Source organism: Nuphar pumila, chromosome 14 (genome assembly GCF_984573655.1).
Source record: "Nuphar pumila chromosome 14, dmNupPumi1.hap1.1, whole genome shotgun sequence".
In the NCBI taxonomy this organism is placed as follows: domain Eukaryota; kingdom Viridiplantae; phylum Streptophyta; class Magnoliopsida; order Nymphaeales; family Nymphaeaceae; genus Nuphar; species Nuphar pumila.
In genome coordinates, this window is record NC_143262.1 from 1,044,157 (window position 1) to 1,149,365 (window position 105,209).

Here is a 105,209-nt window from a genome sequence, read left to right on the forward strand (position 1 = left end):
GACCTTGTTTATAAAACTAGACCGAATTGAACTCTACGTTTTAGAAAAAATTATAAAAAACTTTTGACATGTTTTTGAGAACAAATATTACAAACACCTAATTTTTGAGAATTGCTTTGTTAATTAATTAGGCTGTGTATTCCTAATATCTCAAAAGTTAGGTGGTATTTGTAAATAGACCAAAAGTGAGCCGTGTTTTTTATAAATTTTTCTATATTTTTATTTGCCAATTGTTTAACTCAACTGTATGCCTTCTTTCATACGTCAATATGCTGTCATGCATTAACAAAATGTTGCCATTTCAAATCATTGCCCTTATCAACGCCTACCTGTTTAATAATTGGGCCAGGTAAGATTACTTCTTATGATTTCGCTTGTGATTATGGGATCGGTTAAGTCAAGTCATCACGAGGACAGTTCAAACCCTTGAATCCTGATGGTTATTTGTCAGTATCGGTATCGGCCCCGAATCGTTGGGCTGCCGATTCAGCTGTATCCGCACGATACTCAGCTGAATCGTTCTGTGTCGGATTAATAATAATAATAATAAATTATTGCATGTCAATCATAACATGACACGTGATAAAGTTATTAAAATAATTAAAAAATAATATTAAATGTATTTTTTACATTTTTTAAAATTAGCTAAATAGGCCCTGAATCGTATCAAAATTCTGCTGATACGATGCGTATCGGCCGATACGCACGGACACTGATAACATTAAGTTAAACACGCAAGGGTAACTTAAGTACGGGCATCTAGTATATGGTAAACCGTAAAACTAGGTTTAACCGTCTCAGTTGTCAAATATTTAAATTAAGAGCCTACCATTTTAAGAAATTGCTCAGACTGCCCCCCCTGTGTTTTTTTTACTACTTAAAACTAACTACATTTTCGCATTTCAACTGTTGCTACAAAATTGTGGATCCACAAAAGATACATTCAATAATTCAGAGAAAGGGAATGTTTAAATGTATCATTGTCATATAAGAACTGAAGAGGCCATTTGAGTAATTTCTTGGGATGGTTAGCGTTTATCTTAAATATTTAGAATTTTAGGCTGCTGAACATAAATACGCCACATGTTGGACACTGTATGTAAATTGCTAATACATAATCTTGCGGACGAGAGATCGCAGCTTCCAAGCAGGCAAGATCCTCAAGCTTAAGCTGTTGGGGAGTACACTAACACCGCCCAATTTATTAACTATTTACAGATAGATGCTCAACCTTTTGTTATCACAAACAATGAAAACTTTCCTTTCATTTTTTCATAAACACGCTTAGCCTTGTTCTCTGGGTTCACCAATGTTAGTCAAACAGCATGCCTAAATTACCTTCAGTATTTGTCTCTCTTCCAAAAAGTTATTCCAAACATAAAAAGCTAATTTTATACCTTAGATAAGTGTTTGAAATGCATTAAGAAGCAAGCAGTCAATTGTAATATGCTAGTGGGTTTTCTGTAAATACCGGATAGTCTAGGTGCTTTTTCTGCAATTTAAACTAAAAACTAATTAAATCCTATGTTGTTTTCTAGCTAAAGCTCCCTCGTTTTGTAAAGATAACAAAATTAAACCTCAAACAACAATACATGAAACACCGCAACAAAATGGTGTAACAAGAAGATATAATACGACTCTCCTTGACATGGTGAGATCCATTTTGTCTCATACTTCGTTACCCAAGGTATTTTAGAAAAAAGCCATTTATGTATCTACATATGTTCTGAATATAATTTTATGTAAGTTCATTGTCTTTGTACTGTATAAATTATTTACTAAAAAAAAGTCAGACCTAAGTCATCTTCGAAGATGAAGTTCAATAACTCACATAAAAATTATAGATTGATCAAGAGATAAACCAAATAATAGAGCTATAAGATATACCTTTATTGGATATTTTAAAGGATATAAATGATATAGATTTTATCATCCTGATAATGGTTTAATTAAAAATGAAGATACAGTATTTTTGAAAGAGTAGAATATGACACTAGTCATCCTTGAAATAAATAAAAATGGTTTATATGATCTTATCTATGACTATGATGATTTTTAAGAACAATTAGGTAATGATGAACCAAATGTTAGTGATCATTCTACTTCGCATCAGAAATAGGTTGAGCACAAGAGATCAAGAGCTCCTCTTTCATATCTAGATAATTACTATGTTTACATATCAGAAGAACTATGTTACTTGGCAGACCTTGATGACATGGAAGATAACTTGTCATATAGTGAGACAATTAACTTACTCAAGTCATTAACAGACTAGATAAGTGCTACAGACAAGAAAAATAAGTATATTAAAAAAATCAAGTATGGGAATTAACTATTATACTTGTGGAAAGAAAATCCATTGGTTGCAAATAAATATTAAGGAAGAAATTCAAGTCTGACAATAGTATAGACAAATTTAAAGTTAAACCAGTAGCTAAAGGATTTTCTCAAAGAGAAGGGTTAGATTATGCTGATACATATTCACCAGTTGCTAAATTGTTTCTATAAAAATAATTTTGGTTATTGTAGCACATTATGATTTAGAGCTACATCAGATGGATGTTAAAATCGCATTCCTAAACGATGATCTTAAAAAAAACATCTTTATGGATAAGCCTGGATGATATATTGTTAAAGGGCAAAAGAAAAAAATGCATAAATTAAAAAAATCCCTATACAGACTTAAACAATCATCATGGTAGTAGCACTTGAAGTTTTATAAAGCAATTACTACACCGAGATTCATGATAAATAGATTTGACCATTGTGTTTATGTTTGAAAAAGTGAGAGTAAATTCTCTATCATTTTTTTATGTGGATGATATTTTTTTGGCTGTAAATGACAATAAAATGATTGTCAAAATCAAGTCATGGTTAAATTCTCAATTCAAGACGAAAGACATGAGAGAAACATCTTGTGTTCTTGGAATTAAAATTACTTGAGATAGAAAAGCTAAAATTTTGAGCTTGAGTCAAGAAATACATATCAATCATATATTCAAGAAGTTTATAATAAGTGAATGCAAGATAGTTAGAACTCCTATAGTAAAATGGGTAAAATTAAGTAAAAATGATTGTCTGAGTGAAAGATAAGAAATCTTGAATGTCCCTTACGCACAAGCGCTTGAAAACTTGATGTATGTCATACTATGTACGAGGCCTGATACTAGCTTTGTTGTTGACATTGTTAGTCACTACCAAAGTAATCTTTGTTGGCCTCACTAGTAAACAATGAAAAGATTATTTCAATATTTGAAAGGGACCAAAGATTTGCAATTGAAATTTCAATCAGATAATTTAGAACTGACTGGATATTTTAATGATGATTTTGCTGGCAATAGAGATGACAATAAATCAACTTTTGAATATATCTTCTTATTTGGAGGTGTAGTTTCTTGGTCATGCAAAAAATAATGTTGTGTAATTCAGCATACCCATGAAGCTAAGTATATTGCATGCAATGTTACTATCACTTTTGTCGTTTAGATAAACTACTTCATCAATTATTTAAAGCAGGATATAACTAATGGGCCAGTGCAAAATTTATTGTGATAATCATACAACTATCACTCTTATGAAGAGTGAAACAGGCAACAAACACATAATGGTGAAATATCATTATGTTCATGACATGATTGAGAAGAATGAGATTGCAATCAGTTACTTTCCTACTGTTGGTATGACTATTGATCCTCTAACCAAAGGCATATCTGAATAATTGTTTTCAAAACAAGTATCATGTATAAGATTAAGATATGTCTAATTGAGATATCTAGTTGAAGGAGTAAAAATAATATACATCATTGACAAATTTTTTATGCAAGAGCAAGACTCTAATAGTCAGAAGTAAAACCCTGTATCATGATTTGGCTCGCACGGCTAAGTGATAGATGTTCATATATGACAACTGAGGTAACCATGTTGCCCCTCACATGCATGAGTCTATGTATTAAGGTGATAGTAGTGCTACTTAAGCCCATCTTCCATCAATCAACACAGTGCTCCCTAAATTGACCTCTCCTTTCCATATGACATTTCTAAGGTTCTGTTTGGGAGCACGACACCAGAGGAATTAGGATGTAATTGAAGACAATTATTTGATGTGGCACTCAAGGATTTTGCTCCTGCTTGGGAATAGGAGTTGGAGGGAGGCATAATTTTTGGCTGGGAATCAGCGGACTCCGACTCTTCTAAAGTACACATTTGAACTCCTCTTAAACAAGTGGAGGTATTTGTGATTACTGGATTTTGATGAGTCCCCTAAAAATCTAATATTTTAAATTTGTCGCAACATTTACCACAATAAATGCTCTATTTAGTGTGCTTCCTTGTGTGTGCACTCGCTTATCCATCACCTATTTCTATTTATTGTCTTGTGTGTGTGTGTGTGTGCATTCGTGTGTGCATTCTCATGTCAATCCTAACTTCCATCATCTCATCCTAATTGATGGATGAATCAAAACCCCATCACTTGGCAAAACCCTTGAGGTCCCTCATGCCCACTGAGGAGTACACCCAGCTTTGACCTTGCGGCAAGGGAAGCCACCCGTGGGTTTTGACTTGTGATGCCCCCATCAACTCAGTGACATTCGCAAGTCGCACCTGCTAAATGAGCAGAACTCTTGTAGGCCTCTTCGCCAACTCTGTTTGATTTTTTTTTTTAAAGGGAAGCTGGGGTTAGGCAGACTCGCACCAATTATTGAGTGTACCGTTCGATTTTAAATCTGCAAAGTCCCACCACAAGGAGACGTGACCAACCACACAGAGACCCCGTTGGTAACTTTGTTTGACATCTTATTTCTGGATATTTTTTCCAATCATTTTAAAACAAACTTACAAAAAGCGAACTTAATTTATATATGTGGCTTATGTAAATGTATTGTCGGACCATTCACCAAACCACGCCTGCTTCTGTTTAATTGCTTAAAACTAGAGAGCTTTTGGGTTGGCGTATCTTGTAAATGGATTTACAAAAGTAGTCCAATCGAGAAATTTAGACTGGTGACAAGGTCAACCTGTGCGCATATGGTTATGTACTTTTTTTGTATTATACAATGGTGCGATATTTGATGTCATTGTGCATAGGAATGCAAGTGGTTCAGATTAGGGTTCTAGATCATGCTAATCAAATGTTAACTAAACATATTCGAGTTTGGATTCAGATTAGAATGGTGAAAAGCTCATGCCAAATCTGTTTTTTTACACGTAATAATTTTTTATATCCATTAAATCTGGATATATTGCATATTTGACAAACCATATCAGCATCCTATTATAATCGAACATGGTTTTAATTGGCTTACCAAACCCGACTAAGGAAAGTCAGATTTGGTTGAATATCCAAAGGTTTCAGGTGGGATGGAGGAAGAAGGGGAAGAGGACGATGGTCATGGAAGCAAGAATGCCTTTCTGAGCGGTTGCGCCTCCCCCCCCCCCCCTCATGAGGAAGCTTGCCAATACCGGAATGGACTTAATGTCAATAGAGAAGTCGGGCAGTGAATATGCCCACCTACCGTCTACAAGTCAGAATCCTAGCACTAAATCACGGGCGAGTATTGTAGAGGGGGCAGCAAGGAGGATGTGAGTCCAATTAAAGCATTCAGGTGATTTGGAAGACTGCTGCCTTTCGTATCGATTTATGTTTGAGTCTTTAGCAGCGCAATGGCCACAGATGCATGGCCTCTCTGTCTTCCCTGAAGGATGGTTTATTCCTTATCTCAGTAGGAAGCGAGGACCATTACAGAATAGTTACCCGCAATGGTAAGTGGCGGGTTGCAGAGAAAACGTTTGTCACCAATAGATGGAGCTCCATTGCGCTTAGAGGTCAACACAACACTCCCTATATGGATTCAACTGCCAGATCTCTCACCGAAACTTTGGTCAGAAGATATATTTGTAAGTATCACAGATGCAATCGATGGGGAATACACTTACACCAAAGAACAATGCCAGTGTGCCCGAATTCAGATCGAGATCCCCTTAGCCTTCCATCCACAAACGGTGGTGGAGATTCTAGTTGAACGAGGAATCACTTACTTTCAGGAGATAGTTTGTGAACGCAGTATCTGCTACTGCCTAAACTGCGGAGCCATTTTCCACTCAACAGATCCATGCAGCGAAAAATAATCGAACCCTAAGAAGCAGGAGGAAACAACACCTCAAGGATGGACCCAAGTGAGGGTCTCCTGTCAACACTGTAAGAAATGGGAGGAGGTTGCTCGTCCCCAAGAAAATACTTTCAATGTTCTTCAAGTGGAAGGGGAGGGGCAAGCTGACGCTAGTAACAGGTCCCATAAAATATGCAACCATTAAGAGTCAATGCAAAGGTCACAGGCATTGTTGCATCCCAGATGGCTCCAAATCAGGAGACCTTCATCGATAGAGGTGTGAAGCAAACGATACAAGGCCATGCAGAAGGGACACGGCTGGCCGATCGTCTCGTCGATGTCCAGAAACGTCAAGAGACAACGTCAGAGTTGCAGAAGGGAGAAGATGGTCAAGACATGGTGACCTCTGACTCGAAGAAGTAGGTGCTGACCCAATCTCAGACATGGGTGGGAGAGCGAGGTACCCGAGGCATGCCTCCTAAGACAAAACTTGTCTTGTCAACAACTGGCAGTGTGGCTACCAACTAAGGGTCCCCTCTATACGAGGCATCCCATCTGGTGCGCTCTCCCAATACCTTCCTTTCTTTTCCAAATGGAAAAGTTAATGGCGGGGGAGGGGTGTCAGGGAATTGTATCCCAACTTGACTCCCCTCCAGGTTTTAAGCTGCCTTCTTTGAACCCAGTTAATATAAACCAACTGAATAAAATGGATCATGGATTGGTGCCGGACGACCACAATCTGTGGGTCTAATCCAGAACTAAAAACAAAGGTAGTATTAAGGGACCTCAAGAGAAGGATAATAGGGGTACCCTCCATGGATCCTTTAAGTGCAAAGGTAACCCAGCTGGCCGCAGCCCCAAGAATGGTGGATCCTCCAGAGTGTAGCAATCAGAGATTCATGAGATTAACATTAATAGAGGCAGCCAATCCACCTCCTTCTCTGGATAGTGTTCTCATGCGGGATGAAACCAAAGTTTCAATCCCTTCCAATGAAATTAACATCATGGAATGTTAGAGGGCTAGGTCGTCAGTCGGCCCATAGACAAATTTTGGACATCAAATTGGCAATAGGAGGGACATATAAATTTTGGAAAGACAAACCCCTTGATTGGTTCCGTATGAGGGAGGATGTATACTCAGTTATAATTCCTTTTTTTCGTGAAAATAGAATGAACTTTGGTAGGGGTTTGCCTAACCCTAGCTTACCTTAAAAAAAAAAGATACAATCCGTGCTATTGACATCCCTAATTGCATATTTGATAATTGCGTACAATCTAGTTGTTCTCTTGCAACCTATTTTGTACAATTGTGTCTAGAGTCTAGTTTGCTTTGGTTGAGTCTTGATATAGAGTGTAGAGTCACTTGTAACTTTCTTTGGGCTACTCATGTGCTTTGGTTCGGGTTGATAAAGACCCTGAAGGGTCAACCTATAGATATGAACTGTAATGAGCACTAGAGCAAAAATGTGAATGAATACAAATAAGAAGAGTTTTTTTTTTGTTCACCCTCATTGTGATTGCTTTCGAGTGATTATGATTTCTCTCCCTCTTTATTATCTTGATCTCTTGCACTTTCATTATCAAAGCTTCCACAACAACAAGTGAACGCTCAGAAGGCTTGCAACACTAAGGAAGGACCATCGCACTGCACTGACCTATTAAAGAGGTAGACCCATGACAAGTGGTACCAGAGCCCGTTCTCAAGCTGGGGAAGAGACTCAGGAGTCGATATCAAGAGATGCGCTGACAAGCCATGATTTGTAAGCAAGGCATCATGGTGCACCGTTATAACTTACGGAGCAAAAAAAATAGTTATCGAGGCTGAGGGGATGGGTTCACCTCGGGGCCATGAGCATCTGGTCATGACCATCAACAAAAAGGTGGTTGATATGACATCGCATAAGAAAGTGATTTTACATGCAATTAAGTCATTCGAAAGACTGGACAACGAGGTGACGAGTATGCGAGAGCAGGTAAGCATACTGATGGGACATGTTACTTCATTGACTACGATAGTGACTACTCTATAGACTGAAGTAGGGGAGCTTCAGTTGAATAACTGCACTTTGCAGCGAATAGTTACCCTCAATGGCGATAAGTCATTAAAGATATATGTGCCAATGTTAGCTAAATTCAATGGTTTCAGAGATAGCAAGGCCATATAAAACTTTCTCTTTTAGGTAAAAAGACTGCTTGGACATTTAGAATGTATTGGTCGAAGACCTCAGGGTGAAGGCGACAACAACTCTACTCGAAATAGATGTTATAGCTTGATAGAGACGAAAGCGCAACAACATGAAAAGGGGTCATTGCGTGATTAATACCTTTGAAGCCTTAAAAAATGAGCTACAAAACTACTTTATGCTAAAGAATGTACAACGTAAATCTTATCAAATGGTGATATAACTCAAGTATATTGGAGCCTTGATAGATTATATTAGGACATTTCAGAAGCTCATGCTAGATGTACTCAATATGTCAGATGAAGACAGACTCAACTGGTTTATTGTGAGACTACAACCTTTGGCACAATCCGAAGTGAAAAAGAACAATCTCGAGACTTTGAAAGATGCATATGTGACAACCGAGCGACTGGTAGATACACAACACAAGTCCTTTACTCTATCGACTAAGGCTGAAAAGAAACTTAACCACAAAGGCAAGAAGGATGATCAATGCGATAATAAAGGTGATGCATCAACCTAACACCATTCTTACAAGAGACAAAATTATAGAAAACACAATAATAATGGCAATAAAGGGTTAGTTGTGACTTGTTGGTTTTGTAACGATAGACATATCACTAGACAATGTCCAATGCACATAATGAGGGACAACTGGCAGACCAATGCAATGCATGCAAAGAGTAGCGATGTCGAGGTCGTGCAACCAATGATATGAGTTATGCAGATGATAAACACAGTTAGAAGATGCGCAACCGAGAGCATACCAGTTAGCAAAAAGCTCATGTATCTGAAAGTCATTGCGAATGAGAAGTCTACTATGATAATAGTAGACTCCGGGGTCATACATAACTCCGTCTTGCTGGAAGAGGCATAACAGTTGAGCTTGAAACTTGGGCCAAAGCAGAGGATCATCAAGATGGTGAACTCTGAGGCTAAGTCAATCTTTGATGAAGCAAGGGATGTGACTATCCAAATTGAGAGTTGGGCTGACAAAACCAACTTCTCAATGGTGTCAGAATGTGTTGTTGCTGCCGAAGTTTAACTCGATGACAATCATGGAGCCAAACTCTTAACACATGGTAGAGTGCCTTACTCTTGGAGGTAAGTCTTCAATGCTATTTGCTATGCAATTAAAGAAATATGTCAAGCGGAGAGAGCAGATATTCCTAGTCGTCGTGCGCATCAAAGAAGGGAAGGTGAAAATAGCAGTACCACCGACTCTTGCCTCACTATTGACTGAGTTTTGGGGAGTGATGCCCCTAAAACTGTCGAGACGCGATGTCAACCATAAGTTAGAGTTGACCCCTAGAGCAAAACCCCTGCCACAGTCCCTTATTGCATGGGGTTGGCCGAATCGAAGAAGTTGCGCAAACAACTAGACGAGAAGGGAAAGTCATCCCTTGCCTATTAGTTTGTTTGAGATTGGCACTAGCAGACCAAGCTGGCGAAGTCATTTATGCACAAAGCGGCCAAAAGGAAGAAGAAGTGGGCGGACAAGCACCATCGTCCTATTGGGTTTCGTGTTAGGTGTTGGTGAAACTCTACCCGAATCGCACATGCATCTTCCATGGACGGCACCGCGAACTGATCAGGAAATACGAGGGACCATTCACCATCATTAAGAAAGTGTACAACCTAGCGTATAAGCTGGACCCGACCTCAAACTTCTGGGTGCACCCGATGTTCCACGTGTGCAACCTGAAAGTGTTTCATACAGACAAGGGGGATCTGAAATGTAGCATGCTACAATGCACTCATATCCTGTAGAGGGCCCCAACAAGACAATGGGTCGAGAAGTGTTTTAGCAAGAGCCTTTGCTACAATGTCAATTAGTTGGGCGAAGCGAATAAGTATCTGATGCAGTGGGAAGAGACAACGAAGTCGATGTAGGAGCCAACATTCTGGATGAAGAGCCGCTATCCAGCCAAAGTCAAGGCCTATCACAAAACAGATGGTGCTGAGGGCAACACATGACTTGAAGGGGGGAGCCTGTTCCCCTTGCGACCTACTTGGTACAATAGTCTCTAGAGTCTGTTTTGCTTTGGTTGAGTCTTGATGTAAAGTGCTCAGTTACTTGTAACTTTCTCTAAGCCACCCATATGCTTTGATTCAGGTTGATAAATACCTTGAAAGGTTAGCCCATAGATTTGAGCTGTAATGAGCCCTCGGACAAAAATGTGAATGAATGCAAATACGAAGAGTTTTCTTTTGTTTACCTTCGTTGTGATTGCTTTTGAGTGATTGTAGCTTTTTTTCCTTTATTCTCTAGCTCTCTTACACTCTCATCTATCAAATCTTCTGCAACAAGCAAGCGATCGAAAGACTTGCAAGAGTAAGGAAGGACCATCGTGCCACACTAGCCTATTGAATAAGTAGGCCCATGACATTAGTAATACAACTACTTTTTTTTGAAAGGCAAATTGGGGTTAAGCATATCCCCACCAGTTATTATTCAATGTACCGCTGGGTTTTGAACCTGCAACATCCCTGTCCAAGGAGACATGAAGGAGGCTAACCATTCATATTTTCTTTCACTTTCACAAAATTTATAATTTATACTTTCTACGTACCCACATATCTAAGCATTATAGTTTTTTTTTTTTAAGAAAATATAGTTTTCTTCTTAAATCCTGGTAACTTTTGGTAGCTCAATTTACTCTCGATTGGCCGCTTTTGCAGCATTCTTTTGTGTACAGTTCATTTTAGTTCTATATTCAATATATCCTGATGAATTCTCTAGTAACATGAATTCTGGATTCTGAGTTGCACACTCGAAGAACCTCTACCAGTCTCTCTGCCACAGAAGCTCTCGACATTTTTTCTTTCAAGGTTGATCTCATTTCGATTAGTTTTTTTTAATGTTCAGCCACAATATTTGACCCATCAAACGAGCACCGGCAAGAATTTTTTTCCTGCCCATCAAACATATTTCTTAGTTGTAAAGGATATGGGCATTTGCAAACACATGCAAATTATGTCGACCGTTTTTTTTTCTATGACGAGGAACCCTGGCCGAAGCGAGGAAAACCCCCGGTGCCCCCATAACCACCTTGGCCCACCTCTGAAAGCTAAGGGCACACCCGTGCGCCGGTGTTATCTCAGCACCTTAACAACCACCCCACTGGCTACGCGGGCGACCCTGCAGTGGTTCGATCGTGGTCAATTTGTTGCTAGGAAATAGAAAGACAACACCACGAAAGGCGCATGAAACTCGGGAGAAAATGTATGCCTAGAAAACCCAGTTGGCTCTATCGTTCACACACTTATATTGTCATTGAATGTTGTGTGCAAAATATGGCATGACTGACTGACGCACTTTTCCAATACAACCTTACAAGAAAGAAGAAAAGAAAAGAAAACCCAACTTGATGTTTAGCATGTGCGCGCATTCGGATTGGATTTCTGCATTGATTGTTTGCACGTATGAGCAAAATCTCAGATATGATCTGTTTTTTCCCTCTTCAGTTGGAGTCCATCGCCGCAAGGATGAAGCTAATTGTGGTAGGAGGGTGATGATCTCGGGTGCTCTAGTGAAAAAAGCGCCAAGGGATGATAAATAATGAATTTAGATACTTAAAATTATGATTCCAAATCAAATAAATGAACCACGACGACTGGGTTCATTGGGCCAGATTAAATTAACCGAATGTCAGGAGTGATGAATTTACGGTGCGGACATCCTCAGCGAGGAGCAAGGACTTCCCTCCCCTTGGTGCGTGGCCACAAGACACGGTGGGGCCGTTGCTCTGCAAGAACGAGACCTCTCTCACACGTGGTGGCAGCCCCGAATGTTTCTCGACTGCCTCCTCTAATTACCAACACGGATGCCATCATTTGAATTCAATCCTAACAATCTAGCCATTGATCGGAATTGAATGTACCATTTCCTCCAATTACCATTACCAAACGCTAACAATAAAAAATTAGTATGGTATAAGTCTCTTCCTCTTAGGTCTCTCAACAAAGCAAACTATTTTATTTCCAACTCATTTTATTACCCATCGGACTTAAATTTATTACAAATGTGCCACAGTCCGAGAGGATACCTTGGTAACTAACTATTCCGTTTACAATTCTCTTTTTGTACGGACTCCGGAGACTATAGATCCGAAAAAGGAGGGAGGGACATGTTCGTAAATACCAAATTGATTTCATATTCGTCGCCAACAGAGATAGATTATGGTAAAGGCATCTTTTTGCGGCACATGACATGACATGACATCCGACGGATGATGTTTCTGATACTACGTGGAGAGAGAGAGAGCGAGAGGGGCGAAGCAGGTTATATGTTCAAACAGTGCGTCTTCGGGGGAGAACACGCAACACGGTCTCGGGGTGTGGGGAGAAAAGTAGGGGGTTGTTGATAATCATACATTTTCCCGTGAGCTCAACCCCGCAGGATTTCCCCACGTCTTTTCTACCCAACTGAGGGGAGACACTGCAGGCCCGTCTGGAAAAACAGTTGCTTGACCGTCGGGTTTCTGTTTCGTCCCTAGACATAGTTACCACCTCTCTCTCCTCATTCTTTCTGCATTTTTTTTTGTTTTTGTTTTGCCGTTTCTTCATCCCCATTTCTTCCCGAATTCATGCCCTGATCACGCCATTTTCTTTCTTCCTTGGTAAGCTTCGACCTCTCCCTCTGTCATTCTTCTCTCTTCATCTTCCTCCTTACCCCCTGAATCATCTCACCTTCCAACGGATTATCCTCCGTACGATCTTACTCATTGTCATCTAAGTTGATTTTCTTCTTCATAAACTGGCTTCGATTTTGGATCGGATTATTATTCTTATTTATAGGCTAATTTTGATACGGATGCAGGCTTTTGTTGATGGTTCTGATTGATTTCGGAGATGGTTTCGCGCAATGCGGAGGTATGATGGAGAAAATATGCGTTCTTCTTAAATATTTTTTGTTATCTGTCGTAGTTTTTTTTTTTGCCTGGATTACTTTGACTACTGTACGAGGATGGTTTGATCAAAGTGAGGAAGGGTAGGTGATTCATGAACGAAATGTGTTCTCATGGTGAGCAGGAAGAGAGCTGCGCGACGTCTGCACCGACCGTGCTGTTTGATCGCTCACAACCGCGGGTTTCTAACACCGTACGTGAAACTTCAATCTTCTTTTCCCTTCGTTTTTTGTTTCCTTCATCTTCTTTTTCTTTCGTGGTTCTTGTTTGTCCCATCCTTTTTTCACGGCTTGTGTTGCATTAACAGAATTATGGGGCTTGTCACGATTTATTATGTTTACAGCCATGTTCCAGCGTAATCTTTTTCCTTTTTCTTATGGAGTCAAAAACTGAATTCCGCTCCTAATCTAGGACATCCTAGGCCAGTTTTGTGAAACATCTCGTGTGAGGTGTCTGTCTGCATTTGGTCTAGGTACTCTCGTTGCCTTACCAACATTGTATCTTGTTTGGATGTTAATTTCAAAATGGGTTATCAATTGCCGGTTCATCGCAGCAATCCATCTGCATTTTACATTGTTTATTTATCTTCAGGCATGACGTTTACTGTTGTTTTTCATATTTGTTGATTTTGAGAGGATATGTCTTGGGTTATATAAGTTGTGCATTCCTACAAGTGTAGTGGATTTTGCTGAAATGATGGTTTCCTCTCTCCATTTTGTAGGTCTTCAAGAGTGGGCCGCTTTTCATATCCTCCAAAGGTGTGTATAGGCTTTTATTGCTTGGCTGTGATTTGGTTTGATACGCATCCCACTAGGCCTTCTCCATGTTGTTGGTTACTGGTTAGGATTACCCTCTGTGAACCACGTATCCTTTTAATGGATATGATTGATGGAAATCTTTCATTTTCTAGATGAATATCTAAACACCCATCCATCAATAACCTAAAATGCTATCACCAAAACTTTAAAATTGATAACTTCCCAACCCCTACAAAGCCTTTCTCCTTGAGGAGGAATATGTGCAGGTTTCTATCTTTTTTTTTTCTGCTTTAATTTTAAAATTAATTGAAATGATCATTATGCTTGACTTTAGAAGCGACCAATTCATGATACTGACAGAATACTGAGTTAAGACTGTTTGCGTTATTTTTTTTCAAACCAAACAAAGATGGACTAGTGATATGTCTTTATGCATGACAAGTAAATTGAAATGTCATCAGAAACGCTACTATGATGGAATTGTTCAATTTTTTGAGAGGGAAATTCCCCTTGTAATGCATTACAAGTGTTTTTTCCCCCTTCTACCCAATATTGGGCAATTGTTGCAAAATATCATTTTTCATTTAAGGTGCATTGTTTTGCAATTAAAAAAATGAGCGGATATCGCAAAAAAGTTTTTAATATTCATGTGCAGTCTGTGATAATACGGATGTATAGAAGATGATGTAAACATGAGGGACAAAAAGTGCTCATTGTTTTTTCACGACTATCTCACTTAAAATAGCTGATTGTTTCGATCCTTTCTCCTGGTGGTCCTTTAAATTTGTGATTATTTTAGGTTCTTGCTGCCAAGCAGTTTAGTGTTAGAACCATAAATGTTTTATTCTATTTGTAGTGCAGCTTATTTATGCTTACCTTAAATATTTAAATACTATTGAAAATATTCATTTTGGAACATTGAAAGATAACATATGCATATTACCTTTTAATTCACTTGGGGTTGTGCATTACTTTTTGGGTATGTTTGGTTGCATCTCATGTCATTTGGAATTACATGAGATGGAATCAAATGTACTTTGAAGTCATATGATTTCAAATCACATTATGTTCCTCATCTGCATGAGGTTCCAAATCACATGTTTGGTTAGCTGTGCAAATGAGATTCATTCTGTCATTTGCATGAGATTCTAAATCACATGTTTGGCTGGTTGTGCAAATGAGATTCATTCTCTCATATGCATGAGATTCTGAATCACATTCGTATGCAACCAAACATACCCTTTGAGAACTTTGTCATGGAATTCGATGCAATGGGATGCTTTTTTTGGTTGCATATTTATTGCCTTCACATTTACAGGGATAGGATGGACTTCTTGGAAGAAACGCTGGTTTATCTTGACACGCACATCACTAGTCTTCTTTAGAAGTGATCCTGTAAGGATTGTTCATGTTCATAGATTTTTGTTAATATTCAGAACAGATTGTGTTTGTCTCATATTCAACAAATTCTGATTACGGTGCATGGAATGACATCACAAAACATCTTAGCCGTATCTGCTCTTCCTGCTAAAACCTTTATTCAATCAATATTTTCATCTTTAACTGTGGAATATCTGATTTATTAATAGTTTCTTTTTAGCACGCTCAACATATAAGCTTGTTTTTGCTTGAGTTTACCTGCAAAAGCGGATCAGGTTACTTCCCTATAGGTTTAAGTCTTGTCACAATTTTAGTCCACTCTAATGCATTTATTTAGGTCTATTCACATGGAGAACCGTTTTCTCACCATTATCTGATTTCTCTGGAACTTAATGAAAGAATCAGTATTTCTGGTTAGACCCATTAGGTGAATTTTAACAGGTGAGAATGGATCATAGTTTTTCAAATCAAACATGTAGGGGACTTCTCATTTTCAGAGAATACATTCTTTCTGCTCACTAGCTTGGCGATGATCTTCCAGTATGTAATATCAGCGAGACAACTTGCTCCATCAGACCTTTAGTCTTTCAAAAATGTAAGGATTTTCAAGATATTGATAGTTTCTTACTGTAAACAATATCATTTTGTTCTTGTTCTTGGTGGAACTCTCCAGCGCAAGAAAGGATAGTTTTGGAGCTATTGTGCAAAAGATAATGGGATCAGTTCTCACATCTCTGGATAATTTACTTATATACTCTTTTTTTTTGTGACAATGTGTCCACTTGTGCCAAGCTTTACATCTTTCCCATATTTCTGGTGAATTGTCTAGTTCACCTTTTGCTGATTTATATGTTCAACTGTGCTGGTGTATGCCTTTAAACTTTGTCCAAACAGCTTCATATCATTCATAGGTCTCATTCTTTGCTGGATGTGTCATTTTAGAGTGCACTCCCTCAAAAAGGTGGTGAAGTAAATCTTACCCTGGGTGGAATTGACCTTAACAATTCAGGAAGGTATGTTGCATTTATTTAATTCATGAACATTACAGACTGCACGCAGAGGTGGTGATTGCTTACTTGAAAGTTGAAACATGCATTGCAGTGTGGTTGTCAGGGCTGATAAAAAGCTCTTGACAGTTTTGTTTCCTAATGGAGGTGATGGACGGGGATTTACACTCAAGGTATGTTTTATTTTTCCGATTGGCTCTGCTGGATTCCTTGTTTTGTAATCCTTTCCTTTTGGTGTGCAGGCAGAGACATCAGAAGATATGTATGAGTGGAAAACTGCACTTGAAAATGCTTTGTCTCAAGCACCTAGTGCAAATCTTGTGATGGGCCAGAATGGGATTTTTCGCAATGATGCAGCTGACTCTATTGAAGGATCTTTGGAACAATGTATTGGGTTTCTCCTGATGAAATTCATTTACTTGTGTTTCAGCTGGTCAGATAGCCTGCTTGTTACATAAATCATATTGATATTTTGCACTAACAGCAACATGGTGAACGTTGGGTTATTGTTATGAAACAACATATTGATATGAAAATTTACATATATGTTTTTTGGACCTCATAAAATATTCTGATGTTAGACCTTGGAGTTTGTGCATTTTGAGCATCCTTAAAAGGTGGAATTGCATATGATTTTGCAAATGTTAGTCTATTGTTATGACCTTTTGGTATACCAAATTATGTTCTTTGTGCCATTTTATGATTGCTTACTAAAACTATGTCTTCATATATGGACAATTTCTTGTGTTTTGAATTGAAAACCATTATTTTATGTTGCATTTGTAAATCCTGCCATTAACTTTGGTGTTCTAAGAGCATTTTTGTGGTGTTTAAGGGAGAGAGAAGCGGCCTGTGAAGTCCTTAGTTGTTGGTAGGCCCATATTGCTTGCCTTGGAAGACATTGATGGAAGTCCTTCCTTTTTGGAGAAAGCTCTGAGATTCATTGAACAGTATGGTAAAATTATTCTTTATCAATTTCTGACATTCTTCAGTGACTTTTCTAAGTTATTGTTCTCCCTAAAGCAAGAGTAATGAGTGGATTTCATGACAATTCTCTTCTTTTTTCTTTTTCTGGGATTTCGATCATGGTTTACAGCTGTATTTGTGACCATGACTGATCATTTCATTCGTCTATATGTTAGACGTAGTTTGCTGTTCTTTTTTTCCAAAAGATGTTGCAGCATAGGCAAAAGTTGTCCTCATGTGGTTGATATCCCGTCTGAAGGTTTAACATGGTTATATAGTGTATGGCCCTGGTTGACATTCCTAACAATCTGGACTTTGAAGATATGAAGTGTCCAAGGACTAAAATTTCTCCTTTCTTGCACGCCTCTTTATTTTTTGATGATTTTTTTTTTGTTTTGTGGCATAAAAAAGGAAAAGGAGAAAAAATGGTTACTTAGGTTGTCGCTGTTACCCTCCCAGTTCCATTTTGCTTGTATCGATAATGTAATCATGCTGTCTGCTGCTGATATCTCAGAAGCATGCTATCTTGTGATTCAATATGACAGCTTGCAGCAAACTGACTACAACTACACAATTAACTTTAGCATCAGACTCCATGTTTTACTATTAATCAACAACTTGGCCTTGCTAAGCACATAGATATGACCCTATGTCACAAAGACATGGATATGGTTATGGGACTTGACATTATCATGCTTGGTACAGTGCAGCACTTCATGAGTTTTGTAATGTAGGAATACATATATACATATATATGTATGTATGTATATATTCCTAGACTACAAAACTCATGAATTGCTTGTTTGTCCAAAATTCTTAATCTAAAGCAATAAAGCATATCATCTCAAGTGCAAATTCTTGTGCATCAATTCTAAGACATCGTGATTCAATTATGGATCCTAATTGAATATTAACGTGTGAAACTGATGACAGATTTTGAAAAGAACTAAAAACTCAAGAATCATGATCGTTAAAAAATGATGAAATTAGGGGCACGATATTGGCAGAGTTTGACACAAGTTTGATTGTCAGAAAGTGCTCTCTCTCTCTTTCACACAGACATCTGATATCCTTTTACCAGGAATAAAAGTTGAAGGTATATTAAGACAAGCTGCTGATGTTGAAGAGGTTGAGCTGCGTGTCCGAGAATATGAACAAGGTTCCTTTCTTGAATATTGCTTTCTGTTCCGTCCCTTTTATCTTATATGAACTGGTTGATTTGTTTCTGCTCTTGATTTCTAGAACTGTATTATCTTAGCTCCTAGGTATTAGTTTTTCAGTCTTTCGCTTCTGGAAGTGTTCAGAGTTTTGAAGCCAATGCATGTGGTTAGTTGCATTTGTATTTCTAGGATCTCATTTGTCTCAGATGATGCATGTTGGTATAATTTTAGGGAAGACTGAGTTTTCTCCTGATGAAGATGCACATCTTGTTGCTGACTGTGTAAAGGTATTTTCTTTCTTTCATATGTTAAAGAAGCTGCCGGCGTGATTTACTTCTTTCTTTCAAAATAGAGTGCAGATTTCTCATATAATCTGGTCTCTGTGCAATGCTTATAGCATATTCTTCGGGAATTGCCTTCATCTCCAGTTCCTGCTTCTTGTTGCACTGCACTACTAGAAGCATACAGTAAGTCTACTTTGCATGCTCTATTTGGCTAATTTCATTTAGTTCATGTTGATTCCAGAATTCTTTTTTATATTTATATTAGGGAAATTATGTGAAAAAATCTTCTTGAGTGGATTGAAGTAACATGTTAGTTTTACTAAACTATTTTTGAAGCTAATTTTGCAGATCAGTTGTTTGGAATCTTCTAAGTCTTGTTCTGGGAAGTCTGTTTTTAATTCTCTTGTTCTCTTCATTGTACTTCTCTATGTAGTGCAATTCTACTTCCAAATCATGCATTTGTGCCTTCAATGGAAAAACAAGAACCTTGTGTTGGTTTCTTTGATACTCATCATAACATTTTACTTGATAATCAAGAGATGGAAAATTTATCAAAAGCTACAAGAGCAGTGTAGTACTGTATGACAAGGTCACAAAGATGTGGTTTAGAAAATAAGAGAAGGGCACAACAAAATAAGTGGAAGGATAAGCTGTTCTTACTCTCGAGAGCCAGCCCATGGAATATCTACTTCTGGCCATGTGATTTGAGCAAGAAGTCAAATCTTCTTCTGTATGTGCTTTTGAAAATATTGTGTTGCTAAAATCCTTTTGATATCCTATTGGTGCCCCTTAACACTATCTCAATGATAAAAAACCATAGATGCCACAAGTGTGATTTTCTTCCCTTTTTCATTCTTTCTATCCTTTTTTTTTGGGTAGGCAAGCTGGGGGATGGAAACATTGGGATTTGAACCCAAAACCCTCACCAACAAATAAACACCCTAATTGGAATGCCATCATCACTGGATTATGCCTTAAGTTCCCTAGAACATTTTAACATGAGCTGAATACTACTACCGGGGGGTCGCCGGCATGGTCAGCGGGGTGGTTGTGAAGGTGTTGAGTTGAAGACGCCGGATGTTATGACCCTAACCCAATGCAATGTGTCTATGGTATGAACAAAGTTTGGGTCGTTGTAACTGGGTCATAGTTTAAGTGGGTCATCGTGTCGGTGTTAAAAATATATATATTTCTCTATTTACTCCAAAATACCCAATAAGGGTATTTTGGTCTTTTCACATATTGTAAAAGTTTTTATTAAAACAACCTTTTTCGTTTTTTTTCTTTTCCTTTTTTCTTTTTTGTTTTTTATTTTGTTCATAAAGGAGACCTTGTGGGCCCCACTATTGGAGTTGTTGGGGTCCCCAATGTCTCCATATGTGGGAGCCCCGGGGCCTCCCTCTCTCCTTTTTGTTGTATATATAAGGGGTGTTCCCCCCTCTTTTTGTAATCTTTCCCCTCATTCTTTGTAGAGTGTTTTACGCTCTCTTAATAAAATTATTTCTTTTTAGCCTTTTGGAATTACCCCTTTGTGGGTTTATGCAATTGCACTTTATGTGCTTGTGAGTTCCCCTTAGTGGGTTTGTGTATTTGCGCTTTATGTGCGTGTGATTTCGTGTCCTTTATTGGATTTTCAAGTGTTATCACTTGCTATTTGTATTTCCACCTATTTTCTTAGAGTCGGGTCATAAGATCTAGATTCATGAAAGGGACTAGAGTATATAAATAAGTCTTTTCTCTTGTAGTGAGCATCGTAGAAGTTAATAGAATTCCCCTACTCAAGGGTGTTGGAGGCCTGCTTCTCCTTGAATTGAAATCAGTATTTTCCTCTCTCTCTCTCTTAATTTCATCACTGTTACGAGCTTGGCTTGTAATAATTGGTATCAGAACAAGTTCAATTCATTGGGGTCCGATGATAATAGTAGATCAGTTGGGGTTCCTAGACTCACTCGGGGAGTTGAGTTCGCAACTGCATGCTATGTGTTAAAATGTAACATATATATAATAATATTATCATATTATATATATTTTTTCTATTTCATTTTATGTATTTTATATTATCTAGTTAATATAGAACTAGATAATATAGTTTGGTTAAGTTCCAACCGGAACTTAACCAAACATCTAGTCGTTGGAACTAGTCCAACGGCTAGAAGGGAGAGCTCCTTATGAGCTCTCCCTCTTGCTCTTGTATAAACAGGGGTGCAGCCCCTCTTGTAAAATCACTTCAAATGCTTTTTAAGCATTTATCTACTTAAGTAAAGTTGCATTATTTATTTATGGTTTTTCGCTTTTACCCTTTTATGGGTCTTGCTTAAAGTGTCTTTTAGACACTTTCTTTTGAGTGATCCGAGTGCATTCGTGGAAGATCACAATTTCATTACATGGTATCAGAGCTGTGGGATTATTAGATCTTGGAGAAAGGCTGCCTCGGTTTCTGTGCCCCTTGTGCAAAAGGTGTGTCATCACCTTGTTCTTGCAAAGTGTTTCGTCACTTAGAGAGAAGTGTTTTATCACTTCATTATCGACTTCAAATCGCATCATTTGAAGGGCTTCAACATCTTTGTATTGTATCTCTTTTCCTTTCCAGTTCATTTTTTTGTTCTTTTCTTTTTTCTTTCTCTTTTTCTCCTCTTGTTAACGATGGATGACAATGATAAAGTCACCATCATCCCCATGAAATTAAGTGACAAATTATGTAACATGAGCTTCAATCATGAAGCACCACATATGGGGTAAAGACTTATGGGGGATTATGGATGGTTCCGATTCAGAACCTAAACTATCCTTTACCAAGAAAGAGGGAGATAAAGATGTCCCATTATCATAAGAAGAGAAAATAAAGGTTTTAGCCTCCTATGAAAAAAGTGAAAAGAGTGGAGAATGAGACATGCAAAAATAATGTCATAGCTTATCAATAGTGTTGACATTAAAAAATGCTCTAGTCTTGCCAAATTTGATCATGCCGATAAGGCATAAGAATACCTTAAAAATATGTATTCCCTTAAAGATATTGCACATGTGTGCAATCTTCAAGAGAAGGTTCGGATGATGACCCAAGGAGACAAATCAATTCGAGAATATTACAATGGGTTATCCGAACTTTGGGAAGAACTCTCTTCTTGAGCCAAAATGACACTGTGCCAAAGATATTGAGCTTCGCCAAAAGCAACTTGATGCTGAACATTTTTACCAGTTTATAACTGGGTTAAGGCCGGAATTCGAGTCCACGAAATCGACCCTCCTTCGCCGAGGAAAAGTTCCTTCTATTGTGGAAACTATTGAAGAATTAACAATGAAGGAAAATCGTTTCTGAAAAAGTTCCTCTAAAGCTGATGATGATTCCATCCTAGCAGTATCTAGTCCTGGGAATCATACTCGCGCTTATAAGCCACCCCATTTTGGGAGGCAGAATGACGAGTTTGACAAAAGAAAAAGTTATTTGTCATTACTGTCATGAACCGGGGCACTATAGGTCCTAATGTCCAAAGTTAAAAAGGAGAGATGAAAATAAGGTTGCATCAGCTGAAGTCGAGTAAAAAGATCAAGATGCACATGTTTCCATGACTCAATTAATGGAGACCCTTCAACCCCTTCTCTAAGGGGTATCTTCTTCCGCTGAAGCCTCAACTGGAGCAACAATCACATCTGTATCCGGTCCAGGTAACTTTCCTTGGCTCTTAGATTACGATGCCTCATTTTATATGACCCCAAATTACAAATGTTTATCCAAATGTCTTAAAAATAACTCAAATATTTCAAAAGTCTTTATAGCAGATGGAACATCTCTCGCTATAAAAGAAGTTGGATGTTTTGAAAAACCCAAAACTTTTTGTATTCCAAAAGTTAAATATATCCAAAAACTGAATTTAAACCTTTTATTTGTTTCTCAAATTTCTGATTATGGATGTAATATATCCTTCTCTTCTGATGGTTGTTGGATACAAGATCACCAGTCAGGGAAGCTGATTGGGGAAGGCCATAGAGAAGGAGGGCTATATTACATGGACTTTTTGGAACTTTCAAAGAATGTATTTTGTTTAAATGTTCAGAAATTGGAAACAGACTTATGGCACAAAAGACTTGGCCATCCTCGTATGTCTAAAATTCAATACTTTCCAAGTTTGGGAAAATTTTATAAATCTAAAAATTTTGCTTGTAAAGACTGCGTTCTTGGAAAAATGAAAAGATTATCGTTTTCTAGTAGAATCCTTGTTTCTACAAAACCTCTTGAGCTAATACATTCATATGTTTGGGGACCCGCACCAGTTATTTCTAAAGGCGGTTATGCATATTATGTCATCTTTGTTGATGATTTTTCTAGACATACCTGGATTTATTTTCTTAAACATAAATCCGAAGTTTTTGCTCACTTTCAAATCTTTCATAAAATGGTCACAGACAAATTTCAAAATAATATTTCCATCTTTCGCACCGATTCAGGGGGAGAATTTATGTCTGGAGAATTTTAAAACTATCTTAATTCATATGACATTATTCATCAACGATCTTGCCCAAACACCCCTCAACAAAATGGTCTTGCAGAACGCAAACATCGCCATATTATGGAAACTACTCAGACTTTGCTAATAACAAGTCAAGTGCCAAAAGGGTTTTGGGCTGAAGCAGCTCTAACTACCACTTATCTCATCAATATAATGCCATCTTCTTCTTTAGAAAATATATCTCCAATTCAAAAAATCTATGATTTAGCTCCGGACTACTCTAGATTAAGAGTGTTTGGTTGCAAATGTTTTTTATTTACAAACAAGAACGATAAATTCTTCCCCCGGGCAATCTCATGTGCCTTTTTAGGATATGCTGAAAATAAAAAAGGGTACAGATGCTATGATCTTCAAAATGGTAAATTGTATGTGTCAAGAAATGTGACTTTTCTTGAAAAAGAAAATTTCTTTGAAAGTGAAAAATCCAAAGATATTACTGAATATTCTTTTTTAATTGATTTAACTTCAAAATCCAACGAAGAGGATTTTGAATATAACTTTGACAATGATCAAAGTCCTACATGCACGTCTGAAAATGATAGTGAAGACCAAACCAGTAGGGATGTTGGTTTACAGTATTCAAGACGAAGAATTGGAGAGCAGCGCCCTCCATGCACGTTAGAAAGATTTTCTGAAGCTCCTCTTCGTAGGACTTCTAGAATTTCTAGACCTCCCGAATAATTCGTCTCTTATGAATCTTTTTCACCCTCGTATAGGGCAGCCCTTGCATTAATTCAATCCTATGCTGAACCTTCCTCATACTTTGAAGCCAAAAATCATGTAGAATGGATTGAAGCTATGAAAACTGAATTAGATGCATTAGAGAAAGCCAACATTTTGTTCATTCAAGACTTGCCTCTTGGAAAGAAACCTATAAGCTGAAGATGTGTCTACAAAGTCAAAACCAAAAGTGATAGGACCCTAGAAAGATATAAGGCCCGACTCGTGGCCAAAGGCTATGCTCAAGAGTATGACATTGACTACGAAGAAACCTTTGCTCCTATGGCCCGAATGACCACTGTTCGAACTTAAATACTTTAGCTTATATAAAAAAATGACCTATATTTCAAATGGACGTCAAAAATGTCTTTTTAAATGGGAGTCATATTGAAGAAATATACATGGAAGCTCCGCCTGGTTTCAATCTTCCTAAGGGTAAAATTCTTCGTCTTGAGAAGACCCTTTATGGCCTTAAGCAGACAACAAAAGCCTAGTATGACAGATTTAGTCATGTTATGACTCATATTGGATTTCGTTCTTGTTTGACTGACACTGCCTTGTTTATTAATCCATCTGATGCATGTATCATCATTGTTCTTCTTTATGTGGATGATATGATCATCACTGGAGGTGACAAACAAGGAGTAGCCAATATCAAAACTCTTCTTAAAACTCATTTTGAAATGTCTAACCTAGGACTTTTACGATATTTTCTAGGAATAGAAGTTGCTTATTCCCCTCGTGGGTACTTAATATCTCAATCTAAATTCACTTTTGATATTGTTTGCAGGTCTGTCATTACCGATGATAATAAAGTTGACACTCCAAAAGTAGTAAATGTTAAAATGAAAATTGATGATGGAGAACAGCTAGAAGATCCCACTCCGTTTAGACAACTTGTTGGAGCACTTTCTTACATTTCTATCACTCGACCAAACATTGCACATGCTGTTCACACAGCTAGCCAGTTTCAACATGCTCCCACCTCCGTTCACATGAGAGCAATTTTACGCATTATTAGATATTTAAAGAGTTCTCTCTCACATGTACTCTTCTTGTCTGCATCGTCATCTTTAAATTTAATTGCTTATTACTGATGCTGACTGGGGAGGTGATCCTAATAATAGGCACTCAACCACTGGTTTCTGTGAGTTTTTAGGTGAATCTCTAATATTGTGGAGGTGCTAGAAGCAGCAGAAGGTTTCTCTTTCCTCCACTGAAGCTGAATATAGAGCCATGACAACCACCACAATGGAAGTTGTTTGGCTCAGGCGATTGCTCACTGATATGGGAGCTGAAACAACACAAGCCTCACGAATGTGTTGTGACAACAAGAGTGCAATCTACATCCCAAGCAACCGGGCTTTCCATGAACGCACCAAACACATTGAGATGGATTGTCACTACGTCAGAGAGGAATACTTGCATGGCACCATTGATCTGCCATATTTTACGTCAGAATACCAATTAACATATTTCTTCACCAAACCTCTCGTAGCTTCCAGATTTCACTTCCTTTTAGACAAACTTTTGCTCATTATACCGTAAGTTTGAGGGGGAGTGTTAAAATGTAACGTATATATAATAATAATATTATATTATTATTATTATATATATTTTTTCTATTTTCTTTTTCTTTTTCCTTTTCTTTTTATGTATTTTATATTATCTAGTTCATATAGAACTAGATAATATAGTTTGGTTAAGTTCCAACCGGAACTTAACCAAACATCTAGTCGTTGGAACTAGTCCAACGACTATGGTGAGCTCTCCCTCCTGCTCTTGTATAAATAGGGTGCAGCCCCTCTTGTAAAATCACTTCTTCAAATGCTTTTTAAGCATTTGTCTATTTCAATAAAGTTGCATTATTTATTTGTGGTTTTCCGCTTTTACCCTTTTATGGGTCTTGCTTAAAGTGTCTTTTAGACACTTCCTTTTGAGTGATCTGAGTGCATTCATGGAAGATCACCATTTCATTACACTGTGGTTGTGCAGATGATTGCTACAAGATCAGACCCAAAATTCAAGGAAATGTAAGCCCTTATCAAGATGAACAAGGTTTCTCTATGGCCTCTTGAAAGAGCAACTTGCAAGCCCTCAGAAGCTACATTCTTGAGCACCTTGAATGCCTTAGAAGAGCTCCATTGGACGCTCATGGGTGTGCCCGTTATGGAGTTAGAGTCATCCATTCCGCTGTTTGTGCATAGCTGCGATGAACTTGCTGCTGAATTTATGAATTATTGCATGGAAGTCACTGCTTATCAAATGTTCATTGAAACGACTCATGGATGTGCAACCCTAAACCCAAGAGAGGATGGTAGCACCGGGTCTGAGTCAGTTGGCCTTTTTCCTGAACATGTCAACAAATCCTTTGACTCCCTGGACCAAGGATCGAAGAGGAACAATGATGGTGTGGCTCCAAGGGAATGCGGAACACCATGGGTTGGTGCAAGAACCAGCTTGCATTGGGGATGACAGAGTTTGCGAATCGCAGTGAGAAAATGAACGCCCACCAACTATATTATGAAATGGCCCAATGATCATAGCAATATGACCAGACGTTTCATGACAGCTGAAGATGTACCTTGTTGTGCACAGGCATCCCAATACAACCTATTGGTTTCTTTCTCCTTCAAATGATCTCACCAGAGTTCTTCCAAGATTGTGCACTACATTCTTCAATGCATCCGGTTAGATCCTGTCCCTATCAAGAAGCAAGAAATTGGAATCATGACTCTGGTGTGGCATCGGGATGTTCAGTAAACATGATCAATATTGTGGGTGGGAAAGACCCGTTTGACCATGGTGGAGGGAGGTTTCGACGTTGTGGCGTCGGTATTAAGGCTAATGACTGCTCGTCCAACGGAAAATGTGAATGGGCTCATGCAAATGTAGGTTGCTGCCCAAATTCTAATTTAGTGGTATGCATGCACCAACTGCTTGATGTAATGTCTCACCCAAGTGAAGACATGAGGAAGTTAGAAGAGTAACAATTGTGCAAGCATTGCAGGAAAACTCAAGGTGCTTGTTTGCAAATACTTCACGTGGTTTCTCTACTATAATGTCAAAGCTCGATGACAGCCTTGAGTCTTGCATGCCAGCTGCAACATTGCCAGCTTTTCTTTTTGAACAACCAATCAAGCATCCGAAAGAGTGTGCAAAGGCAATTCTTTGCTGCTTATCAAATGGGAATGCTAGAAATTAATAGGCTATCATAGCTATGCAAGGAACTATTCCACTTGGGCAGATTTTCAAACTAGGACCTGTAAGGCACAAGTGAAATTTAGCTACAAATTCTGGGGATCGTAGTAATCAAAATGAGAATGTTTGTGCTGGTATTGAAGGCATGGATGAGAGGCACGGAAATCCAGAGTTCATGATAGTAAAGCTGCTTGAGAAACTTGGTCACCAAGATCAAGTTGTAGGATATTGCAAACTTGAATTACAAAGGATGATTGAGGAACTGACCAACTGGTATAGCCAATTGGACCAACTTGAAGACAACAAGGACAATGGGAGCCGCTGGATGTTCCTGTTGCAGTCCATGAGTAATGAGAGGTGGTTCGTAAGTGGGAACAGCTCTGCACAACTCCTAAATGAGAGGTGGTTCATGAGTGGGAACAACTCTGCACAACTCCTAAATGCCATCATTATTGAAACAAGATTTGATCTTGACTATGAAGCAACAGAAAACATTATCAAGCGAATGAAAACAATAAGGTATAATGTGCAAATTACTGAACCACGTGTTGTTTATTGGGCCATGAAGATTCTTGAACCCCTATCTTGCAAATGAACTACTATTTTCTTCTGGGCCATGAGAACACCAGAAATGACCGAGGGAGTTGAGAAATTCCAGCATAGATGTGCTCTGGATGCATCACAACACCTATTGGCAAAGCCGGATGGGAATAAAAACTATACACTGGGTGAGGTTGTTGCAACATCTTGGGCAAAGCTAGGAATGGTCAGGCTTACACCATCAAATTCCAAATGCATGATGTGTATAGAACTTCTTGGGCTACAAACAAATGAAGACTACAGATTGATGCTTATAGATCAAGGCTTGCAGCCTAAAACCCTTGATGTAGAGCTCAAGTGGGAATTTGCCAGAGTGCCCATAGTTTCGGCAGGACATTTAAAGTTCTTCCTTCAGCTGAATACAATTGGATGAAATTCCATGTCAAAAAGGGATGCACTTGCTGATGATGGTGATGGAAATAACTGAAAGATTTTCAATGTTCTCATCCTTCCCTGCGTGAAAGCTGAGAAACAAAGAGAGAGATAGAGAGGGAGAGAGGAACTGCAAGAAAACCGATACCCACTATATTTCGTAGGGTCGGCTGCTGTAGCACATGAGATCACTGTTTATTCTGATGCAGACTGGGCGGGAGACCCAGATGAACGCAGATCAGTATCCGGATATTGTGTGTTTGTTGGGATGAATTTGGTTTCTTGGAGTAGTAAGAAACAAAAGGCTGTTGCCAGATCCAGTACAGAGGCTGCTTCCATATGCCCTTCACATGGTGCATGCATAAACTGAGATACTTGATTCACGGAGTATACTATATCAGGACGAGTAAAAGTGAGGTATTGTAACATACCCACTATGCTATGGTACTGTGTGGGATTATCAAATGGATCCCTGTCTTGAGAGTTAAGCTTTTGATGAAGAACGCTAGGAGTTCCCAAGGGCTTGCAGTCTTTCATACCCGCTTTATTGAGAACATCAATGGTATACCTATGTTGAGTGAGAGTAATCTCTTCAGAGGTACTGTCGACTTCAACTCCAAGAAAGTATCGTAGTTTGCCAAGGTCCTTCATTTTGAACCTCTGATTCAAGAGATGTTTGACTTCTTCAATGTGCTCATTGGAATTACCAGTGATGATGATATCATCTACATATATCAACAACAGAGTAATTGTGTCTTGGTTCTTAAATATAAATAAGGAGTGGTCAAGAAGAGATTTCTTAAAACCATATTTTTGTATTTCAAGAGAAAAACTATCGAACCAAGATCGAGATGCCTGCTTCAATCCATATATCGCCCTTTTTAGTCTGCATACATATTTTGTAGGATTGCCTTCTGTGTAACCAGTGGGTTGTTCCATGTATACTTCTTCTCTCAAATTTCCATGAAGAAAAACATTCTTCACATCAAGTTGGCTAATAGTCCATTGATGTTCAATAGCTAAAGAAAGTATGACTCTGATTGTCCCCATCTTCACCACTGGACTAAAGGTTTCATCATAGTCATGTCCTTGCTCTTGTGTAAAACCTTTGGCTACAAGTCTCGCCTTGTATCACTCTATAGTCCCATCTGGTTTATACTTTATTTTGTACACCCATTTCGAACCAACATCATTTCTGTCAGGTGGTCTTGATACGACATCCCACGTACCACATTTATGTAGAACTTCCATCTCCTCATTCATTGCTTCAATCCATCTTCTGGAATTTGATGCTTGGGAGAACGTTGTGGGTTCATCTTCTTTATTCAAGGCTGTTAGAAAGAGTTGAAAATCTAATAAGAAATTTTCATAACTGACCCATCTTTCAATTGGATGGCGAGAACGGGTGGATCTTCTGGTATCAACGATGTTGGATGTAGAGGATGTGTCCATGTCTGAATTAACTATGGTGGGCGGCTCTCTTTCTCGTCGAGTGTAGACAAAGCCTTTATACCTTTCTGGATTCAAAATTGGGTCTGTATTTTCATGGGCAATCATTTCATTAGTAGACACAAATTCCTTATCCTTTTGAGTACAATTTGAGCAAACATCACTAGCTCCTGAGAGAAGTTCATAATTCAACCAAGGATAATAAGCCTCGATTTTAGATTTTGATTCTGAAGAACTTGTACATCGACAATCAAAATTCAATTCATCGAAGATGACATTTCTTGATATTTTGATGCGCTTGCTCACCGGATCATAGCACCTGTACCCTTTATAGTCATCAGCATAACCCACAAACCTGCACTTCAGGGCCTTGTCCTGAAACTTATGTCTCATTGACCTATCAACATGAACATAACATAAACAACCAAACACATGCAAATCATGGTAGTTGGGATGTACACCAAAAAGAGACAAATAAGGAGACTTGTTTTCCAAAATAGTCATGGGCAATCGATTTATCACATGAACTGCAGAATGAAAGGCCTCTGTCCATAAAGTAATCGGAAGACTACTATCATGCATCATGCTCATCGCACTCTCAACAATATGGCGATGCTTCCTTTCAGCAATCTCATTCTGCTGAGGTGTGTGTGGGCAAGACACCTTTTTCCTTATCCCGTTACTTTGAAGAAAGTTAGTAAAGTCAATGGAAGAAAATTCACCTCCTCCGTCACATTGGAAACTAAGGATGTTTTCAGAAAATTGGTTTTTGACAAAAGAATGGAAGTGTTCCGGAACAACTTGAAAGTCTCAGATTTGTGTTTCATGAAAAATATCCAAGAATAACGAGAATAACTGTCAACAAATAAAAAATAATATCTAGTTCTAGATATGGAAGCAACTGGGGCAGGCCCCCAAACATCAGAACAGATAGTCTCAAAAGGTCTTGAAGCTCTTTTATTGATAGAGTGAAATGGTAAGACATGACTCTTACATAAGAGACAACTAGAACATTTGTTGTCATTGACATTTATTCCTAAACTTGACTTGGGAATGAGGTTATTTGAAACAAGCTTTTCAATGAAACTACTGCTGCAATGACCTAGACGACCATGCCAAAGATTTGACTTATTGATTTCAGAGACACTGAAGACACATGTAGAATTTTCAGAAGGCAACGATGAGTGGAGCTTCAAGTTTGGTTCTGCAGAGCGAATATGTGCTGAAGGATCTTCTTGAAAGATATACATATTGCCTTGTCGTTTTCCTCTAGCGAACGTCTCATTCGTGCAGAGATCCTTGACAAGAACAGAAGAGGGAGTAAATTCAACTAAGGCTTTGGTATCATCAACAAGTTTAGAGACTGAAACAATGTTTTTCTTGATATTAGGAGGATAAAGAACTTTTGAAAGGTTGATAGAAGATTCAGACAAGGGTATAATAGAGTTTCCAATATGAGAGATAGAGTGGTGTGATCCATCTCCAGTAACTATACTACTTCTACCAATGTAAGGAACAAGTTTTAGGAGCTTACTGGCATCACCAGTAACGTGAGTTGCTGCTCCAGAGTCCACATACCAAGTACCTTGCTCATTCTGTTTTAGATTCAATTCTGCTAAGGCTGACAACAATAACTCCTTTACTTCTCCGTTGGTCCTTGTACTGTCTGTGCCTCTTTTTGCTTCAGTTTGTGTCAATTTTCCTTTATTTTGAGGATTGAACCAATAATTAGCTTTGATATGTCCCTTCTTATTACATAGAAAGCAAGTAGGAATTGGCCTCTGTCTTTGTGGATTAGAATATGTGTTGGGTGTAGGTAACAATCCACGACCTCCTTGACCACTTCTCCCTTGTCCTCCTTTTCCCTTGATATCATAGCTTCCTCGTCCTCGTGCATAAGTAATCCCATGCATAAATGATTCTTCAGAAAATCCCTTTAGGTTCATCTTATATTGTAACAATTTTGCACGCAGATCTTCAAAATTGGGCAGCTCAGGTAAACACAACAAGGAAGTAACGATCATATGATAGTCGTGTCCCAATCCACTGAGAGTTTGCTGTACCAAATCTTTATCAGTTACTGCACTTCCAACAACTGCTAGTTGATCTGTGATAACTTTCATTTTGTTTAAGTATTCCATGATGGTCATGGAATCCTTTCTTAACATTTGAAATTCTCTTTTAAGAAACATAATTCTGGCTTGAGAAACCTGTGAGTATGTCTGAACAAGTCTGTTTCAAAGTTACATGGCAGTGCAGTCATCTGGAATTGCTACAAGTACCTCTTGTGACAATGTAGATGTAATATAAGCAACTAGCGCTTGGTCTCTTTTCATCCAAGCTACAAATTCAGGATTTCTAACATATATCGTAGTAGATTCCCCTTTGTTGTCCCTTTCTTCTCTTGATATGAACTCGGGAGGAACTGGAATAGATCCATCCAGATGTCCAGAAAGATCCTGACTCCTAATGAAAGGTATGATTTGCCTCTTCCAAGTCAAGAAGTTACCATTGTTTAACTTTTCAGACACGAGTTGACTGAGGAAACTTGAGGAAAAGACCGATTGAGTAGGAAATGAATCCATGTTTCACAGTATGAAGAGTGTTTCCAACACAATCTGTCTACAGTTTCTATAACCTTTTTTTTTTTTGCAGAAACTAATTCAGATCAATGGCTGATTTAAAACAGAAATTAAATATCTGTCAGATTTATGATTTTCAGAAAGGAATGAATCCCGAATAAGAAAACCATAAAAATATGTGAATATGAATTCATACTCGGTATTGACACAATGCTTTCAAGCTATAGAAAATGAAATGGTAGAAATGAGGGTATTGTCAGATCGACTTATTCAGATCTGATCATGGATAGGGCTGGATCAAGTATTTAGCTGGATCAAATAAGACCCGATTGCGTGATTAGATCACGCTGACAGATTAAAGAAAAACAGATGGGGTTCAACGAAGGGTTTGAGATCGAAAACCTGGGCTGAGTTAACCCAGTCCTCTCTGAGTTAACTCAGATTAGTTAGAGAAGAGAGTTTGATCAGATCTGATCGAGATCAAGAGACAGAAAAAAAATCGAGATTGGGAAAACTGGGTTAACTCAAATTAGTTAGAGACGAGAGTTTGATCAAATCTGATTAACGTCAGATCTGATCGAGATCAAGAGACAGAGAAATCGAGATTTGGGGAAACAAACGAGATTTGGGGAAACAAACGAGATTTGGGAAAAAAATATCGAGATTGGGGAAACAAACGAGATTGGGGAAAACAGACGAGATTTGAAAAAAAAAACAATTTCTTGACTTAGAAGAGAAAATATCGAGAGGAGACAGATCTTTTGGACATACCTTTGAGATCAATTTCAGTTTCAGCTGTAGCGTGGCTCTGATACCATGAAAGATTTCAATGTTCTTGTCCTTCCCTGCGTGAAAGCTGAGAAACAAAGAGAGAGAGATAGAGAGGGAGAGAGGAACTGCAAGAAAACCGATACGCACTATATTTCGTAGGGTCGGCTGCTGTATTAACCTCTTTATAATAACAGACCATTATAGAGATTAGGGTACAAAAGTACCCTTATTAGAAAAGAATAAATTACATCGTGCCATTAATGAGAAGGCAATGATCACGGGTCTGGATCTCCAGATCCGTGACCCGTGACAAGGGGAATACACTTCTTTTCAATAACGTTGTTGCTTGGTTCTAAAGTGAAGCTCACCACAACCAATATAATACTCTCAGACATCCCTGGTTCCCACAACTAATGTAATGCCCCAAAATTTTGAACTTGTAAACCTTTAAAATAAACTTGAAAAATGCTAAAAAATCCTTTGTTTTTCAGAGTTTTTATTTTTGTGAATCTGCAAAAACGATTTTTCGAAAGGAGAAGAGAAAATCGACAACCTTGGGCGCATTAGCGTAAAACCTCCATTTCATAAAAGATTTGCATTTTCGTAACAACATTTAGAAACTATATGGATTAAAAGATAATTTTAAGTTTATACAAAATGGGATTTCCCGAGGAAACCTTTATACAAAATTCAAAAAACCAAAAGATGTATCCAGGACTCGGAATGTCAGCAGAAACAGTGGGATCTTGAAGCCATCTTGCAATCACACCATCTTTTGTTGCGTAATTCTAATCATCACCTGTACCCATTACGATGGGTCAGTTTCATGAAAAACTGGTAGGTGCACAAGTATGATAATATGGAACAATTCTAGTATATGCATTTAATTCATACATGATACGCAATTCAACAAGTAATGTGAATAAAATAACTTTGTTTCGATATTAGCTGTTCTGCAGGTACACACATGCGCGAAACGTAGAAACAACTGAGACCAATCTAGGGGTTTATTATGTCATATGTTTTCGATACCCTGGGTAGCTGGCTGAATCCGCTACTAAAAGGACGGTTGGTGACCGAGAGAGGATTCTCCAAAAGTATACGTGGCAACAGATGCATCTAATTTTTGCAGAAGTCCATAGGATCTATCACTTAGGATAATCTCTAGTAGTTCGTTCTCTAACTCCGATGACTGAGGACACCGAGTCATTTGCCCGAGGAATGGTTGTTAACAACCTGTCCATCAGAGTTTTTGTACCAATCCATCATCTTCTTTGACGAAAACAAGTGGCGAATGAGTGCGTCAAGTTTTATTTAATTGACGACCCATTCTATATGCTCTGTCTTTCAAACCAGCTCGAGCATCTTGCACGTGAAGGCGATCATCACCGTTTATGTAATTTCAACAATGTACCAATCGCATGCCTCGAGGTTACCAAATACCTCTTATTCAATCATCGTAGTACTAACATGTTGTGCCTGTGTAAAAGTACGACTATGATGAAAAGGGTATTGGTTTCTCAAAAGAAACCCTAACTCTATTGTTTCGTAAAAGAAAGAATGTAATAAATATTTAGTTTGACATGATCTAGTCTTTTAAAACATGTGTACATCCTTGTGCAATTTGCACGATACGAGATCGCCATGGATCTCTAATCTATTTATCGCAGTATCAGCATGCTGCACATGTCTTGCGATTGCGATAAACGGGGTATGGGTTTCTCAGCAGAATCTTGCTTAAGCACATGCTCATACCCCAATTGAGGTTATCCGAGTCATATCGGAAATCTCAAATTGAGGTTTGTAAAACATTTCTTTGTAATATGCCGACTTGGGAAAACTTAGTTGCAAATTAGCAACCCTCATCTGTGCAGAATTTGCTTTGCAAAACTACGCGTTTGGAAAGCTGGATTCTCGCAAGGAATCTCATTCTTAAAAACTTTAGCGCTCATACGCAAGCCCGTGTCTTTTGAAAATGAGCAAGTGGGAAACAGGTAAGATAGAATACACACTTGCGTGTCCTACGAGGTTGCATTTATGTAAGGATTATACATGTGTTACATAATGCAGGCTTGTGCACATTGCAGCACGTCGACAAAATATAAAGCAAGGCTTGATGTGCAAAACCGCACATTGAGCTAAAAAGTGCGTAAGCAGTGCACGAGGTATGAAACCACACTTTGGCTAAATAAATGTGTAAGCAGTGCACGAGGTACAAAACTACACTTCGGCTAAATAAATGCGTAAGTAGTGCACGAGGTACGAAACCGTACATCGGTTAAATAAATGCGTAAGTAGTAGCCTGTGCACTAAAGCGCGATGGCAAAGTAAATGACATAAAGGAAAGAAGACAAGGATCACAAAACTACATCCTTGAATTACATGAGTAAGCAGTAGCCTGGGCACGTGATAGCGCGACGACAAAGTAAATTACATAAAGAAAAGATTTTAAGGATCGCAAAACTGCACCCCTGCCCACCTGCCTGACAGAAACGAGGGGGCAGGGGCTACGCCTCTGCCCTCAAGCCGGAAAAGGAGGAGGCAGGGGGTGTCGCCCCCTGCCCGCTGGCCGGGAAAGAAAAAGGCAAGGGGGTGCCGCCCCCTGACTGCACGCTTGTTGGAAAAAGGAAGCAGGGAGAAGTGGGAAGCCGCAACCCTCCCTGGTTAGCCGAGAAGGAGAGAGCAGGGAGGGACAACACCCCTCCGCTGCAAAACAGACTGAGAGAGAGAGAGAGCAGGGAAGGGGGTGGCGCCCCTTCCCTGCAAAACAAACTGAGAGAGAGAACAAGGGGAGTGGGGAGGGGGATGACGCCCCTCCCATGCAACTTGAGAAGACAGAGAGATCAGGGAGGGGGCGGCGCCCCTCCCTGTGAACTGAGGAGACTGACAGAGAGAAGAGGTAAAGAGAGACGGGGAGAGGAGAAGAGGGACAGGGCTCACCTGAGAGGAGGCCGGATGGGGGGTCGCCAGCGTCGGGTGGTCGAAAAAAGGGAGAGAGAAAGGGGGAGCAAGAGAGGAACCCTCCCCCGCATGCTTATTTATAAGCACCGGAGGATGGGAAGACTCGGGTCTGGATCCGGATCCAACCCGGGTCTGATTTGTTTCCCTTTGAAAAACTGGGTTTTACAACTAAGACCCTTGATGCCTTTGCCACTGCAGACACCACAACAACAACAGCCACTACAGGTGCTGCAACAACAACATCACCTGCAGTACTTGCAACAGTCGTGGGAGCAGCCACAACAACAGGTGCTACTGCAGCAACAACTTTTACAACAGCTGTCCTTGAGAGTGAATACCAGTTCTTTTGCTCAAATTGCAGCACCAACAAGAGCCTTGATTGCTGTTTCAGCGGGATCATGCAGAATGGTGCAGAGTCTCTCACTCAAGTTGTAGCTCTAGAACTCATGGCGATTATGGAATGTCTTGATAACAAGCTTGATGTGCTAGTTGACCTGAGTGGAGTGGACCTAGTCCAGCATGATGCGGGGATTGAGGTGCAGCAGAATTGCATCAGGATATTCAGTGGTAGGAGTTGTAGTAGTAACGGAGAAACACTGCAGAAAATGCTACACATGACTTAGCCAATGAAAAGTTAGTGAATGTGTTGCTTATAGAACTCGTTGGCACAATCTTGCTCCAAGTTCCTTCCTGTAAAATGGGAAAATAGCAAAATTTATCTGTCTTCCCTATCACAATTATCCTATAGAATCGTGATCTACATGAGAAGTTCATGGGATTGAATAAACCACTAAAGGAAGTAGCTATGGTCTTAAGCAACAATGGAATGATAAAAGTGAAGAGCAGCAAAATGCAGCTACCAAAGTAGTTTCATTAGCAACTGAATGCAAAACACATGACAAGAGGAACATACCACCATGGTTGTGTAATATAGGTATGAAGGCTCACATCTGACCGAATCCCTTCAACAAGGACAACATGCTACCTGGCTCGCAGAAAGGCATTGGCAACTGTAAGCTACATGCACCAATCACGGTCAATGATGCAGTAGCTGCCCAAGAAGTTGCAATATCACTGTCTGTATCCATGCACATACTTATCCCCATTGCATTTACAATATTCATATTCTACACCTTGAGGATAAGGTGTGTCTCGAACGAGTGGGAGATGTTACGACCTTATCCCAATGTAGTGCGTCTATGTTATGAACAAAGTTTGGGTCATAGTTTAAGTGGGTCATCGTGTCAGGTCATAAGATCCAGATTCATGAAAGGGATTAGAGAAAGGTTGTAAGTAGCGTATCGTAACCCGTATCAGTCGGATCAAAAGTAAGATACATATCGTATCATATCGTAAAAAATCATAAATTTCACTAAAAAAATGTAAAAAAATCTGAAAAAACAAAAAAATCATTGAATACAAGAATACAATATATTTATGTAATAAAATTAACTAAACATAGATGTCATTAAACATTTAACAACCATGCATTTGGTTGTGAAACCACACATCTAATTACCACAAATATAATTGGTTAAGACAAAATAATGATACATTCAAAAGGCAAAAGGTTTTCATAACTCATTACAAAAGTTAAATTTACATTTTTTAGTTACAAAATGACATGCTAAGAGGAAAGGCATACAAACTAGAGTTCAAAAACATGTTTATATATAAAAGTCATCTTCAATATCAAACTTCAACTCAATGATTTCTTTCGTTTATTGCATCATTTAGTGGCTTGAGATGGTGATAGGTCATCTTCATCTTCTGAATCAGGGACCACCTCTGGCAATTTCTCTCTCACAAATGTTGCATGTACTCGTGCTTTTCTTTTATCTTCTATAAGACTAGTAAGAAGTTCAATGCGAATATCAGTAGGAATGCGATGTGTACATAATTTCACTTTGGAGTTTCTATGCCCCTCAACATGACATTTAAATATATACAATCCTCCATGCATTAAAAAACCACAAAAGTTACACTTCACTATTTCTTTCAAACATATCTTCAAGTCAACTGGTGTACAATATTTCAATACAAGATTCTAAGAGGCACCCTCCATCGACCTCCTAGAGCATGGATTACTAAATCTAATCGTTACAAAGATGTAAAACAATGCTCAATAACACACTTAGGGACAAATTTTGAGTTCTAAAGACACAAAAAATGAGATTAAGGGTGAAAAACTAAAAGTAAAGTAATATCTTCTAAAAGCATAAAAAAGAACGGTGTTTACCCTCTAACTTCAATCATACACAAATGAAGCAAAGAAAGAAGATTTTTTACCTTATCTCACTTTCTTGAATGAAAATTGGGTGAAAATGTACTCTTATGTGAGAAAACCACAAAGGCCTCTTCCTTGCGAAAGAATCGAACCCCAAAACGCTCTCAAGTATCCTATGGGTTTGTGGGTTTCCTTCTAATGATCTCTACACAAATGGAGAAATCGACCTTAGAAAGGTCTTTAAAACCCAAAGTAAAAAAAAGTTTTGGCCATTTTAAAGCGCGTGTGAAGTGTATCGTACGATACACCCTGTATTGTACGATACCGGACGATATAGGGGTGTATCATATGATACACCCAATACAGATATGATATATACTTGTATCGCGATACGAGTGTGTATCATATCATTAGAATACATAATAACTATATACGGTACAATACTTACAACATTGGATTAAAGTATATAAATAAGTCTTCTCTTGTAATAAGCATCTTAGAAGTTAATAGAATTTCCCTAGTGAAGGGTGTTGGAGGCCTGCTTCTCCTTGAATTGAAGCAAACTTTTCCTCTCTCTCTCTTTTAATTCCGTCACAGTTACGAGCTTGACTTGTAACCGGATCAAACCCCACTGGTGCACAGGTGTGTCCATGGCTTTCAGAGGTGGGCCACATAAGTCAAGGTGGTCATGGGGCCCAGCCCGTGGTATTCTCTCGCTTCGGTGAGGGTTTCTCGTCATAAAAAAAACATTAGCTGAAAACTTTCATCCTGAAGTGCATTAAAACCTACAGGAAGATGTTTTCTGATGGCTTGTGATAAGCTTCCAAGCAACCATATTGGCTGTTTGTGGGGGGTCAATCCTAGTTGCCTGAAGGGTACCATTATTCATTTGGTGAATGTAACTGAAAATTGGTTATCTTTTATCCACTGACTTTCTTACATTTGTAGGACATAAGAAGAAAAGAAGAAGAAAAGGTGTGTGGGTGTGTGCAAATGAGGTGCGTGTGGTGTGAGGTATGTGTGAAGGGAGAGAAGAAAAGATGACAATAGATTGGCAACAAGAATGAAATGTATTAGGCTTCGTACTTGCCATTGTAGGTCTCCCACGACCTTATTAGGGATATGATTATTCAGGACAAAAATACCCCTAATTAGTAATAACTATTTACAATCTTGTATAAGGGGTAATTGACAAAAATTCCTATGTACATATTAAAGAGAGTAAGTAAACTCCTCAAATAGGTCCCTTTAACAGACTTTGTTGTCTTTGTGGTGATACCTTCACGTTATAGGGGCCGAGCTGATACCTTGATATTTTAGGCAGCTAATCTCAATATTGTTACAAACACGCCGTTAAATGTGCTACAATTGCCAAAACTTAGGTACATTTTTTATTATGGACAAAACTTGAGGTATGTTTTCAACTCTTTCTAAAAAAAATACTTTGAGGGTAAATTAGTAACTTTATCTTATTAACTCAACTTTAGTTAATGATAGCTCAAGTTAAATGATGGAAATGTGTTTTTAATTTAAGGAGCATAAATTTAAGTGTGTTTTAACAATATCAATGACTTAGATGTGTGCTTTATTATTGCCAAAACTTTAGGTGTGTTTTTTGAAAATTTTCCTTGTAATTTTTCTTACCATGAATCTTGGGCATCAAGAAAAGCAAGAATCGGTAGATCATTTGGCTGACAAGGATGAATCAGACCTTTTGAGGTGTTAGCATTAACAATCTCATCATTTGTATGATGGATACAACCTTAGTCTGATGCTTCAATTGGGAATGGAAATATTTTCATGGAAATAAGCTGCCCCAGCTCCTGTAAAACATTTGTCATGTCCCAATTTTTCATTTTAGTTAAGTATTTCTTTGCTCAATTATCTAAGCATCTAGGGAAAATATCGCCATCAGAAAAAAGGTTGCATATTCAAACGGAATCGGATAAAAAATGCTGCTTAAGTTCATTTTAGTCTCATAGTTTCCTTGATACCTCAAAAATATGTGAATATCTATTTTCAGATTTTAATAATATTTTTTGATATTTGTGGTGGAAAGAGCCAGAGAAAGTCTATCTTTGCTTTTGATGATTGACTTTGGCCTATATATGTCATTTGGGTTGTCTATCATCTGAAACTACAACTATTTCTCACTCTTTGTTATTTTTTTAAATTTTTGATTCCTTTCTTGCCTTTCAATTTTCTTAATCAGAAGCTGTGATGTATTCTTTTGTTTATATATCTGTTTAAACATTTGCATTCTGAGTAGGAAATGATCGTGAATCTAGGGTTGATGCCATGCGAGATGCAATTTATGATACATTTCCAGAGCCTAATCGTCAGCTACTGCAGAGGTACATAAGCTCTGCTTTTTAAATGCATGCTTTGGGCAGATATAGCATTTCTTTCTGCATGGACTAATGAAAGAACTTTTCTGCTGTATGATCCTGGAAAATAGGTTATCATGATATGATAGTTGGTAGTTTCTATTTTTTATGCATTTTTATTGTATTGGTTAGTGTCATTGTTACTTTTATCAAAGCAATAGAGTTCCAACCATGAGAGAGATAGTAAAGAAGACAAGTGAAACTTCATTAGCTCTAAAATGAAAGAGAGACAGCAATATAGGTGAGACATTCCCTCTACCTAACTAGAAGACAAAAACAGTTGACTCTAAACAGCACTATGAAAAAATGCAAGAATACAATTGAAAAGAATGAAATATACATGTACATAGCTAGAGGGGTAGCACACAAATTTGTAATACATATATTACATCAAACTTAACTGCTTTTGGCCTTGTTTGGTTTTTATTACACTTTCTTGACTGATGGTTTATACTTTTGTTGTATCAATTCGCTTCTATTAGACAAATAGTAGTTTATAAGATCTGAAGAGATCTGCTGGCCTGAATGATCATACTTTTGTTACACTGAGTTTGATCATGAAGCATGAGTCTTGTGGCTTGCCAAGAAACTGAAATTGCAATTAAGTGGTTTGCAGTCAAGATCATAGGTTCGACCATGTTCACCAAGTTGTATCCTTCTGTTGGACGTTGACATATGCCATGTGCCTAAGGACACCGAGGCACTTTGCCATGGTTGCATGTTGCAACCAAACCAGGGAATCTACCATGGTCTTAAGTGTAAATGAATCCATCCATTTTAGGTGAATGGTTGTTGTATTTAACCCTTATTATTCATGGCTAATGTGATAAGAGGGTATCTGAGTACCTAGATTTATATTAATTACCAGACTAGAGAACTTGGTAAATGCAGTCTTAGCCGTGCAAGAATTGTGACTAGATTGTGTCCCTCTAACCTCACTGATGTGATAAGATGGCAAGTTGGCAACTGTGCCTGCATAAATATATACACAAGGAAACATTATCATGATTGCTTGTGCGTGAACACTTTGCATAAAACTATCATGTTTTTTTTGCTGATAAATGGCCCATTTTTTCTCTGTTAGTTATCATGTTCCACTTTTCTTATACAGTGTTCTTGATGTTAGGGTCCTCAAGATGATGCAGACTGTTGCTTCTCATATGTCTGAGAATCGAATGTCTGTGTCGGCTGTGGCAGCATGCATGGCACCTCTGCTTCTTCGCCCCCTTTTGGCAGGTGATTGTGAGGTGGGGGGTGATTTTGATATTAGTGGTGATGGTTCTTCTCAACTAATGGCTGCAGCTGCAGCTGCTAACCATGCTCATGTGATTGTTACAACGTTATTGGAGGAGTATGACAGCATATTTGGAGTAAGATTTACCACACTTAATCCGCTAAACATGGTGCACTTTTTTCTTTTATGCTGATACTTTTGTAGTGGAATTCTTGATGAGTTACACAAAAGACGTGCATATATGACTGTCTTTTTGGTTAAATTTTAGGTCATTCAGTTAACTTTCTCCTTTAGATATTCATGTACTCCTAGATTTTGCTAAAGTGAGTGCTATGATTTTGAAGTTTTATATTTGCAACAAATTTTTTTTATTTAGCATACTTGCAACCAGTAACCCCCTGGGAAACATTTGACATATTTGTTTTGTGCCAAAGAACAATGGGTTTTGATATGCCACAACGTCTTATTCTTAACATTGGGGACATCCCAAGGTTGCCAAACTAGGAAGCAGAAGCGGAAAACGATACGGGAAGTGTAAGCGAGAAGCGAGGCATTTTAAAATTTATAGGAAGCGGGAAGCGAAGTATCAATTTGAAAGCGAAATATGAATAAAAAAATGAAGCAATATGGTAACTGAATAGGAATCGAACAAGAAACAAACACAACAACAACAACAACTACGCCTTCATCCCAAAACAATTGGGGTCGGCGATATGAACCAAAAAAGAAAATCATTCTGGGTCCTTCACATGAATCCTTCTACTCCAATCATTTCTATCCAATGCCATGTCCTCGGTGAGGTTCAAAGCATTCATATCATTTCCTATCATCTCCATCCAAGTCTTCTTAGGCCTACCTCGACCTCTTTTGACTAATATATTTTTCCATTTGTTCATCCTTCTAACTGGAGCATCATTAGGCCTTCGCCGAATATGTCCAAACCACCGTAAACGATTTTCTCTCATCTTATTTTCAATGGATGCAACGCCTACCTTCTTACGTATCTCCTCGTTTCGAATCTTATCTTTTATTGTATTTTCACACATCCATCGAAGCATACACATCTCAACTATACTCATTTTTTGAATATGATGTCTCTTGGCCGCCCAACATTTCGTACCATATAATAAAACGGGCCTAATTGTCGTCCTATAAAACTTTCCCTTCAACCGCAATGACATTCTACGATTGCACAGCACTCCAGTTGCACTTTTCCATTTCATCCACCCAACCTTTATCCTATGGTTTACATCTCCATCATTTCGAATGATAGATCTCAAATATTTGAAACAGTCATCCATCGATATTTCTTGCTCGCCAAACTTCACTACACTCTCATCACTACTGCGTTGCTTACTAAACCGACATTCCATATATTCTGTCTTACTCTTACTCAACGTAAAACCTCTTGCTGCCAATGTCTTGTTAAAATATATATATATATATACTTATATATATATACATCCGTATATATATAAGTATATATATATATATATATATATATATATATATATACATATATGTATATATATACTATTTCTCATTTAGATAAATACCCGATAGGGGTATTCTTGTAAAACCACATATGTATCTTTTTCTTTTTTCTTTTTTCTCTTTTTCCCTTTTTCCTTTTTCTTTTTTCTTTATTTTTCCTTTTTTGTAATGACCACAAGGGGGCCCCACACTTGTAGTCGTTGGGGCTCCAACGGTCAGATTTCTGACCGTTGGGGCTCCCAACGACTACAAGGGAGCCCCCCTTGTGGTTCCTTTTAGTGCTTCCCTCCTCTATAAATAGAGGAGGTCTTCCCATCTTAAATGTATGGGTTTTTACACCCTTCTCTTCTTTTCTTCAATAAATCCAACTTATGACTTTTAGTCATTTTCTATATTTGAGAGTTTTGTGTGTGCACATTCGGTGTTTGTGTTCTTGACTCTAGTAGTCACTCTTAAGGAGTGACCCTTTTGCTCTATTGGTGCTTCCGCCTCTTTTCATTACATGGTATCAGAGCTCGGTTGGTGATTGGGGTATTCTTTTGTCATCTTGGAAAGCGTGCCTCTCAAAGTTTTGAAGAAAGGAAGAAAATTTGGTACCAATGGAACGTGACTCTAAAGTGGAGCTTTCTTTCAAGCTAAATGGGTCCAATTATCTCATGTGGGCCTCCGCTATGGAAAATCATCTAAGAGGTAAGAAACTTTGGGGCTTTGTTATGGGAACTACTCCCGAACCCTCTCTTGTTCTTACCAAAATTGAAAATGATGTTGAAAAGGCTTTAGATGGCGATGAGCGCATCAAAGCCATTAATGAACATCAATCCAAAATCGAGGATTGGGAAAGTAACCATGCCAAAATTTTGGTATGGTTTATGAACAATGTAGATCTCAAAAATTGTGCTAATATTGCCAAGTTTAGAAGGGCCAATGAGGCTTGGTTTTTTCTTAAGGGTATGTATACCCAAAAGGATCTTGCTCGACAATTCTTTTGTCAAGAAAAAATTCGTTCTACTAAACAAATGGATATGAGTGTTCGAGACTATTTTAGCTCTCTAACCCCTCTTTGGGATGAGCTTGCCCTTCTTGAGCCCAAATGGGTTGCTCCACAAGATATTGAACTAAGAAGGGAACAAATTGAAAAGGAGCACTTTTTTCAATTCCTTTATGGACTTCGCCCGGAATTTGAACAAGTTAGGGCATCTCTTCTCCATAGAAGCAAAGCCCTACCTATTGAAGATTCTCTTGCCGAAGTATGTCAAGAAGAAACTCGACTTGGCTTGAGCATTAGGAATGATGAGGTTTTGGCCGTTAATAGGCCCGGATCAAATGTTAAAGCATATAGACCTCCCCACTTTAACAAAAATATCAATGAGCCTAGAAGGGGAATAATATGCCATTATTGTAATGAACCGGGTCACATTAGACCGGCTTGTCCAAAACTCAAAGGAAAAGTTGCCGTGGTTGGGGAAACTTTTCCAAAGAAGGAAGAAAGTACCAAAGAAGGAGATATCAAAGAAACTCTAAATCACATCTCCGAAGTTCTTCAACATCTTCTCAAGACTTCTCCTTCAACATCCGGGGCCGCCATTGCCTACTCTTCATCTCCTCCAGGTATGTGGATACTAGACTCCGGTGCTTCTTTCCATATGACATCTCATAAAAATTCTCTTTCAAATATTTTTTCCGAACCTATATCTTCTTGTGTTTCAACGGCCGATGGTACATCACTAAAAATTGAAAGTATTGGATCTCTTGATTTCAAAAACTTCTTTGTTCCTAAAGTAAGAATCGTTCCTAAAATAAATTTAAATCTTTTTTCCGTATCTCAAATCACCGATCATGGATGCCAAGTCTCTTTCTCACCTAAGGATTGCACCGTGCAGGATCTCCAGTCAGGGAAGCTGATTGGGCAAGGCCATAGAAGGGGTGACCTCTACTTTATGGATTTTTTGACTCTCCCATCTAAGGCATCATGCAATATTGTAAAAGACAAAAGTATTGGAATATGGCATGAGAGACTTGGCCATCCAAATTTTGTAAAAATGTCTCTTTTTCCGTTTTTGAACAATACTTGTAAAGACAATCACATGACTTGTAAAGATTGCATTTTTGGGAAATCTAAAGCTATTCCATTTCCACAAAGAAGTTACTTTACCACTCGGCCATTTGAACTTATTCATTCCGATGTGTGGGGACCTTCCCCTATTTTGTCTAAAGGAGGTTTTTCGTATTATGTGGTATTTATTGATGATTTTACTCGATTCACGTGGATTTACTTCCTAAGTCGCAAATCCGAAGTTTTCTCCTTCTTTAAAGAATTTCATGCAATGGTCAAAAACCAATTTTTGGGAAATTTATCTATTCTTAGATCCGATTCGGGAGGCGAATATATGTCCAATGATTTTCAAAACTATTTAAAAGAAAATGGAATTTTCCACCAACGTTCTTGTCCCAACACTCCACAACAAAATGGACTTGCGGAAAGAAAGCATAGGCACATAATAGAGACTACAAGAACGTTATTAATCTCAAGAAACATTCCAAAATCCTTTTGGGCCGAAGCGGTTCTAACCTCTACATATCTTATCAATAGAACCCCTTCGTCCTCTTTAAAAAATCTTTCTCCATTTGAAAAACTTTACAATATGTCTCCCGATTACAAAAGACTAAGAATTTTTGGATGTAAATGTTTTGTTTTAACTCACAAGAATGATAAACTTTCCCCTAGGGCTATTGAATGTATTTTTTTGGGATATGGCGAAAAACAAAAAGGGTATAGATGTTTTGACATACTTAAAAATAAGCTTTATATCTCTAAAGATGTCACATTCCTTGAAGAGGAAAGTGGTTTTTCGCACCAACCGAATGAAAATATTGATTATTCATTCTTATTTGACTTATTGCCTAAAGAAAACATCATAGATGATCATATTGATTCTAATGAATCTCTTAGTGAAGATCTTGTTGAACATCCAAACGATGATCAAAACTTTGAAGAAAATGTTTCAAGACAAATTCAAGTCTACTCTAGAAGGAATGAAAGGAATCCTCCTTGTGCCCTTGAAAAATTTTCCCAAAATGAGTTCACCGAAGAGACTTCTCAAAGAAGATCAAATCGGATTTCCAAAATACCAAATAGATTTGTTTCTTATGATTCTTTTTCGCCTAACTTTCGAGCATGCCTTCTTGCTCTTCACTCTTTTCATGAACCATCTCATTACAATGATGCTAAGCAATATGCTCATTGGAATGAAACTATGCAACTTGAACTTAATGCTCTTAAAAAGGCACAAACTTGGGAAATCATTGATCCTCCCAATGGAAAGAAGCTCATCGGATGTAGATGGGTTTTTAAAGTAAAAACTAAGAGTGATGGTTCATTGGAAAGGTATAAGGCTAGGTTGGTAGCCAAAGGATATGCCCAAGAGTATGGGGTAGATTATGATGAAACCTTTGCCCCCGTTGCTCGAATGACTAGTGTTCGAGCTCTTATTGCTATAGCCGCAATTACAAAATAGCCAATTTTTCAACTTGATGTTAAAAATGCCTTTTTGAATGGTAATTTAAATGAAGAAGTATATATGGAACCACCTCCAGGTATGGATTTAAATGGAAAAATTTTGAAATTAAAAAAGGCTTTATATGGTCTTAAGCAAGCACCTAAAGCTTGGTATGATAGGTTTAGTAACGTATTAATAAATTTAGGATTTTCTTCTTGTTATATTGACACTGCTCTTTTTGTGAAAAGAACAGGTGACTCCATTATTATGCTTCTGCTGTATGTTGATGATATGATCATCACTGAGAATGACAAAAAGGGAGTAAATGATGTTAAGTCTATGCTAAAAGATACCTTTGATATGTCTGACCTTGGTTATTTGCGATATTTTTTAGGTATTGAAGTGGCTTATTCCGAACGCGGATACATCTTATCTCAGATGAAGTTAGCTGCTGAAATTTGTACCAAATCAGGAATATCTGATGAAAAGAAAGTTGAGACTCCCGAAGTTATCAATGCAAAACTTAGACTTGAAGATGGTGTTCTTCTTGAAGATCCAACTCCCTACCGTCAATTAATTGGATCCCTCACTTATCTATCCATCACCCGTCCTGACATAGCTCATGCGGTTCATGCAGCAAGCCAGTTCCAGCACGCACCTACCACGGTTCATATGGCGGCCGTAATGAGAATTGTGCGATATATCAAAAATACCATCTCAAAGGGACTCTTCTTATCCTCTTCCTCATCTCTTGAATTGACTGCTTTTACTGATGCTGACTGGGGAGGCAATCTCAATGATCGTATCTCAATTACGGGTCTTTGTATCTTTTTAGGTGAATCTCTCATCTCATGGAGATGTAAGAAGCAGCAAAAAGTCTCCTTATCATCTACTGAAGCTGAGTATCGGGCTATGGCGATGACAACTATGGAAATCGTATGGCTCAGAAGTCTCCTTGCTGACATGGGCGTCCTCATTTCCACTCCTACCAAGCTCTGCTGTGATAACAAAAGTGCGATATACATTGCCAGCAATCACACCTTTCATGAACGGACAAAACATATCGAGATGGATTGCCATTATGTTCGAGACGAATATCTCAGAGGGACTATCTCATTACCATATGTTACTTCAGAATATCAGCTGGCTGACTTCTTCACCAAAGCGCTTCCAACTCCACGATTTATGTTCCTCCTTAGCAAACTTTCGGTCTTCTCCCCGTAAAGTTTGAGGGGGCGTGTTAAAATATATATATATATATATATACTTATATATATATACATCCGTATATATATAAGTATATATATATACATATATGTATATATATACTATTTCTCATTTAGATAAATACCCGATAGGGGTATTCTTGTAAAACCACATATGTATCTTTTTCTTTTTTATTTTTTCTCTTTTTCCCTTTTTCCTTTTTCTTTTTTCTTTATTTTTCCTTTTTTGTAATGACCACAAGGGGGCCCCACACTTGTAGTCGTTGGGGCTCCAACGGTCAGATTTCTGACCGTTGGGGCTCCCAACGACTACAAGGGAGCCCCCCTTGTGGTTCCTTTTAGTGCTTCCCTCCTCTATAAATAGAGGAGGTCTTCCCCTCTTAAATGTATGGGTTTTTACACCCTTCTCTTCTTTTCTTCAATAAATCCAACTTATGACTTTTAGTCATTTTCTATATTTGAGAGTTTTGTGTGTGCACATTCGGTGTTTGTGTTCTTGACTCTAGTAGTCACTCTTAAGGAGTGACCCTTTTGCTCTATTGGTGCTTCCGCCTCTTTTCATTACATGTCTGTCTCCATAATTCTAACTTAGCATTAACCCCAGCTCTAGACTCATCAATCAAAACAATATCATCAGCAAACAACATACACCACCACGACATATTTTCTTGAATTGATTTCGTAAGCTCATCCATCACTATAGCAAATAAAAAAGGGCTTAATGTAGATCCTTGATGTAACCCAACTCTTATAGCAAAATTGTTTGTCACCCCTCCACAAGTGCGGACATTGGTTACCACTCCTTCGTACATATCTTTAATTATACTAATGTACTTGAGAGAAACACCTTTCTTCATCATTGTCCACCAGAGAACGTCCCTAGGTACTCTATCGTATGCCTTCTCTAAATCAATAAAAACCATATGCAAATCTTTGTTCCTCTCTCTATTTCTCTCAATAAGTTGTCTAAGAAGATGTATAGCTTCCATAGTTGATCTTCCAGGCATAAAACCAAATTGATTCTCCGATATCATGACAACCTTCCTCAACCTAGACTCAATCACCCTCTCCCAAAGTTTCATAGTATGACTCATGAGTTTTATACCACGATAGTTTATGCAATCTTGTATATCACCTTTATTCTTATATAGAGGTACCAAAGTACTCTTCTTCCACTCATTGGGCATCGTATTTGTCCACCAAATCTTGTTAAAAAGATTTGTCAACCATTCTAAACCTTTCTCTCCCAAGCATTTCCAAGCCTCGATAGGTATACCATCTGGGCTAACTACCCTTCTTGATTTCATTTTCTTCAAAGCCTCTGCAATTTCTTTCTTTTGAATCTTGCGCATGAAGTCACGATTCATCTCATGAAAAGGAATGGAGAAGTCTCCAAGATCCTGAGCATGACTTTCATTAAATAGCTTATCAAAATAATCTTTCCATCTCCCCTTAATCTCCTCATCTTTGACTAAAACCCTTTGCGTTTCATCTTTGATACATCTAGCCATACTCAGATCCCTCGATTTCCTATCTCTCATCTTTGCAAGCCTATAAATGTCCTTCTCTCCCTCTTTGGTATCCAACTTGTCATAAACCTCCTTATATACCTTATCCCTCGCGTTTCGAACTACTTTCTTAGCTTCCTTCTTTGCTATCATATACTTTTCCAAATTCTCATTATCATGACTTTTACTTAGATTTCTATAACACTCTCTTTTAACCTTAATAGCTAATTTGACATCCTCGTTCCACCATGATGTATCCTTACCTAGCAGTGCACCACCTTTAGACTCACCCAGTACCCCCTTAGCCACCTTTCTCATGCAACCCGTTATCTTATTCCACATTGATTCTGAATCCTCCTCGAGACACCAATCAACTTCCTTAACTACCTGCTCTACAAACATTCCTTGTTTAGCTCCTTTCAGTGCCCGCCACTTAATTCTAGGATTTATCTTATGGCTATCCCTTTTGCGGTCTTTTCTAATTCTAAGATCCAAAATTAAGACTCTATGTTGTGTAGCTACACTTTTTCCTGGTATAACCTTACAATCGATGCAACAACCCCTATCTCTCTTTTTAAGTAGGAAAAAATTTATTTGACTCGTATTAACCCCACTTTTAAATGTTACTAGGTGAGAGTCCCTCTTCCTAAACCAAGTATTGGCTAAGATCATATCATAGGACAAACCAAAATCTAAAATCCTTTCTCCACTTTTGTTTCTTTCTCCTATACCATAGCCTCCATGGATACTCTCAAATCCATCCCTACTACTGCCTACATGTCCATTAAGGTCACCGCCGATGAAAATCTTATCTCCATGAGATATCCCTTGTACTACTCCGTCTAAATCTTCCTAAAATTGACGCTTAATGGAATCATCTAAACCTATTTGAGGTGCATAAACACTGATAATATTAATGATTTACGTACCTAATACTAATTTAATAAGTAAAATCCTATCATCCTTCCTACGGGCCTCAACTACATTATCTATAAACTCACGACTAATAACAATCCCTACTCCATTCCTATTCCTATTTATTCATTTTTATTAAATCTTATATCCCCAAGGGTCTATCACTTTTGCCTTCTCACCTACCCATTTGGTCTCTTGTAAACATAAAATATCAATCTTTCTCCTACACATAACATCTACTAAGTCTACCAACTTACCAGTTAAAGACCCTATGTTCCAAGTGGCTAACCTAACTTTATGGTCTTGAACTATCGTCTTTACCTTCACCCGTCCAACAAAGTGAGGGAACCCTTGCCTATTTGACACCACACTCGGGCACCGGTGTGACCCGACGCTCTTGGGCGATGACCTAGCAACCCATGGCCATTTATCACTGCCTCCCAGCCTATAGAGTACAGCGCGTCGCTCAGTAGGGAACGCCCCAACGAAATTCTCATATTGGTTCATATGCAAAGGGTGTGACTAAGTTTTTATGCTGGCTGTCACTGGCCTACCGCAACCCTCCTCCTATATTAGGGCTTGGGACCAAACAAGAAACAAATAAAAACTAAAAGAAAATTGATCATTCTTATATTTCATGATTTTTCACTAAAAGAGTTAAATTTTTGTTAAAATCTAACAATGATGGTTACCAATTTAGAGAAAGTACATGTGAAGTGAGAGGAAATACATGAAAGCATATACCATGCATGTGGGAAACATAGAAGAAGCGTGGGGGAATCGACATTCCCATGAAGTTTCGGAAGCGAGGAGTATCGTGCTTCCGAAGCGTGTTTCCGGGAAGCGAGCTTCCCACCTACCTAAGAAGCTTCCGGTAACTCTGGGACATCCACTTCGTTGTGGGTTGCATCAGTTATAGAAATGTTGAGAGTGAGACTAATGTATTTCTCTTTTCCTAAAGAAATATGATAAGGATTTATAAGCCTTGATAGATAAATCTAGAATCTTACTGGTTGAGTGAAATATCTCTGAAAGGCCTCTGTATGATGTTTTTGATCTATATCCTTTTGGTTGTTCCCCCTATGATTTCCGTGAATTACTTATCATGGGGTTTGCTCAAATAGACTAGTGGTCAGGTTGAAAGAAATATCTGAAAAAAATTTATGCTCAAAATGTTGCACTTCTCTTGGTCACTGCATCAACTTCTTTATCCCAGCCTTTCCCATGAATACCTTATAAGAAATGTTTTTGATTGTAGAGCAAGTCGGGGTCAGCATGGCTTGAAATACAAGCCCCACAGTATTGGGCCTGACATCAGGTTGTTTACCATCTGAGAAACTTCTCTGGCCAACCAAGGCACGTCTCCAAATTTAACCACTATTACCTTTTAGTCTTGTAATATGCGACATTCTGTAATAAAATGTTGAATTTACTGGTATTTGTTCTTGCAAGGACTTAAAATTAAGGCTGAGAGTGAGACTAATTTGATGAAGTCATGGAAGTTTCACATACCCTGATTTTAGGTGGCACCTAATGTTAAAGAAACATGTACATAAGGCTTCAGGATGAGAGAAAAATAATCCTTAGGGAGATGCAAGACCCTGAATTGAAATATTGCAACTTAGTTGATCATGGAAAGTTTCTAAACTGTTATGTATGTTGGCACAAAATTCCTACTGAGCTTGGTGGGTTCAAGAATTTCAAACTATTGCAGGGCGCAGGGAGTTTGTATGCCCATGTTTCACTCCTTATCTTACAGAATATAGACAACATTCATGCTGAAATAACTGCTGGTTTAGATATAGATGGGAGAAGGGCTCAGGTTGCTGTCTGAACTGCCTTTTCCAGAGATGCAGCTTGGATAGCCATTGCCAGAGGTCATCCCAAGTTTCGAGGATGAAAGGAAGGATGAAAGCCCATCATTGTTTCTACTGCAAGAGGACATTTTTTATTCCCTAAAGAAATTGTTGGAAGCTTACATTCCAAGTTTGAAGTAGTTGTCTTAGGGTTACGTTTGGATGAAATGTTTTATATTTTGTGTCGTGAAATGATCTTTCAGATGAGCTGAATGTCAATATTGTGTTTTAGTTATTTATAATTGTTTATTGACTCTACTCTGTATTTTACTGCATTTTATTTAGCTTCACTCATAATCAATATTATGTGAATTCAAATTTTTTAAAAATTCTAGGATAATGTTATTCAAATTTATGATTTTTACAATACTTTATGATACATGTCCTTTTTCTTTCAATTACACTATGATACATGTTCATTCCTTAACAAGGCCAAGAATTCCTCTTTTCGAATCGAGAGAGGACTGTCATTGGAGCTAATAATATTCCAACCAGGGATTTGGAGGCTGGGCCTTCTGTTGCAGTCAAGCTCCCTTCAGAACCAAGCACCCCCCAAAAAAGATTTTCTCAGCAAGAGTCTAACCAGACTCCCCATCTCCTCCAGAAGCACCTCAAAAGGGAGCAACCTCTGCACTCGAGCTTTGCGAGGAAAAGAGGCCAGAAGATCTTTATCGTCAAACAACAATTATAGCTTCTCCAGTAACTCCTATCTACCTTGCTAGCTCCTTTCCATCTGGATTTGAATCACCCTCAGGCAAGCCTGGCAACGCTTGGCAATAGAGTTAGTAGTTAGAGATCTGTAAGAAGTTCTAAAGAACAATCACTTAAACAGACTTTCATCTATCAAGTCCCAATGAGCCATCTCCAAGCGACCCCTGGTTTGCTACCTTGCTCACTGTGGGACACTACTGAACAGATTCCCATGGCTGTCTTTATTATTGAAAAAGGGTGTTCCTTATTCTTTGACAAAGAGAAGTTCTTTTAAGGACACAACAAAGGGGGAAAGTTGTATGAAAAAGACTGGGCTACTAAATGGTTGTTTGTTGGCAGTGGAACAACAAACACTCCATTCCCTTTTACTTCTTCACTTAAGAGGAGGTTCCAGAGAATCAATCGGTTGAATTTGCGGAGATCTTCTTGAAGCATCTCTTCTCTTTCATTTAAACCATTACTGGCCATCCCCCCACATCCCAACTTGGGGGTTACAGTCCGATAGAAGAGGCATTTTGATAAAAGATATGCTGACACCTAGTGTTTTCCCTACTTTGGACGACATATACAAGTGCTCGTTTGAAGCGGAGTCACTCTTGATCCCATATTCCATAGGTTAGTCCGAGTTACAGAGGATCTGGTCATTTACTCTTTTGACGGAGAACTAGAAGCTCTTTCGCCGAAGCTGGTTTAGCATATAGCCCTTTTCGGAACTCCCAGCCGGCATCTTCGCAGAGGCATCAAGTGTACCAGTTCTTCCATAAGTAGAAGTACCCGCCCATAATTATGCAGGAATGGTTCTTCTTAGGTGTTACCGTTTCAATCAGATGATGTGCCCACATAGACGCTATCTGACCATGAACCTTGATTACTCACTATAGTCTTGGTAGTCCCGGATTATTGATATCATCAATGGAAGCATCAAAAGCGAAACAGAGCGCCTCACCCGAAAAAGATGGTATATGAAATTGATGGAGTGGGAATAGTAGATCGAAATGGTGACTCTGGCTGGATCTATTTTATCATTTTATTATTTTAGCAAGCTTGAGTTGGTATAGTATCATAGGAAAATACACAAATAAACTGTAATATTTACTTGACAGAGGTGGCTGACTGGGAAATCCAAAACGAAGATTTTTTTCACCTCATTCCACCAGTTCCTATGACTTCTAGTCTTTTGATATATGCTTGTATCACTTAATTTGTTCTCACCTTAAAAGTGACACTCGAGGACCCTGCCAAGTGCACAGCTATCTATTTTTATGTTTGTTGTTGGACTTTCAGTTTTGTGAGTGCTTCATTTGTGATTGATGCAGTTCTTGTATGAGATTGGGTATCCTGATCCACTTATGAATCTTGTTAGGCCAATTATTTTATTCCATGTTTATGAACCTTATATGAGTGTCTGTTTGTCTTGACATCCTTCTCGTTGCTGCCATTGGGGATAAGTCTACTTCGTATGGTTTCAATTCTAAGGCATCTTAAAACATAAGATTTATGCATCAGTTTTAGCTACTATCATGGTTTCCTTCACATTTCTTTCTTTGAATAAGTCAGTGTTTCTGCATCTCTGAGCTTCCTGAATAGTATTAAATTATTAATTATTAACGCAGGATGATTTTTCGCAAAGGGGCTCTCATTCACCTAATATGTACTCTGATTCAGAGGGTAGTTACACTGATGATTCAATGGAGGATGAGATCCTGGAAGCTGCAGATGATGGATATCATGATGCAGAGAATGACCTTGATCCTGAGGATGATCCTGAACAGGCACTTAGTGGAACACCCAGTGAAAGCAGTGGCAATGCAGGAAGTGATCTATATGACTACAAGGTTTTTGCTAGTTGTCTTCCCAAGTTTGTCGTTCTTGTTGTTGATGTTATCATTATTCATAGTTCTTGAAGTATTCTAGTGCTTGACAGTTCGTATCATGATTATTTATCCTCTGACACAAACTTCTGTATGTTTTACATGAAAATGCATATACCGCCATGGTTTTTATCCTAAGGCTGTGCTAATGTCAATATATTTCAATCCCTTTTTTGAATATGTGTTTGGCACTGAGCTGTTCACTTATCTTTCTGTGCAAGAAACACTTTTTTCAATATCCACATGCTTTTTCTGATTGATATTTTAGATTTTGAATCACTGTGGTGCAACTTTATCCCTAGTCAGTACTAATTTCTGATTCTTTCTGAAAGATTAATATGCAACTATGTAGAGATCGAAGAAAGGATATCAATTTCATTGTGTTAATCATGATAAATCTAAAACTGCTCAATCTCTCTCTCTGGTCACTCAGATTGTTTAGTCCTTTATTCTTTGCTTTGACACTGAGCTTGTACGTATCTGGTTGAGTTATAGGTTTATGAAGGCATTGATTCAGATGCTGATACCGAAAATAATCATAAGCTGAGCGGAACCAGTCAGACATTGATGAAACAAGCTGATGCCCCATTACCATATCCTGATGCTGTTCAGGAAAGACGGTCTGAAGATGAAAAGGTATCAGGTGTGCCTGCTAGTGAGGTACATGATTCATGGGGAAGTATCCCTGCTTTGGGAAGTCCAAAGCCTGATTTATCTGGCTTAAGTTCGTCATCATTCCTTGCAAAAACTAGTAACAAGTCAAATGGATCTGCACCCACCGTCAGAAGACCAGCAATCTGGGGGCGGACTGCTGTAAGTACAGAATGCCTGCATACATGTGTGTGCGCGCACGTGGTTGGGGGGGGGGGGTGGAGAAGGGGGAGAGGGTTTTGGGGAGTTAGAGTACGTGTGTGTGTGTGTGTGTGTGGTGGAGTGGCATAAAGTTAAATTTCTTTGCTTTAGTTCTTTATGTTGAGTGGTTCTAGTAGACTAACTATATTCTGTCACTTTTAATAAGTTCTCATGCCTTGATTTTTTTTTTGAATTTCTCATGATTGCTTATTGACACAAGAGATTTTGGGCATATTTCATCGATAAAACCTTCAGCTTTTGAAGTTTTGTTTTGAATATCTCATGATTGCTTATTGACACAAGATTTTGGGCACATAAAACCTTCAACTTTTGTTGTACTATGAACTCATCTTTATCTATTTGTGTGGTCTTTCCAGGCAAGAAAGAACCTCTCTATGGAATCCATTGATTTTTCTAGTGATGATGAGTAAGCATCTGTCTTCGATGTCTTGATTCCTTTCTGACCTAATTTGGTCATGTATTGATTACAATTTATGTATAAGTCATTTTTTCTTAATGTGAGGAGCTATATCAATGGACTAAAACACACAATGAGATGTTTGTTTGTCCTGTTTGATTCAGTCTGCTTGCATGGGATTATCATATAAATTGTCTTTCATGCTGCTTGCTATCCTGCTTTTCCCTGGCTCTTGTTGTTATCATATGGAAAACCTTTTCTGACTGTGAAATCATGTTCCTTTCAGTAATTTTTGTTGCACAACTGAATACAAATACAAAGAAAACAAAAACTGCTATTGGCATATTGCCCAATCAAATGCTAAAACTTGAGCACAGAGTCGTGACACATCTGACTAGGTGGGTTGGCTTAAAGCGTTCAAGTTGAGTTACTTTGCCACACAATGTAACGCCCCAAAATTTCAACTTGTGATTTCGAAAACATTATCGAAAAACCTTTCAAAGATTTAAAGTTTTCACTTTTAAAAGCGACAATGGAAGACATTTAGAAAGGAGCACAAGTCAACAATCCTGGGTACGTTAGCTGAAAAAACCCATCATTCACATGAACAACAACTTAAAGGAATTGAGAAAATAAGGCAATAGATTAAAAATCTGCAGTTTATTACAAAATGAGCATTTTCCCAAAGTTTAATAATCTAAAGAAAAACTCAAAAACTCAGAGTCAATCCGCCAGCAGAAAGAAGAGAAATCTTGAGCCATGTTGCACCACTCCATCGGCCGCTTGTGAAGTCCTACTCATCACCTGCTCATGAAATGAGTCAGTTTCACAACAAACCAGTAAGTAAGCAAGACATTCATGAGATAAGCAATTTATTATATTAAGGCAATAAATACAATTGAAAGCTATACTAACAAGTGTAACGTAAGCAAAGAGCTATAGGTTGAAGTATTTCCCAGCAGTGTTACTCTCAATCATCTATAACTATTTAGAAAGATATTCTTTAAGTTCTGATATTAACTGACATGTGGGTATGCACAGACGCGAAACGTAGAAACAACCGAGACCGATCTGGGGGTTTATTATGTCAGGTGTTTTCATTAACCCGGATGACTGACTGGGTCCGCTTCTAAGGGGACAGCCAGTGACCAAGAGAGTAAATACCCAAAAGCATTCGTGGCCCATGGATGCATCCAATTTCTGCAGAAGTACCTGGGAGTTACCACCTAGGATAATTTATGGTAATCTCGATTCCCCTAACTCCGATGACTGGGGAAGCCGAGTCTTTTGCCCGTGGGGTGGTTGTTAACAACCTGTCCATCGGAGTTTTTGTACCATCCATCCTCTCCCTTGATGAACCGTGAAGGTTGAATGAGTACGACGGAGTTTCTTAACCGCCGCCCCATTCTACATGCTCTGGTCTGTTGGACCCACTCGAGCATCTTGCCTGTGAGGGCGAGTTGTCACCATTTATGTGATCTCAAAATTGTGCTAAATGCACGCTTCAAAGTTACTACAACTTCATCATCCAAACATCGTAACACACATGGGACGTACTTGTCCAAAAGTATGGGCGTACCTTCTTAGAGGTACGACTACGATGAGAGGGCAATAATTAATGTCTTATGATTCTTTTAGTTCATACATGACATGTATTGCTCTTTGAGCAATTGGCCTGTGGAGGCCGACATAATCTCATTGATATCTATAAAGGGTTGATTGCCCACTTCAGGGTACTTCATTACCTCTCGAAAAACTTATACCATACTTGTCTTAAGGTCCGGTTACAGTGGCAATTGTCGTGGGTTTCTTTCTAGAAATGAGTCTACTCATAGAGTTTTACATTACACATGCAATTTCAAAAGAATAAGGGTGAGGAGACGCAAAACCGACAATCACAAGTTAAGTAATCCTACAGGTAAGCATGTATGCCAAATAAACTATTCTATCACAGAATCCTTATATTTTATTTCATTCATACAAACCCTTGGTGCGACTTTCCCCTACCTTGGGATGTCGTGCAACTGCGTGCGTCTACGAGTGTAGATGATACGAGGCTCAGACCGTGGAGCCAGAGCGGGGTTCGATGCGAAGTCTGCAAAAGTGTGAGAGTTATTATGACATAGCTGTCAAAAGAACAAAAGGGCAATGGTAAGACCCGCCCTGTCGGCGGAAACTGATGAGTGGCAGGGTCAAGGCTCCTGCATAACAGAAAAAGAAATAGAACGGTAGTGGCCCACGATCTCTGACCAAACGACGAACAACAGGGGCATCGACCCTTGCCTGACCAAACCACGAAATGATAAGACAGCGGATGGCAGGGGCATCAGCCCCTGCCAGACAGAGCAACGAATGGCAGGGGCTTCGGCCCCTGCCTGACAAGCAATGAATGGCAGGGGCCTTGACCCCTATCAGACACAACAGACAACGACAGGGGCCTCGACCCCTGCCTCACAAGAGTAATAAAATGGCCGGGACTTCGGTCCCTGCCTGACAAAGCTGGATGACAGGGGCCTCGACCCCTGCAACCCAATGAATGACAGGGGCCTCAGTCCCTGCCAGACAAAACGACAATCGGCAGGGACTGCGGCCCCTGCCTGACCTAACAAGGAAATGGCAGGGTCGAGGCCCCTGCCAGAAGAACGAATAATGGTAGGGGCCCCTGCCCCTGCCTGACAGAACAGGAAAATGGCAGGGCCTCGGCCCCTGCCTGGCGTAAATATAAACGGCAGGGCCTTGGCCCCCGCTCGTTTGAAAAGGGAATGGCAGGGGCCTCAGCCCCTGCCTAACGAAACAAGGGATGGCAGGGGCCTCGGCCCCTGCCTGACAGGGTCACAACGACAACATCCCCCAAAAAAGAAAAAAACATGGCACAGGGGGAGCGGGAGGGTGCAGGGGGACGTCCGACCTCTCGTCGGTCGTCCGATAGCCCATCGGGAAGAGGGGGGGGGGGTGTGCCGCAGGGGAGACTGGCCCTCTGCCGACTCTCTGTCAACCCCAAGAGGAAGGGAGGAGACGACAGGGGCCTGCAGGCACCCTGTCGACCCTCCGATGGTCACAGAGGGAGCGGGAGGGCGCGACAGGGGCCGTGCGCCGCCTGTCGACCTCCCGACAAAACCCTTAAGAAGGGGGGAAAAGAGGGAGGTGAAGAGGGTGGGCACGGCAGGGGCCATCAGCCTCCTGTCGTGCCTTCCGGCGAGATGAGAGAGAGAGAGGCGAAGGGAGGAGACGACATACTTGGGAAGAGGATCGCCAACGTCGTCGGTCGACAGTGGTTATCGCGGCGGCGGTGATCGACGTCGGCGGCGTGCGCAGGGAAGGAGGAGAGGGCCGACGCGAGGGGAGCGAAGAGCTTCGAGAGGGAGGCGTGCCTCCCCTCGCCCTCCTACGTTGTTCTTAAAGGGCTCAGGGGGGGGGGGCGATGAATGGGGAAACCTCGGTAGGTTTCCCTAATCCATCCGATATCGCAGGAGGGGTGCGGCGCTTGGGAAGAGGATTTTTTTAAAATCCTCTTCTCGAGTCGGGTTTTTTTAAAAACCCTATCGAGAATGGGCCCGGGTCGGGTCCAGACCCGACCCGGCCCTGGTCCGATACAAATTTTTTTTTAAACCGTGGGTTTCACACACAAGGCTCTGCATACCTGGCTAGGTGGGTCGGCTTAAGGTGTCAAGTTGAAGGATGTTAAGTTGATGCCTGGGTGCACATCTTTTTCTGTAAGACTGCAGTTCGGGAGATTTTCCTAGTGGGCAAAAGGGGGTACCCGGGGGGTTTTAGTACACTGAGGGACAACTGAAACAGGACATGTTAAACATGCACCTCTCTGGTCGGCAAATTCTGGCATGTCCAAAAATTGGTCATTTTCCTCATTAAAAGAGAAAAAAACTATGAATTACTTTGGTTAAAGATGACTTTAGCTGATTTGGCTTATTAAACAGCCTGTGCAAATGGTTGTAGTAATGCACTGGCCCATCATATTGCTTTCATTCCGGGTGTTTCAATTAGTAATGAAGCGCATTGAGGTGGTTTGACATTTCATAGAAAATAGGAATATGCTAACATTTGTTTAAACCATGCATTCATAGATTAAGGTTTTTCGCTATAGATCTTTTACCATACTTGTGACGTTGGCATGTTGGGCATGATATGTATTATTTAGCTTGATGAGGGTGTGAAAGTATCTTCAACAAGATACTACAATCAAAAGTGCACTATTCTTGGAAACGAATACGTGCACATACGCACAACAAGAACACTTGAAACACTTATGCACAATACACAAACTCACAAATGTGCAAATGCACTCATAAGATACATAAGCATTAAAAAAGGTTGGGCTATAGTCCCCCAAACCCTCATATTTACAAGGGGAGGAAGCCCCTATTTATACATTTAGAGAGGCCTTGGAGGGGCCAACCTGTAGTCATTGGAGCCCCTCCAATGGTCACAATTGTGACCGTTGGAAGGGCCCAACGTCTACATGGTTGGGCCCCCCAAGGTGGGTCAAAAAGTCAAAGAGAGGAAAAAAAGAATAAAAAAAGGAAATAAAAGAAAAGAATAAAAAATGCATGCATATTCGTAATGTGAATATGCGAAAAAATACAAAGGAAATGCCTAAACTACCCCTATGACTAATAAGAGAAAATACATATTTTATATATATAAATAAGTATATAATATACATTTATAATATATATGTATATGTAATACATTTATATATATATATATATATATAAAATATATATTGTATTACAAGATCGAGATATATTTTAACACCCCCCTCAAACTTAGGGCAGGATGATCGAGAGTTTGCTTAGAAGAAAATTGAAGCTCGGAGCGCATAAAGCTTTAGTGAAGAAGTCCGCCAACTGATATTCTGACGTGACATATGGAAGGTCAATGACTCCTTGGAGATACGCCTCACGAACATAGTGACAATCTATCTCTATGTGTTTGGTACGCTCATGAAAAATGTGATTCTTAGCAATATAAATTATACTTTTGTTGTCACAACATAGTTTGGTAGGCCCTTCAATTGAGATCCCCATATCTTTCAGCAACTGATGAATTCATACAATTTTCATGGTAGTAGTTGTCATGACACGATATTCGACTTCAGTTGATGATAGAGACACTTTTTGCTGCTTCTTACATCTCCATGAGATCAGTGAGTTCCTTAAAAATACACAAAAATCAGTGATGGAGTGACGGTTATTTGGGTCACCTCTCCAATCAGAATCAGTATATGCAATTAATTTTAAATCAGAGAAAGATGACAAGAAAACTCCCTTATTTAAAGTACCCTTTATGTATCTTACGACCCGTAAGACGACACTCATGTGGACGGAGGTGGGTGCATGCTGAAACTGGCTTGCCGTATGAACTACATGTGAGATATCTGGTCTGGTAATACTCAGATACATTAACGATCCTACAAGCTGTCTGTAGGGAGTAGGATCGGAGAGAGGAACACCATCATCAATTTTCATTTTAGCTCCTACTATAGCAAGAGTTTCACAAACCTTATCATCAATAATACCTGACCTGTCAATAATCTCAGATGCAAGCTTAGTTTAAGACAAAAAATACCCTCTATGAGAGTAAGCTACTTCAATACCCCAAAAATAAGTTAGAAAACCCAAGTCAGACAGTTCAAACTTATCCTTTAAAATTGATTTTATGCTTTTAACCCCTTTAGAATCACTTCCGGTTATAAGCATATCATCCATACGTAGAAGCAAAATAACAATCCCTGCATTAGATTTTTTAACGAATAAAGCAGTATCAGTAAAGAAAGATGAAAAACCATTTTCTAACATTACAAAGTTAAACCTATCATACCAAGCCTTAGAAGCTTGTTTTAAGCCATAAAAAGCTTTCCTAAGACGAAGCACCTTCCCTTTGGGAGTCTCCATTCCAAGTGGAGCATCCATGTAAACCTCTTCATTCAAATCACCATTCAGAAAAGCATTTTTAACATCCATCTGATAGATGCTCCATTTGTTGATAGATGCAACAGAAATGAGACATCGAACAATTACCATTCGGGCAACGGGCGCGAAGGTTTCTTCATAGTCAATTCCATACTCTTGACTATACCCTTTAGCTACTAAGCGAGCTTTGTATTTTTCCAGAAATCCATGGCTCTTAGTCTTAACCTTAAATACCCAACGACAACCTATGGTTTTCTTTCCAGTAGGTAGAGTTTGGAATTCCCATGTTTCTGCTTTCCTAAGAGAAGTGAGTTCATTTTGCATAGCATCTTGCCATTCTATACATTTTTTAGCTTCCTCAAAATTCCTTGGTTCAAAGTAAGAGTGAATAGCACTAAGACAAGCCCTATATCTGGGTGAAAAAGAATCAAATGAGACAAACCTAGAGGGTACTCTTCTACTTCTCTCAGTTCTTCGTAGATCATCATTTGTTGAGTTAGAACTACTAGGTTCACTGTATTTTTCAATAGCACTCCTGAAATTACTTCTATCTCTGTGGGTATATGTTATGGGTTCTCTTAAACCTTCTTCATTACTATGTTGAGGTACCAAGGAAAGAGGAGGGGAACTATCTTCATTCTTATTGATGTCATTAGGAGCAGAGTCATTATCACTATCCTCATTGACATCATCATGAGCTAACATTTCAAATAGGAAAGAATAATCCATGTTATCTTCAAGGGATTAACCTTTTTCAAAACCATTAACATTTTTCAGAAAACTCACATTTCTAGAAACATACAACTTATCATTCTTGATATCATAACAACGAAACCCCTTTTGGGTTTCGGAATATCCAAGAAAATCACAGGGAATTGTTTTAGGTGAGAGCTTATCGTTCTTATCAGTAAGAACAAAGCATTTACAACTAAATATTCTTAATCGACTGTAGTCAGGCTCTTTAGTATAGAGTTTTTCAAAAGGTGAGATATTGTTCAAATTTTTAGAGGGTAGTCGATTTATCAGATAGATAGATGCAAGAGCAGCTTCAACCCAAAAACCTTTTGGGATGTTTTGAGAGACCAACAAAGTTCGGGTTGTCTTTATCAGTGTTTTAAAACTCGCCGAGTCAACTCGTTGACTCGGCTCGGCTCGGCCCTCCAGCGAGTCAACCCGGCAAGGCAAACTCGGTTTGCCAAAACTCGGGCTTGACTCGGCCTGACTCGGCTTGACTCGGCCTGACTCGGCTTGACTCGGCCTGACTCGGCTTGACTCGGCTTGACTCGGGCGAGTTCTGGAATGTTTTAAATTTGTTTTTTGAGTTTCAAATTACAGTTTTGAAATATATAAGTACATATATTTTAACAAGGGTTACCCCCAGATTTTGTATAAAAAAGAAAATAAAATCATTTAAAGATAAAAAATCATTTAAATCCATAGAATAAAATCACCATGTTATTCGAACTACTGTTCACCCTGTGCTATCAACTTATTCTAGCAAAATATTTTAAAGAAATGATTCTCACTATATATGAAGGGTCAAATGTGCCTATGGAAAGTCACATTTAGGTTTCATCATCCATTTGTTATGTGAACAAGCATTGTACAAATTCAAGTATTAGTAGTCTTTTTATAGTTGTGCCATTAATATATTTCCTGCATAGTTTTCATACGTGAGAAAAATGCTTATTTATGTTGATATTGGGCATTCTGTAAACTGTCAATATGCACATATATCCCTATTTTACATTTATGGATTTGTTAGAGAGGGAATTAAAACTTTTAAAACAAGCTAGCATATATGATTGGCCATTTTAGGAACCTTAGGTAGTTGCAGACTGAACTCATGGTGACCACATCCTCTAATTCAAGTCATGAATTAGTCAAAGTGCTTGTATAGATATCAAATTCAATTATTCAAGAAAACCTCTATAGCTCTTTGCAGTTGTTTTTATATTCTTACAGACATTTGGAGACTATGTTTACTCCAAAAACATGGTTTCAGACAAATTATATATTGTTTTTCTTTTAAAATCAAAAGTTAACAAAACCCGGTCCGAGTCGCCGAGTTGACCCGTCGAGTCACGAGTCAATAAAGAACGAGTCGAGTTCCGAGTCACGGGTTTTAAAACCTTGGTCTTTATTATATGTCTATGTTTTCTTTCGGCTAACCCATTCTGTTGAGGGGTTTTTGGGCAAGATCTTTGGTGAAGAATACCATAATTTTCAAGGTAGTTTTTGAAATCATTTGAAAGGTATTATTCTCCTGAGTCAGTTCTAAAAATTTTGAGATTCCCATTAAACTGATTCTTAATCATCATATGATAAGTTTTAAAAATTGAAAAAACTTCATATTTGTGTTTAAGAAAATAAATCCAACAATATCTCGTATAATCGTCAACAAAAATAACATAATAAGCAAAACCACCTTTTGATAAAATTTGTGTCAGACCCTGTACATCAGAATGAACAATTTCAAACGGTCTAGTTGTAAACATAGATTTTTGAAGGAAAGGTAATTTTTTCATTTTTCCAAGTATACAATCATTACAAGTGAAATCACTTTTGCATAAACTTTTGACAAAAGGCAAATGGAAAATTTTTACAATATTTGGATGTCCAAGTCTTTTGTGCCACACATTAATAGCTTTTTGGACAACATTACAAAAAAGATTCTTGGGAACTTGAAGGGAATCGACATAGTAAAGATCACCCTTCCTAGACGCTTTCCCAATCAATCTCTCGGACTGGCGATCCTGTATCCAACATTTGTTAGATGAGAATTTTATATCACACCCATGATCCGAGAGTTGAAAAATGGAAAGAAAATTTAAGTTCAATTTGGGTATAAATCTAATTTTTGGAATAAAGAATCATTGTTTTTCAAAGTTACCCATTCCTTTTACTTCAAGAGACGTTCCATCCGCGGTTGAAACAAATGATGGAAGGGGATTTTTTGTATACTCGAAAAAAGAATTAAAACTTGGAGTCATATGAAAAGAAGCACCCGAATCCAAAATCCAAGAAGTCATACCGAGAGGAGAGGAGGTTGACATGGTCGCACCGGATGTGGCCCCTTTTAGAAGGGGTTGAAGAGCTTCTACGATTTGTTGAAGAGATAGAGCTCCATTTGAAGATGATGGGCCTTCTTGAGATGTAGTTGCCATGGCAATAAACTTCTTTAACTTTGGACACATGGGTTTGATGTGCCCCGGTTCTTTGCAAAAGTAGCAATTAAGCTTGCTATACTCCCTTCTTCCTCCTTGTCCACTTGGATTTTGATTTTTGAAATGAAGAGACTTGTATGTCTTTAAGTTGTTCCCCGGCCTTGAAACGGCATTTACACCTTCATTTTCTTCATTATTGAAAGGTGTGGCTAAAACACTTGTGTTATTCTTGCTTATACCCATCCGAGTTTCTTCTCCACTTAATTTAGTTAATACATCTTCGAGATGGGGAGAAGAGAAGGCGGATAAAAGAGAAGGCCAGATTTGTTGAAATTCGGGCCTAAACCCATTCAAGAAATTGAAAAATCTATCTTCTTCCAATTGTTTGTGACGATGCTCTATGGCTTTACCACTCCATTTGGGTTCGAGCATAGCAAGCTCATCCCAAATATAAGAGAGCTCGGCAAAGTACTCTCTAATAGACATTTCTCCTTGTTGAAGCATTAGCGCTCTCTTTTGGAGATAGTATTTATGGGATAAATCCCTAGAAGTATACATTTTCTCAAGATATTCCCATGCTTGAGAAGCCTTCTTGAATTTTATGATATTTGCATTGATTCTCGTTTCTACGGATGAAAATATACAAGAAAGGATTTTAAAATTCCTCATTTCCCATTCTTCATGCTTTTTCGTATATTCTTCAAGGGCCTTGGTTCTTTCATCTCCTTAAAGAATCTTTATCTCTCCTTCTTCTATTGAAGTTATCTTGGGTTCCGGTTCGGGAATTGAGCCTTGGACATATCCCCAAAGCCCTTTTCCTTTGATGTGAGCTTCCATGTTACCGGCCCAAACATGATAGTTGGACCCATTGAGTTTGAACCCAAGAGAGAAATGAGAGTCTTTTTCACCCATTAGAGACAAGAGATTATGAGAAACAACACGTACCTCAAAGGCTTTTCAACTCTTTCTTGATAAAAGAGGCTTCTAGAACGTTGCCCGAAGGAGATGATCCACTCCAAACTCCAATAGCTTGAAGGTACGTTTTTCGAGGCACTCAAAAGAGAAAAAATGCACGATCCTCCTTCTTCAAACGAGGCTCTGATACCATGTGAAAGTATCTTCAACAAGATACTACAATCAAAAGTACACTATTCTTGGAAACGAATACGTGCACATACAGACAACAAGAACACTTGAAACACTTATGCACAATACACAAATGTGCAAATGCACTCATAAGATTCATAAGCATTAAAAAAGGTTGGGCTATAGTCCCGAAACCCTCACATTTACAAGGGGAGGAAGCCCCTATTTATACATTTAGAGAGGCCTTGGTGTAATGAAATATGCGGAAAAGCAAAGAGTGCATTAAGCACTTACAACATCCACTAATGAACAAACAAAAGCGCTAACACCCAAACCCACAAGAGACAACAACAACAACAACAACAACAACTACGCCTTCATCCCAAAACAATTGGGGTCAGCGATATGAACCAAAAAAGAAATTCATTTTGGGTCTTCCACATGAATCCTTTTCCTCCAATCATTTCTATCCAACGCCATGTCCTCGGTGAGGTTCAAAGCATTCATATCCTTTCCTATCATCTCCATCCAAGTCTTCCTAGGCCTACCCCTACCTCTTTTAACTAATATATTTTCCCATTTCTCCAACCTTCTAACTGGAGCATCATTAGGCCTTCGCCGAATATGTCCAAACCACCGTAAACGATTCTCTCGCATCTTATTCTCAATGGGTGCAACACCTACCTTCTTACGTATCTCTTCGTTCCGAATCTTATCTTTTATTGTATTTCCACACATCCATCTAAGCATCCGCATCTCAGCTACACTCATTTTTTGAATATGATGTCTCTTGGCAGCCCAACATTCCGTACCATATAGTAAAGCGAGTCTAATAGTCGTCCTATAAAACTTTCCCTTCAACCGCAATGGCATTCTACGATCGCACAGCACTCCAGTAGCACTTTTCCATTTCATCCACCCAACCTTTATCCTATGATTTACATCTCCATCAATTTCTCCATACTTTTGAATGATGGATCCCAAATATTTGAAATAATCATTCACCGGTATATCTTGCTCACCAAGCTTCACTACACTCCCATCACTACTTCGTTGCTTACTAAACCGACATTCCATATATTCAGTCTTACTCTTACTCAACTTAAAACCTCTAGCTTCCAATGTCTGTCTCCATAATTCTAACTTAGCATTAACCCCAGCTCTAGACTCATCAATCAAAACAATATCATCAGCAAACAACATACACCACGGTACATTTTCTTGAATTGATCTCGTAAGCTCATCCATCACTATCGCAAATAGGAAAGGGCTTAAAGCAGATCCTTGATGTAACCCAACCGTTATCGGAAAATTGGTTGTCACCCCTCCACAAGTGCGGACATTGGTTACTACTCCTTCATACATATCTTTAATTATACTAATGTACTTGAGAGAAACACCTTTCTTCATCATTGTCCACCAGAGAACGTCCCTAGGTACTCTATCGTATGCCTTCTCTAAATCAATAAAAACCATATGCAAATCTTTGTTCCTCTCTCTATATCTTTCAATAAGTTGTCTAAGAAGATGTATAGCTTCCATAGTTGATCTTCCAGGCATAAAACCAAATTGATTCTCCGATATCATGACAACCTTCCTCAACCTAGACTCAATCACCCTCTCCCAAAGTTTCATAGTATGACTCATGAGTTTTATACCACGATAGTTTGTGCAATCTTGTATATCACCCTTATTCTTATATAAAGGCACCAAAGTACTCTTCCTCCACTCATTAGGCATCTTATTTGTTCGCCAAATCAAGTTAAAAAGATTTGTCAACCATTCTAAACCTTTCTCTCCCAAGCATTTCCAAGCCTCGATAGGTATACCATCTGGGCCAACTGCCCTTCTTGACTTCATTTTCTTCAAAGCCTCTGCAATTTCTTTCTTTTGAATCTTGCGCATGAAGTCACGATTTATCTCATGAAAAGGAATGGAGAAGTCTCCAAGATCTTGAGCATGACTATCATTAAATAGCTTATCAAAATAATCTTTCCATCTCTCCTTAATCTCCTCATCTTTGACTAAAACCCTTTGCGTTTCATCTTTGATACATCTAACCATACCCAAATCCTTCGATTTCCTATCTCTCATCTTTGCAAGCCTATAAATATCCTTCTCGCCTTCTTTGGTATCCAACTTGTCATAAACCTCCTTATATACCTTAGCCCTCGCGTTTCGAACAACTTTTTTAGCTTCCTTCTTTGCTATCATATACTTCTCCAAATTCTCATTATCACGACTCTTACTTAGATTTCTATAACACTCTCTTTTAACCTTAATAGCTAATTTGACATCCTCGTTCCACCATGATGTATCCTTACCTAGTGGTGCACCGCCTTTAGACTCACCCAATACCTCCTTAGCTACTTTTCTCATACCACCCGCTATCTTATTCCACATTGATTCTGAATCCTCCTCGAGACACCAATCAACTTCCTTAACTACCTGCTCTACAAACATTCCTTGTTTAGCTCCTTTCAGTGCCCACCACTTAATTCTAGGATCTATCCTATGTCTATCCCTTTTGCGGCATTGTCTAATTCTAAGATATAAAATTAAGACTCTATGTTGTGTAGCTACACTTTCTCCTGGTATAACCTTACAATCGATGCAACAACCCCTATCTCTCTTTCTAAGTAGGAAAAAATCTATCTGACTCGTATTAACCCCACTTTTAAATGTTACTAGGTGAGACTCCCTCTTCCTAAACCAAGTGTTTGCTAAGATCATATCATAGGACAAACAAAAATCTAAAATCCTTTCTCCACTTTCATTTCTTTCTCCTATACCATAGCCTCCATGGATATTCTCAAATCCATCCCTACTAATGCCTACATGTCCATTAAGGTCACCGCCGATGAAAAGCTTTTCTCCATAAGATGTCTCTTGTACTACTCCATCTAAATCTTCCCAAAATTGATGCTTAATGGAATCATCTAAACCTACTTGAGGTGCATAAACACTAATAATATTAATAATATCCGTACCTAATACTAATTTAATAAGTAAAATTCTATCACCCTTCCTACGGACCTCAACTACATTATCTATAAACTGACGACTCATAACAATCCCTACTCCATTCCTATTCCTATTTATTCCTGTATACCAAATCTTATATCCCCAAGGTTCTATCACTTTAGCTTTCTCACCTACCCATTTGGTCTCTTGAAGACATAAAATATCAATATTTCTCCTACACATAACATCTACTAACTCTACCAACTTACCAGTTAAAGACCCTATATTCCAAGTGGCTAACCTAATTTTATGGTCTTGGACTAACTTCTTTACCCCCACCCGTCCAACAAAGTGAGGGAACCCTTGCCTATTTGACACCACACCCGGGCGCCGGTGTGACGCGTCGCTTCTGGGCGACGACCTAGCAACCCACAAGAGACAACACAACATAAAAATATAAATGTCTCTTATTGAAAAGAGAGAGAGCTCTCAAGATGAAAAATACAAGAGGGGTTCACCTACACAAAAAAGGAGGAGAGGAGGAGTGGCCTTATGGCCTTAAAAGAAGAGCCACCTAGGGGCTCCCATGGAGTCGTTGGGAGCCCCCAATGGTCACAAATGTGACCGTTGGGGGCCCCATCGACTACATGGTGGGGCCCCTTTTAGGTGGGCAAAAATATAAAAAATAAAAAGAAAAAAAAAGAATTTACAAAAAATAAAGAAAGGAAACAAGTACCCCTATCGGGTACTTGTGAAATGACTAAAATACCCCTATCGGGTATTTTAGATAATACAAATATATATGTATATAAACATATACATATATATGAATTACATATATTTTAACACCCTCCCTTAAGCTTTACGGGGATATAACCGAAAGCTTGTTAAGGAGAAACAAAAAACGAGCAGCAGCAAGGGTCCTAGTGAAGAAGTCCGCCAACTGGTACTCAGATGTGACGTAAGGTAGTGCTATGGTTCCTCTCAGGTATTCATCACGTACGTAATGACAGTTCATCTCAATATGCTTAGTACGCTCATAGAAGGTGTGATTGCTTGCAATATAAATTGCACTTTTGTTGTCACAACACATCTTCGAAGGAGTAGAGATGACAATGCCCATATCACTGAGGAAACTTCTTAGCCATACAAGTTTCATGGTTGTAGTGGCCATAGCACGATATTCCGCTTCCGTTGAGGACAAGGATACTTTGTGCTGCTTCTTGCATCTCCAAAAAATCATAGAGTCACCTAAGAAAACACAAAATCTCGTAGTTGAGACTCGGTCATTGGGATTTCCTCCCCAATCAGCATCAGTATAAGCAATTAAATCAAGTGATGAGGAGGAAGAAAGAAAAACTCCCTTAGTTATGGTGTTTTTGATATATCTGACGATCCTTAAGACTGTACTCATGTGCACGGTTGTAGGTGCATGTTGAAACTGACTGACAGAGTGGACAACATGAGCTATGTCTGGCCGAGTAATGGATAAGTAGGTTAGAGACCCAACAAGTTGCCGGTAGGGAGTAGGATCCTCGAGAGGTGTTCCATCTTCCAACCTTAACTTTGCATTGATGACTTTAGGGGTTTCTGTCTTCTTATCATCGGAGATACCAGATTTAGAACAAATGTCAGCAATCAGTTTCATCTGAGGGAGAATGTACCCTCGAGGAGAGTACGCCACTTCAATCCCTAAAAAGTATCTTAAGAAACCAAGATCAGACATGTCAAAATGTTCTTTTAAAACTTTCTTAATATCATAAATTCCTTGCTCATCACTTCCAGTGATGATCATATCATCAACATAAAGTAGTAAAATAACTACTGAAGACCCTGCACTTTTCACAAACAAAGCAGTGTCAGTATAACATGAACGAAAATTCAAACTTGTCATTACATTACTAAATCTATCATGCCAAGTCTTTGGGGCTTGTTTTAAACCATATAATGTCTTTTTAAGTTTGAGTATTTTATTTTTACCAATACATACTGTTAGAAAGTGACTTGAAATACATTGGGTTCAATAATGAACCCATATCTATGCACGTGAAGTGCAAATATACCCATTAAAGGGAAACAACATAAGCACATAATGTGCTAACACATAAAACCCATAAAAAGGGAAAAATATGACATAAAGTCATAAGTTGCATATCATTGAAGAATAATGGAGAAGGGGTAAAAACCCCATTACAATGGAGCATAAGCTCCCTCAAGAAGTAGAAAATACAAAGGGGGAGACCCCTATTTATAACACAAGAAAGGAGCCACCTAGGGGGCTCCCAAAGGAGTCGTTGGGAGCCCCCAACGACTCTTTGGGGAGCCACCCTAGGTTGCGCAAACCACGAAAAAAGGAAAAAATAAAAAATAAAATAAAAGATAAAATTACAAACATATTCCGAATGGAATATGCGTAAAACTGGAAATGTCTAAACTACCCCTATGCCTATAAATAGAGAAATATATATTTTATATATATAATTAGGATAATACATATGCATATATACCATATATGAATATGTATTATACTTTATATATATAAAATATATATAATATTACAAATGTTGAATGATACATTTTAACATAAAATAAAAAATAAAAAATAAAATAAAAGATAAAATTACAAACATATTTCGAATGGAATATGCGTAAAACTGGAAATGTCTAAACTACCCCTATGCCTATAAATAGAGAAATATATATTTTATATATATAATTAGGATAATACATATGCATATATACCATATATGAATATGTATTATACTTTATATATATAAAATATATATAATATTACAAATGTTGAATGATACATTTTAACACCCCCCCTCAAGCTTTGCGTGGGGGAACGAAAAGGTTGAAGACGGCAAGAAGAAGAATCTCAAAGCTCCAAGAGCCTTCAGAACGAATGCCATTGTAAATATCTTCCTCCAATGTCTTTATCGATGAGCACCTTCTATCCAAGGGACTTCCTTTTTCTCTTATCTTCAAGATCCTGAGAAAAGAAAACAACAAAGAACAAGTAAAAAATACCTTTGCACTTTACTCAAAAAGGAACATTCCTAACAAGGTGCAAAATTTATGTATAATATGATAGTTACTTTAGCATGAAACGAAAAATTTAGAAAACCAAAGTTTCTAAATCATACATTATGTTAAAACAAAAATGAGCGGAAGCACATTATGCAAAAATAAATTGCAAGAATGCATAATGCATTCATAAGGTCCAACATTGGACAAATATAACCCCATAATGAGGAATAACAAAATGATCCACGAAGGGATACCTCAAGAAGCCTACGAAGAGGCATAAAATACATATGCTTTATTGAATGAGAGCCCAAAAGAGGCCATAAAGAGCATATGCATATACTTATCATTAAATGAATTAATACTCAAAGAACTCATTAATGATCATGCTTCAAACATGTAATGAAGTGCTAAACAAGAGAAACGAAGTCTCCAAGCATACTTTAGGTAAAATAAACCCAAGAGTTCACAAGGTTTTAAAATCATTTATGAAAGTCACACTTAATTGACAAAAAAAAACAACTTGATATGCATATCAAAAAGATGATTCACTTGAAAAACACAAGTCATGAATGAAATTTTGCAAATTTCAATAATAGTTCATCCATTACAAACAACTTCCTCATTAGTTCTCCAAAAACCCATAAATCAAGTGTATAAGCTACTAGATCAAGAATATAAAGCCATTAAAGGCCAAAGACACACACAAAGGTGTGTAAAAGATCCTCTTGTCTACATATAATAATACTTGACATAAGTGCATCTACGACAAGAACAAGAGCATACATGCCAACATGGACTAAAAAGTATCTCTTGTCTACGTAAAAATACCCTTAAAACCAAGTATGTTAAGCTACTAGAACAAGAATAATAAGCCAACCATGGGCTAATACATAATACATCTCTTGTCTACATATGATGGCACTTGAAATGAGTGAAATAAGCCAACCATGGGCATACATCTAAGCGACTAGAACAAGGACACAAACGCCAACATAGGCTAAAAATCACACATCATGGTGTGAATCAACGTGTCTTGTCTACATATAAAAACACTCAAGACAAGTGTGTTCAGCTACTAGACCAAGAGAGCAAAAGCCAACAAAGGGCTAAAAACACACGAAGGTGTAATAAGATTCTTGTCTACATATGATGACACTTAGATAATGGGCATAAAAGGAAAAAACTTTTGAAGCAACAAACTTGTAATGAAAATAAACCTCGAATAAAACAATACTCCTTTTAAAATGAATTCTCATAACAATAACATGCATGTAAAAAATATCTTCAACAAGATACTATAATCGATAAAATAAAATTCTTGAGAACAAATGTGTGAACATACACACACCAAGAACTCTTAGAATACTTGTGCAAAATCACAAGAACACATGTGCACAACGAGCACAACATACGGAATCACAAATGTGCAAATGCACTCATAAGATTCATAAACAAATAAAAGGTTGGGCTATAATCCCAAAACATCTTGATTTTAAATGTACCTTAAAACATTTAAGGTTTCAAATACCATATGTCCATCACATTTACTTAGAAGCATCCATAATATCATTGGCACAAGAACAAACTAGTGACACACTCATATATCAAATCATTCTAGAGTCCCAAGGTGCTCATAACTCACCTCAACCCCCATCTATAATATGGTAAGTGGACAATCTAAAAAGACATAACAACGAGTGTCACACTCATAATTAGAGATCATATACCAAATCATTCTAGAGTCCCAAGGTGCCCATAACTCACCTCAACCACCATCTATAATATGGCAATTTGGACAATCTAAAATGATATACCACGAGGTGCCCATAACTCACCTCAACAAACATCTCTAATAAAACAATAATAAGGCCAAAACAATGATGCATTAAATAACATGTGATGGACAAATATAAGTGCCACAAAAGGGCAGTAACCACATAAGGAATCATTTTCCAAATAAAAGTTTTTACCAAGAGGACCGATTAACAAATTGAATCAAAGGTCCAATATAATCCATCAAAACAATTTTGCATAAACACGAATTATGCTTAAACTTCAAAAGAAGTCTTGTACCAAAAAAAGACTTATTAAGCAACAAACACAACAACATAAAGAATTCATCAAGACAATCAAGTTTTTAATCAAAGAAATCATAAGAACCGTAATGGTTCACAAAGAAGGCTTTAACACAATACTCAAGGAAAGAATATTCAAAAAACACTTGAAAATTTATAGATTTGGAATTAAATCCCATACAACAATTTTAAAATATTCTTTGATTGTGATGAGATATGCGGACACATACAAAGTGCTATAAGCACTTACAATGATTTAACAAGAACTCAATATCTAAATTCATTATATTTTTCACAAAAGAAATGTGCATAAAGGCTCCATAATGCAAAAAATGTCTACGAAGAGACAATACACATGTAAGCACACAAGGCTTTATAAAAGATGTGCACGAAGGCACTCATATAATACTTGAACAAATACACACCAAGGTGTAAACAAACATGCTTGATAAGTGCAATTGAGGACAAAGAAAACCATATTATGGCCAATGTAGGCATCTTTAAAGATATTATTAAGAGGTTTCGAAACCTTATGAAAAATACAAACCAACAAGTTTATAAGGATGAAAAATGAAATCATTTATACCAAAAAGGATGTAATAGATGAACTATGCACTCTATGTGGGAAATTCCTTTTAAAACAATCTTTCCTAATGGTTTATCATAGATAATTTTTCAAAAAAGAAACATTGAAAAACTTTTTAGGAGTTCTTATAAGTCATCATTAACAAGAACTACTTTAGGATTCAACAAAGATTTTAGATGTGAGAGATTCTCATATAATGATTATATCAATTTTTTCAAAAATGCACTAAAATCCATAATCAAGAGGAGAACTCGAATCAAATTAGGGTTCATATGAGAGTTAAAATTTTTTAAGCAAAGATCATTATTTTAGCAAGAAATCATATATATAATTTTTAAAAGTTAACTTATAGGTCAATCATGAAATATTTATATAAGAACTATAAATCTCACATAATTGAAGGTAATTTTTAAAAACATAAATTACTATTATATGCGATGAGTAGTTCGAAAAACACGAATTTTATATTTGGACAACAAACGATTTCACCAAATTTAAAAGGAGATATTTTCAAAATATATGAGCACACAAAATGTGAAAAGAAATAATTCAACTATCATGACCATTAAAATAACAAACTATATGCAAGAAACATATTTTCAAATGCATAATACTTTTAAGAAAAGGGATACCGAATAACTTCAAAAGCATAATATTTTAGGAAGAGCAATGAATACTTCACCATTTCTTGAGCGACACGCTTTCCGTTGCACCAAAGGACAACCCCATCGTGACCTCGCTCTGATACCATGTTAGAAAGTGACTTGAAATACATTGGGTTCAATAATGAACCCATATCTATGCACGTGAAGTGCAAATATACCCATTAAAGGGAAACAACATAAGCACATAATGTGCTTACACATAAAACCCATAAAAAGGGAAAAATATGACATAAAGTCATAAGTTGCATATCATTGAAGAATAATGGAGAAGGGGTAAAAACCCCATTACAATGGAGCATAAGCTCCCTCAAGAAGTAGAAAATACAAAGGGGGAGACCCCTATTTATAACACAAGAAAGGAGCCACCTAGGGGGCTCCCAAAGGAGTCGTTGGGAGCCCCCAACGGTCACATTTGTGACCGTTGGGGGCTCCCCAACGACTCTTTGGGGAGCCACCCTAGGTTGCGCAAACCACGAAAAAAGGAAAAAATAAAAAATAAAATAAAAGATAAAATTACAAACATATTCCGAATGGAATATGCGTAAAACTGGAAATGTCTAAACTACCCCTATGCCTATAAATAGAGAAATATATATTTTATATATATAATTAGGATAATACATATGCATATATACCATATATGAATATTATTATACTTTATATATATAAAATATATATAATATTACAAATGTTGAATGATACATTTTAACATAAAATAAAAAATAAAATAAAAGATAAAATTACAAACATATTACGAATGGAATATGCGTAAAACTGGAAATGTCTAAACTACCCCTATGCCTATAAATAGAGAAATATATATTTTATATATATAATTAGGATAATACATATGCATATATACCATATATGAATATGTATTATACTTTATATATATAAAATATATATAATATTACAAATGTTGAATGATACATTTTAACACATACTCCTGGTGGGGGATCCATGTAAACTTCTTTATTTAATTCGCCATTTAGAAATGCATTCTTAACATCTAGTTGATAGATAGGCCATTTTTTTACTGACGCAATGGCAATAAGAGTCCTAACACTAGTCATTCTAGCAACATGTGCGAAGGTTTCTTCATAATCTATACCATATTCTTGAGCATATCCTTTAGCTACTAACCGTACTTTGTAACATTCTAATGAACCATCACTCTTAGTTTTAATTTTGAAGACCCATCTACATCCAATTGATTTCTTTCCAGTGGGTAACAAAGTTATTTCCCAAGTTTTTGCCTTTTCAAGGGCACTAAGCTCTAAGTTCATGGCTTCAACCCATTGGGGAATGTTTTTTGCCTCATTATAGTGTGAAGGTTCATGAAATGAGTGCAACACAATTAGACACGCTCTATATCTTGGAGTTAGGGACTCATAGAAAACAAACCGATTAGGAGGATTGGAGATCCGACCGGATCTCCTTAAAGAGGTTTCTTCTATGTTGGATCCTTGAGAGTATTTTTCTAAGGCGCTCATTTGAGTTTGTTGACCACGCCTAACATAGGTTTGGATTGGTCTATCACTTTCATCTATAACATTGTCAAGAGGAATATCCTCTAGGTCATTCAAAGACTCATTAGAGATTTCCTCTTCTTGAGGAGTCTCATCTTCTTGAGATAGAAGATCAAATAAAAAAGCATATTCACTTTCGTCAATATCTTTAGTTTTCACAAAACCATTTTTATTTTCCAAAAAGGTTACATCTTTGGATACATAGAGTTTGTTATTTTTCAAGTCAAAACATCTAAAACCCTTTTGATTTTCTCCATATCCCAAGAAAACACATTCAATACCTTTAGGAGATAATTTGTCCCGTTTGTGTAAGGACAAAACATTTACATCCAAAAATTCTTAATCTATTGAAATCGGGTGTTCTTTCAAATAGTTTTTCATATGGAGATGTATTTTGTAAGGATGAAGATATCATTCTATTTATTAAGTTGAGGTTAAGGCCGCTTCGGCCCAAAAACTCTTTGGAATTTCTTTGGAAATAAGGAGTGTCCTAGTGGTTTCCATGATGTGTCTATGCTTTTTTTCGGCCAAGCCATTTTGTTGGGGAGTCCTAGGACACGATCTTTGATGACAAATTTCATTTACTTCTAAATAATTTTGAAATTCATTTGATAAATATTCTCCACCCGAATCAGATCTAAGAGTAGAGATATTACTTGACAATTGATTTTTAACTATCATATGAATTTTTTTGAAGAAGTCAAAGACTTCGGATTTTAAATTAAGAAAGTAGATCCATACATACCTAGTGTAGTCATCAATGAAAGTAACGTAATAGGAGTACCCTCCTTTAGACATGATCGGGGAAGCACCCCAAACGTCCGAATGGACTAACTCAAAAGGTCTTTTGGACACAAAAGTTCGGTTTGGAAAAGGAGTAGATTTCATTTTGCCAAAAATACAATTCTTGCAAACAAAATGTTTCTCATTACAACATTTCTTTCCAAATGGAAAGGAGTACATTTTTTAGAAACTTGGATGTCCAAGTCTTTGATGCCAAATTTCAATATTTTTATCTTGGACATGGTTACAAAAAGAGTTTGTGGGGAGTTTCAAGTTGCTCATGTAATAGAGATCTCCCCTCCTATGGCCTTGCCCAATCTGCTTCCCGGACCGGAGATCCTGTATAGAGCAATCCTTAGTTGAGAAGGAGATTTCACATCCATGATCACATATTTGAGCAACAGAGAGGAGATTTAAATTAAGTTGAGGTACAACTCTCACGTTTGGCACAAAGAAATCTTTTGAAAAGTTTAAAGTTCTAAAACTTTTTACTTGTAGAGATGTACCATCGGCAATTGAAACATAGGAGTTTTTATAATTATTACACAAATCGGAAAGCTCATTTTCAAGTGGGGTCATATGAAAGGAAGCTCCAGAGTCAAGGATCCAAGAAGACATACCTGGAGGAGAGGAAGAAGCTATGGCGACACCCGAGGTTGATGGAATCTTGAGTAGAGTTTGTAGTGCTTCTGATAGTTGTGCAAGAGAAAAAGATTTCTTCCCTTTGATGGTTTCCTCTTTCTTTTGAGTAGCTTCTTCAACGGAAGCAACCTTATTTTTAGGTGCTTCATTCAACTTAGGGCAATTAGGTCTTATATGATCCGGCTCTTGACAATGATGGCAAATGGCTTTTCTATAGTTTGCCATTATAATTATTTTGCTTTCCAAAATGTGGAGGTTTGTAAGCTTTCATATGGCTGCCGGGTTTTGATACGGCCAAGACATCATCTCCTGCTTTAATCATGCCAAGACGAGTTTCTTCTTGGCATATTTCGGCTATGGCATCTTCCAAGGGAAGAGGCTTAGATCTATGTAGGAGGGAAGATCTAACTTGTTCATATTCGGGCCTAAGCCCATGTAAAAATTGAAAAAAGTGCTTTTTTTCCATTTGTTCTCTCCTTAATTCCACATCCACACTAGAAACCCATTTTGGTTCTAGTAAAGATAGTTCATCCCATAGGGGACCAAGAGTGCTAAAGTAATCTCTTACACTCATTTCTCCTTGCTTGATAGTCCGGATTTTTTCTTGAAGAAAGAATTGACGAGCAAGGTCTTTTTGAGTAAACATACCTTTTATGAAGAACCATGCTTCATTAGCCATCCGAAACTTGGCAATGTTGGCGCAAATCTTGAGCTCCACATTGTTCATGAACCAAGCAAGAATCTTGGCATGCTTACTTTCCCAATCTTCCATTTTAGATTGGTGATCTTCAATGGCCTTCATGCGGGCATTTCCTTCAAGAGCTTTTTCTTGATCACCATCCATCTTAGTTAGTTGGAGTTGTGGTTCTGGAATGGTGCCCATAACGTATCCCCAAAGTTTTTTACCTTTGAGGTTGTTCTCCATGGCGGCGGCCCACATCATGTAGTTGGAACCATTGAGCTTGAAGGAGAGATCAATCTTTTGTTATCCTTCCATTTTAATCACTTACAAGAGGATAAATGAAGAGAGATACAACAAGAAAAAAATATAGCTACACAACTAGCTATATTAAGAAGAAGAGCATACACAAGGCTCTGATACCATGTAATGAAATATGCGGAAAAGCAAAGAGTGCATTAAGCACTTACAACATCTACTAATGAACAAACAAAAGGGCTAACACCCAAAACCACAAGAGACAACACAACATAAAAATATAAATGTCTCTTATTGAAAAGAGAGAGAGCTCTCAAGAGTGAAAAACACAAGAGGGGTTCACCCCTATTTATACACAAAAAAGGAGGAGAGGAGAGTGGCCTTATGGCCTTAAAAGAAGAGCCACCTAGGGGCTCCCATGGAGTCGTTGGGAGCCCCCAACGGTCACAAATGTGACCGTTGGGGGCCCCATCGACTCCATGGTGGGGCCCCTTTTAGGTGGGCAAAAATATAAAAAAGAAAAAAAGAAAAAAAGAAAAAAAGAATTTACAAAAAATAAAGAAAGGAAACAAGTACCCTTATCGGGTACTTGTGAAATGACTAAAATACCCCTATCGGGTATTTTAGATAATACAAATATATATGTATATAAACATATACATATATATGAATTACATATATTTTAACACTTGGAGGGGCCAACCTGTAGCCGTTGGAGCCCATCCAATGGTCACAATTGTGACCGTTGGAAGGGCCCGACAACTACATGGTTGGGCCCCCCAAGGTGGGTCAAAAAGTCAAAGAGAGGAAAAAAAGAATAAAAAAGGAAATAAAAGAAAAGAAAAAAAAAGAAAAGAAAAGAATAAAAAATGCATGCATATTCGTAATGTGAATATGCGCAAAAGTACAAAGGAAATGCCTAAACTACCCCTACGGCTAATAAGAGAAAATACATATTTTATATATATAAATAAGTATATACATATACATATACATATATAATATGTATGTATATGTAATACCTTTTATATATATAAAATATATATTGTATTACAAGATCGAGATATATTTTAACAGAGGGATGTTAAAAGTATTGGATGTCATGCATAGATATGTGTATTTGGTCATGCACAATTTATTTACAAACATAAATTTTATGGTAAACCTGGTACACTTTTGCAGTTCTGCTGTGATCATCTGAAATATGATGCGAGTAATATTCCCTTCTTTCTCTCTATCCTATGCATGACATTCATAAAAAGCAGTATGTGTTTGTACTCTGTGTAGAGATTGATTGGAGATTTTCTGCTTTTCATTTTTCTGAACACTACTCCTTACTGTTTCTGCATTTTGTGGCTCAAGCGTCAATGTTTGTTTTCAGTATTTGTTCCTTTGTTGTCCAGAAATTATTGTTTTGGTATGTGCTCCTGTCAGATGCTTTTCCCCCTGATTTTGGTTTTCTATCGTGGTGTCATAGGTTGGCAAATACTTCTGCATATTCCTGACCAATTCGGTGCCATGTTATACTTGCTTTCTAGAGTTTAGCGTTTGTAATTTATCAACTTATTTTCAGGATTGTGGTTCAAAGACTTGAGATGGCTAAAAATGATCTTCAAAACAAAATTTCAAAAGAGGTAAAGTATTAAGCACATTTTCTCTCTTCTTTGATATCTGCATAATTTTTTACCCTTTAGCCTGAATAATATTATTTATTGTGTGTAGGCAAAGGGGAATGCAATCCTGCAAGCAAGTTTGGGGAGGAGAAAGCAAGCTTTACATGAGCGTCGATTAGCACTTGAACAAGATGTATGTGTGTGTGTGTGTGTGTGTGTGCAGGCATGTGTATGGATATTGTTAATATCCACGGCCTAATAAGTTCAACAAAATTTATTGCCCCTAACAATGTTTGTGGTGCCATAGGGGTTCCGAACATTAATTGTCAAGAGGAATTGTAATTAACTTGTTTTGAGTATAAAGCATATTTAGTGGTATTAGTTTGGGAATTGGGAGTGTAATGAATCTTTTTCCTTCATATTCTTTACAAAGTTCTGCACTTGTTGGTGAGAATTAATGGAAGCAGTCACTATGGTAGTCAAAACTTTGTAAAGAGTGAAATAATACTGCCCTCCCAAGTTGTGTATGTGTGCATGCACATGTATGTGCATGTGTAAGTTCAGGCTAACGCATGCACGTGTTGACTTTGTTATGTGGAAGGGCCAGCAAGCAATATATTTTTATGCCTTGTTAAAATCATCTCAAGGGAGAAGAAAAGGTGTTTTGCTATGTCACAGGGACTCGGCAAACTGGGTGCCGCACCCGCATCGACGCGACACGTGTGCGTGTGCGGCACCCGGTGTGGTCAACCTGACCCTGGGTGCGTTGACTGCACCTAGGGTCATTTATGTCCAACTTTTGGACTTTATATATATATATATATATATATATATATATATATATATATATATATATATATATATATATATATATATATATATATATATTGCTGTACCCCCGCACCCAAGTTTTTTGAAAGTGCCGCACCCCTGCCCCCACACCCGCACCCATGTGACAGGTGTTTTGTTTGTGAAAGTTGATTCTTGCTCTTTTTCATTGTTATCTTCTTCCTCAATGGCTTGTTCTTAATTTTTGAATTACCCAATATCTTGGCACATATTTATAGATCCATTTGACTTTGTTATGTGGATGGGCCAAACATCCCTTCTAGTCTAGTGTCTCCTAGTAAATCTGGAGTGTATCGTCAAAATCTCAATTGATCTGCACAAAGATTGTTTTCCATGCAAGTTGGTAGATAGAAATTGATCATATCTTCAGTGTATCTTGTTGTTCTGTAAATACTTCCCCTCCTCTTGCACTTCAGGATAAAATATAACATGCGTGTTTGATCTTTAACTTTTACCTAACTTTTTTTGTTTAATAAGGAATTGTCTGTGGTTGATCTGTTGATTCTTTGAGTGGTGACAATGAAGACGTGAATGTAATTCTCATGGTTTAACTGTTTAAAGTCAATAAGTTTTGTTCATTTGCCTTATTACAGTTGTGACAAATTTAATGGTGATAACAGGTGGCAAGATTACAAGAGCAACTGCAAAAGGAGAGAGATCTTAGGGCAACTTTGGAGGCTGGACTGAACATGCCTCCAGCAAGTTATTTGCTATCATATAGTATGGACACCAAGGTTTGGTTTTATTGTTGTTTCTGTTTACTTGTTTATGGAATGCATCAAAGTTCCTTGCTAATACTTTTCTGTTTTAGCAGACTAGGGCAGAACTTGAGGAAATTGCTGTTGCTGAGGCCGATGTGGTAAGCTTGAAACAGAGGGTTGCTGATCTTCATTCACAGCTTAATCAACAGCGCCAGCATGGCTATGGCTCTATCTGTGAATCATGTAGCCAACATCACCATGCTCAGAATCATGAACTGGCACAGTAGGAACTTGTTTTCCCCTCTTTATTCAGTATACATTATCTAAATTTTCTTAGATCTGGATTTGTCAGTAAGAGATTTTAGGTGAGATAGATAGAATTTTCCTACATGTTGCATCCAATTGCATAATGGTGCAGAAGTAGGATTTTGATGCTTATTAATCTATATTTTGAATTTTTCCAACTTCTCTGTTGTGAACAAATTGGATTTATAAACAAATGCTAAATACAGTGTTTAACAAGGGAAAAAGACCCTTCTGATATGGATACTTATTGCAGGAAGCTTCGGCAACAAGATAGAGGAACTGCTAGTGGTATATTACACCATGAAGGGACTGAGAAAAGTGAGGTAAACATGCAAAATTCAAACGTGGTTTTGTTGTGCCATTTTTTTTCTCCTTGATAAGCAAAGCTTGGGTTGGCTTTGTTGTAATTGCTGACACTTACTATGCTTTTTTTCATTGCTGACAAACACTCATGACCTATAGTTTGCACTTTTCCATGTTGCGAACTGAAAAATTCATGTTTGTCGTCTTGTTGGCCAAAGTTTGAAGCTTATAGTACTCATCCTAGAATGGTGGCACAAAAAATAAATGTGTACTTGGATGCTTGAAACATCTATCAACTTTTTTGTTATTGTGGGCATTTTTTGGGTGCTTCACTGTTTCCATTCATGTTGTCCAAGGCAAGATTTTCCATATTGTTCAATGATATACACAAAAAAATACTTTCTCCATATGGTCAAGTTTACTTTCTTTCAAAACAAAAATTGTCCATTCATTACTCAAGATTGGCCCTTGGGGTATTCTATCTCTATTTGTTTATTTATTACATTACAGTGAATTTATATAGTTAAAAGGTAAATAATGAAATCCTATTAACTATTATAACTTAGTATGTTGAATATTTAAAGGGTGACTGTTGTAACAAGCAAAAGAAGTGCAATGCAATATAAATTTCAAAAAATAGAATTGCATTTAATTTGATAATTTTTAGATTGGCTACACATTGAGTTTTTTTTAATCTTGATTATATGACACTTTATACTTCAAAAAGAATGATCCATGCACATAAATAACTATTGGACACCTCACTAGACACTCTAAATAAATGTCTAATTTATCAACAAGTTGCGGATACTCAAATTGGAATGAAGGTGTTAGTGCCTGTGTCCATTTGGATCCAAAGTTTGTAAGTACATCTGTGTAATGCAGGTGTTACATGTGTATTCTCCATTTTTAAATCTCTTGCTGGAGAAACATTTTGACCAACTTGGAAAGCATAGGTAATGCTGATGGGTAGAAGAGACATGCAAGTTACCAGGAATCACAATGTGGCCTTTTATTTTATTTCCTTTTCTAACAGAAGGTTCTTTTTAATTGTTGATGCTGGTTAGTGTGTTACCCATACATGAGTATGGGTGTCAATGTTGTACTCAGGCATGGCATACAGACAAATCAAGTCTGTCAGTCTAATATTTTGTTTTGCGCTTCTTTGACTAATGATTCATATAAAACCATGAACATATGGATTAAAAAATAAGTCATGAGATTTTTATAATCTCAAATAACACCAACCACAAAATATGTTTCAGTTCAAATTTTGAAAAGAAAACTTGAAGCTAAAATAACAAGTTTTTGTAGATGTCTGTAAATGTTGAACAAACCAATATATGGATATACATGTCTGGGTTTTAACTGTTTCCCTGTTGAAGGCAGGATGTTTTGTTTGGATCTGACTGGGGATCTACAAGAACACAAGGCATGCCTTATGTACAGAGCAGACAAGCTCCTCGGAAACGACCAGACCTTGCAAGCATATCCACACATGATTCTGGTTCTATGAAGGAGCCAACTGTTCAGGATGAAGTAAGTGTCTTCTGAGATTTGGTGGACCTCCACTTTTTTAGTTTTTTGATGAAGTAACAAAATATCCAGTACCATATAATCTGTCTCGTGACATTTATGAAAGCCCAACTAGACAGCGCTGACTTGGATGACTTGTATACTTTATTTTGAGTGATGTTACTGGCCATTTTGCATTTTTTGCAATACTTGTCTTCCCCTTATTTGGGTCGTCCAAGTCATCCAGTTATTCTGTCCTCTATGTGAATTTGGAGGAAGGAACTGGCCATGCAATTCCCAGAGTTGTGTCTCTCCATTATCACATTAGCAATTCATTTAGCATCTCACTACAAAGATTAGAATGTAAAGCTTTTCAGTTGGCTTTCTGGGGCTTTCTTTTATCAGAAACAGAGTGAGTTTTAACAATGTGCCTCTGGCTACATCAGGGACTGGCTTCCACATCGTCTGCACTGGTTGAGTTGACAACTCGACTTGACATCTTGAAGGAACGGCGTCATCAGCTTTTAAATGAGCTTCACAACCTTGATGGAAGTCGTGGGACAAGTTCACGAGATCAGTAGCCCTTCCAAATACACATCTCAATCAGAAGGCCGCTGATTGTTGGAATAATTGAAAGCCAATTTGTTATCATTTGTATATCCAGTCACTACTTTCCTGCTGTTCCTTATCCTTTTTTCGTCCTCTGTAAGCTAACCTCTCAATTTCTCACCTTGTTGATCAGGCATTTCAACTTATTTACAAACTTTGCGTTGAGTTTATTTAGTGGGACTGAACTGATAAGGTTCATTACTTTTCTGGCGCTTGGTTGCGATTGTACGAGCTCCGCCTCCATGGCCGTTGAGGATTTTTGAATGAAAAAAAGAAGAAATAATGTACAGAGGTTTTGCCTAGTGATGTAATATTGAGTTAGCCATGTGTGGCTGATGTAAAGGAGACTGTCGGAATGAAGTTCGAGATTTACTACGTTAGTTTCCCTCAACTCTTGCGTTCTTTTCTGGCTCTAAGCTAAAGCTTTTTTCTCTTCTTTGGTGGTACATGGAAAATCGATACTCCAAACTCAACTGTGTATATACAACAAGAGGAGGGTTAAATAAACTCGACATAATAGGGAGCAATGGATGAAGCGTCGTCGTTCTCATGGCAGAAAGAAGGTAGGTGGGAGCTGAGTTAGCATAGCAGGTGATACAGTGAAGAACCGGTAAGCCACATATAGTTACTTTGATTACCACACGGTTATGTCATTAAAAGGTTTAGCTCACCACAAAGATTACAGGAAAATAAAACTGCCAAAATGCTGATGGGAACAGGTGCCTCATTTTCGAATAATACATGTGGATCTGATTCACACAATGATTGGACTGAACCTTTAGTTGGGCCTGAGAATTTGGTTTACTGGATTTCATCCAACCCTTGGAGCAAAGTAACAGGGAATGGCTCCTACCATCCTCTCGATGGCATGCTGTTAGGGAAGCCAAATGGCGTGCAAACGTTTCCCCTCTCTTTCCCATGCTACCGCAAGTCTCCTGACCTCCAAAGAGACAAAAGCGGAAAATGTCTACATTGGGTTTCCTGTTCTTCCCATCTTTTGTAGGCACAGATGCGTTGGCATAGATGGCAATCTCATGTGCCATGAGTGAGATGAAGTTGACCAAACAATTTAATGTCACTGGCATGTCCCCGACAATGGAGTGTCTTAAACATAACCACCACGTTTCTTGGTCAATAGGGAGATGCCCATCACCAGCTCATCCGAACACATGCACACACACACACACCGCGCCCCATCCGGCCCTAATTTTTGCGTCTGACAATATTATTGCGGTTATGGGAGGATTAGCATGTGCATCCTCTGCATCATGTGAACCACAACCGTGGCGGATGATCTGGATATATAGCAATTTCTCTGAGCGAGGTTAGATGGATTTTTTTTTTCGAAGGCAAGCTGTGGTTAGGCAAACCCTTACCAGTTGCACACTATACCATTGGGTTTTTAACCTACAACATCCCAATACGAGGTGCCGTTGTGACAAACTTTATTCATTACTGGCTGAAAGTGGCGCACATACGTGCGAGTTACGGTGGGGCCTATGTTGACATGGGTGTTGCTAAATGGAAAGCTCATGTCTTGACTATGGCATGCGGCGATGGCATGAAGAAATGCAATATTGCTTGTAAGCAACCCTACACACAAACATTAGTGTGGGTGGCACATCTCAAGTGCATATGCTCAGCATCATGCTCCATGTCACGGGGATCTCTCCGGTCACCACTGGCCATGTGATACGCCCTGGGGTTCCGGACTATCCAAAACTTCGTCTGAGGCTGATAGCTAACAGCGCAGGTGCTGCGCAGGGGTGCACCAGGTCGAACCCGAACCGGCGTAGGTCTTGGATGGGCCGCGCTTCGGAACGCCGCTTAGAACAAAAGGGAAGCCCCGACCTCGCTGGGGAAAGCCTCCCTTGGGAGCAATGTTTGCAAAAAAGGGACTTACCAGGTCCGGGCTGGGAGGTTCACCGGGCGTGAAGCGGCGAGAAAGGGGTGGACGTGCGGCACAAGGCGGGATGCTGCAACTGTAGGGGCTAACCCGTGCAGGGGGTACTCAGTAGGGACGGCCGCACGTGAGGCGCGACGTTGAGATGCGTGGGACGTGCAGTGTGCGGGGCGCGCAGGGCGGGGTGCATGGTGTGCAGGGTGCGCAGGGTGGAGCGCACAACATGCATCAGGGACGGCCGCGTGTGAAGCGCGCGGCGTTGAGGCACACAAGCGCGTGGTGGTGTGGTGTGCACATGCGGCATATGGTGACAGAGCGCGCGGTGCTGGGGCGCGTGGCTCGCAGTAGCAGGGACTGCGGTGTCGAGGGAAAGGCACAACCGGACGTTGAGGGGAGGTCAGCACGAGGGGATGTGTACATGGAGCTCCTTGCACAGGGAAGGCTTCAGGGTGTTGCAACACATGCGGGCGGCGATGATGGGGAGGTCCGAGTAGGGGACCCGAACGATCGAAGGGAGATCCACGCCCTTCGACAAGTTCCTAGGGCAGGCGCCAACTGGGTTCGATACTCAGTTGGGAGAAGAGAGAGAGCAAAGAATAGAGGGAAGAGAAAGAGAGAGATAGAAGGGAGAAGGCGAGAAGAGAGAGAAAAGCAGAGGGGGTGAAACGGACTTAATTTCATTCATAAAAACTTTAGTAAACAAACGAGGGGGTCTTATAGACCTTACATGGGTGGTCCCCACAACTGGGGCGCCAAATAAAAAGGAAACAGACAAAAGGGATCCTGACAAAAGGAGCGTCGTACCCTGGTGCCATATCATGCGCCAGGTTGGCCACTATCCCTGTGTCGCAGGGTGGTGGTCGTACTTCGAACGAGTGTGGCCTCCTGCCACGCTTGAAAGCTTCTACTGCAACAGAATGGCCATGGCCTCCCGCCACGCCATGGTGAGATTCGGTCCACGTGCTTGAGGCACAATAGTGGTACGTGGGAATGTAACAACCCACCATGCTTTCACCATGGCTTGCCCTCAAGACAAGAATCCTGGATAGTCCCTCCAGAGCTCATTCTCCCAGATCCAACTCACTGTCTTGGTGCCTATGTTGTCCCATTCAATCAAGTGCTTCTTTACCAAGATTCTTTCTTCGCGTCGTAGCCTTTTAGTCTTCAGGATCTTTGTGGGTATTGGGACGTCATCCTCTGGTTGAACCTCGATGGATGATGGTGGTGTTTCGAAAAACGGCTTCAACCTTGAGACATGAAAAACTGGGTGAATCTTGACCCATTGAGGCAACTCAAGGAGGTAGGTCACCTTTCGAATTCACTTTCCAACACGAAACGAGTCGTAATACCTTGGAAGCGGCTTAGTGTAGGGTTGCCCAAAAAGTGTTTTCTGTCCTTTTGAACTTGCTTCAGCCATACCCAATCACCTTCCTCAAAGTTTTGATCGAGTTGTCTCTTGTCGTAGATGCGCTTTATTTGCTGTTGCGCTTGGACAATCTTGGCCTTGAGGAGGGCTCAGACTTCATCACGGGTACAGAGCTCTCGGTCTACTTCCAATGAGTGGGCACTCCATGCTCGTAAGAGATGATGGAGGGCGGGGGTACCCATACAAGGCCTCAAATGGTGTGATGCCGATGGAGGATTGGAGGGTGGTGTTGTATGCATATTCAGCCCACATGAGATAGTCGGCCCACTACGAGGGTCGATCGCTGGTAAAACACCGCAGATAAGTGGCAAGGATATGATTTACCACTTCTATTTATCCATCAATTTGAGGATGATTGGAAGTGTTAAACCTGAGCCGAGTCCCATTCTTCTAAAAGTATTCTTCCCATAACTAATTTAGGAAGAGCGGATCACGATCGCTCACTATGCTTTTAGGTAGATCATATAGCTTGACCACGCTTTCTAAGAATGCATCCAACACTTTGTGAGTAGTGTAACCTTTTGGAAGGGCTACAAAGTGCACATATACTATGATGAAGATCAACTCTTTCTTTCTGGACGGTGGTAGAGCTTCAATAAAGTCCATCGATATATCTTGTCATGCCCCCTTTGGGGTGGGCAACGGTTGCAACAACCCTGGGGGTTTGATTCTCTTATACTTGTTGGCTTGGCAAATAGGGCACTCCCTTACATGGGACTGGATCTCTCTTTTCATCCCCTTCTAGAAAAATAATTTTTTGAGTTTTTGAAAAGTTTTCGAAACTCTCACGTGACCTTCTTGGAGAGTGTCGTGACACTCTCTCATGAGCTCTTTGGTAAGTTCATTACCACTCAGGAGGTGGATTCTTCCCTTATAGTAAAGAACACCCCATTTCACATGGTAGTGGGGGTGAGCTTGGGGGTCTTATTAGACCTCTTTGATTTTTGCCTGAGTTTCTCTATCTTCCTCTTGGGACTTACAAATTTTGCTCTTTACATCACAAATAAAAGTGGTGAGTGTGTGCAATTCTGGTGAGTCTTCAAACTTCCGGGAAAGAGCGTTTGTTGCCTTGTTTTCCAGTCTCTTCTTGTACTCTATGTCGAAGTCATACCCTAAGATTTTTGCTATTCATTTTTTCTGATTTGGGGTGGTGATTCTTTGTCCCAAAAGAAACTTAAGGCTCTTGTGGTCTGTCCGCATGAGAAACCTCCTTCCCAGGAGGTAGGGTCTCCATTTATCAATTGCCAACATGATGGCGAGCATCTCTTTATCATATGTGGATAGAACTTTGCTTCAGTTTGGCATGGACTTGCTTAAAAATGCTATAGGGTGGCCTTCTTGAGATAGAACCGCCCCTATCCCGGTGTCACATGCATTTGTTTTCGCCACAAACGGCTTGGAGAAATATGGTACCGCGAGGACCGTTGCACTTGTCATCGCCACTTTCAACTGTTTGAACGCCTCTGTGCTTTTATCCACCCATCAGAATCTGTCTTTTTTGAGGAGGATGGTAAGGGGTTGTGCAAGCTGACCATAGCCCCTTACGAACCACCTATAGTAACCTGTTAAACTGAGGAAGTCGCGGAGCCCTCGAATAGTGTGTGGGAGGGGCCAATCCAACATGTCTTAGATCTTTTATGGGTCAACTCGAATTCCATGGTTGGTCATAATATGCCCTAAGTAGCTAATTTTTTGTTGGCCGAATAGACATTTTTGCATGCAAGTGATTGCTCCTTAGTATGCCCAATATCTTCTTTACATGTTCCAAGTGTCCTTCTCATGACTTACTGTAGATCAGTATGTCATCGAAGAACACTAGTTTATACTTCTTTAGGGCTCTCTGAAATACGTTGTTCATTAGCCGGGGCGTTGTTGAGCCCAAACGGCATGACCAAAAATTCATAGTGCCCTTCGTCAGTTTAAAATGTCATCTTAAGAACATCTTCTTCATTCATGCACACCTGATGATAGTTGTACCTTAGGTCCAACTTTGTGAAGAACATAGTGTCATGGAGTTCATCCAGCAACTTCTCTATGATGGGAATGATAAACTTATCCTTAACAGTGATATCATTCAGAGCGTGATAGTCCACACAAAATTGCCACCCTCCATCTTTCTTCTTTACTAAGAGCACCGGGGAGGAGTAGGGGCTCGTGCTCGGTCGAATGATCTTTTGATCTATCATTTCTTACACTAATCTCTCTATTTCCCCCTTTTGTGAATGGGCATACCGATAAGGTCTTACCGATACGGGTCCGCCTTCTGGCTTTAAAGGGATCCGGTGATCTTGGGACCTTGAGGGGGGTAACCCACGAGGTTCTTTAAATACATCTACGAAGTGTTTCAATACCTTTGCTAACTTTGGCGAGACTGCTTACGCGATGTTCTTCTCCTTGTTCATACTCATGGCCTGAGCAGTGAGAAGGTAGGCAGTATGACTGTCTCGTAATAACTTGAGGGTCGTCGTGAATTCAATGGCGGTGGCCGTGGGGACCTTGACACCCGCCAATTTGAGTTTCTTTCCTTCATTCTTAAACTTCATTTCCATGGTGAAAAAATTCCAAGCAACTTGCTCGAGCCCTTTTAACCATTGCATTCCCAAGACTACGTCTGCTCCCTTTATGGGAATTACATAGAAATCCACCACGAACCCATCATCTTGTAGCCTCAATGGCACGCCGGCCCAAAACTCTCAGCATTTAAGGTGGGATCCATCTCCCACCATTACATCGAACACCAGGTGTTCCTTGAACTTGCACCCTAAAGATAACACCAGGCTTTTATGAATGAAATTGTGCGTACTTCTGGTGTCGATCAAGACATCCACTTCCTGGAAGCACGCCTTCCTATAAATTCTCATGGACTGGGTGTGCCAGAGAGGGCATGGTAAGAGATCTCATGTATGGGGTCTCTGTCATCTTCCTCCTCTCCCCCATTGTCTGATTTGGTGGAGCTTCTTTCTTCATCCTCGTTGTCATCCTTCACTTGATAAACATAGAACTTCTTGCACTAATGGTCTCTTGACCACTTTTCGTTACAGTTGAAGCAGAGTCCCTTTTTAATTCGTTCTTCTCTTTGGGCTCGCGAGATGAACTCCACCTTTGGGGTGGTCGGCGAGGCACCTCTAGCAAACTGCGGGGTGGGTTTGCTCTGTTTGCCTTTTGCATATGACTCAAATAGGCAAGGGGATTTCTTCAGAGCTTCCAAGCGCTTCTGCTTTTTGTCATGCAAATGGGTTATCTTGTACGCCTCTTCGGGTGTTCTGACATTTGCGACTAGCACCTCTATTCAAAGTTCTTCGCGTAGCCCGCCCGTGTAGGAGCCTAACAGTGTCTCCCCGTCCACGTGTGAGAGCAAGGTGCAAAGTTCCTCAAATTCATTCTGGTAATCTTTGAGGCTACCCTTTTATCGCAAATTCTTTAAATTGACATGGTAGTTGACAAGGGATGTTGGACCAAAGCGATCCATGACCCCGATCATGAACTGGCCCCAGGTGGGTTTACCCTGCACGGTAACCATCCACTGGTACCACCTGAGAGCGTTGCCCTCAATGCAAGCAATGACCTCATCGACCTTGGCATCGAGGGGCGTGATGTGGCAAGTGAAGAAGTGTGCCGCCTTATAGAGCCATTCACAAACATTTTCGCTAGAAAAAACAGAAATCTCAAATCTCACCTTGTGGCTATGCCTGGTTTCATAGTCGTAATAGTTACCACCATGTGCATGCCTCGGTGGTTTGCCAAGGAGAGATTCTGCTATGTCATCCATCCTATTGAATATACTAGTCTGGTCGACCATGTCGGGTTCTACTGCACCTTGGTTGCATAGTGGGTTGGTGCACCCATCGCCGTGCCATGCCCAGTCTGCACGGAGGTGCTTAATGCCTCAAGGCGTTATGTCAACAAGGCTAGAACCCGCTAAATACTTTAGAAATTTTTGGCATTGGCTCGTTGATCCTTCACCAACTCTACTTGGGTCTGATCGGCTAGAGCACAAGCCTGCTCACTGTAGTAGAGGGAATCATTTATGCGTTCGCGCTCTGACGATGATTCAGGAACATCCATCAAAGTTGGTTCTCTTTGATACCAATGTGATACGCCCTCGGGTTCCGGACTATCCAAAACTTCATCCGAGGCTGAATTAGCTAATAACGCAGGTGTTGCGCTGGGGTGCACCAGGTCAAACCCGAACCGACGTAGGTCTTGGATGGGCCACGCTTTGAAACAACGCCCTCTTAGAACAAAAGAGAAGCCCCAACCTTGTTGGGGAAAGCCTCTCTTGGGAGCAATGTTTGTAAAAAAAGGACTTACCAGGTCCAGGCTGGGAGGTTCACCGTGCGTGAAGCGACGAGAAAGAGGTGGATGTGTGACGCATGACGGAATGTTGCAACTGTAGGGGCTAACCTATGCGGGGGGGGTGTACTCGGCAGGGACGACCGCGCGTGAGGCACGACGTTGGGATGCGTGGGGCGAGTAGCGTGCGAGGTGGGGCACGCAGAGTGCGGGGTGCGCGGCGTGCAACAGGGATGACCGCTGGTGAAGTGCACGATGTTGAGGCGCATGGGTGCACGGTGGGGGTGGTGTGCGCATGTGGTGCAGGGTGACAGAGCACGCGGCGTTGGGGCGCATGGCTCACAACAGCAGGGATTGAGGTATTGAGGGAAAGGCGCAACCGGATGTTGAGGGGTGGTCGACATGAGGGATGTGCACAGGGAGCTCCTTGCAGAGGGAAGGCTTCAGGGTGCTGCAACACACTTGTGCAGCAACAATGAGGAGGTCCGAGTAGGGGACCCGAACAGTCGAAGGGAGACCCACGCCCTTCGACGAGTTCCCAAGGCAGGTGTTGGCTGGGTTCGATACTCAGTTGGGAGAAGAGAGAGTAGAGAATCGAGAGAAGCAAAAGAAAGAGATAGAAGGGAGAAGGCGAGAAGAGAGAGAGAGGAGAGGGGGAGAAACAAACTTAATTTTATTCATAAAAACTTTCGTAAACAAACGAGGGGGGTCTTGTAGACCTTACAAGGGTGGTCCCCACAACTGAGGCGTCAAATAAAAAGAAAACATACAAAAGGGATCCTAACAGATTCTGACAAAAGGAGTGTTGTACCCTGGCACCATATCATGCGTCAGATTGGCCACTATCCCTGTGACGCGCCTGTCGCAGGGTGGTGGTCGTACCTCAAACGGGTGTGGCCTCTTGCCATGCCTGGAAGCTTCTACTGCAATAGAATGGTCATGGCCTCCTGCCACACTGTTGTGGGATTCAATCTGCGTGCTTGAGGCGCAGCGGTGGTACATGGGAATGTAACAACATGTGTCATGCTTTCGTAGTTTTATGCTACACGTTACTCGTCTGAACTTCATGCCTGCAAATGGAGGACATCCATGTAGAATTCATATGCCACTATAGAGTATTCTCTCGCACAATCATATGTGGAGAACACGTTCGTGAAGTCAAAACACATAAAGGAGCTTCTTCATCCTGAAGCGCCATGTCGATGCCAACGTAGGCTAGCCTAAACTTTAGGGTCGTGTATCTCTCTATACACTGAGAATTACCGAACCAAGATCAAAATCTCGCAAACACATTCGCATGTAGAGAAGAACGTAGTGCAGTCATTTCGACGAAATACAAAAATTTATTTTTGAGAACACTATTGAAGATAAAAGCATTGCGTTTAAAAGTGGTATTAGAGTTTCTCCTATTAGTGGGCGATCACAACCCATAACACCTATATAGGGGACCTTACTCTTGACTTGCATTGGTCCACGACTGAGCGATCTTGACGTTGCACCCCTATCCATCAGAAGTACCTAATTGCACATGTAAAACCCCCTCCATCGAAGTCGCCGGAGGGGATAAACTTAAAAAAAGAAAAAAAAAAGAAATGGTTTCCCCAAAGAGGAAACCGCGTAACGGGAGGGGGTGAGAATAAACCTCACCCCCAAAATCCGCGGGGGTGAGGGTTATCCTCACCCTGCGTGAGAATAAACCTCACACCCAAACACGCAGCCTCCCTCCATCGCATCTCAACGAGCGGCAAAGGGAGAGACAGAGAGAGAGGAGGCACTTACTGGCGGCGGCGGCGACAGCGGTAACGACGGCAAGGTAGGTCTTTGTCTTCCTCATCTTCTTCTTCGTTCCTCTCTTTTGATCCGAGCACAAAAAGGGGCCGGCAGCCATTGATGCCAGCAAGTTGCAGGTAATAAAAAGTTTTTTTAGCCTCGTTTTCTCTATGTAAGCTTTGCACTCTTCCCTCTGGGAAGTAATACCAACCGAACTCGGACTCCTAAGGTCCCAGATTGGGGTGTTACAAAGTGGTATCAGAGTCAGGTTTACACAGAAAAACTATTCATCATTCATAATAAGACTCAATGACAAGATGTAAGTCTCTGCTCGAATAAGATACGTTAGTGATTAAATTATTGCGTATTTAAAAATGGCTAACGAACAAAGAAACAACGAAGTCCCACAGGCTCAAGACTCTGCTGAGCCTCCCATGGTAGGGAGAGAGGAATTCTTCGCAGCAATGACTATGGTTACCGGAGTCATCACGAGCATAACCCAGGTGGTTAGAGAGTTGACACCTCAGCCTTCTCTAATCTACATCATACTCTGAGATCGTGACTCTTACCATCAGAACAACCCCTATACTACCCAGGGGCGACATCCACCATCGTACGGAAGGAGGAATCGTCAGTGCAATTGTCAGAGAACGAGGTCTGCACGTGGGCGGATAGGGAGAAATCGGATGGCGGCTCGAGGAGGAATCGAGAGAAGAGCATCTCCAAACACAAACTTTGTGCCTCGGAGAGGGTCTCGTATGGCCAGCGCACGGGGACGACATATGTCTCGAGCTAGTTATGCGGCTGTCATGAGTGAGGGAAACCAGAGGGTTCCACCTCCATTCCAAGAGTTTCTGTCTGAAGAAACTCGGAGAGCTGCATTCCAGGCAGCCGAAGCAGCTCGACGGGCAGTGGAAGCCAACCGAAGCGACCCAGGGTTTGGGCAAGAACGAGCAATTTAAGGAAATTCGGAAGAGGAAGGCGAGGATGAAGACTCGAGTGATGATCCTGTCTCACCTACATACACTCCTGCCACACCACATCTTCCTCACCAACATACACTCCTGCTTCGCCTCAGTACGACTTAAACACTCCTCCTGAGACTCAGACTCAAGGGAGTACAAGGAACAGGCACTGCTTCGGATGGATTGAAGAGTGATTAGGATTAACTAGTTTGCTTTGTGGAGTCGCATTATTTTAATTGCATTGTGCTTTCTTTTTCTACTAATAATGATTCTCGTACGTGTATGAGACTTTTTGAATGAAATAAAATGAATAATTTTATATATATTGCGTGAGATGTGATAAAATCTTTTACAAATCCAATGAACCATGTGATGTTAAGTGATAATTTTTCTGCAGTACAAATGGTCACTTTCAGAGGAACTTCTTATCTTTCCAAGGACACGGTAGCAGCTAGGCGAGAAAGGAAAATCATTGGCGGACCATCGCGAAGGGCACCCTCATCATCCTCTACTACGGAAGAGGCACAAGTCTAGGGAATCCACGCGACAACTCATACACCAGAGAGATATACTCCCCGAGAAGGTAGAGAAGAAAGTATGGAGATCCCACCTGGATCCCCAATGAGTCAAAGCACAAGGATACCGCCAGAGTACACCACCAACCGCATATTGTATGAGCTTCTACAAACGACCCATACTCAACAAAGTCAACCTCAGACGGTGATTTCTGGTATCACCTCATGGGCGGAGAGGTTCAAGAGCATGCAGCCTCCACTCTTCGATGGCACTCCTGACGGTGTCATGGCAGAAAATTGGTTGATGCAAGTCGAGAAGGCATTGGATGTCATCCAATGTCCAGAGGATCAGAGGGTATGGATAGCAGTATCCAATCTGACAAGCAATGCGGAGCACTGGTGGAGATCCATTAGAGACACCTTGGAGCCGAATACGTACTTGCCTTGGTCCACATTCGTGAGAAGATTTTACAGGCAATTCTTTCCAAAGTGTTAAAGGGTGAAAAAGGAAGAAAAGTTCAGGAAGTTGAAGCAGGGTGACATGACAGTCGCTCAATATACGGCTCGTTTCAATTCTCTCTCTCGTTTTGCCAAGTCCTTGGTGGCAAACGAGAAAGAGAAGTGCAGAAGGTTCGAGAGGGGTTTGAGGCCCAAAATTTTGAGGTTGGTCGGGCCACAACAAATAAAAAAATACAGCCGACTTGTGGACTATGCCTCCAGGTACGAGTTTTGGGAGATGCAGACAGCAGAGAAATCGCAAGCAAAAGAAAAAGCCAAGACGAAAGAGAAGACCCAACACATCGGTGGCAATATGGTAGAATCCTCTCGGAGGAAGTTTCATTCTAAAGGAAGATTCCAGCGAGACAACAAGAGGCAGTTCGGAGGACAAAACCCTGGTTAGAACCAGGGTAAACAAGTCAAGTATGCAGGCAATCAACAAGCCAAGCGGCAAAGGTTCCAGAAGTCGGTTCAGTCGGATAACGCTTGTAAGACTTGTGTCTCCAGAGGCACAAGGGCAAATGTGTCTTAAGGAACGTAAAATGCTTCAACTGCCAACAGATGGGTCATTATGCCAATGATTGCCCACAACCTGATCGAAGAAACAACACCCCGCCAAAGCCGAAGCCAGTAGTACCAGGTCGCGCCTATGCGACTGCTCTCAAAGAAGCTCTTGCCAACCCTGAAGTGGTTGAAGGTACACTTTTTATTTTTTGTGTTCTTGCTCATGTATTATTCGACTCAGGAGCCACACATAGTTTCACTTCTTCAGCTTTTGGAAAAAGGTTGTCAGTGGCACCTTCACGATTGAGTGTTTTTTACTTAATAGAAACACCTATATGAGCAACAATCATTGTGGATACTGTGTATTTTAATTGCGTAGTAAAAATCGAACATTGCGAGTTGCCTGTGAACTTGTTGCAACTTGACTTCAAAGATCTAGATGTTGTTCTGGGCATGGATTGGTTGTCGGACCATTATGCCACTATCGATTGTAGAAAAAAGTGTGTCAGCTTTCAAATACCCCATACTCCAACTTTCACATACCAGGGTGTTAGAAAACTACCTAAGTCGGCTATCATATCTTGTTTAAAGGCCAATATATATATTGAAAAGGGATGCATGGGATTCCTGACTTACATGAAAACTGAAGAGAAAGAAGACCTCTCAATATCAGATGTAGACATAGTTCGTGAATATGATGATGTCTTTCCAGAAGATCTTCCAGGTCTTCCTCCTGATCGTGGGATTGAATTTCAAATCGATCTAGTTTCGGGAACAACACCCATTTCGAAGGCTCCCTATCGGATGGGACCTGCGGAACTCAAGGAGCAAATACAAGAGTTATTGGAGAAATGATTTATTCGACCTTCAGTATCTCCTTGGGGTGCTCCAATTTTGTTCGTGAAAAAGAAAGACAGATCATTGCGCATGTGTATAGACTATCGTCAATTGAATGCAGTAACCATAAAGAATAAATATTCATTGCCTAGAATTGATGATTTGTTCGATCAACTGCAAGGAGCGGCATGCTTCTCAAAGTTGGATTTGAGATCAGGTTATTATCAATTGAGGATCAAGAAAGAAGATGTAGCTAAGACAGCATTCAGATCAAGATATGGCCATTATGAATTCATGGTCATGCCTTTTGGTCTAACTAACACACCAGCTGCTTTCATGGATATGATGAATAGAGTCTTTAGACCCTATTTGGATAAGTTTGTGGTGGTATTTGTCGATGACATCCTCATATACTCTACCTCGAAGGAGCAACATGAAGAACATCTGAGGATAGTTCTGCAGACACTTAAAGAACATCAGCTCTATGCCAAATTCTTTAAGTGTGCTTTTTGGTTAGAACAAGTGTCATTCCTTGAACACATTGTTTCTAAAGACAGAATTATGGTAGACCCTGCAAAGATTGAAACAGTTACCAATTGGTCAAGACCCAAGAATCCTACTGAGATTCGCAGCAGCTTGGGATTAGCTGGGTACTACCGACAATTCGTAGAAGGTTTTTCCTTGTTGGCAGCTCCTATGACAAAGCTCACAAAGAAAGACGTAAAGTTCAAGTGGAATGATAAATGTGAGCAAAGTTTTCAGGAGATAAAGAAGTGTTTGACCACTGCTCCAGTGTTGGTCTTACCTTCTGGATCCAGAGGTTTTACTATTTATAGCGATGCCTCTCACAAAGGATTGGGTTGTGTTCTGATGCAACACGAAAAAGTGATAGTTTATGCATCTCGTCAGCTCAAAACTCATGAAGTCAACTATCTGACGCATGATCTGGAGCTAGCAGCGATGGTTTTTGCCCTTAAAATATGGAGGTACTATCTCTATGGCGAGCAATTTGAGGTCTTTACCGACCATCAAAGCCTTAAGTATTTGTTTTCTCAGAAAGATTTGAACTTGAGGCAAAGGAGATGGTTGAAATTTCTGAAAGATTATGATTTCGAGTTAAAATATCATCTGGGTAAGGCGAATGTAGTCGTTGATGCTCTTAGCAGAAAGACAGGAGCACTAGCTAGACTTGCAGATTGGGAGTTATTTTTCTCGGTGGCTCATCAGAAGGCAGAAGCTCAATGCTTACCAGGTCGGTTATTATTCGTGCAAACCACATTGAAATCAGAATTGTGGGATCAAATTAAGGATAAGCAACTCTTAGACCCAGAATTGGCCCAAATAAGAAAGAAAATTCCAGAAAATGAAGAATCAGAATTCAAAATTGATGATCAAGGACTTCTTAGATTTCATCAGAAAGTGTGCATTCCTAAAGACGATCAACTCAGAAATCAATTGTTGAAAGATGCACACCATTCTAGATATGTCATCCATCCCAGTAGCACTAAAATGTATCAAGATCTGAAAGATATGTTTTGGTGGAGTGGTATGAAGAGAGACATTGCTGAGTTTGTTAGCAAATGTCTAGTATGTCAGCAGGTGAAGATTGAGCACCAAAGACCAAGTGGTCTTTTGCAACCACTTCCCATACCCGAGTGAAAATGGACGGATATCTCAATGAACTTCGTTTTGGGGCTTCCAAAGACGAAGAATGGGATGAAGTTAGTGTGGGTGATTATCGACAGGCTAACTAAGTTTGCCCACTTTTTAGCTTGTAAGACAACTCACTCGTGTGACCAATTGGCTCAATTGTTTATTAGAGAGATTGTTAGACTTCATGGAGTACATGATTCAATTGTTTCAGATAGAGACTCGAAGTTCACATCACGATTTTGGCAAAGTTTTCAAGAAACAATGGAGACACAATTAAAAATGAGTACAGCTTTTCACCCTCAGTCAGATGGTCAGTCAGAGCGAACCATTCAGACCCTTGAGGATATGCTCTGGGCATGTAGTTTGAAGTATAGCGACTCGTGGAATGATATTTTGTCATTAATGGAGTTTGCCTACAACAACAACTTTCAAGCAAGTATAGGCATGGCTCCATTTGAGGCAGTGTATGGTCGACGAAGTCGAACTCCCTTGTGTTGGGATGAGGTCAGAGAAAGGAGTTTGTTAGGGCCCAAGATGGTTCAATGAATGGCAGACCAAGTGAGATTCATTCGAGAGCGTCTTCTCACAGCACAAAGTCGACAGAAGAGTTATGCAGACAAAAGACGTCGTGAGTTGGAATTTGAGTAAGGTGATCACGTGTTTTTGAAGATATCTCCGTTTAAGGGAGTAATGTGTTTTGGTCGAAGGGGAAAGTTGAATCCTAGATATATTGGACCATTTGAAATACTTGCGACGGTTGGTCAAGCAACATACCGATTAGCTCTACCACCTTCCTTATCTCGAATTCACAACGTATTCCATGTTTTCATGTTGCGGAAGTATGTGTCAGATCCCTCCCATATATTGGATACAGTCGAGACTGTATTAGATTTACAAGATGATTTGAGTATGAGAGAAAAGGCCATCGAAATCCTGGACACGAAAGTGCAAAAGCTGAGAAACAAGAAGTTATCTCTGGTATTGGTTAAATGGAGTCATCACAACAATAAGGAGGCTACTTGGGAGCGTGAATCTGACATCCGTGAGCAATTTCCACATTTGTTTCTAGGTAAGATTCAGGACGAATCATCTTTTAAGGGGGATAGAATTGTAAAAACCCCTCCAGCGAAGTCGTCGGAGGGGATAAACTTAAAAAAAAAAAATGGTTTTCCCAAAGGAAAAACCGCGTAACGGGAGGGGGTGAGGATAAACCTCACCCCCCAAAATCCACGGGGGTGAGGGTTATCCTCACCCTGCGTGAAGGCTATAAAAGCCCTCACGCAGCCTCCCTCCACCGCATCTCAACGAGCGGCAGAGGGAGAGACAGAGAGAGAAGGGGAGCGAGAGAGAGAGGAGGCGCTTACCGGCGACGACGGTGGTAACGACGGCAAGGTAGGTCTCCGTCTTCCTCATCTTCTTTTTCGTTCCTCTCTTTTGATCAGAGCACAGAAGGGGGCCGGCAGCCATTGCTGCCGGCAAGTTGCAGGTAATGAAAAGTTTTTTTTAGCCTCGTTTTCTCTGTGTAAGCTTTGCACTCTTTTCTCTGGGAAGTAATACCAACCGAACTCGGACTTCTGAGGTCTCAGATCGGGGTGTTACAACATATCAGAGTGTACAAGAGTGCTCACAAGTATGCAAAATCTTCTTGAACATCTAAAGCACCCGTGGGGCCCTCTCTTGCTTTGCACTGTGCAACCCAACCTCACACCCTCATTAAGGGTATCCATTTTTGGTTTTCACTTTTCAGCAATAGATATGAAAGAGGCATAGATTTGCTCTCAAGGAGCTATGGGTGGGCATCAGGCTAGCCCCGACCTAGTTCCATTTAGATTTTGGTCGGTCGGGCTTTAAGTGCAGCCCGGGTGGGGCTTTGGCCTAGTTCATAACAGACTTGGGTTTGAAGAGCAGCTCATGACCTGGCCCAATGAGCTAATGTGAAGCGTCAGGTCCGACCCAAACTCAACTAATTAGGTAAATAATAAATAACTAACAAGTTCTCATGTACCTAACTAACTATTTTTTTAGTTTTTTATAAAATTAATGTAACTAATTAAGTAAATAATAATATTTACCAAGTTATGAAATTAATTAGTTTTTTATTTTTTATATTATTAAAAATTAATAAATAGCTCAGGCCTGTTTGGCCGGCTCGATAGCCTGTGGGCTGACCAAAACCTTATCCACATATATAACGGGCCGAGTTTTGGCCCAATAACTAGCCAAAAATCTTGACCCAAACCCAGCGTGACGGACAGGGTCAGCTTGGCCCATCGGGGCACACTGTCTACCTCGAGAACCGACTTCATGCAGTCAGTGTCCCTTCAGTTTTTTTTTTTTATGTCACCGTGACACTTCTTTGCACGTGACATAAGAAGTTTACGTGGTAATTTTCTGATATTGACCCTACTTTTATCTGAAATTTTATAACAGGTATCACTTTTTCTGAAATGCCTTACAGTGTTTAGATTTACTATTTTACCCTTATCCATCAGAAGTACCTGATTGCCCTTTTAAAATAAACAAAAACCCAAACTACCCTTGAACGAGCTTACATCCACTGCCCTTGGACGTTACTAACTTATGAATGATCAAAACAGGTAGGAGTTCTGTCCCAGATCCGAAATGGATCTTACCATATTTTGGACTTTGAATAACATATATCTAAAGTTAGCTGACACTAAGGATAAATATATTTACGTTTTGGACAAGGTTGAGAATTGAAGCCAAAATAAGCATTATAATTTAAACCTCATTATAAATCTAACCTGTTTTTTTTACGTGAAAATCAATAGGTACTATTTTTGAGCAAATCCTGTATGATTGCCTCTCAAGATTTAAGTGGATTTCACAACTTCATTATGAGAACTGAGTCAGATCTAGGATTAAAACTAGATCCAATATTTAAGATTAAGTCCAAAACTAGATCTGATCCAATCCAGGGTAGAACCGGATACACATTAAAGTCGGGTTTTGGTTAGAACTAGGTCTAGTGTGACCAATTTTCCACTTGAAATTTAAAAGGTTTAACTAGTTTTTTATGCACCCAATATCACAAAGGTCTCATTTGCTAACCGAATTCAGAAACTTATTATGAGACCTGAAATCTAAAACTAAAATGGATAAAATATGTATAAATTTGGGTGAGATCTATAACAACTATATTTGGATCAAGGTTGGAACGATGCAAGCATTATACTAGAGTGAGGGTCAGAAATGGGCCTAACTTGACCCATTTTTTAATCCTTGAAAACCAATAGGTTTAGCTCGTTTTCAGCTCATCCAATATCATATGGTCTCATAGAACCATATTATCTATGAACTTTATTGTCATGAGATATATGTTGGATCTGGATACGAAACAATAGCCAAACGAGATCATATCCACATTTTCAATATTGATGAATTGCATAGATATGTTTAAATTTGGGACAAATCCAAAACTATTAAGTTCAGGTTTTGGGTGAAAAAAAAGGGGAAAGATTAAAAGGGTAGTTTTGATATTTTAGAATATCTAACTCAGGTTAACCAAATGAGGGTAAAAGTAGGTTACAATAGGTCTTTATTTTATTATTGTCAGAAAAAGTTAGCTCCATGTCAGGAATTTTATAAGAAAAGGTGGTACCTTACATGGAATTTCAGGTAAGAGGTGACTCTATGTCAGGATAAAAAAGTGTCAAGCTGTTTCTTAATGTTTAAAAAAGAACAAAAAATAAATAAAAAATAAATTGCAGGTTTTCCGGGTAGCTAGCTATTCTATTCTCAGTGAAAAGGGGAAGATCACAAACTATGATAGCGACCGAAGGAAGTTTCTGACTGCCTGCTACCACAAAAGTTAGCCGATGTTTTTCTCTTAAGCTTCGCTTTTGAGCTGTATTGTGTGGTCATATATCTATAATCACATACAATTACAAGCTCTTCCAACACGGTAGGATCAGCGGGGGGGGGGGGGGGGGGGGGGGGGCTCCTTTTGTCTGGTAGGAGCAGCTAGCAGACGTTGCAAGTTCAAAACCCAATGGTATAGTTGTATAACTGGTAGGGGTCTGCCTAACCCCAGCAGCTTGCCTTTGAAAAAAAAAAAAAACTACCATAGTGCATTTTTAGGAATTTGCCCATTAAAACGCCAAATCGCAGTAGTATTATTTCATTGTAGTATAAAGTGTTGCAATTGAGCCAACTATTCCCACCCCCCCTGGTTTCCATATTTAAGAATATCTAGCTTTCACACAGAGAGCCACCAATGGAGACAACTATAAAAAAAAGATGGTCTTCTTTTACAAAGCAAGATTCGGAAAGATGGTCTTCCCTTTTTTCAACTGAGACTTTATACGTCCTTTTTATGGCATGCAAATAATGTTGTAAACGTTTCTCATCAGGCTTGAACATATCTTGATCGGTAAGTAAATTATGTGAAAATGCTTTCAATGGTAAAATCCTGGGAACGAGACTTTCTTGTTTACTTTGCTATGTATTTTTCAAATGGTGCGCCATTCTTGTGTGCATCGCACGTATACATTACTAGTCACATACAACCAATTTGACCGTTGGATTTGACAGACCGACTCTCCCAATGTTACGGGCAGGCAGGTGGTGCTAGTGAGGGAGTATCAGGTGCAAGCAATATGATTGATGCGCCCCCTTCACCCACCATCTTTGGGATACAGCCACAGCCTGTTAGCTGTGGGAGCCAACAGCAGATGAAGGGTGATCAAGCGCAGCAGCACACTTAAAGTGTGCAACCTGATCTCAATTCGGTGCTAGTCTTTCACTGGAAAAAGCCAGTTTGGGCGATATGTGACTTCACGGAACGTGGGCCAACAATTTCATACTCCACAAACAAGAACGTTGAGAATGAAATATTAGAAAACAGTCTCTGTGTTCCGGACGGCCAAGTTTTTCACTTTGTTAGTTTGATGTAATACTTTTTTGCTTTCTTAATACAAAATCTCTGTGTACATATTTTCTTTGCTACAAGAAGTTATTGCATTTTGCTCTTTGTCTTCTCTCTTATGTGATTGTATGCATGTGTGCTTGTGTTTCTGTACTAGTGTGTCCTTTGAGTGATTGCTTGCACGCAAAAGACACGTTTCAGTGTTGGAGGGCATCGAAGCAAGTCACGTGGGCCTTCGCTTTTAAGACCATACCAAAGTGGTATCATAGCCTAATCGAAGCTGGCAAAGAGACTCGACAACCAGTGTTGAGTGAGCCGACGATAGTCGTTGATCATGTCTTCGAAGACAACTGAACCGCCTTTCAAGCAGGAGACTGCTTCAGGGAGTCAGGTTCCTTCCGAAGGCGAGTTCATGACCGATGACCATATGGCAACTCTGGTGAATGATGCTGTCAAGCTTACGGATACAGTGACTAAAATGGAGTTGTTGGTTCAAGATGCAAACACTATTTTTTTATGCTTAATCACAAGATCAAGTTTGCACTGGAGAGAGTA

The 105,209-nt window shown here is 39.3% G+C and overlaps 1 protein-coding gene across 3 annotated transcripts; it reads left to right on the plus strand.

Annotated features, from left to right (window-relative positions):
- The first annotated feature begins 12,612 nt into the window (after positions 1–12,612).
- LOC149816014 (rho GTPase-activating protein 7-like) lies at positions 12,613–85,779 on the plus strand. 3 transcript variants are annotated; one of them, XM_089986664.1, is made up of 25 exons: positions 12,613–12,794; positions 12,918–13,002; positions 13,113–13,165; positions 13,325–13,393; positions 13,922–13,958; positions 15,277–15,353; positions 16,281–16,351; positions 16,440–16,518; positions 16,588–16,732; positions 17,181–17,300; positions 18,393–18,470; positions 18,703–18,758; positions 18,869–18,938; positions 40,413–40,497; positions 41,657–41,900; positions 54,585–54,806; positions 55,338–55,655; positions 56,072–56,121; positions 81,080–81,140; positions 81,229–81,312; positions 82,589–82,702; positions 82,783–82,952; positions 83,229–83,298; positions 84,668–84,817; positions 85,240–85,779. In XM_089986664.1, the coding sequence occupies exons 3-25, from the start codon at positions 13,145–13,147 to the stop codon at positions 85,372–85,374; spliced, it is 2,526 nt and encodes an 841-aa protein (XP_089842790.1). In that variant the 5' UTR covers positions 12,613–12,794; positions 12,918–13,002; positions 13,113–13,144; the 3' UTR covers positions 85,375–85,779. The 3 variants fall into 3 exon arrangements, with proteins under 3 accessions (XP_089842790.1, XP_089842789.1, XP_089842788.1); XM_089986663.1 differs by having other exon boundaries at positions 12,613–13,002; XM_089986662.1 differs by lacking the exon at positions 12,918–13,002 and having other exon boundaries at positions 12,613–12,912.
- Positions 85,780–105,209: the final 19,430 nt, after the last annotated feature.

Coding starts and splice junctions, on each gene's coding strand:
- LOC149816014 (XM_089986663.1), top strand. CDS start 13,145: ATGGTTTCGCGCAATGCGGAG. Junction 16,519..16,587: donor GACGGGGATTTACACTCAAG/GTATGTTTTATT, acceptor TTTGGTGTGCAG/GCAGAGACATCAGAAGATAT. Junction 41,901..54,584: donor AGTATGACAGCATATTTGGA/GTAAGATTTACC, acceptor TTATTAACGCAG/GATGATTTTTCGCAAAGGGG.